Source organism: Vitis vinifera, chromosome 17 (genome assembly GCF_030704535.1).
Source record: "Vitis vinifera cultivar Pinot Noir 40024 chromosome 17, ASM3070453v1".
NCBI lineage: Eukaryota > Viridiplantae > Streptophyta > Magnoliopsida > Vitales > Vitaceae > Vitis > Vitis vinifera.
The window spans coordinates 10,066,845-10,211,023 of NC_081821.1; the positions used below are offsets into that span (position 1 = coordinate 10,066,845).

Genomic DNA, 144,179 nt, shown 5'->3' on the forward strand with positions numbered 1-144,179 from the left:
CTCTCTCTCTCTCTCTTTTTATTTATTTATTTTTATCTACTAGAAATTATTTCTTGTTTGATTTTATTAAAAAAAATTTATTGAAAAAAAAGGTTTATTCAATTTTGTTAGGACTAAAAGTAAATAAATAAAAATTAATAAAAAATAAAAAGAAAGTTTATCTAATTTTATTTAAAAATTGATTTTTTCAAGTTTTATCCATAAGAGTAATACAATTTGATTGTTGATTTTTTTTTAAAAAAAAGAACTTTAAAATTTTATATTTAGTTTAAAAAGAGAATTTTGCATTTTCACAATTTTATTTAAAATGGATGAATTTTATTTGACTTTCATCATAACAAAAAGGATTTTTAAGATTTTGTATTAAAAAAAAAATTCAATTCAATTTTATTTGAAAGAAACTGTTTACAATTTTATTTATGTACAAATTTATTTAAAATTTTATAACTTTAAATAAGGAATTTTTACTTGCTTGGAGGAAAATTGTCTTTTATTAAGAAGGAATTTTTTTATTAAAAAAAGAAAGTTAGCTTTGTAGAATTCAGTATCTATTAAAAATAAAATAAAATAAAATCACCTAGATGACTCCTCTATTTATTTATTTTTAAGACAAAAAATTTTAAAAAAATATTGAAAAGGGATTTTGGTTTATTAGAACTAAAAAAAATATTTACAAATAATTAAATCTAGAAAAAGAGCTTTAGTTTTGTTATTATTAGTATTATAAAATGAACAAATAAATAAATAGATAAATTAAAAAAAATCTATAAGCAGAAACATCATTATTCCGTTATCATTAGATTTACACAATAATCTGAAAATTAAAAACAATACAAAATAAATGAATGACTAAATAAACAAACGAATAAATAAATTACTGCATACACAACAATAACCGAATTAAAATATTTACAAGGATATGAAATGAAATGAATCATATACATACACCGATATATATCAAAATGGCATGCAGAATAAATCCAATATATCTTAAAATAAATATAAAATAAAATAAAAACAAAGAGAAGGACATGGATAATCGGTATACCCTTTACAGTGCAATCCCAAATCTAGTGGCTCTCCACAGCTTCCTCAACAAAGTTTAGAAATACCCACAAACATCTCAAACCTCTCATAGACAAAATAAATAAATAAAATAAATAATGCTAAGAAAATACAAAGAGAGTTTTTCTAGAAAAATCCAGAGAGTCATCTTCCTTAGCTGTCTTTCTCTCCCCTCTTTTTTTGGCTGCAAGATGATCCCATTATCCCCAAATTAGGTTCACCAACTTTCTGCCCATGCCCATGCCTTGCCTCTAACTGCTCCAACTGCTCCCAATCAACACTGCACTTCTCTTCCCACTCTCAACAACAACAAAAAAAAAAACGTCACAACCATGTATTAGCAAAAAGGGTCAAGCCTAATACAAGATTTAATAAATACACCATGGAGGAAAATATCGGGATATATCGGCGATATATCTTGTATCGGGAGGTGGCGACACGGCATTTCAAGGAGAAAAATCGAAGGACGATTTTTCGCAAAAAATCGCCAATAAATCGACGATATATCGGTGAAAATCGATAAATCGGCGATTTCCCCAAATAATCGCCTGTGGCCGTAGAAAATCGCCGATAAATCGCCGACTTTTTGGAGATATTTCGCTCCTCTCTCCAGCACGATCTGACGGCCCAGATCACGCCCGCGTTGATCCAACGGCCAGATTTGTCCTAGTTTGTGATCCAACGGCCATATTTGAATTTCAACGGTAAATTGGTGTTCCAACGGCTATTTTGGCCCAAATTCCTTCTATAAATAGCCATTTTTCCATCAATTTCACCCATTTTTGCTTTCATTCTTCATTTGCTCTCTCATTACTCCAATTTTAAAGTATGTTTATTTTAAATTGTAATTAATTTTGTTTGCAATTGTAATTAATATGGATGATTTAATGTTATTTTTATATTCAATAGTAATTAATTTGTATATTTTTATTGAATTGACTTAGGTTAATTTGATTATTTAATTATAAATTGATATGTTTATTTTAAATGATTATTTGTGATTTAGTTTCATATTTAGAATGATTATTTGTGATTTAGTTTCATATTTAATTAATTTAATTAACATGCTAAATTATTTAATTAATTTAATTAACATGAACTAGTATATTTTGAATATGAAATATGTTCATTTTTATGATTATTGAGATTTTTTTTCATATTCAATTATGATTAGTTTTTAATTTAGTAAATTTATCATAGAATTAGATCTAGATTTAAAAAATTAACTTAGCTAAATTATTTAATTAGTTTAATTAACATGAACTACTATATATGGAATGTTAAATATGTTCAATTTTTATGATTATCATGATTTAGTTTCATATCCAATTATGATTAATTTTTAATTTAGTAAATTTTTCATAGAATTAGATTTAGATTAAAAAAATTAACTTAGCTAAATTATTTAATTAGTTTAATTAACATGAACTACTATATATATGGAATATTAAATATGTTCAATTTTTATGATTATCATGATTTAGTTTCATATCCAATTATGATTAATTTTTAATTTAGTAAATTTTTCATGAAATTAGATTTAGATTCAAAAAATTAACTTAGCTAAATTATTTAATTAGTTTAATTAACATGAACTACTATATATGGAATATTAAATATGTTCAATTTTTATGATTATCATGATTTAGTTTCATATCCAGTTATGATTAATTTTTAATTTAGTAAATTTTTCATAGAATTAGATTTAGATTCAAAAAATTAACTTAGCTAAATTATTTAATTAGTTTAATTAACATGAACTACTATATATGGAATATTAAATATGTTCAATTTTTATGATTATCATGATTTAGTTTCATATCCAATTATGATTAATTTTTAATTTAGTAAATTTTTCATAGAATTAGATTTAGATTCAAAAAATTAACTTAGCTAAATTATTTAATTAGTTTAATTAAATATATGGAATATCAACTATGTTCATTCTTTATCATTATTTTGTACATTTCTCATATATTTAAATTTAAATATTGACTTGATTTTTGTTTACATTGAAATCACATTCAAGTGTATTTTTATTGCAATAGATTTAGCATGGCTAGTGAAGGTGGTTCTGCCCTGCCAGGGCGAGATCCGGCTTGGAAGTATTGTTTACCAATTGGGGGTAACCGAAATGGAACAATTTGTAATTTCTGTGGGTTGGTGATGAAAAGTGGAGGCATCACGCGATTCAAGTTCCATTTAATGCATAAAGACCCGCATAACAACACCAAAAAGTGTCCGAGAGTGCCGCCCGAAGTGAAAGAAGAGATACGATTCCTAGTGCATGACAAAACAAAAGCAAAAGCAAAGAAAAATGCTGATATTGAAGACATTCGTGCTCAATTACGTGGCACAATGGGGACTCATCATACACATTTGGTAGACGAAGATAATGATGAAGATGTTGAGAATGAAGATGTGTATATGTATCCGACAGATATGCACCCAAATGAGCGGGATGCATATCGATCTGCAGTTCGTGCCTCGAAAGCATCAAAATGGGAACGTGAACAATATGAGAATATTGTAGGGAGCAAACGCAAAACGGGGGAGTCTTCACAGTCTACTGGATTACCGCCGATGATGCGAAAATCACATAGTATGCGACATTCGCAACAATCACCCCCTATTGCCCCTTCGCTTTACAAGTCTTCTGCAGCAAAACAAAAAAATATCAAAGATATATTCAAGGGTGGTGCAATTAAAGAAACGATGGGACGCTTAATTAGCAAATTCTTCATTTATGAGAGCGTCGCACCCGCAAAAGCAAAGTCTCATCACTTCAAGAATATGATTATTGGTGCACAACAAGCTGGTAATTACTAATTTTTGAAATGTTATATTGTGCTATACTTTTAGTAAGTATAGTCTTTTGTGACATGTTTTACATTTTTTTTTTTATATGAAGTGCAGGAATGGGAATTGAACCTCCATCTCCATTTGACATAAAGAACAAGTACTTGGAAATGGAGTACAGAGAAATGGAAGCTTATGTGAACCAACAAAGAGAAAAATGGAAGACATATGGGTGCACAATAATGTCAGATGGATGGACAGGGCCCACGAAATTAAGTATTATTAATTTCATGGTTTATTCTAAAGGGAGCACGGTCTTCCTTAAGTCAGTTGATGCATCGAACTATATCAAAGACCACAAGTATATATACGACCTATTGAAGACTGTTATCAAAGAAGTCGGTAAAGAAATGTGGTCCAAATTGCCACAGATAATGGGTCGGTGTTCATGAAAGCAGGGAAACAATTGATGAAGAAGTATAACTTATACTGGACTCCGTGTGCGGCGCACTGCATCGACTTAATCTTTGAAGACATTGGTAAAAGACCCAGTGTTATCGAGGTGATAAACAATGCTCGCAAGATAACTAACTTCATTTACAATCATGGTTGGTTACTAGCACAAATGAGACTGTATTGTGGTGGAGACATTGTTCGACCAGGAGCTACAAGGTTTGCTACCAATTATATTGCTCTTGACAGTCTTCTTAAAAAAAGGGTCGATTTGAAAAAATTGTTTATGAGTGATGATTGGGCACAACACAAGCTGAGTCGAACAAAACATGGACGAGAGTTGGAGCAATTATTGTTTGACCATGCGTATTGGGACAGAATGACAAATATAGTTTCATTATATGAGCCATTATACGTGGTGCTTCGACTTATGGATTCTGAAGTTGTTCCCACAATGCCATTTGTGTATGAACTTATGCACGTGATGAAAAAGAACCTTACGCATTAAGGAACTGGAGATTGGATGTTCAAAATAATACAAGATCGTTGGGAGAAAACACTAAAACATCCACTTCATGCAACAGGTACTTAAATACTATATATCTTTATAAGTTTTTACTCTGTATTTAATTTTGTTTAAAAAAATACTAACTCTACTTAATTTTATTGTAGCATACTTCTTGAATCCAAGATTTCAATATAAGCGTGGAGTTGGTAGTGATCCGGAACTACTTCAAGCGGTCCATGATGTTTTTGCAAAATTAGATCCAACTACTGAATCACTTGGTCAATTTGGAAATGAGGTAAATAAAAAACTGTTATTTGTCTATAAAACAATAATTTCATTCATCAATTTATTTGAACGTTTACTAACAAATATGATATTAACAAATTAAATGTTGAATACATAGCTTGTGCTTTTTCGAGATGCAAAAAGAGGATTTGGTGATTGAGCGGCAATTGCAGCAAGGTCAACCATGGTGCCCGGTAAGTCTTTATAGGAAAAAATTGATTATCATTATTGTAAATTCACCACATAAGTATTTATATGATTATCAAATTGGTTGCAGCTGAATGGTGGTTTATGTATGGGAATCAAACACCTACATTGAGAAAGTTAGTCATCAAAGTTCTCTCACAAACTGCGTCATCTACTGCCTATGAGAGAAATTGGAGCACGTTTGCTCTCATCCACACAAAGCAACGAAATCGTTTGGCTTACTCTCGATTGGAGCAATTAGTTTTTTGTTACTATAATATGAGGCTAAAGTTACGCGATATGGAGGCAGAAAATGATCGAGTTGCTGAAAAAGATTATCTTGATCTTCTTGACATTTCAGCCGAGGTGGGTGAAAAAGAAGATAATCAGTTGTTCCAATGGGTGAGGCCTATACACTTGGATGACGAAGTTGGAAATCTCGATCCACGAATTGCCGCTCATGCTCGAGAATTTGGAGTTAATGTTGAACGTGTGTTGTCTGAAGAAGTTCACTCTGAAAGTTTTAGCAAAGATACTGATGATTCCCACCAAGAGATTGACTCCACAAGTGCTGGCCATAGTAGTAGACCTAGTGCTGCAGGTACTTCTGCTTTTGGTTACGATGGTTCAAGAGGTGGAACTGATGATGGAGGTGATAATGCGGGAGGAGATATTAATGAACGTCAACATAGTCAATTCACCTGTGAAAATACTTTCACACACTGCACACAGGATGAAGACCATGGCTCTAGAAGAGCTGGTCCAGGCATAGGAGCTATTGGGAAGCCTTATAGAGGAAGAGAACGAATGATGAAACCATATAATGAGGAGTTACTTTCAGGGAGTTTTGAATCTATGAGTATAGGAACTCAATTTAGTGACTCCTCGAATGAGGCTAATGTCTACCCTCCTCATGTGATGAGTTATGGTCAACCTTCAAGTTCAACAGATGAAGAGTATGGTATGTCGCGTTATTCACCTTCTAGACAAATGCCTTACCAAGTTCCATATCAGATGGAAGGAGGATTGGGCATTAACACATGGGTGAACTTTGAGTATCCTATCTATGTAGAGGCAGTGGGTAGGACTCAAGAGATATATGCATGGCATGTTAGAATTTTTAACCAATATTATCGAGGCTCATTAAGTTGGTACCAATATTGTCTCCAACAGCAAGACAACGTTCCTTCATCTATCAATCCCATTGAACCACATCGATCCTCATTTTGGTACTAAAGGGACATTGTAATGTAATGTGTACAAATTATTGCTATTTAATGAAATGAAGTATTTTATGTGACTTTATAATGAGAACAATTACAAAATTAACATTTCTTATAGATCGACATGATATAATTACATTTAATATCGTAAATTATATCATATGTATATCAAATTTTTCTACAAAACAACTTTAAAATGTCTATTATACTTCTAATTATATTATTATGAAGTTTTTAACAATTTTAAGCCTACCAATATTTTTTTCCAAAATATCCGCCAAAAATTGAAGTACCGATATATCCGTGATTACCGATATTTTCTTCCATGAAATACACTAGCCCAAATCCAACTAATATAATAGGCCCAAATTTCAATCACCAACAACATATGGGCCCAAAATCCATATCAATAAGCAAATTAGGCCCAAATCTCATAACGCAAAGCCAAAGACAAAAACAAATCAAAATAAAAATAAAAACAAATGAGAAAAATAAAATAAAATAAAATGAAATAATAAAAAAAACAAATAAGTAAATGAAATCTTACCTATCTTCTAACCCACGAACAAAGATGCAGCAATCGATGACCAGGGGGAGTGACAATGAAGACAGAGACACGTTTATGGCAGTGCATAAAAGAAAATGAAAGAAGAAAAAAAAGAAAAGAAAAAGTAAAAATAAATAAATAAAATAAAATAAAATAATAAAATAAAAACTTAAAAAATATAGAAAGAATAAATGGAAAGAAAAAAAGTAAAAGAAAAAGAAAAGAAAAGAAGATAAGAAGAATAAGAAGGGATGGAGGTTGTGAGTGGGCGGCAGAATGGGGAAAAAAAATGGGCTTTTAAGGTTTGACTTTTGGAATGGATGGTGGAGATTAAAAAGGAAAAAGAATGACTAGGATTAGTTCTCACATATGGGTATGGAAAGTTGGGCCTAGATTGTGCCAAAATTAAAATGGAATGAGCCCATATAAACACAATCAAAATCAGCCCTATAAATTAATAATAAATAAATAAATAATAGTAAATAAAAATAAAATAAAATAAAATAAGTGAGAATGAGTAAGAGACAAATTTTAGGGTTTACAAATATGACCCTCTTCGGTAGAGTTCATGAGTAAAGTGAGTGTATACACAAGCAAAACGAAGTGAACTTTGCCGAAGAACAAGAAAAACCACCAAATTTGTCCCAATATGACACAAGTTCTCTTAAACCAAAACAAGAATAAAAAGGCTTTAAAACCCTATAAAAATAAAATAGCAAGAACGGAAACTCCTAAGGTGCCCCTAAAGTTACACTATAGATCTAGACTCTCTCATAAAAGTCTCCAAAAGTGACTCAAAAATTGATGTCGAAGTCGAGTGGCAGTTGAACCACTAAGGAGCATAGAAATGAGTACAAAGGGAAAAACCATACATGTATCATACAAGAACACAATGCATAGAGTATCCAACAATATAATTGAAACACGTGTTACGAGTTGAAAAGACTATGTCATGTGCCATGGAGGAGAGGAAACCCTATAATAGCATGATAAAGAAGTGATAAGCACAATGTAACAAAGTGATGAAAATAGCAATGAGTGCAAAGCTATGAGGATAAGGTGCGCATTGCTAATGAATATAAAATGAACAACACTGGGTTATGATGCAATGAACAGCTCGGGGTTGTGGATGTAATGAACAACTTAGGGTTGTGGATGTCATGAACAATTCAAGAAGAGGGGCACTATACGCCCAAAGGGGGAGATTGCGGTCCGCGACTCCAAGTCAAATCACTAAAGGATGACCGAGATGAGGGTGATCAACTCACTAAAAGAGAGGATCTAAATGCCTCAAGAGAGGGGGATGCCCCAGATGAAACTCAAAGGAAATGAGTAGCGTTAATGAAACTAAAAAAATGAAAAGATGTCACAACTAAAATTGAAAAGATAACAAACTCAGAACTAAAACTGCAATGAACAACTTTGGGTTGTGGATACAATGAACAACACCGGGCTATAATGAATGAACAACTCTAAGATATGGGCACTGTGAGCCCCAAAAAGGGAGATCGTGGTCTGCGGCTCCAAGTCAAATCACCAATGGGTGACCAAGATGAGGAAAATATCAACTCACTAACAAGAAGGATCGAAATGACTAAATGATGGGGGTATGCCCCAAATGAAACTCAACGATAAAAGGATAACACAAATGAAACTAAAACAAGAAAATGCCCTAAATAAAACTAAAATGATAACAAACTCATAACTAATGTGCAATGAACAACTCTGGGCTATGGATGCAATGAACAACTCTAAGATATGGGCACTGTACGCCTAAAGAAGGAAGTCGCAGTTTGCTGCTCTAAGTCAAATCACCAATGGGTGACCAAGATGAGGAAAATATCAAATCACTAACAAGAAAGATCAAAATGACTAAAGGATGGGGGTATGCTCCAAATGAAACTCAACGATAAAAGGATGACACAAATGAAACTAAAATGAGAGGATACCATAAATGAAACTAAAAAGATAACAAACTCAGAACTGAGATAAAATGAACAGCTTTAGGCTATGGATACAATGAACAACTCAGGGCTGTGGATGTCATGAATGACTCAAGAAGAGAGACACTATACGCCCAAAAGGGGAGATCGCGGTTTGCGACTCCAAGTCAAACCACTAAAGGATGACCAAGATGAGGGAAAAATCAACTCACTAACAAGAAAGATCCAAATGACTAAAGGATGGGGGTATGTCCCAAATGAAACTCAACAATAAAAGGATGACACAAATGAAACTAAAACGAGAGGATGCCATAAATGAAACTGAAGCGATAACGAACTCAGAACTAAGATAAAATGAACAACTCTGAGCTGTGGATGCAATGAACAACTCAGGGCTATGGATGTCATGAACGACTCAAGAAGAGGGACATTGTATGCCCAAAATGAGATATCACAATCTATGACTCCAAGTCAATCCACTAAAGGATGACCAAGATGAGGGTGATCAACTCACTAAAAATGAGGATCTAAACGACTCAAGGATGGGGGTATGCCTCAGATGATGCTCAAAGAAAAAGTGATAATCTAACAAACTAAATGAAGAAGAAACATGAGGTCTGCAACCAAGAACACTTGAAACAAAAATAAGAACAAATGAATATGATCTATAGCCAAAACAACTAAAATGGACTCAGAAGGAAGGACTGACTAGGATAATGAACTCAATGAGAAAAGGTACATGCCTAAGATGATAACTCGTAAAGATCAACGAATGGAATGAGCGGACATGAATTCAACAAATATCTAACAATCTCAATGAATAGGGTATGCCCCAGTGTGATGACCCATAAGAATCAACAGATGAATCGAGCATCCATGAAGTCAACAAAATACCTGATAATCTCGATGAAGGGGGTATGTCCTAGTGTCATAAGGATCAATCGTGTCTCCGGGTCTATTTGACACAACACCCTGATATAAATGTGCAAGCGCGTAGGACCAATGGAATGTCACACAAATGTCACTGAAAGATCTCTATATCACAAATACCCAACTAAACAATGGCTATGAGCTCATGCCTACTATCATCTGAAAAGATCAATCATCAACGAGACTAAAGTCTGCATGTCTCAAAGATATATCTGATAACGAATCCAAAATATGGCTCAATACTAAAGAAAATCATTGTCACTCAGAACTTTGTCATAAAAGCATCAATTATACCAAAACTTTATCCAACACTCAAACTGCAACTGCCAACATGACATATGAGATGCCCAACTAAGAAAAATAGGATGCTGATCAAATACTTTGATAAAGATGACATCGAACTGAACACTCTGATGAAATATCGATATACTGTCCAAGAAGATTTGTTGATGAGAAAAACTAAACTGATTCGCTCTACTGAAAAACATAAATATCGTCGCGCAACTGACTGGTTCAAAATAATCCTCGAGGAACTGTGGTAATTAGAGATGACTCCGACTCAACGATAATCCACCAAGAAATTAAAATGATAAATCTATCAATGTCCCAAGGAAAATACTCCAAATTGAATCTCAAAATAACAAGAGGTTTGATAATCTCAAGAATAGAAATATGTCTTTGATAAAGCCCAACTGAATCTAATGTGGATATGATAACCTCGAAGTGGGAGAAATATGCCCCAGTGTACAGGATCTACCCACCGCTCTAAGAACTATCTCCAACTCAACAACAATCCAAATGGATGATCCATCTCAAAAGTGCTCTACATGAAGAACTCGAAATGATGAAAACTGTCAATAAACCCAATAATACTCCACTGAGGACTACCTCCATCTCATCAACACAACTCCATTAAGAATCATGGTGATATTAAGAAAGTATGGGCATGACTCACGAGCTCAAGAAAGGCTCTACTAGGGAATCAGGATAAAATCAGGCTGTCAAATCAATGAAATATAGACTATCTCAACGAAGAGGAGGTATGCACTAGTGTAACATCTAACGTGTGGTAGATTAGAAAATCGGACAACCTCAAATCATCCATCATCAAATGTGTGATCTCAGTCATCCAAATCCACAACTGAATCGAATCCACATATCAAAAGGCGTCTCTCAAAAGAAGAAGCCTGAAGACATCTAAATATCAAAAAGTGTGGGCCTGATTGAATGGCCCAAGAAATGCTCCACTAGGGGATCATGATAAGATAACACACAAGTCATCGTCTCGGTGTGTATCTAGTAAGTGGAGATGATTATGTAACTCCATGAAGATCTATAAATCTCAACCGAAAGGGAAATATGCCCTAGTATGGCATTAGATATATGGTAGATCGAAAAATCAAACAACATCGGATCATCCATCATCAAATGTGTAATCCCAATCATCCAAATCCACAACTAAATCAGATCCAAATGTCAAAAGGTGTCTCTCATAAGAAAAAACATGATGATATCTAAATATCAACTAAATCTCAAATACCTGTCCAAGTAAGGGTTGTCGAAGACGACATCTTGTCTCATGGCCTCGGGTGGTCTTAAGACACGGAATGTAATGTAGGCTAGAGTGATAGGGTAATAGAAATGAAAGGAAACTAGGCCTAAATACCCAATGATCAAAAACTCATGCCCTCATGTATAAAATGCAACATATATAGAAAAACTCGTGAGCCATGGACCTGAGGGCGCCCAAAGTGAATATAATATCAGTAATGAGACAATGAATCAAATCAAACCGATAATGAGATACGCAAGAATGATGCAAGGGAAATATCAAATTTGGAATAGGTCAGTGTAAGGAATGAACAAGGGGATGAATTAAATGGGATGAATCACAAACGATGACGAGGATGATAGCAAATCAATGAATATACGAAGAAAAGTAATGATAAACTCAAATCAAACATGGAGTGAAGTCACATCGACAATGAATGTAATTATGGAAAGGACAATGACCTAGAGCTCCTAGGAGAAGGTCACTCATCTCACTCTTAAAGAGATATGATAAAGTGAATACAAAGAAAAGAGGATCTCAGAAAGCTCACATACGAACTCTCACCAACAATCATACTTAATAAAGTGACTCTCGGATATCAATATACACGCCCAACGATGGAGAATACTATGCACATACACACATGTGTTTATTTTATTTTATTTTATTTTATCTTCTTTTTTTCATTTCATTTTTTTTTCTTCAATTTTTATTTTATTTTATTTTACATATATACAAATGCACATACCCTAAACATGAACAAAATAAGCTCCAAATATGATATCAATAATGGATAGACACACTCTCAAGTGCTAAAGTAGCATAAACTCTCTCCAATGAGATGACCTTCTCAAACCAAGGGTCTTCAGATCAATGTTTGTGGGATAGATAGTGGAAATGATGTGAATATCCTCAATGTAATGAATTGAGGAGGATCACCACTTAGGGTGGAAATATTATGAAGCAAAACAAGTAGTAGATAAAATAAAGAAAAATATATGAAAAACACAACCAATGAGATGTGATGAAATGCAGTAGTGTGATGGTAGGAAAAATAATGAGAGAAAGATGCACCCGTAGGCCCAAGGCTCATGAAACTCCTGAATGAAGCATGCATACACTAAAGGGTCCCTATCCCGGTGTAGAAGTGTAAGCAAGGTAATAAGAAAGAAAGACTCTGATGCATATGCGATGCTCAATGGGCTAACAACGGTTTGTATGTCAAAAAGGGATAACAAGGTATATGACTAACCGAAATGATGACCACCCATCATGCGACCACGGTCTCAAACATAATACTTCTTCAACTGATCTACATTGGTCGGGTCTAAGAAATGATTTCTATCGAGATATGTCAATCATGCTAGCACCTCTAGGATCAACTCTCTAATGACATGGAGTCCACCCCAAATGGGTCTGAATGTCCCCGAGGATCTCCTGGAATAGATGAATCTTAATGACCTGAGAGGTGAGATGAACAAGATGCGCAAGAAGAAAGTCATCACAAGAGCCACACAACTACTAAAAAATAATCAAATCCATATGTAAAAAAAAGTAGGAACATCTTCAAAACAAGAGATAAAATCCAATAACACGTCTAATGAAAATGGTGGGCCCACAAGGTTGGACTATACCATAACCGGGCTAGCAATGCCCTCAAATACAGCATCAAAATAAGCAAAAAAACTATATCAGCTCTGAAGCAGGTGAAACTGAATCTCCTTTGAACTCCTGATGATGAAGACCCCAAACATATATAAAAAAGATGGATCGTCTTTGGCTAATCAATGCTAACCATCTAACTAACATCTAATGCATCCACCTCAAACTCATCATAAATAACTGCCTTGTCTACCATGTCTCTAGTCTATGAGAAAACATTAGTATCCTCCATGAGATCTCTCATCTAGTATGATAGGCTCTGACTCGGTATCCTTTGATTTCATCATCTGTACACTGTCATCATCAACATGATCAATGAAAGGAATACTAATTGTAGAGGAGGGAACCACATGAGTAGAATGAGCAATCATAGGATTAGAATTCACACCTAACTGATCCAAGCTAATCGAACACCGATCAATAACATCCTAAATGGCATGTCGAAGAGCAGTGCACCGATCTATGTCATGTCCCTGACTCTGGTGGTAGGAACAGTATAGGTCCATCCTAAACTATGGTGGGATTGGCTGAAGAAGAAAATTAGGCTCCAATGAGGTCAATAATCTAACATCCATGAGCTTCCCAAGAGTCTGACTCAATGGCATCCCTAATTGAGAGAAATATCGTGGTATCCTCGGAGTAAAAGAAGTGCAAGACTGTGGAGGTCCGCCTCTGGGAATGGAGGTAGAAGGTCTTCCTATGAATTGAGTAGCATAGCCTATCTGTGGGGGAGTAAAATACGAGTATGTCCAATCAAAAGATCGATGTGGAACTGGCTGTCTATACTGATATCGGGAGTAAAGAGAATATCCCTTGGTAGCATGTGAGGTTGACTGGTGACGTCTTAAGGTCCTCCGTTTGGTAGGAGAAATAGTACTGACATCTAGCCTCTACTCTCCTGATGGCTCATTTTCCTTAGAGTCAATGGGGAAAGAATCTGGCCATAATCATTTTCGCAAGATCGTCCTCTACACTGAAAATGGTCATGACCAAAGATCCAAAATCTGTAAAAGGTACTCCAGTCACATGTTTGGCAATCTTGTGTTGTAATAGTCTCACAACCATTTGTATATGTTCTCTCTCAGTAGGTCGGTCAATAACCTGGACAATCTTCTCTCTCCAACGGGAGATGAAAAAAGAAACTGACTCATCAGACCCATGTCTCAATGCGTCTAATTCCTTCCTCGATATATCTACGCTAGTATTAAAAGTGAACTGTCGTATAAACTCCTAAGCTAAGTCCTCCCAAGTCTTGCAGCGAGAAAAATCTAATGATACATACCAACACTAAGATGTACCACTCAAAGATAATGGGAATAAAACAATCAACTGGGTCTTATCCAATCCATAGGCTCTCATAATGGTGCTATAGAGTCTGAGATGAATGTGAGGACAATCGATGCCGGTAAGTTTGTCTATCTCCGACATCCTAAACTCGGCTGGTAAACTGACCACTGGTATTCCATCAGAATCATCCCAAGTGACTAAACTATCTAACATCCTGATATGCCTAATTTGCTGTTCGAGATGATCCATGCAAGCATGTACATCCTCAGAGACTGTGGTCTGTGCCATAACGGGTGGAGCAACCTCAGATTGACCATGTAGCATGAAAGGCGAGGCATGTGACACTCATGGTCCGGGAGATGGGGATGGACGTATACCCTGTTGACTATCGGGCTTTTGACTGAGACTATCTATGACCTCCTGAATAGAAGCCACAGTAGAACACATTTCAAAAGCCTAAAGTGCCTAATCATGCACCAATTATCCTAGATTTAACCAAATATCTTATTGCTCAAAAATAGGATAGAACAACAAGTTATGCAAAGATTAAATTATTTAACAAGCCTAAATTTGAAATAAAATCAAATAAAATAAAAATTATAAGGGTCCCAAATATGCATTAATTATCCAAGATTTCACTTAACGTCCCATTGTTATAAAACAGGGTAGATCAGCAAGTCATGTAAAAACGGAAATATTTGACAAGCTTTGAGGTAAGAAAAAATTGAAGTAAAAATTAAATAGCACATTCAAAGTGTCTAGAATACATTTAAATATTTTATGAGACCCAAACATGAACTAATTATCATAGATTTCGAAGAATATTTCACAACACCAGATTCGGGTCAATATAACAAGTAAGGAAAAATATAATTAATTTTCAAACTTGGAAAATGATTTTTGAGTGAAACCAAAGTCTAAAACCTTATTTAAGAAGTCTAGAATATAGTAAGAATATTAAAAATAATTAAAAACCCATGCGCTAATACATAATTTCAAAAATCTTTTGAGGGTAAAAAACATGGCAAATTTTGAATACTTAGATTTCCAATTTAATCAATAAGCTTAGAGAAGGGCTTCTTCACAAAACAAAAATTATTTTATACATTTAAGAAGTCTAAAACATCTCCAAGCCTAAAAAAAAAATTAGAACAAGACAAAAAAATTCAAATTTAGAAAACCATTTTGTGGGTAAAAAACAGGGTAGATAATGAGTAAGTTTCGAAAATAAAATGTGGGTCTTACCAATGCTCAAATTAATTTATATGGATTAATCCACATACCCAACCTTCTAATGATCATGGAAGGAAGCTCATGAGGGCTGAAAATGATCTCACTATATTAAGGTTTGTGAGATTTATCCATGTTTCAAAAATTAAGAAAATTTGAAAATTATAAGTTTGAAAAATGAGTAATGTAGGCCAAAGGAAAGAGCTATGGACCAATCCACATGACATGCAATCTTTCTCAACCCTCATGAGTGTGAAATTGAGTTCAAACGAGGCATAGAGGGCCAATAGCACTCACACATGAAAAGGGGTTTGAAATTCACAAAGAAATACTTATAGATGGGGATGTTCTAATGTAAAATCATGCATTATGTACCAAAAAATATAAAAGCCATCTATTAAACTTAAAATGACTATAAACTTAAGCCTCAAATGACCATGAAAGAGGGTTTCAAATAGGCTAAAAATGATCATTTAAAAGTATATTGATGAGAAAGTGATGTAGAGAACACTCTGTCTTACTTGCGTGAAACAATGGAAATGGATCCCTCATTTTATTATCAAGTATAATGTTGATGAAGACAATCACTTAACTAACTTGTTTGGTAAGATTTTACAAGTATATTGGATTACACTTATTTTGAAGATGTGTTAGAATTTGATTTACTCATACCAAACTAATGTTTATGGGAAACCAATGGTCATACCAGCTAGTTAGCATTAACCCGTCACTATTAAATTGTAGTGTTTGGATATGCATTATTAGTGGATGAAAGTGTTAACACTTAAGTTTGGGTTTTTAGAAAATTAGATGCAATGACTAATAAGACGTCTCTTTCCGTTTTTAAGTGCATCCACTAATCTCCATATTAAAAGACTTTGCTAATCATTTAGTTAGGTGCATGTTCACGGAAAACACGGTTGGTGAATCATCACTATCAAATTTATAAGTTTGGATGGAAATTATTAGTTAATGAGAGTGTTAATACTTATATATGGGATCTAGAAGCAATAGATAACAAGATGCCTCTTTTCTTTTTTAGGTGTAGTCACTAATGTCCATATTAAAGAATTTGTCAACCATTTTGTTAGGTATGTGTTCATGGAAAGCATGGTTGAAGAATTTTCACTATTAAAATTGTAATGTTTGGATATGTATTATTGGTGGATGAGAGTGTTAACACTTATCTATGGGCTTTAGGAGATCCCGATGCAATGGATAAAAAGATACCTCTTTCCTTATTTAGGTGCATTCACTACTATTTATACTTTTATTAAATTTAAGTAATAAATTTATTTGTTAAACATTCTTATTTAAAGTAGTATAGATTTATAAGATAACTTCAAAAATATTTACTATAAAAGATAACTCATGAATGTAAAATCATGGTTGTAAAATATATTTTCACTGAATATAGACAAATGAGACAAAAAAAAAATTTGAAATTAAAATTTAGTTAACTATTTTGACTTAAAATGTAAATTATTTTTAACTTTAAATTGTGATAGTAAGTTATTTCATTAAATATATTTAATTTATTTAATAACTTAAATTAAATTATTAAGTCAAATTAACTTATTAAATTGATTTACCAAACATCCTCTTAATTTCCAAATTTGACTGTAGTCCTCAAATTTTCAATATAGTTCAAAAATAGTACTATAGAACTCTTCTTGATATAAATGTAAAAATAAGTTTTGGAGTGATCCTCAAAGAAGGACAAGTTAATGGTCTTTACAAACAATTGGAAGTGATTCAACTTGTAAAAATTTGATATTTAACAAAGTTTTACAAAGTATGTCTAAATATTTTTAAAATAATTAATAAATTAACACTTGATAAATGAACATTTGAATTTGAAATAAGACATTATCTATTAAAATTACCCCTTCACTAATTTTTCCAAAAGCATTATGAAAATACTTTTTAATTTATAATTAATTCTACTTGCTTTTTCACAAGTCTTGTTTGTGATGACATTTAACTTCTATAGTTAAAAAGGTAAAAGCAATAGAAGTAGATGTAAATATCAACAAAGGGATTGAATTTTATGTTTGAATATGTTTATCAAAAATAGAGATAGTTACAATATTTTTGAAAAAAATTAATTAAACAAAACTCAATTTCATAAATTCTGTTAGAGCCAAAACATGGATTTCTCTAACTCTTTGAAATACAAATAAGTTATGTTGAAAAATGTAAAACCTATAACTAAGAATTGATAACCCTATCAAATTATCAACCATTCTTAAAAATCCAATATTCTCTCAAATAATTTTATAATAAAATTAGAATCACTTTCAAATGTATTCTTAGATAAATTAAACTTTGAATTCAATATGGGAGGCTTATAAGTAAGCATCCAAATCCTTTTCAATATTCAGCTTCAAAATTTAGGAATTCAAGGACAAGAGAGAGAGAACTCCATGTGGAGGAAAAGATTCTTATGCTAAATCCACATCTTAAAAAACTCCATTTCCTTTAATTTAATCATGAATATTTTATTCATTTAAATCTTATCATAAGGAATATGAAAAGATGTTAGAGAAAAGAACAAAGAGTGAGACAAAGAAAGTGAAAGCAATTTAATCTTATCAACTCTTACTTGGGGTACATGCCTTGGGCCCTCCTTACCTGGTGAGACCCATGTGTAAAGTAGGGTTATTCCTCATGCAAATACAATAGTGATTAATATGAAACAATTATTGAGTATGGGGACAAAGAGGAATAATAATTTTAATATGCTCTTTTGTGATGATTGGATGAGTCCTTTTAATGGGGTTCTTTCCAGAGTTTCCGGTCAAAGTAGTTGTTTTTTTAAATAAAAAAAAAAAATTCAATCTAATCTCATATTGAAAATATTTATCAAAATAGTTTATCCCTACAACATCAAATTCAAATTTATTATTATTATTATTATTCTTTTTAAACCATTGATGGTTTTTAAAACCACAATCACTATGGTTTTATACACTCAAAACACAGGAAAAAAAAATTCACATGAATGAGAGCATGCGATGAGAAAGACTAGATCAACAAATATTTTTTGAAAATGGTCTATTTCCATTATTTTTGTCTTCAAAAGCACTGCTTTGACATTAAACTCTTGTTTCTAAGTTGCTATCACGACAACATGTTTGATGGGCACCAAGGTTCAACAAAAGAATGCCTCTAATTCTCACAATTAATATTTATTTTAAAAATATTAATTACTTATTTTTTAAAATTATTTTAAAAAATATGATCAAACAATTCTTATGTCTTTTTATTGTTAATTATAACACTATGTTTGATTTAAAGAAAATATTAAAAAAAAAAAAAAGAATAAGAAAAATAATTTTATCAATTTTTGGTTTTATTACAAATAACATTAAAGAAAGTGAAAGTTAAGTAAAATTAGTTAAAAATTAAATTAGAAATTTTCAAATTATTCAATTTTTATATTAAAATATTAAAAAAAATTTAAATAAATTAAAATAATTTATTAATTTTAAATTTATTTTTTATTTTTTTTTATTTTTTTTTATTTTTTATTTTCTACTTGGCTATTTTATTTTCTTTTTTCTTAAATTTTCACTCAATTTCTTTTGAAAACCAAACAAAACCTATAAATGTTTTTTTAACCACAACGTGTCAATGAAGTTGTTTGTCGATATCCATTATTTTACTAAGAATTTTCAACCCTATAGATATAGCCTAAGGAGCATAAAATTGAGGTAAGAAAAGAAGGACATGGCCAATAATTTTTGTTTCTTGTTTTGGTGGGCATGAATTAATATACGGTTGTTTGTTTCGTGGGAAAATCAATAAAGCAAGTTAAAAAGATGTGATTGGACTTAGAGAAAATATTTTCTAAGGTAAGACCCTTGAGATGCTCACACAAAAGACATCTTAAACGTGCACGTAAGATTGTAGATAGACTCCATCATATTTTTTTATTTTCTTTCTTGAAATATTATTTAACTTAAGCCTCTTTTTTTTTCTTATGATTATTTAATTTTGTCAATTTTCATAATTAATTTTCTTAAAATATTATTAACAATATAAATTAAGAAGCAATAGGTCCAGCTGTAATTTGATAAATTCATGTAAATTTCTGTCGGTTTTGAGTTTTTGATATGATTAAGATGATTTAGTTCTTCTTCTTTTTTCTTTTTTTCTTTTTTTTTTATTTAATTAAGTCATTTAAAAAATATTTTATCTAAAAATCAAAATTAACTTTTATGTAAATATAGAATCCAAAAAAACCTTTGTAGTGATGTTTATTAGATTTTAGACAAATTCAAAATTTTTTCCCAACTTCAACTAAAAGAACAAGCACCAATAAAACACCTTTATTTTCATCAAATTAATGGCTCATTTTAAAAGTACTTAATAATATGATTCAATACTAAGGTGTTGTTTTTTTGTTTGTAAGGTATTGGTTTGTATTTTTTTTTTCTCAAAGCAATTTATTTTCAGATTTTAGATTATTTATCTATTTATTTATTTTTTTACTTTTTATTGACTTATTGCTTATTTCTTAAATTTTTTAATTAAGTAGAAAAAAATTAAAATATAGTGTTTATTTTTTTTATTTGATTCTAAATAGAACTTAAAATTAAATAGTATTTAATAATGTTAAATATTTTGTTTGTTTTCATAATATTTTATTTATATTAAGTATTAAAAAGTAAAGAAAAACCAATATACTATTTTTTTTCCTATTTAGAAATAGTCAAATATTTTTATTTTTTTCTGTTTAATAAAAAATTTATAATAAGTTATGAAAATGTAGAAAAACAAACGGGTTTTAAAGTCTGAAAGTAAATTACTTTCTCAGCAAAAAACTAAAAAAACAAACACCCTTATTTTTTTTTTAAATATGAAAAATGACTAATGATTTTTCTTTATTTTTTAATACTTAATAGAAATAAAATATTAAAAATCAAACAACTTAATACTTTTAAGTTTTGTTTAAAGTTAAGTAAAAAAAATAAATAAATAAACACCACCTAAACAATAATTTTTATTTTTTTTGATGAGACACCAATGAATAGAGAGTTGAAATTTTGGAAGATATAAACCTATACACACTAATCATGATTATCAAGTGTGACTTTAGAAAATAAAACTAAAATAATACATTTTCTCATTATTCAATTGTATTAGGTTAAAGACTTTTTCAACTTCAACTTTTGCAAATTATTACAAAAAGATTTTCGATCATCCAAGACTCAACCAATTTAAGGAACATTAGGAATTTGAAAAGTTTGAAAAGAAAGGAAGAATTAGAAATTTCTTTAAATATTTTACTTCAATGATTCTCTATATTTTGTATAATTATTTTTAAAAATAATTAAAATATATATTTTTTTAAATACTCTATTCTAAAAACAATTCTTAAAAACTAGTTAAGGAATAATGGACAACCAAACTCGTTTTCATATATATTTTTTTCAAAAACAAAAAACCATTAATATTCTCAAACATAATCCATCTTTTTCATAATGAATTCTTATAGAAACATTTTCTATATATATATAAAAAAAATGATGGGAGGTGTTTTCAAGTTTAGAAAATAATTTTCTATTTTTAAAAATAAAAAACTATTTTTAAAAATAAAAAACTATTTTTAAAAATCTTAATATTTATTATTGTTTGTTGGCAACTATTAATCATAAGGTACAAAATCATCCAAATGAGAAAAACCCATCAAGGAATTTCATTAAATCCCAACTAAAATCGTTTTGTTCATCTTGTGGGGATAAATGATACACTAATGAATCATTAAGGAAACTTGTAAACCAACGTCTCTAGAGAATTGAAAGAGACGTGTTAGTTTCAATTTCTTTTACTTAATTGGGACTGGGGCATCATAGTGGAAACCATCTTGTCGGCAACTGTAAAACCAAATTTTTAAATGTGTCTTCCATGTGAAGAACGTTTTCCCCCACTTACGTACGTAGAAAGTACGTATATTTTTTCCTACCATATATAATCAGACTTATATTGGCCTATAAGTAGGAACCTTCCGTAAGAACAGATACCATCAATTCTTCATAAGAGATTAACCACCTACTCCTCTCCTCTCTTAAGAAATTAATGGTCTGTCCATAGTTCAAGTGTTCATGCATTTTTAATTTGTATTTCGTAGATTTGATCTTACACTATTCTGCAGTTCTGATCATCTCCATTTGAATTATCAGTTGATCATTCTGAAGAAACCCACTATTCATTTCCTTGGGTATTTTTCAATTTGCATGCATATATGCTATTAGGCTTTCCCTTAATTTTCTTGAAGTCCAAAGGACAACTACACGCATGCAGCTTTCAGATTCCTATTGAAAAAAGTTTGAATTCAGAAACGGAGCTTCACAGGAAAAAAAAAAAAAAAGGAAGAAAAAAAAGGGAAGCTATATATATCAGTAGCACTACTAATGTTTCTCACTTCCCAATTTTCAAAATTTGCAGCAACACAACATGGATATGGCGACGAGCTCATCTGATGTAGCCATTGAAGGACTGAGGCCGCTTCTGAGGTATCCTATATGAGTAATAAATTTTGGTTTATATGTATATATATAAATCAGCAGTTTGTGGTGTTTCTGAAGCTGATTTACAAAATAGTAGAATATATTTGTATATTAGATGATGTGTTTAATTGTTATTTTCGGGAATTTCCACTCTGTTTGTTTACTAAGAAACTAATGGAGTTAACTTGTTGCTTTGGTAGTGATAAGGAAGGTCTGGATGAAATAGCTGCAGCAAAAATTGAGAAGTTGACCGCTGAGTTGCAAGAGCAAGAGCAGGAGCAAGATCATGAGTGTGATCCTGTCGAGAGGATTAAAGACGGGTTTATTCACTTCAAAATCCACCATTTCGAGTACGATGGCATTATCTCTATAAAAAAAACTAAGTATACCTAAAAGCATACATGAATAATCAAGAGAAAATAAAGTCTAGGAGAATCCTTCTCCCCTTTTCTTTTTTCCTTTGAATAATTTGGATAAATTAATTTTTCTTATGGATATGGCAATTGGCATGATTTTGCAGCAAGTATCCAGATTACTATAAACAACTTGCAGAAGGGCAGCACCCCAAGGTACTCTTTATAAGCTATGATTTCCTAATCGAACAGCATTTTTTTTCCCTACCCAGTTTTGATGGAACCTTACCTAATGGAACATTTTCTTATCCTGCAGTTTCTGGTGTTTGCGTGCTCTGACTCCCGCGTTAGCCCCTCTCATGTCCTCAACTTCAAGCCAGGGGAAGCCTTCATGTGCAGGAACATTGCTAACTTGGTTCCTGCATTTAACCAGGTGGATTTCCAATTTTGCAATAATAAGCTGTCTTTGGCCAAAAGCCATGGCATTCTCATTAGCTTTGTAGCAGTCTTGCATTATACATGTGTTTGTGTGGTTCACAGTTGAGGTACTCAGGAGTTGGTGCAGTCATTGAATATGCAGTCAAGCATCTTGAGGTGAATTCCAATTCACTTTTTTTGTCTTTTCTGGAGGGATTTCTTCATGTCTTTATGGATGAGAAATTAACTTAATCACAGGTGGAGAACATCCTGGTCATAGGGCATAGTCGCTGTGGTGGGATAGAGGCCCTTATGTCTCTTCCTGCTGATGGAACTACTTCCAAGTATGGCTCATAACCTAATTCCTCCATTATTAAAAACTTACTACTAAGAATCATCTTTCTCACCCATCTAACTGATATTTGCAGTGACTTCATCGATGACTGGGTCAAAATTGCTTTACCAGCCAAGGCCAAGGTGGAATCAGAGTGGAGCGATGCAACATTTGAGCAACAATGTGAATATTTGGGAAGGGTAATCTTATAAAAATGTTTTAAAGTCATTAAATCATTTGAATTCAAAGCGGATAATATTTACATGATTTAGAGCTAATCATTACAAATAACATTAAAACAGGTTCCCAATCCAATATGACAATGTTATGTCCATATAAGGGGAAAAAAAAATGAACATTATATATGTATGAAAATATCTGCATTATTTGGAGTGAATCATTATAGTTCATCATGAGTGATGAATAATTTTGTGCAGGAATCGGTGAATTTGTCCCTAGTCAATCTGCTGAGTTATCCATATGTGCAAGCAGCATTAGCTAATAAAGCTTTGAAGTTGATGGGTGGTTACTACGACTTCGTTAATGGAACTTTTGGGCTCTGGAAAGCTGATTTTGATATTAAACCCCCAATTATCATATAAATTTGGAGCAAGTCAAGCCCCCAACCAACGTGTTTGCTTACTTTTTCACTTCAACAATGTAGTGTTTTTGTGTTCAATGATGAATAATTCCCAAGGAAAAAAGACAGAGCGACTTCTATGCTTGCTCTACTTATCTTGGTTTCCTCTATATGCTGTCTGAAAATAATGAATTTGTTCATGCTGATTTTCTTTTCCTTTTCCTCGGAATCTTTTGATATCCTAGGCAACATCATTTGCTTACTCATGCATGTGCATGATACATCTATGATAAGGTACTTCATCATATGTATTGCTCACAAGAAAACAGAAAATAGAGAATATTATTGAAGACATAAATTAGATCTAATTATTGGATTTCCAAAATATCAAAGATTTCCTTACACTTTGCATCCATATCTAAATCATATGTCCCTTTACTCCATTAAGTGTCTCATTTGCTTCCTCACACATCTCTTTCAACCATATACCATCTTTGCAAACTCATCTATATCTCGTAACCTTTTTACCTAAAAATATTCTTAATAACTTTATTATATAAAAAAAACTATTATTAAAACACACTCTTAATCAAGCATTGCTTTTAAATCTGGATTTGACCTGTTGAACTGTCTATAAGATCATGTTTTTTTTTTTTTTTTTGGTATTTCATGAAGTGGTAGTTCAAAAAGTCACCCACTTTCCTTTCAAGCATCAAACGCGTCAACAAGTCAACAACCCCATTGTTGTGATTATATCCACCATAATTAAACACCCACCTTCAATCATAAATTCTATTAATACATTGATCTAAATATTAATAAAATATCTAATTCATCCCTCTCTTCCCTGTCATACTTTCCTTTTTCTTTTTCTTTCTTTCATTTTTCAATAAATAGAAAGTAAAATATTCTTTTCCCAAACTTGTTTATCAATAAGAAAAATATTTGAAACTAAGGTGGTGTTTGTTTTTTGGCTTAATAGAAAAAGTCAAAATATTTGGTTTTTTCTATTCAGCTAAAAGTAACATGTTGACATCATCCAACATAACTAAACTGAACTTATTGATAACAAGTTCATTTTAACTATATTGGATGATGTCAACAAGTTACTTTTAACTGAATAGAAAAAGCCAAATATTTTGACTTTTTCTATTAAGCCAAAAAACAAACACCATCTAAGTTTGAAGTCAGTTTCAACATCTTTTATATATTTTTTAAATTCACACATAAATATTATGTTTATTTATATTGTAAGACTTATTATTTATGTAATTTTTGACAAATATTTGTGGTAAAACATTTATGAATAATTTAAAAGTGAAAATATTAAAAAAAAAATATGGAGGAAAATTGAAGGAATAAAAGGATACAACATTTTGAGAAGTACAATATCACAATATGATGCCCTAATAAGTGTACAAATGTCTTATACTAATGCTCTAAAAATGGTCCAAATCTACAACTTTGAATTCTCTTCTTGATCCCTTCTTTTCTAAATCTAGGAAGAAAAAATGAAAAAAAAAATTAAGAATGATAAAAATGCACGTTTAATATCATTAGAAATGGTTATTTGTTTATCTATTATTCAAGAAATATAAGGTCTGTTTGGTTCCTATTTTCAAGAACTGTTTTCTGTTCTTGAAAACAAAAAATACAAAAAACTTGTTTAGGGAAAATGGTGTGTTTTTATTTTCAGTGTTTTCTATGTTCTCAAAAACCTTTTTTTTTAGAATAATAAAAAGATGTTTTCATTGTTTTTTCATTGTTCAAAAAATAAAATATTTTTCGTGTTTTCTCTTCCTTTTTTTGTGTTTTCTTAGTTGTTTTTTTTTTTTTTTTTTCACAAAGGTGGGCTTCATCCAACCACCACACCCCTACCCGCAAACGCTTTCTTCTTCTTTAAATTATTGAAATTAATATACTTACACATGACGACAAAGTCATCCCTTGTTTAAAAAAATTATAATTGGCGTAAAAATTTCAAAATGGAATAATTTTTTTAAATTTAGATGAATTGTGCATATGAAAATTATTTATATATTTATAATATCAAGTTAATAGAAGAAAACACTCCATTAATTAAAAAAATAACTTTCAAACATGTTTTTTGTTTTACTTATTCTAAATTTTTTTTTATTAACTCAACCAAACATGTTTTTTTATTTTTTTAGAACAAAAACTGTTTTCAGAATTCAATTTTCAAACAAAAGTTTTTTTTTCTGAAAATACAAAAAATTGTTTTCCAAAACAGTTTTCAAAAGCAGCAACCAAATAGGCCCATAACTTTTTTTTTTATAAAAAAAATTATTAGGATTTTTTAGAGATTAAGGACCTATTTGACAATTATTTTTTAAAACAAGTTTCTATTCTCTAAAACAAAAAATTAGGAAAACAAATTTGATAACTAAAAATTATTTTTTGTACTTTTATATTCTTTTAGTAATATTAATTGTTTTTCATTGTTTTTACTTGTTTTCTAAGAATTATTTTAAAAAATAATTATATAAATATATAAAATGATTAAAAATAAAGTATTAAACATAAAATTATTTTTAAAACATATTTTAAAAAAATAACAAATTAAAAGTTTTAGGTTTTGAAACATATTTTTGTTTTATAAAATATTAAAAAAATAATTTTCAAAAATAATTTTTCATAACTTTATTCGAAAACAGTTAGCAAATCGGCCGAAAGAAGAAAGAAAATTTCATAGTGTGTATTAAAATTTAAGAGTCTTTTCATCTTTCAACTATGTATAGACAAATTAATGGACTCATAATTTCTCTTTTATTTTTTCTTACAGGAAGTAGTAACGTGGCATTTAAACTCAAACTTAATCAAGAGGGGCCCCACCACTTTTTTTTTTTTTTTTTTTAGTTTTAACATGCAGGCCCACCAATATTTTTTTATTTTTTTTATTTTTTTTTAACTGAAACCTAATTTTGGATTTAAAATTTAAATTAACTTGCATCTAATCAATCCTTTAAACCAAACAAAATTAAACCAACTTTAAACAAAATTGGTTTGGTTTAAATTTCTCATCATTAAAAGGTTTATTCGTTTGGATTCAAACATAAATGGACTATGTCAATTTAACTAATTTTTCTTCTAAAAATCAATGGAGCCATACATTTTTGCATCCTTATCTTCAAATGTTTTCTTTTTTTCTTGATTTAAATCATATACTATTGAAATCAACAATGATTCCTTCAAATCTGCAAGAGGGTGCAATATTGAGATACTCAAAGAATAGGGTGGTAGGGATTCTAGATTGCTTGAATACTTCCATGGTGGCCAATTGGTAACACTCCTGAATCTACATCATAACCCGTTTGAAATGCTTTACATAGCTTGGAATGGAAAAACAAAAAGAAAAAAAAAAAAAAGGCTCTTGAAGGCTTTTTTCTATTTAATAAGTCAAGCATAGAATATGAAGGCCTTTAATAATGGTAAGGGATGGAGTTAGTCTAGGCTTTGTAAGAAATATTTATTAAAAATGAAATTAAATTGTAGAGAGCTAAAGAGATAGAAGGATATATTGTGTTTATATATACATGAGTTTCGATTTGGTGTATATGATAATAGCCAAGAATGTCCCTACAAAGAATTGTTGAAAAAAATTTAAACCACATAGGATCTCATGAAAGACATTAAAGTATACAATAAAAAAAAATTATGAATTAAGAAAAGTTGACCTTGATTGATCCCATGGAAAACCATTCCTGTGCTCTTTTGGTGTTCAAGGATGCGCTCAATTCGTGAAGGAGAGAAACCCCGAGTTCAATTGGTTCTTCCCTTTCTACACCCAAAAATCGTGTGTGCTCTGAAGAGTTCGTTCGTACAATACATTCTCTTCTCAACCCCAAATAGAAAACAGAACAAAATAGGATAATCACCCTACCTATTTCCCTTATATATATATATATATATTACATATCACACATATACAGTTTGGACCACTTGACTTAATGAGTCAATCAAGTAAATTAGGGTGAGCCCATAGAAATCAAGCAATAATGTGTCCAGCCCCATCATGGACCATAATGCAAAAATTAAATTAACACTAATTTATGGCATTATCAAATTGATTATGTAAGTCCACACATAAAAATTCCAACAAGAATTCTAGTCTATGATAATTATAACAAATATTGTATAATGATTAAGCCTTGATTTGAGGGATTTTGGAGAATTTTGTTTGGAATGATCTCCATTATTGGGTGTATCAAAATAATGTGTTCCATATATATCTCTATTATCATAATTATCTTTGTTATACCTTGCAAGAGTGGGCGTCCTTGGAGAATACCAATCTTGGATCGTAATGAGAGCAAGTGTTGGTGTGATAGAGACTTGGTTAAGACATTGGCAAGCTGATTTTGTGATGAAACATGAGAGACATGAAGGTTGTCATTAAAGACTTTATCACATACAAAATGAAAATCGATCTTAATATGTTTCATATGAGAATGGAAAGCACCTAGGTAAGTTGTCCCCATATTATCACAATATTTAGTAGATTGTTGTAGAAGAGAGAAAATAAGTTCCATGAGTAAAGAATGAATCCATGAAAGTTTAGTAGTAGCATAGGCAATTGCCTAATACTTTGTTTCAATAGATGAATGAGCAATAGAGCATTGCTTCTTAAATGAATTGAATTGTGTCCAAGGAAGACAATGTAAGCGTCAATGTCCTATCTAGACATATAATAGAGACAAGTATTGTAAGTTGCCAACAACTTGCATGTATTCAATATATAGCATTAAAAAGGTGGGCACTATCATGGAGAGATCAAATTGAGCTAGTGGAAAAAGGAGTATGAACTTCCTTAGCATCAGACATCCTAGTAAAAGAAAGAATATCCTGAATATGGGTTAAATGTTCAAATCAATGTCAATACACCAAATGGATAACAAGAAGATAATCAAGTCTAACTTTGTTACATCATGTCTTACTTTTAAAGGTTCAATCCCAACACTCTCCGATAAGTCAAAGTTACTACTAATTTTAGTATAAACTCATTCTCTCAAGGTTGAAAAACAACACAACATAACAGTCTAGTGAAATCATAACTACCGAATAACCTTACGTCATGACTTACTGTAGGTCTTATCCAATATGTAATCATATACGTTAGTGCACTCACAATGGGAACTCCATCTCGATGGTACTTTAGACCAATCATCCTTCCAATTAAGAAATAGTGCACTCTAACCTCAAATAAATTATCTAGGTCCATGAATTGACTGTGAATAAATCATCAACTTGTAAAAAACTTATGATTTAGTTCTTTCGTACAACTCTTAATACATCTAAGTCATTTATAATGTAAGAAATGCACATCTGAATACTCATAAAAATATAATGCATGAATCGAGAAATAAATATGAAACTGAAATAGTATTACATAAATAATAAACTTTAAATTTGTTATATCATGATTGACTTTTAAGGCTTCTATCTTAACATAATGGCATTAAGAGGTTGAAAAAAGAGCAAATGAAAACTCAAACATACTAAAAATAAAGCAATAAGAGGGGGTTGTTTTATTATTAGGATGTTGCTAGGCATGTTCAACCTTTCCAATCTTTTTTCATCAAGAGGAACTCCTAATCTTCTCACTTCTTCTTGGAATGAGAATGCTAAAGAGCAGGCTTTGATTCCCATTATTTTGAGAAATGTATAAGGTCTCAACGTTATGTATCTTAACCTAGTGCAAGAATAACAACTTCCTAACCCTATGAAAATGATTGAAGGTTACGTTCATCACTACGATTGCCATGAGAAACATTAACAATGTTTGGATTAAAGTGATGCAACAACACCTTCATGAAGGTAAACAAAAAAAAAAATCTTGCTGTATTGTACTGAGCACACTAACAACTTCTAGTGTACTGATCAGCACATACCTAACACTGGGGGATAAGAGGCTTCTAGTTGTGCCATGTAGGCAAATTCCTGCCGACTCGAACTGTCTGTCCTAGTACTCAGATTTGTTGTAGGTTGGCACTATCACAGGCACCATGCTGAAATGTTGGATGTCTCTCGTAGTGTGTGAGCATACATTTAGCAGCTTATGCGAGGACCTCCATTTGACTTCAGGACTCAAACTAGTCGGCCTCCATTTGTGCATGGAGTACCTGATCATCCTATATAGATAGAAGGTAGTTCTGCATGCATAAGCATTTTTTATAAGCTTCCCACACAAAGAATGTGCCAATTGTTGAAACAACAGTGATTCCTTCAAACTTGCCTCAACTAGGCTACACTCTCCCCCTATGCATTTGCAACAAACATTAGCCAAGGCCTAAAATCTCCTCTGGTACTCAAGTCAGACAGGAAAAGAGAAATGGGAATGAAGAACGCCCTTTTACCATTTTATAATGAGTCTGTAATGGCCACCACTTAGAATAACATTGACCATCCCTATTTATATAGGGAATGACCAACCCAAAGGTCGCCTCAAATGGGCCCGCACATCCATTAATACCATGACCCGGTCCAAGTGGGCGGACCCATAAGGCTAACCCACAAAGTAGCCCAACCCAGGATGATGGTAGCCATATATCAGTGGAAAGCTCCAATCACATTTAGTTACATAATTATTAAAATTAATTGTTGATTAGATTCTTTCCCACCTTCTCTACTCAAATCCTTTGGAGTTCACCAAAAAAAAGAAAAAAGGTAAATTCTAATGCCTCCAAATTTTGAGTCATGTTCATGTGAATAAATGAGGAAAAAGAAAAAAGAAAAATAGTGGTAATTTCCCAAAAGTGCATTTGAAAAGAAACAAAGATAATTGAGTAGCATGCAGACATTCCGGGGAATTCAAATTTTATCTTGAGTGGTAAAAAGTAGTGTCCAGTAGCAACCATGGTACGAAAGGTATAAGCTTTTTGCACACTCAATTCAGGTGCCTATCAAAAGTATGTTGAAAGACTCATGCCTTCCTATACAGACAAGCCATTCCTCTTCTGAATTTTTCATACACAGATTCTTCTCACTTTCAGAAGACAAATGTAATACTTCCACAACATTTATTCATTTATGTAGTAAAAGAGCAAATTATCGTCTGATTTGCTCTTACTACTACAAACATATATAACTATTATTAATCTTTCTTACTTTTTCCCTCTTTTTTTTTTCAGAATTTGCAGCAAGAAAGCATAGAAATTTCAAAGAGCTCGTGTGATGCTGCCATTGAAGCACTGAAGAGGCTTCTAAGGTACCTTATATAAGTTGTAACTTTTTGGTATCAAGGTTATGTATATCAGCAGTTTCTGTAGTTTTTGTAGAGGCTCAAGATTTAGAAAAAAATAGAATGTCCTCATAATTAAATGACGTGCTTAATTATTATGTTGGTATGTATGTTTCTTTACTAAGAAACTAATGAAATTAATGAAAATTTCAGAGATAAGAAGGACCCGGTTGACATGGTGACAATCAAAATTGAGAAGTTGATAGTTGAGTTGCAATAGCAAGATGATGATGATGATGAGAATGACGATGACGATGACGATGACTTTGACCCCTTTCACAAGATTAAAGATGGATTTATTCAATGGTTATTTGGTTATATGCATGGATCAAAATATCCCTCATATTTGCAAATATGACGCACCCTTGAAAAAGCAAAAAAAATTGATCTAGTTGAGACAAAAATACCTCTCATTTTTCCCTCTAAGATAACTTTCCATTTCCCTCTATTTTTATAGTAGATTAGGTTTTTATTTTTTTATTTGGTCACCGATTGCTCCTTCTCTTTGTTTTCCTACAAAGAACAAGCCTAATTTCTCACAATTGTTTAATTTATTCTTCATTCTTGGTCACAAAAAAAATGAAAAAAAAAAAATGTGAGCAACCAACACTTTCTTTTTTATATTATCATTTTTTTTCCTAAAAATTTAAAATCTTACTTCACCATTCACCATTGTAGATAAAAAACAGAGACTCCATTGTTAGTTATGAAAAAGTGAAGCGTTCGTTCAAAAGAAGTTAAAAAGATGTATCCATATAGCAAGGTCAAATGACGGTAAGCAATAACTCACATGCATGAAAAATTATTATGGTTTTAGTATTGTTCATATGATTAATACCCATTGTAGTTATATAATTTCTCTGGATCTTTGATTTATGAGAAGTGTTGCATTGCTGCATTGAACAATAAATTTTACTATTTGTTAGGTTTAACTTAACATAAGTTGAGTTTATGTGTTGTTATTCAAAGCAAAAGTCTATTTTTATATAACTATACTGAAAATTGAGATTGAATTGTTGATATATTATTATGTAGTGAGTTATTTAATAAAAATATAAATATATGTTTTAAGATTTATTACATAGTCTATAGTTGAAACTTAATAAAAGTATATCATATGTTATACTATTTCATACCTAACATGATAGTTTGAAATATTTATTTTTGCAATCATTGATGAAGTAGGAATAATGTTTTTGTATAAAGAGAATTGGGTACAAGATGAGAACACATACCACTTTAAAGGAAGTGAAAGTAAAGACATTAAGTGAAGAATAATATATCATATCATGAATTAATGAGAGTTGTATATTGCATTTTTCAACTAGACCCAGTTGAGTTGTGTATCACATTCTAGGAGACATCCGTTATAGAGTTATACTGCCACCAAAAAGTTGGAAACCAGCAGGAAAACCAAGAAATGAGAGAATTCGTTCAAGTGGAGAAGTTAAGAGCACACAATGTTGTGGTAGATATGGTGATGATGAGCATAATTGAAAAACATGCAAACGATCAATCCCATTACATCTTAGAGATGAACATAGTTGTGTCAATATTGTCGAGAACTATATCAGCATCCAATAATTCTTCTTACAACCAGTTCATCAGTCACTTTAATAATGTTACCATATAATTTGTTTTTTTGGGATGTTTTAACTATGTATCTACATTTTTATTTTTATTTTTTGTATAGGGTCATGAAGGAATTTGAGATGTATATGCTTAAAGCAATTTTTTTGAATGATGGATTAAAATATTAAGTTAATGTTTTAGTTTTATCATTTAAATTAATTGGATAAGTTTAATTATGGTTAAGTTGATAGTTATTGTATTAAAATAAACTTAACTATTGTTGAGTTGTATTAACAAAGAACTTAATCACAATTAAGTTTACAGTAAAAATTTTCACCTAAACTTAATAGTGGTTAAGTTGTATTAATAAAGAACTTAACCACAGTTAAATTCACAATTAGAATTTTTATTCGAATTTAACAGTGGTTGAATTGCATTAATAAAGAACTTAACCATATTTAAGTTCACAGTCATAATTTTTACTTTTTCCATTTGCAATTGGGATTTTTACTTTTTCACCACCATTTTTAACCTTTTTCTTTTATCTCTTCAATGAACTCATTTTTTTCATTGTGCTTGAAGATACAATATGAGATAACTTGACAAAAAGATGAGAGGATAAGAGGATAGATAGAGGATAAAATGAGATGAGATAATTTTTCCAGGGATTGGGAATGAAACAAAGGATGAGAATAGATAAGAAATTTTCTAGGGCTTTTGAAGGAAAAATGAACTTTCTGTTCTGTGTACCAAAGGAAGAGAATGAAATAGAAGAAGATGATGAAAGACGAAGAATCATTTTGTAAATGAAGCAAAAAAGAAGATGAGTTTTTCATTCTGTGCACTAAAAAAAGAGAATGAAGCAAAATAAAATGATGAGAAATTTTTTGAGGTTTCTGAAGGAAAAGATGAGTTGTTTTATAAAAGGTTAAATAAAGCAAAAGATGAGAAGTTGTGAGTATTAAAGGGAAATAAAAGGAAGGGTATTTTTGTCTCAATTAATTTTATTTTATTTTTTTTTTTTGCTTTTTGACCGATGGGTTAGATTTACAAATATTAGGGTTATTTTGACCCATTTAACCAAATAACCCTTTATTCAATTCAAGATCCACCGGTTCAAGTATATTATTGAATACTTGATTCTAATCTCTTCTTATAGTAAAAGACCTAGTGTATGCTAGAAGTATATGAATCAATATGATTGAAAATAAGCTAATTGATTGAAAATAAAGTCTAGGAGAATCCTTCTCCCCTTTTTCCCTTTTCTTTTTCCTTCAAATAATTTGAGTAAATTTGTTCTTATGGATATGGAAATTGGGATGATTTTGCAGCGAGGATCCAGATGAATATAAAAAACTTGCAAAAGGCCAGCACCCCAAGGTATGATTTCCTATTGGAACATTGCCTTGAACCCAGTTTGACAGCATTTTGTCTGGAACTTAAGCTAATGGATGGAACGATTTCTTGTGCTGTAGTTTCTGGTGTTTGCATGCTCGGACTCTCGAGTTTGCCCGTCTCATGTCCTCAACTTCAAGCCATGAGAAGCCTTCATGGTCAGGAACATTGTTTCCCATTTTGCAAATGATCAGCTATCTTTTGCGGAAAGCCATGACATTCCCATTAGCCTAATAGTAGTCTTGCATTCTATATATTTTTGTGTGCTTCATAGGTGAGATACTCAGGAGTTGGTGCTGCCATTCTCACATCTTTAAGGTGAATACACATTTGAGCAGAGACTTCATTGATGACTGGGTCAAAATCGGTTTACCCGCCAAGGCCAAGGTGAAATCAGAGTGGGGAGATAAATCATTTGAGCAGCATTGTCAATACTGTGAAAAGGTAAGCTGCTATTCATCCGCACTATCTCCTTTGAAAGGAATGTAACCACACTATTCAATAATTTTTATGCAGGAGTCAGGGAATTCATCGCTGGTAAACCTGCTAAGTGATCCATATGCGCGAGCAGCTGTGGCTGAAAGGGATCTGAAATTGGTGGGTGGTTACTACAATTTCGTCCATGGAACTTTTGGCCTTTGGGAGGTTGATGTTGATATTGATATTGTGTGTGTAAATATAAATAAGTGGCAAAAAAAATAAGACACAGCAGATACAATACTTGCTCTCTGTGCTGGTTTCCACTCATTGTATGCAGTCAGAAATAATAAACCTGTGACACAATGAATTTCCTTTTCATTTTCCTTTTCCTTGTCTGGTGTTTTCTTTCACTTTCTTGGTGGAATAAAAGGGATCCTTAAGATACTGTCAAGTGTAATAGTTTTAACATGATTGTTTAACGAAAGAACGAAACAGGAGCAAGTAAACAATTCAATAACTTCACAGGACTACCAACTTTAAATCAATTTTTTATTTTTCTTTCACTTTTTATTTTCTTCTATTTTTTCTCTTCCATTTTCCCTCAAATTTGTTTTGGGAACCAAATATAACCCAACTCTACAGAAAAAATAAGAAAATGCACTCTAACTACCTGTATGAGTCAATGGACTTGGTGGATCTGCAGGCATCCAATCCTTTGGCACTATTGGATACAGCAATCAAGGTGCCCTCCCCATGCTTTTGCATATTTATGAATTATGGGCAAGTTGCCTCAAGCCATGCACTCCTTGGTTCCCCCAACCTCATCATATCCTTCAAAAAAGAAATCATCATTGACCCAAAAGTCAAGTCATTGGGTAATAATGGGCAAAGTCTCACAAGGAATATGACTTTGAATCAATGAGCTATGAATTTGATTCAAAAACTTAAACTATCGGATAACCCTAATCCTTTGGAACTAATACAACATGGTAATAATTATTAGTCTTATCTTCTAATATCTTAATTAAGAGTATTTGGTTATTGAGTTACATACTTACATATATACATTGCATTTCCATGTCAAGCTATTTCAACATGATTGTCACTGGAGAGGTCCCAAATTTGCGTCACAAGGCAGCAAAACAGCTTTTCCTTTTCTTCTCTAACTTTCTAAATGCCAATGATTTTCTGTAGAAAGGGGCAGAGAGGCTCAGGACAGATGGAAGTGGGCCGGGAGAGGAGAAAAGCACATCTCTTTAATTTACAAGACAACTGTGCAAGGGGCATGGGGAAGCATTTGGAGGCAATAAAGGGCTACTTTCCAAAATAATTGTCAATGGGGCTAGAAGACAACGGCAATGGCTCAAAGCCCATTGCCTTGGACCATTTCAAGGCAGCCCATCATGGCCCTGTAAAAACCTTTTGTTTTCATGCTACCTGAAAGAAAAATTGGAGGACAGTACTCAATTAAGATTCCCTCCAAATGTCTACTGATTTTTATTTTATTTTTTATCTTTTGCTTCGTTTGGGTGGCATACATTTACACAAAGATAGAAATTACTTGTTGATGAGATTCTTTCCCATAATCTCCACTCAATAGTTTTGTGGAATTCACCTGACTGTATCACCCATCACTTCATAAAACTTTAAAGAAAAAAAAGAATGGTAATTGGCTAATTCCTCCAGTGGTTGTGGTTTGACTTGTGTATCAGTAAATGAACAAAAGAAAAAAAAACATGGATAGAATGTGACTGCTAAGAATGATTGCCAAGACCTTTATGCATTCAATTCAACTATGCAATGATCATCTGACACCCACTAAGACCTAAGAATTCAGTTCCCAAAAGTGAATTTCAAAAAAAAAAGAGAAAAAAAAAGAAAAAAGAAATGGTAATTGAGTAGCTTAGAGGCATCCTAGGGAATTCAATTTTTATTTGGAGTGGAAAAAAGTTTACTGTCCAGTAGCCACCATTGTAAGAAAAGGTCTAAGCCTTTTTCCCACTCCATTTTTGTGTCTGTCAAATTATAAGACAAAGAATTCATCTTCTGAATTTGTCATCCGCACAACTTCATGCAAAGAAGAGAGGTAAGCCCTTTTTCACTTTGAGAGAAAAATGGCATACTTCCACAACATTTATTCCATGTGGTGAAACAGCAAATCACCATCTGATTTGCTATAATACTATAAGAGATTTTCAACTTCCTGGCCCCATCTAAATTCCAAGTATTTTGAGCATCCAATTTAAACCCATAATATTTTTTATCCTTCAATTCACATTATTTTTCCAAAAGCAAAGGAAGAATTTTTCTTCTTCTTCTTCTTCTTGTTTTTTATTTTCTTTCAATGAGTGATCATGTAACCTTCCAAGAAACTCATCATTTTTCTCTTGTGTAGGGTAGCAATCAATACCTTCATGCCAAACAGAAAAGGACCAGCTCAAGACCCCAAGCCATATTCAGAGCATTAAATATATACATGAACCACACTCCGAGGGTTTATCCACATTTTAAAGGAAGATTTCTTACTCTACATCCCATTTCATAATCCATGCAATGCATGGGTATTTGGTAAATTAATTTAGTAACTTAAAATAACTTAATAATTTAATTTAAATTTATTAAATCAATTAAATATATTTGATAAAATAATTTAATAATATGATTTAAAGTAAAAAATAATTTTAAGTAATAAGTAAAAACAATTCATTTATATTTAAGTCCACATCTTTATTTTATTTTTTTTATCCTCATTTATCCTTACCTCTACAATCTCTTTTGACACCCTACAATATACATTGTTACTCAATCTCCTTCAACCCAATTATAATTTATGAAAATAAATATATGAGTTTGATAACTTTAAATAATAAGTTTTAAGTTAATAATTTAGGTATAATTTAACTTAAAATAGTAATTAAATAATAAGAATCGAATTTGATCATGATGAAGTTGAAAATTAACATTTTGTACTTAAAGTTCACTAGCAATAATTTGTTCAAGTAGAGACAGATGACAGACCATGTGTTTTAACTTCAGGCCACAAGGCCCCAGGCCCCAATTTACGGCCCCAATTATACATATTCCCTGACCTTTCCTTCTTTAGGTTCTAATCATCTAGAAAATCAGAGAAAACCAATCTACACCCAAGAGAAAGCTGGCATAGCTTGGCATTTTTCCTGTTTACTTTAAACGTGTACCAATGGGATGGGTTTCTATCAGATTTCCAGTATCCATGCACTGCTGCCATCGTCCCTACATGGGTACCCCTTGTTCTTTTCAATGAAATGGCAATGGATTTTGCCCTTTTACTAGTTCTTCAATTTGGACTCAAGTATAAGAATGGTAGAGGGTAAAGGGAGGGGAAAAAACTTTGATTAAAGCCCAAAGCAATGGTTACAAGCCATCCCAAACAAAATCAAGAACATGGCCATCAAGAAATTGCATTAAACTGGGAGCATTTAGATCTAAATCACCAGTAGAAAACCAAAGAGAGCTCTCATAATCCTCTGTGCCCATTTCCATATCTTGTGTGTTAGCCAACATGGTCATGCTTCTGGGGAGATCTTCCCTCACTTCGGGGCCAGTTTCTCCATTTTTGTCTTCTGAAGGTGGTTTAGAATCTGGGTTTGATGGCATACTGTGAGCCTCCTTAGCTTCAATGGATTGTGCCTGTGAGGAACCTTCACTTTTACTTTTGTGCTTCTTGATTCCGAGCTTTTTGCTCAAATGAGTGTTCCAATGGTTCTTCACTTGGTTATCAGTCCTTCCCGGCACACGCCCAGCAATCAAAGACCACCTAAAAAACATTCATTAATTCACAAATCCAATGAATAATTACATTAACTTCCAATCATATATAGAAAATTTTATTATGATTAAGAAAAAGGACCTGTTTCCAAGGAGATTATGAAGGCGGATGATGAGGTCGTCTTCTTCCTGAGAGAAATCCCCACGCTTTACACTGGGACTTAGATAATTCATCCACCTTAATCTGCAACTCTTGCCACACCTCTTCAAACCTGTACACACACCCAGGCCTCCACATTACCACACAACAAAAAAAAAAAAAAAAGGACCAATTACACAAGCTCATTGATATCATATATTCTCCTTCAACTGACCTGTGACTTTGGCAATGCGATTCCACTTGCCTTTACCATGAACCCTTATGTAATCCATGAGAATTCTGTCTTCCTCCACTGTCCACAGACCCTTTCTGTACCCATTTGCTCCCTCCATTGTTGCAGCAGAGAAGTAGGTTTTTTAAGGTTTATTATTGGAGTTGGGCATTGGGAGACTATTGAAGTGGAGTTTATATAGGTATGAATACTTGAGTACCTTAGTTTGCATTGATTCTCTCCTCTCTCCTCTCTCCTCTCTCCTCTCTCCTCTTGCCTTCGAAGGGAGGGTAAGTGAGAAATCTCATCACGTTATTCACAAATTTGGCCCTTGTCGCGGACGGTTGTATAAGGTCTGGGCCTTTTCATGGTCAGGCCACCACACACTTGTATTTAATTCACTGACTCATCAACAGAAGAAGTTAAGTTTTGCCAGATTTTATTTGAAAGCAAATAAAATTTATTTATTAGAAAAAGGAATTCCTACTTAGATAAATTACCCATGTACAAACTCCAAGAAATTATAGGATAAAGTATGACTGTATTAGAGAATTCAATGTTCAAATCTTCTTTCATAACATCATGTGATAACCTTTTCTCATCTCCACACACTTAATTTACTATACCTGTAAAACACATTCTTTTCTGTCTCAAATCACCCATTCTCCCTATTTAACTATTGTAATTTTTGGAGGTATAGAAATTTAGCTTCCAATGAAATACCATAGGAGGATATCATATCATCTGAACTTACATTACACTATGATTATAACCTTAACTTTAGGCGATTGGCTATAATATGATGATCGATGTATCAAGAGTTTGAAAGAGGAGTGAAGTGCAATCGAAGGTGAAGGGTTGGAGAGAGTGAGTGCTAATGGGATCACGAGGAAAATAGTAGGAAACCGGGGATTTGTTTCTTTTTTGCTAGAGAGAGAAATGAAGTCTCACAATAATAATTCTATGATAACATTGAAGTATCTAAAGATGATATTGAAAAACGATATGTTGGATTGTTTGAGTGAAGTATTTAATTTTTTGTTAATGATGTGGAGAGAATTGATTTATAGGAGCTAATTATCTAAGGAATTTTAAGTATCAACTAGGTGAAATCAATTGTTTGTTGAGTCCTATATCATTGGCCCAATTTTGTAAATGACTCAAGGAGATAATTCCCATAATATTATTACCTTGAATATCTTCACAATCATACACATGGTACATAAAATAATTCAAGAACTATTACAGTGAATACATCTATGATCATATACATTATTATTAATCATGAACTCTGAAAAGTCAACCTTAATTGAGTCATTGTAGGTTGTTTCTTTCTTTAAACACCAAAAAATACAATTGGCTCCTAGAAAGACACAAAGGACTTTAGTATTTCATTTGTTATTACACAACTAGTCCAATCCGCATCACAAAGCCTATAAAATTAAATTAAATTAAATTAAATTAAAAAAAAAAAAAGAGGACTTTTGGGAAGAAACACACACCAAAATTTGAATGGCGCCCTTAAAATACTGCAAATGTGTTTAAACAAATAATGATCCAAAGTTAGATTGTTACTATTGGTATCCTTGGTTAACCACATGAATGAAGTCTAGCCAAGTAAGAATTAAATATTGAAGAGTACCAACCATTCATTCCAAATAGTTGGTTTTTCTTTAATTGCCATTAGTGTGGCAATAGAGGAGCTTTCAAGCATTTTTGTTCTTGTGAGGGGGTCTTAAGTATATTTCGTTTGAGAAAGGAAGAGACCACTAGGGATAGGAATGGTAACGGGGCGGGATCGAGCCCCCATCCCAACCCCGCCCCATTTATTAAACACGATTCTCATCCTCGTCCATTTAAAAAATTAAACGAGGCGGGGCGGGTTTCGCCCCGTTTAGCCTTTTTTTTTAAATTACTTTTAAATTTTTTAATTACATTAAAATAAATATATTTTATAAATAATAAAATTATTATATTTTTTATAACTTATTTTATTAAATTTTTTTATTATTATCTATATATTAAAAATAGTAAAATAAAATTTTAAATTAAATTAATTTTAAAATTTAAATTAAATTTAATTTTAAAATTAATTTTATATGTAAACGGGGCGGGGCGAGACGGGATGGGGAAATACCCGAACCCGCCTCGGGTTTAAAAAAAAAATCACATACTCGTTCCAAACCCGTTTATTAAATTTAAACCACATCTCATTAGGGGCGGGACGAGGCAGGTACCCGAAAAAACTCGCCATGTTGCCATCCCTAACTAAGGAAGCATTTATCTTCACTCCAAGAAAATAGTGCAAGAGACCAAGATCTTTAATTATGGATTTATGGCTAAATTTCTCAGTTACAATTTTGATGTTATTATCTCCCAAAACAAGGGCATCATCCACATAAATGAGGAGTGTAATGTTGTTGTTGGTGCAATATACAAAAAGAAAGGAGTTAATCTTGTTGCAATATAAACCAAGATGAAGTAAATATTATGAGAGACGATCAAATCAAGCATAAGGTTTTTCTTTTTCTTTTTTTTCTTTTTTGTTAAGATAGAACCATTTAAAGCATGACATAATGTAATAACAAATGGATTTCATTAGTATTTATACTATGATTTTGGTTTTCCATTCACTATCCTATTTATACATTATGTATGTTGCATATTCAAGCTTGCATCACTTACAATGTCTATGGCTTAGGTGCATTAAGGGTCGGACAAAAGATTCAAGATATGGATTCCTTATAAGTTGATGAGATGTTCATAGTTAGTTCATGGATTTAGGCAATCCATTTGAAGCTATAGTGTATTACCTCCTAATTAAAGGGATGAGTTGTCTAAGTCATTAGAATGAGTTTTTTTTTTTATGTTAAGTACAATAATATGTGATTATACACTAGACATGACCTATAGTGAGTCATGAAATTTACTATCGAATAGTCATGACTTCACTGAGTTATTATGCTATTTAACTCTCAACTTTGAAAAAATATTGAATAAATGTTGAGGTTTTCAATGGATTTAACCTACAAGTGAGACCTTAAAGTTGTCATCTATTCTTTATTAATTAGGTTACTATTGATTAAAGTAGATGACAATAAGTATTCTCAAAATATACACCATGATATCCCATAAGTTTGAAATAATGTGTCATCTTGGGTGATTTTAAGGATGTATGATCATAAAATATATGTTCTCAATAATTCCTTAAGTGGAATTTGACATGACTTTGAAGAATTAGAATTGTCAATTGATCACATAATAGGAATATCTAAAACTCAAGGATAGTAGAAATAATCTTTAAAGGTTGATAGCATCTATCTCCTTAAATTATAGATACTAGTCCATAGGGAGCTTGTATACAATCATTAACAAGTCATGGACCCAATCTTTATATCTTAATTTAATATTAGAGAATATTGAAGTGTAATTGACTCTTTATAATGGGATGTTGAGTCAACTTTATAATTTGACTTTGAAAAAACTAGTATTTTCCAATAAATCTCAATAGTCCTTATTTGAACTCATATTCTTTGGTGCCATATTATTGTAGCGGTATCTAAGTTCTTTATTCATATTTGTGTGTATAAGGGCATTTTCGTAAATATACAAGATTACATAAAAGCTTATGAATGATTTTTTTGGATGAAGTTAATTAATTAATTATGACCTAATAAGCTAAATTAAGTGACTCAAGCCCAAAATAGGCTCAAGTCAGTTAAACCCACAAATAAGTCTATACAAACTCCTTAGGGGTTTAGGATTAGACACTTCAACTATTCCGTCTTCTAGAAAAAGAGTCCTAGCCTCCATCCCTACAAAAAGAGAATATTATCATTGTCTAATGCCAAGATCCAATTAGAAAGAGAGCCATTGGGCTAAAGATTGTAAGGATTTCAAAATCCACATCATCCACTTCATTGATTAGAATTGATATGAGAATATTTAGATTAAAGGTAATGTTTCTTAGCACCTAGATCTAAGATTCTTTGTTTGAATGCTTCATTTGCTTAGATCTAGTATCTCTAAGATTGTAGATGCATACGCCCTAACGATCGAACAAGACTTGATCAATAAACCCAAATGATTGCTCCATATATTCAATCTTTACAAGATAACTAGGCAAAAAATGCATGCATTCTTTATGTCCAGTTGGGCATACTCTAATTGAGGAGAGAAAGAGTTATTATAGATCAAATAATGGTCGGTTAATTAGGTTTTATCGTAGTCAATTCCAGAGACTTGAGTAAAGCCCTCTGCTTCCATCGTTTTTGTATTTAATATAATAGACTCATTTTGATTCGACTAGCGGTGAGAAAGACATCAACCCAAAGGGATAAAGATAAATTAGTAAGAATAATCATGGTTAATCATATTAATGTTTTCATTCAGCTATTCATTCCATTCATAGAGTCATAGGACATGAAATATGCTTTTAGATTCCTAACGATCAAAGTGGATGAGGTTAATTAAAAAGCCTAACAGGTTAATCGTTAGTCATAAGACATTTGTGTCCTTATCTCTTACCCATCAATGTGGGTTCTTTCAACCCACCAAAGTGGACAGTAGCCATTAATAACGGGTGATCATCTGCCAAGCCTCCCCAAACTCACAGTCCTTTTTCCATAGAACAGGGTCTTTCTTCTATATAGTGAGGGTGTCTTACACCCATAACGTCAAAATAGAGAAGCCCTCTCACCTTTGCATTGTCTCTTTCAAATTCAGACTCCGTTTCAGAGTATGGTGTCCTTCATTTTCGGAAAGAGTACACATAAATATGAAAAGAAAATCGTGGGAGCCTTATACAGATCTCGATGAAAGGTAACGCCCCCACATGGGCGTGGTTGGATGGGGGACAGAGGCGGAGGTCATGGGCACTTCACTTGTGAGTCAGTTTCTACTCTTCTGAACCCCTGATAGACTCTACTCGACGCTAAAAAATTTGTCTCAAAGTCACTAACTCCATGAGAGTGAGTTCATTTTTACCTACACGTGATGTAAAAGCCTTGGGTAATGAGAAAGCCAATCAGAAATCTCGGCCTTGAATTTGACGGTGGTTTTGTTTGTCCTTCCGAAACCCACAAGGCACAACAGGGCTGGCCCGTGAGTAGAAATAAGCTCAGAAATAGACGTGGCCAGCTTTGCAAACACAGCAAAAACACAAGTAATTAATGTGGCCCGAAAACCCAATTTCACTAATAAATGTGGGGTGGACTCATTCAATTCAATGCTGATTGCCAGCTTCTGCTTCTGCGTCTGCATCTTCCTGTGTGGACGTGAATGGATCACCGCCTCTGCCGGGTCAAACGCAACAAGTTACACTCAGGCTGCATTACAATTTATGGGCGAGTGGTCATGTAGCAGTAGGCAGAGGGTGTGTGAGCTTAGGCTCGTCAACAGAGGACAGATGGGCACACATAGATTGAAGAATCGGTTTTTATCACAGATATTTCTGATGATCCGAAAAGATATTGAGTACCGATGATCGAAAAGATATTGAAGAATATTGAAAAAATATTAAGAAAATCGCTGAAAAATAATTGTCGGGGAGACGAATATATTGATATATCACAAATATTTCTAGGAAATATTGGATATTTTTTTGAAAGCTTTTTTTAAATATTTATATTTTTTTATTTTTTAATTATTCATTTATAATTTATTTTTTTATTTTAAATCTATATTATCATTTTATTTTTAACTGTTTTTTATATTTATCTCATTAACGTTATTTTAAAAAATTACTATCGCTTCATTCTTTTTTATCCGTTTAATTTTATTTAATTTTAAATATTTTTATTTTAAAATATTAAAAATATAATTTTACTCAAAAATTGCTGCATTATAAAAAAAAATTAATGAATTTCTAATATTCTATAAATTAAAATTAATTTGATAAGATAAATTAGTAATAATTTTAATTATTTAAGTAAATTAATGTTAATAGAAAAATTGTCACTTGTAATAAATTTTTAGAAATCAAATCTTAAATAAAATATTTTATATAAATCAATTTAATTTTTTATTTAAAATTTAATCAAATATATTTTAATAAAAGTATTTTAATTTTTAAAATAAATGAATATAATATATTAAAATAATTTATGTTAATTTTTTATTAAAAAATTGATAAATATTATATGTACTATTAAAGATAATATTTATCAAATTTTTATAATAAAAAATTAGTATTACTTACTTATTTGATCATTTTTTTCAAACATTTTTATGAATTTTGAATAATTTTCACTCATTCATATTTTATCAAAATATATATTACCGATACCAATCATATTTACCAATATTTTAATATTTGGTCAGACACGTCTTCCATCAAAATTTATTTACATATAAGCAAAATCTGTCATGTTTCCATTGGTTTCTGGGTAAACCCCACTTTGTCAAATTCCAGGGGCTGCATTTGACTTGGAGAAAAATCTGGGTTTTTTTTTATGTGATGGATAGATTTCTTTTATAAAAAAGAATTAAGTTTGCATATAAAATTTTTAAAGTAAAGAGTCAACTCATTTTTTTAAAAATGATTTTGATATAAAAATGAAGTCTTTTAGTAAAAATCGATTAATTAATTAAAAAAAATCATCTCAATTTTATAAATTCAATCTCTCGTATTTGAAATTGAAAAAAAAAACTCATTTTTAATGTAAATGTCATTCAATATGTCAATTATTTATATTATTTTTATGAAAATAATAATAAGAGTATTTTTATAAAAAATTAAGTATATTTTTTATTAAAAAAATAGTGAATGATTAAATTTATAAAATGGGGGTTATTTTATCCATTTTAATCAATTAATCTTTTTAAAAAATGAGTTTAATATAAAAAATTTCAAGACAAAAATTGACTTCTTTTTTCTTTTAAATATAAGTTTGGTGCAAAGAATGAACTCATTTGATCAAAATAAGAATTTAATATAAAAAAAAATAAACTCGTATTTTGAAAAGAAATTAATACTAGAAAAAACAAGTGATAAAAAAAAATCATACTTTAATTTTTTTTTTTTTAAATAATTATTTTTTAATAATTTTTTTAAAATGGACAAAAACAAAACCTAACCTTCATAAAAATAACGGATTTTTTGTTTTAAGTAAAATATATATTACTATTGTTATTATTATTTATAATTTATAAATATAAAAAAATTATATATATAAAACCATGTTTATATATCAAAGAATAATGATATTAATATTAATATATAAAACAATATAATAATTTTACAAATTATTGATTCTTTCTTGTGATTTTATTTTTATTTTTATAACCAAAAAACCTTTCATAGCCAAATCCTTAGGACTCTCCATAAGGACCCAAACCTCATAGTGCTAACTATTCCATAACAACTAGTACCAAGTAAATTCAGGATCTTCTAACAATCAGTATCGGGTGAATTCAAAATATCATCTGTACCAGAATTCGAACCCAACACTATATGTGTATCACTTATTAGAATTGCATTTCTCAATGTTTGTCATGACCAACTGATTCATTCTTATAATTATGTCATAAGATTATTGCACTTTTGTTGTTTGTCTAGTCTGAATAACATAATATTAATAATATAAATAATAATATTAATAAGGGTATTAATTAGGAGCTAAATTTTAATTGTGACATTGAGAGCTCCCTCTTCCCATGGCATTTCAACACCAACCACAAGCACATTTCATTAAGCTCAATATTTCACTAGCCAACCTTTTTTGTGAAGATTGAGACTAGGCTCTCATCAAACAAATTATAAATTTAATGACTTAAAAAGATGAATTATTTTAAAATCTATAACTTAATTATTACTTTAAGGTGATGTTTGTTTTTTAACTAGATAAAAAAAAAAGTCAAAATATTTTGTTTTTTTTATTCAACTAAAATTAATCTATTTTTATTGACCAACATAACTAAAATGAACTTGTTATCAATAGATTATGTTTAATTATGTTAATTGATGTTTTTATTTTTTATAGTTACTTTTAGCTTAATAAAAAAAATTAAATATTTTTATTTTTCTATTCTATTCTTTAAGTTCAAGTTGAGATTAACATGGTTGGGTTACACTCAAGTTGATTAGTTGATTAGGTTGATCAAGTTCTATAATTCAAAATCCATTTATAATATTTTTTTTTTTTTTTAAAAAAAATGATGTATTTATATAAAATTTTAAAAAGTAAATAGAACAAAACTTCAATATAGCAACAAAAAAAAAAAAAAAATTATGTATCTTTCTAAAATAATCTAAAAGTATATGAATATGATATAATATGATATTTTTTCTTAAAAATCTAAAAAGAAAATAATATTATTATATAAAATAATATACATTATAAATATTATAAAAACATTAAATTAGATTCCGATTAGGCTCTTGTTGCTCAAAACTAAAACTCAAGTTCAACCTAAATTGTGTTTAGATTGAAAAAAACTTAACCCAAACTCAATTTGAGTATTGAAAATTATTATCCAAATCCATCCAAACATCAGGGTTTGGATTGGAACAAATCAATTCCTTAAGTTGCACCTCACAAGGGGATAAAAAAAAAGAGTCAATTAAGAATTTTGAATTAAAAACAAAAATTGACTTCTTTTCACTTGTTAATTTAAATTACTTTCAATTTTAACAAATATTATTAATACTAAATATTCTAAATGACTTAAATCAAGAGGACAAATGTTTTTCAATTGAAATCTTGAATTGTTTGAAATCAAAACAACACTCCATTTAAAAGTGTCATTTTATGATAAAAGTCTAAATTTTTAGTATTTTATATAATCGGACAAAAATATCTAGGAATAAAGCTTGACTTAAACACATGATATTTGTTATCTCATATTTGCTTGTGGTTCAATTGGATAATTTATCAAACAACTAGGAGCTTGGTCAACTATTCGATCAAATGATATTTACCATGACTTAAACATTTCTTTGCCCTCATTAGTTGGGGGAAGAATCCCCGTGAATGGGATTTTTCTTTGACGAACATATAGAGAGAGAATTGGATATGGTTAGGCAATGTGTGATTGGTAAACAAGGATTGGGTTTTTAGCAAGGTACAAAATATATCGTCAAATATTCAATACGATTTGTAGAGTTCCAAGGGTATTTTGTCATGTCATCATCAGCAGTAACCCAATGTCCTAAGAGCCCTCCATTTAAAAGATTTACGACTGCTGGACAAAATAATTAAATATTAAAAATTAAAAATTGTCATATAAAAAGTGTGCTCTATATATAATCAGCCTTCAAATCAATTTTCTTGATGCAGGCATCACAGGATTACACATTCATAGACTGTTGTCTGTCCTATGGAAAAAGACACCACCACAAGGAATAAAACAAAAATGGGCAGGTTTCTTATCAAAAGAAGGCTCAGAACTCTAGGATTTTTCTCAATTGACACTACAGTTGAACGGTGTACCTCAAGAATCACATCCCAAGCAATAAGGAGTCTCTTGCCCGGATGGTATCATTCCACCACTACTTCACTTTCTGTATGAGATAAGTTCATGGAAACCTAATATGAAAAGATCCTGCATAAGTGTTTTCAAAACATTAGGTAACTTGTCTCCTGCTGCTTTAGGAGACTCTCCTATAGAATCACAAGTGTTCTAAAAAACATTAGGTAAATTGTTGATTGTACACACTTGATCACTGAATTCTCTGGAGCAGTTTGTCCACCATGATTTTCTGCTGCACCACACTCAAAGACTCGGAATTCATTATAGCATTCGCAACAAGGATGACTGTAGATGGAGATGAGGCATTTACCTAGCATTTGAAACCAAACGATAACATTGATGCTATCAATAAGCATTCTCTCTTTAATCAGGAAAGGTCGAAATAAATATCGAACAAGATTGCAAAAATGCGCAATTTCATCTTTGAGCTCAGCCCCAAAAATGGTATAGAGCTTTAAAGGGATAAAAAAAAAAAAAAAAAAAAAAAAAAAAACAACAAACAAACTGGGAAAATGGAACTACATCGGCAGTAAAACAATCAAGATATCAATGACATGTTGGGAAAACAGAAATACTTAATTGGACCACAATAAAAAGGCAGGGAGAATTATACCCAAACCCGGCCATTTAAACCAACTGCTATCTCAAAGGAAAGCTTCTTCCCAAGAGCCTCAAGGACTGGACATGTTGGTGAGCTCAGCAGCCTAGAAAATTTAAATGAGTGGTCATCACTTCAACTTAAATGAAACCTCAAAATTTATCATTTTGATCTGCAGTACTGTGCATCCAGACAAAGGAATGATTTATCCCTAACATTTATCTTTAAATGAATTAAAGGAGTTGGGCAAAAGATCTTACATTCGTGATAGGCCTGTTGATGACTCAAACATGTAGCCGTCTTTAAGGGGGCCAAACTCTGCTGCTTTCCCACTGGCTAAGAACAAGATATGAAGTTTTAGAAATTATTAGGCCAAATACCCTCTCCTCATAGTCTAAACAAAGTAGGAAAAAGTAACTCAAAGATGAAACCATAAGTGTGAGGTATTTATAATGAAGCCAGAAATCCAAATAAACTAACCATCAGTGCATGAAAGCTCAGGATTCATGCCTGTGTTTGCCTTGACCACTCGAACATAGAGCAATGTACCCGCCTGCAAGATAAAAAGTCCGCCCAATAAAGTACTGCCAAGACATTATTTTTATAGTGGAACATGAACTAAAAGAAAAAAAGAAATGAATCAATGTTGTTGCATGCTTTTTTTATATTAACAAAAGACCTGCATTCTTATATTGCAATAGTTCTAATATTATTCACGGAACTGGCAGGAGGACATAGCAACATTATTTCCTAGTAAGGAGAAAAAAAAAAAGGCAAAGAGAAAATGTTGTGTCTGTATGTGTGTTTTGGGGGTTGCACTTTGAGTGCTTGTGGATAGACAATGAACAAGTGCTTATCAAATCCATTTGATATCGCCATGCAAACATCATATTGCATTAGCACTGATTCATAAAATCAACATGACTTGAGACTTTAGGACTTTCACCTCAAACTTGGGTATATTTCTCCTTGTTCCTCCTTCAAATGCAAGCACAGGCAGAAATGCCAATGCAGGTCCTTTGATGTCCACAAGAAAATTCTGCAAATGATGGGAACAAAGGTAATCATTTTAGAGTTTGTGAGAGTAAATATAGTATTTAAAATTATTTACTTTTGGTAAGTAAACGATGCTCTAAATAAGATTTTGAAATTATTTATCCAAGGAAAACTAAACATGAATACACAAGTTCAAAATTATGTACCATGGGGATAATTAGGAAAAAAAAAACAGCAGAATATACATGGATATTCTGTAGAAATAACACTTGGGACAAAAGACATAGCATCTGAAAAATATTCTAACTCATTCTCCTTTCGAGAAAAAAATAAAAATAAAAAATCAATTGAAAGAAAAATGTGGTAAAAATCTTACCCAATTTTTTATTTATTTTTATCAGAAACAAACATATGTATTAATTAAGAATAAATAAAACATGAGAAGGATGAGAAATCCTCCTCACGAAATAGAGACCTGATCAAAAAGAGCTAAGTAAACGTCCTCTATACATGGGGCTATACAAAACAAACAAAAGCCTATACAGGTGTGACTACTCTTGGCCTTGTAGACCCTACTCTAAGGGGTGCAAATCGACAACCAATTAAGCCGAATTACACTCAAATGATAGGGTTTAAAAATGCGTGTACAGAATCTTCCCAAAATATTCTGTTACAGAAAAACAAAGTTACTTTCCAAGATTTTAAGCTCAATGCTTCTAAAGCCATGGGGAAAATGATAAGAATGCATTTGGACTACAATAAAGGATCCTGAAGGATAATCAGAATCCAAAATATATTGGCTAATTTGGTAAATTAGGCGGAACTCTGCCCCACATTTGCAGATTCAAGTAAACTTCAATTTACAAGTTAAAGATAGAAAGGAGGGAGCTTGAAGTTCAATCTTATCAATTGCACAGGAAGCTAATTTTTTCCAAAAACTAATTGGTTAGGTGCAAAAGATCACTACTGCACAGTATGCTGGTAGTCAATATAGAACATGTGAAGTATAGAATTGCAGAAGGGGAGTCAAATTATAATCTAAAGCAAGGAGAACAATAGTAGAATTCCCTTGGAAGAATAATAATAACTAATAAATGCTAAATTAAAAACTCAAGAGTGAACATCCGATACAAGAATATCAACATAAGGAAATCAATGAATTGATGAGTTTGCCAATCTGGGTCACTGGGTTCATGAAGATTAAAATTTGGTTGAAGGGGGTTTCTCAGTTGGCAATGGATTTGATCCTTGAGGATTTTGAGGTGATGTTCCGACTGGGTACTGTGGGTGCATAATAATTTTACTTACCAGAAGTTAATAAAAAAATAATAAAATGAAAAAGGGTAAATCTCATCCACTTTTCCCAATAAGCACCACAATGTCAGCTGAAACACAGGAATATGTCTAATCCTCCATGTCAAACTGTACCCAGAACCAAAAATTACTGACAAATCAAATCTCAACAAGAAACTACAATTTCTTCATGTGCTCCTCATATAGTATATTTCATTTTTTAGAATATAATATCAAACACTATCATGTCTACAAAGTAAAGATGCTTATTTATATTGTATTTACAGTGAAAAGGAGGAAAAATAATAGAATGAAAAAAGGTGAATCTCATCCAATTTCCCAATAAGCACCACAATGACAACTGAAACACAAGAATATGTCTAATTCTCTATGCCAAACTGTATCCAGAAACAAAAATGACTGATAAATCAAATGTTGACAAGAAACTATCATTTGTTCATGTGCTCCTCATATAGTATATTTCATTCTTTAGAATATAATATCAAACACTATCATGTCTATAATGCAAAGATGCTTATTTATATTGCATCTCCAGTGAAAAGGGGGCAAAACAAAAAAGAATTCCACCAATTTGAATAAACAATTAAGCTAAATCAGGTATGTAGTTCCTATACTAACACCAAAAAATTCATTAGTGTAACTGAAACATGACATTAGAGTACTTCAGAAGTGCTTACATCTGCTTTAGAATCTACCACAATTCCAAGAACAGTATCCTCCACGCATGGCACATACTGTACAAAAGAATAGCCACATAAGGAATGCCGCAAATAATAACTTACAGTGTTGGTAGTTCCTATAGCATAAACTGACAAGACAGTATTCTGTCATCTTTATCATAATTATCTAATGATAATTGCACCATACTCACCCTCTTTTGGGAGCTTTCCACCCAATATTTATTGGGCTTTGAGAACCTTAGCCTCCCCGCTTTCGTGACAGTAATAGCATCACAATCCTGAAAAAATTAGGTTTGCAATGATGGATACATATGTACTCTAATCAACGCAAAAGACAAGGGGAAAAGGGAAAAAAGAAAAAATGCAACAACAAATAAACCTATTGCAAATCAAATCTTGAGGAGAGGAATTACATTTGGAAAACAAAAACCTAGAAATCACAAGCTAACTAACCATCAAACAACTAAATAGAGCATGGTTGAATGATTATGAACAGATTGAACCTCAAAATTGTTGTTCCTCTACAAACTGGAAGAAGAAACAACCAATCACATCCTCCTTCATTGTGTTAAGACAAGGGTTTTGTGGCACTTTCTACTTTTACATTTTGGGGTGAACAGGTATTGTCGTCTTCAATAAAAGAAACTCTACTAAGTTGGCAAGGGAGGTTTCTGGGGAAAAATTGGAGGGAGTTTCCGAAGGCTGCCCCATTGTGTGCTTATTTTGGCCATATGGAATGAGAGGAATGACATATCTTTTGATAATCAGGAACAGTGATCAAACCAAATAAATGTTGTGTTTGAACTCTCTTCTGTTGTGCTCAAAGAGATCCATGGATATGAATTCCACGTCTATTCTAGATCTAGTTGACTGGTTGGATCTAAATAAGGGGTGGGAAGTTTTTTTGTTTCTTTTTTTTTTTTTAATCATTTGGCTCCCTTGTATTCGTCTTGTGCTCTTTACTGCAGCGCTTTTTTTATTGGTGCTGTTAATATAATTTTGTTTGTGTATCAAAAAATTAAAAAAGAGTAAAATAAATAAATAAATAAATAAAAATGAGGAACAGATTGAACCCCAATCCTTTTTTTTTTTTTTTCCTATTTGGAGTGGGAAACAGAAATTGAGAATTATGCATTCCCAAATATATAAGCTGCCAGGCATTGATGTAAATAAAGTGTCACCAGGCCATTATCAGAGTCGAGTAAGAGGCTGCGCAAAGTAACAAGAATGTCCTTCAAAAAATTTGCAATGTGAAAGAGCGATAATTATCATGTACTACGATTGCATGTTTTACATGATGAATGGAAACATTAAGTGATATGCCAATTTATGCACATAAACACCCATGATTTCAAGAAAAGTCCATCCATCAAATCAACTACTTATTTCCATCACCGAATGATCACGTGCAGAGACCGACATTCAAAGAAAAATAAATAAAATTTAAAGCAAGAACCAAGAAATTACATTCTCAAAAAGGAGCTGTCACAATAAACAAAGTCCTCACAGCAAACAACAATAAAATCAATGAAACTTGCACTCTTTATAAAACTGTAAAAGGTAAACATTAACAGAAGAACCAGTGTTATCAAAGGCAATCGCTTGGGTTGCCTAGGCCATCAAGCTAGGTGAGGCAAATAAAAGTCGCCTCTTGAAGACCTAGGCAAGGCGGCTTCAAAGAGGCAACACCTAGGCAATTGCCATGGGATAAGGTGCAAGGCATAGAGGTAACCTTTCACCATGAGTTAAGATTAAACATACTTAAATTATAATTTCTTTCAATTTAACATTGGATTAAACAAAGTATAAGATGGAATATTATATTATTAATCATAGAGATAATGAGATGGAGAGCTATCAATATAATTTTGATGGAAGTGGTGACAATTTTAATTTCAATGATGACTATGATGATGATGCCCAAAGCTTCTCTAGGATGTTCATTCTCTTATTTTGTTTTTTATTATGATTTTTAGATGTTTGAAAAATTAGAATATGCATTTAGATAGGATGAATATCTTTAAACAATAAAATAATTCTTATGATGTGGAGTATAATATTTAACACTATGAATAATTATTACTATTTTGTTAATTTTATAAGACATCATGAGAAATGAAAAATTAATAGTGTATAAATATTGAATAGGTAAATATATGTATATTCTTTATCACCTTACTATAGTCAGGCTATCGCCTTGTTTTTCAACTTTTGCCTTAAGTTAAAAGGAGTCTTATTACCTTAACATCGCCTTTTGCTTTTAACAACACTGAGAAGAACACATTTAAATGCTGCGTAAAGCACAATAGGCCAATCAACAACCCAATTAAACTTACACACCCCACGAATTCCTAAGGGCCTGTTTGGAAGTAGAAGAAAAAATAATTTCATGAACATTCCATTTTCAAGATTAAGAACTACAAAATATTTGCTTTTGGATTGTTTTCAATTGCCAAAATACTTGCATTCTTTCAATTGTGGAAAACAATAACGTTTTCTGGAACTGACCCATTTGTAAAAGAAGTTTCCAAAAACATATTACTACATGTCTTTTCTTATTATTCTATTTTTCTGCTTTATAAGCGATAACAGCTCTCATTGTCTCTAACATGCAAGCCCAATGGGGAACAGACATCTATCAGCAACTAAAGTCCCAAACCTCATGAAATCGTTAAATTTTCCCATCCCAGAAACAAGTATCAAGAAAAGAATACGAATTAAATACAACCCAAAATCGATCAATGAAGTTACCAAAATACCATTACTTTAAAAAAAAAAACGAAAATAACTAAATAAATAAACACTACATTGAAAAAAATCGAAATTAAGAACACAGAAACCCTAGTAACGGACCTGATGGAGACCGCCTCCAAGCTTGATGGTCTGGTTACCCATTTTTGATAGATCAAGAACCACATCTCCTGGAACCTAATCACAATAGACAAATTCAATTCCCAAGCAAATTGAAAAAAAAAAAATTAAAAATTAAACCAAATTATAAAAATATAAATAAAATACACAGACAGAGAATTTTTGGGAGCTGAATAAGAAGGAAGCCGAGGAAGAAGGAAACTGAGTTGGAACTCACCACTAACTGGTCGACGAAGCTTGCAGGCGTGTTGTCTTCCATTGTTTCTTTAACAAGGTGGAGACTTGAGAGTGGCCAGAATTGTTTCTTGAACTGCTCCGTAATATATTTCAGGTCGACTTGGGCCTGGGCCGACTTGGGCTATTGTGTGGCCCAGACCGGCCCAACTACCCATACTGCCACTTCTCTTCACTCTTTCGAAACAAAACCCTAAGCCCTTTCTTTCTCCCTCGTGGTTGAAATCTTTGAGTCTTCGATCAGGTACTTCCTCTTCAAAATGTTGGTTTTTAATTTGCTTTTTGTCCTTCCTGGTGATTTTCAATTCTTTCTCTGGAGGTCCTTGCTTCTTTTAGGAATCTTATCTGCATTGCAGACTTCTTTGTTGGTCATTTTCTTACTGGAAATTTTCTCGCTAACCAAACAGGGGTTTAATGATAGCTTACCCATTTTTAATCGGAAAGGACCAATATTTCATAGTCTTACCTTATGCAAGTGCTATAAAGATAGATTTTCGAGTTTGCAGTTTCCATTTCCACACTGATATGTTGCTTTCTGTGCGGTGGAAAAAGGATGGAATTTTGAGGAGTTGTCGTTAGCATAAAGCAAAAATATTTGGTGTTGTAATATGTACGGTTTGATTAAAGCTTCTGTATTAGATACAGAAGTATAATTTTCTCTTTTTCAATTTTGGTTTATGTCTTCAGTTAATTTTTCCAGGCTACGCAGTTTGAATCAACTCTAGGAAAGCGAAGCTGTGCCTTGCAAATTGTTGAAAATGCTGCTGCATAGACATGATTAAAGGACTGTACGCCGTTGCAGTCGTCTTCATCTCATGAGCTGTGGGTTTTACTAAATTAACGAAACCATGAAGTTTACTGCACTTGTCAAAACTGTTCGTGTTCATCCAACTCTCCCCAAAATAATCGGGCCTTTGCAATCTCGTTTTTTCCAACATGATTTTGTTCCAAGAGAGCCTAATGCCAAGCCCAAGAGGTACAAATATCCGCCCTTCTATGATCCCTATGGCCCTAAGCCTCCACCCTCCGAAAAAGTCGTGGGGCTTGCGGAACGAATTGCAGCCCTAGCCCCTGAAGAACGGCTACAAATTGGTCCCATGCTGAAAGATAGGCTGAGCCTTCCGAAGACGCAAGTGATTTCAACAGAAGGAATGGAATTGGGTTCCCAGGGAGGGGCAGCCGCAGGAGCCGGAAAGGTTGAGGAAAAGGTGGAGAAAACAGCATTTGATGTGAAATTGGAGAAGTTTGAAGCAGCTGCAAAAATCAAGGTGATCAAGGAAGTGAGGGCTTTTACTAGTCTGGGGTTGAAGGAGGCCAAAGACCTTGTTGAGAAGGTGCCTGTTGTGATCAAACAAGGGATCACTAAAGAGGAGGCAAATGACATAATAGAGAAGATAAAGGCTGCTGGAGGAGTTGCAGTGATGGAATAGACTTCTAGATTCTCTCTTGTTCCTTTTTTTTCTTTCAATTTCAAAATGTTGGTCCTGTTCTCCTAGGTATTTTATTAGGAAGGGGGGGGGCTTAGGGAATGTCCCATCCTTAACATTTCGAATTTTTTGTCACATGCAGATGGATGCCCATACCTTGTGGAGATGAAAAAGGAATAATTAAATTTCATTCAAGAATTGCAATCTGGGTTTGTCCTGAATTTTGAACATTTTCTTTGGATTGTTGGTGTACTTTGATTCAGTTTGTGTCATCAGTAAAACTGATTGGTTTCAGGGATTCCTGTGCTGCTTAAAAATCTTTCCCTTTTTGGTGTGTGAGAATTCATTTCCATTCAAGTCTTCTATTGTTTTCTTTAAGAAGATATGAGTCATGAAAAATCTCATAATTAGGAATAATTAAATTTTCTTTCAAGAATTGTAATCTGGGTTTGTCCTGAATTTTGAACATTTTCTTTGGATCGTTGGTGTACTTTGATTCAGTTTGTGTCATCGGTAAAACCGATTGGTTTCAGTGATTGCTGTGCTGCTTAAAAATCCCTTTTTTTGTGTGTGAGAATTCATTTCCATTCAAGTCTTCTATTGTTTTCTTAGTAAGGTATGAGTCATATGAAAAATCTCATAATTAGAAAGAAGAAATTAATTCCTACCAGAAATAGAATGATGGGAATGTGCAAAAACAGTTGAATTGGAAAATCAGTAGGCTTGAAATTATCTGCTTGTAAACCAGCCTCCACCCTCTTTCTTGAATTCTGATTTTTTATGTTTGTATATTTGAGTGAATTTATTTCAAGAAGCACCATAAGAGGGAAGAAATTGCTGGAAAGTTACATTGCAGTTCACATGATTCAACCACCTGCTGCTACTATATAGTGAGGCTGCCTATGCTGGTTCTTATTGCCCTTGGAACTGCTATGATTCCAAATGGGTTTGGCCCGGCTCTCATCCATGGAGCAAATAGCATATAGAATTCTGTGAAGCTATTGTGGTGACTCTTGGATTCATTGCAAGGAGAAATGCAAATTTTTCATCTAAGTTCTTCTCACAGGCAATAAAAGAAATAAATGTAGCCATCTAAATTATAGACCACTGCATCTTGTCCCACTCAATGCAATTAACCATGGAGGTTGAGTTTAAAAATTTAAACATTTGGAGTGAGTAGAAACAAACAGGTCACACAGGGAGAAACAAACCCAGTCTACAATAGAGTCATCTGCAATGCACTTATAAACAACCTCGACAGAACATCCAATATAGTGCAGTTGGAACTAAGAAGAGGAAGAGGAGCCAACCATTGTGCTTACTTTCTTAAGGAGCCCTTTAATCTCACCCTCCAATTTGGCTCTCATCTCTGGAGAAAGATTGTCCCCTGACTTCTCCAACATTGAGGTCATCATCTCAAGATTCTGCCTAATAAAGAAAAGGGGACGTGCCTCTCCAATTGGAGGCTTTGAACCAGAAGATCTTGCTGGGGTCTTCAATGACTCCACAGGCTGAGAAGCTAGAGCCGCCGGCTGATTCCTATCTTGCTCCAAAGCCATAGAAGCAGCCGAGGAATGATTGAGTTGGTAATTGACAAGGGCGGGTCCAAATGGGCTGCATTTTTCTAAACTCTGAAAGGCCTCTCTGGCATCAGAATATCTTATGAAGACAACCTGGGCACCCGGAGAATCTTTCAACACCTCTGTTTCTGACTCCTTCAGTGGTCCAAACTTGAAAAATGCTTCAACCAGAGCTTCCTTTGAAGGCATGGGGGATCCCTGGGCAAATGTCAAGGTAAGAGTGGTACCAAGAGCTTCTGCAGTATTCGCCACTTTATTATAATTCATATTTATATCCAGCATCCCACCAACAATTTTGTTTCCAACTTCTCCTTTTCTCCTCCTTTTCTTCCGCTCAGGTTTAACTTTAGATGAAAGGCAATTAATCTCCAGCAAATGTTTTTCTGTTGAGCTGGGTTCAGCACTATTTCCATTCAAGTCTGGTATGCTAGCAGCGCAATTGATTTCTGGGCACTCCATCATTGCCTTTTCCTTCCTCTTTCTTTTCCTAGGCTTCAGTTTACCTCCAGGTGCAAGCAGGCTTGTCACCTGCGAATCTTCTACCATCAAACTGAATTTAGCAATGTTTCCATTAACCTCTGGTAGGCTAACAGTAAATTCACCATTTGAAGATGCTCCTTCCTTCCCCTCCCTACCATTCAGCTCAGGAATAACTCCAAGTGAATGCAGACCCATTCCCGGCAGATCTTTCATTGATGGGCTGGGTTTAGCATTATTTCCATTTACATCTAGTGCAACAGTGCTCATAACTTGCAAATCTTCCACCGATGGGCTGGGTACTGGACTATTCCTATTCAAATCTGGTATTCCAGCAGTGAATTTCATATGCAGACGCTCTGAGGTTGCACCTTCCTTCTTTCTCTTATTTGGCTCAGGTTTTCCATTTGGTGCAAGAGGCTTCACCTCCCCAGAATCATTTATCAGTGAACTGCTTGTAACAATGCCAACATTCACATCTAATAGGCCAGGAGTAGGCTTGGTCTTTGATCTCTTTGAATTTGTTCCTTCCTTTTTCTTCATCATCTTCCGCCCAGGTTTCCCTTTGGATGATTGGCAACTCATCTCCTGCATATTATGGGAATGCCCATTCACACCTCGCAACTCATCTCCTGCAGAATCTTTTCCAAGTAAGCTGGATTTCACATGGTTTCCACTGGCATCTGGTATGCCAGCAGTCAGTTCAGCCAAATGCTTTAGCGTCACTTTTTCCTTTTTCTTTCTCTTCTTTGGCTCAGGTTTTATAGGAAGCTTAATTTCCAGTGGCCCTTTCTCCAAAGAGCTGGGTTCTGCTGCTAAAGCCTCTTTCTCACCACTTATATTATTTTCATACATCTTACATTGGGATGCCTCACTATACATTGAACATCTGAACCTATGAAAGAATCTCTCAATTGAAACAAAATTCTTTCTTTCGCTTGGATAAAGACAATCTAGAGCTGCAAAACGAAGCTCTGAGAGCATTACAGCAGAAGATGCATTTATTGAATCTACATCACCAGAAGTGTTTCCCTCACTAACAGATTTTCTGGACCTTTTTTTCTGTGCCTTGCCACTACATTTTACAATTGGAGGGGGTGCACCAAGCTGTTCTGAAGCCTCATTCATGCCCACCCCAGCACAAGAAACTTTGGGAACCTTGGGGTCTTCTGTTTCAGAATCTTCCAAAACAGGGCCTTTACGCCCCCAGTTTAAGTTTATGTAGGGAGGAGATAAGTACTTGCTCTTCTTTCTTTCCCTGGATTCAACACCCTTTTCAGATTTTGTTCCGGTCCCACTATCACCATCTCTGACATTTGATGCTTTGTTCTCCATTGTTGTTGGAGACCTTGAGAGACCAGCCTCCTCAGAGGAAGAAGCCAATTTACCAACGTCTTCAGCTTCATGACATTCCTTCCTAACTTGAAAACCTCCCCTCTTTTTTCTCTTCCTGGTTTTTGATGGCGGATTGTTGGATATAATTTCTTCTTCAGCAACATCCTTTCTGTGGTTCTCCTGTACAACATCCATATCCTGTCGTGAAATCTTAGCAGGGCCAACAGTTTTCTTTGTATGAGAAACTTTATCCTGCAAATTCTCTGATTCCTTCTGCAGTGATGTTGAGGGAGTTTTGCCAAACCCATCTTGATTTTGTTCTCTAATTTGGTCATCAACATTGCTTCTGGCTGTCAACTCATCCCCAGCACTGTCTTCTATATCATTCGTTCCCCGGAGCTGACGCATAGACAATTGACAATGGCCTATTGAACAGTAAAATGCAGATAAACGACTCTTCAAAACAGCAAATTCAAGCATGCTAGACATAGAAACAACTCGGGCAAGATTTTTCAGATGTGCAAGAAACTTTGCAGGTTCAAAGGGAGCAACTAAATCACACATTTTGTGCTCTGGCACAGACAGTTCTTCCTTCACTCCAGAATTACCAGCCAACAGACTAGGAAGTTCAGTCCTACTCTTTTTCAAAATGCAAGAACAAGTCATCTCCAACTTCACATGCCTACCAATCTCATTGACAGCCTTCTCAACGGCTCCAAGGAAACTTCTAGAGTTGGTTTGCCCTGACATCTGTTCAAAGTCTTCATGAAGAGGTTTTAACTGAGATGGACTGCACCAATCAAACTTTCCATTCCCAAAGTACCCAACCAAGAAGCTGTGGCCCGAGCTGCACTTTGCCACATACTTTGACACATCCATAGGATCACAAATCTGACCAGGCCACCAACTCTCACTTTTGGTTTTGACCCATACCAAATCTCCTATAGAAAATTTGCAATCTTGATTATCAATTGCCTCTCCCTCTTTGTTCCCAGATTCTTTTGTCTTCTTTGCATCCACCTCTAACCCTGAACAATTTGCTTCATCTAGATTATCCCCTATAACTCCACTTGGTGGACCAGAAACTTCCACAACAAGCGAAATGCCATCTCCAGAAACTTCTATCTTCTTCGGCGACTCAACCCCATCCAATGGTGACATGGGGCAATCTTTCATTTCTTCGTCCATCACCATTTTCTCAATCCCACTTTTCTCATCCCCATTGCCAATCCTCCCCACTTCAGACAAAGACGTATCTCCCTCTACACTAACTTCATTGTTTTGAGGCAAAACTATTTGGGATTCCACAGAATCTGAAGCCCCATGCACCTTAGTTTCCACCACCACCCCTTCGTTCAATAAACAACACTTCTCGGTCTGACCAACACCCAAACACTTTTCAGTACCAGCAAGAGTGGCAACTACTACATTGCTGACCCCATTGTCCTTATCATCAACATCAGCACTTCCACCATTCTTTTCCACCAAAACTGACACTGAACCAGTTGGACTCTCACTGAAACCAAATGACCCAGAAGCTTCTTCTAGGGCTTTTGCACCTGGGTCCTCAGCTAGGGTTTTTGGGGCATTTGGTTTTTCTCCCATTGCTTTTCTTTTCCCCCAAATTGATCAAAATCGCATCAACTTCAGAACTGATCAAAAAACAGAACCGAAAAAAAAAAAATCACCCCAAAAAAAAACCAAAGCTTTATGGTTTTGCTAAAGAGAAACCAACTAAACCAAAAAGAAATTCAGAAATAAACACAACATTTCATTAACAGATGCAAACATAATAAAAATAATAATAATAATAATAATAAATAATAATAATAATAATAATGATCATCACCACCAAATAATAATAATAATAATACCTTAAGGGCTTGGCTTTCCATTTCTTCTGAGACTGCGACTGAAACGATTCAACCCGTCAGAGTTAAAGAATAGCTAAAATCACGATGCGAAGAAGATATGATTAGCCGGAAAAGGGTTTGAAGTTAGGAAAGAAAATAATTTCTGGAGTCGGAAATGTCGGGAAAATGAAATTTTCTCGGTAGAAAATACTGAGCAAAAGATACGGATACTAACATAGTGTCGTTTTCCTTTCTTTTCTCTTTTTCCTAGATGCTTATGCTTCTATTCTTATGCATTTGTCCGCATTCGAAGCCCCTCCTTTCATTTTTCTCTCTCTTTCTTTGGTTTTTTTTTTTTTTTCCTTTTTTTTTTTTTTTTCTCTTTTGTTTAATAAAAAACTATCTACTTTTACCTTTTGATTTTCTTTTAACAAATTTTTGACTTATTTTTGACCCATTTAAAAGTATGATCTTACCATAAATATAGTTAAATTTTTTAGAAATAAAAGGAAAAAATATCATTATTAGAAAAAAAAAAAAAAATCTATCTACTCCATCAATGTTTTTGCCTTACAATAATGCGATTACCAATTAGTCAATATATAAAAATTTGTTAATCGAATCAAATCAATCTATTTAGGAAGGTTCATTCATCACCTTGCTCTTCTTTTCTTTTCTTTTTTTCTTTTTCTTTATATTTATTGATTTTGGGAATATAAATGGCTATATATGAGATAAGTCTTCATAATAATGGTAACACAATGCAAGTTAATACTCGTAATACAATGAGTTACTTATCTCATAGGTAATGACATGATATGTAATTATTTGTAAGTTTAAGATTGTTATATATGTGTTTATAGATAAAAATAATTCGAGGTATCCAAAAACAACAAATCTTTATGAAATTTAATATAGAGAAATTCATTCAATTGATCAATTGGTAAATTTTCACTCGCTCCCTTTAATGGTTTGGCTAATTGCACTTAGGCATCATAAGTTTGAAATTTTACTAAATATCTCTTTTATTAAATGAAACGCGAGTGAAAAAATAAATAAATAAAATGATAAATGAGGTATTTGATAAAATTTTAAATTAATGATGACTAATTATATTCAATTTAAACTTCGAGAGAGATGGGTTGATCAATAAAAGAATAACAACTCTATAGAAGGAGATGGATTATCTTGTCAAGTCATTAATTTTTTTATGATTGATTGACAATGGTGTGTCGATGTAGTGCAATTAATACAAGAAAAAGAACCTACTAGGGTTAATTTAGCATTCTCTCTCTCTCCCCCCTCCCTGTCATGATTTGACTACCTTTTAGGATGAACATCTAGAGAGCTATTTCATTTGAATAAAATAAAATAATTATTTTACCTAATTTGTTAATAATAGTTAGATTAATTAACTAGTAGCTCAAAAAATACGATATTTGTCAATTAATATGAGAGTAGCGGTCTTTTTTTAAGTAGCAATCTATTGTCTATCGATGTAAGTCAATCAACCTAGTAAGACCAATTCATTACCAATCTCTTCTTCTTTTCTTTTATCACAATTTGGCTACCTTTATTAACTTTGGATCCTCTATGCACTATTGCTAATGTGAACTCCTTACAACACATTAATTGTAAATAAATAAATCATCTTACAATATAAAAGGATTTCATTGACTCAAAATAAAGCCTTCGATTAACAATGATCGACCATCATACCATACCAATTGAAGGGTTCATGATTGAAACAAATACAAGGTCATACAATCCATCCAAGTCAATCAACCTATTAATTTCAATCCATCACCCATTTGTTCTCCTTTGCCCTCTATCACGATTTACCTACTTTTATTGAGTTTAGATATTCTTAGCACTTAATAACTCATGCTAATTCTTCACAATACATATAAAAACTTTTGATTGATTTAATTAACCAATGGTGGGCTCCTTATAACATACATAGAATCTTCTAATTAACAAGGTCAAACAATATATTTCTAAAAAAATTAGCATAAAATTTAATCTAAACCAATATTGTTTTTCAAAATCAATCCAATTATGTGGAATGGCAAATCAAATTCTAAATCACTTGAAATTTGATAATAATAATTGAATTAACAAATATTAGCTCTATCAGTATTATTTTTGGAATCAAACCTTTTATTTGAGGTTATAAATCGAGGTGAGTCACCCAAAGTTATGTATGTCACTTATAAGGTCAATAATATGAGAAGCGTGTCTACATGTAAAAATAATTTACCATACATTTAAGATACAACAAATCTTTACTAAATTTAGTTGAAATGAAAAAAAAAATACAATATAAAAAACTTTCATCCAATCAATTAATCTAAAAGTAGTGGTCTTCTACTAATGGGTGATCTATTATTATACCAAGCCAATCACTATGGATAGACATGCCAAGAATATGCCATCAATCCTAGTCCATGGACTTAGTAAGACCAATCCATCATCCATCTCTTGTCTTTTTCTTTTATAGGATGCGATTACCTTTATTGACTTTGGATCCTTTGAGCACTTGGAGTTCATGTGAAATCCTTACAACATATATTGATTGATCTATTAATTAATTGTTAATTTCTTATAACACTCGTGAAATCTTTGATTGGTCTAATTAACTAACCCAAACAATACATTTCCTTAAAAAAAAAAAAATCAAATTAGCTTCAGCTAAATTTGATAATGATAATTGGATCAATTAACTATCATCTACATTAACATTTCTTTTAAAGCCAAATCTTTTATTTAAAATTACAAATCGAGTTCTCTAGGATCATGAATCAAGTTCTAAGTCCTTGAATGTAAATTACTTCTATCATCAAGTTCTTAGCAACCGATGTAAATTATTTTTATCATACACTTAATTATACATTAAGTAATTATTTGTAAAATCTAAGGTCTATGTTTTCATGTCTATGTGTAAATTAACAAGGATAAACTTTAGGCAAATTTAATTGAATTCAAATATTTTAAACCGTCACAAGTTCATTTGGTAAGTATTTGTAAAATTTAGAATTTTTGCGTAGGTGTCATACAAATAGAAACTTTGGATGAAATTAAAACTCTCGTTTTACAAATTTTGTTGAGGCTCTTAAATCTTTATCATTTGAATGAACAAAAATGATTTAGCTTCCATGAACTTTGGAGCATATATTCTTAAAATTTCAGAAGAGATGGCTCAAAAAAGAAAAATTTATTTTATAAAAGTGGGGTTGGTGGATCCTATTCTTGCTATCCAAGGCCTAAAAGTGGGAACAAAGTGGGGGGGGGGGCCACCCACCTATGAAGCAGCAAACAAGGCAAAGATCCAATGGGTGTGACAAGCAGTGAGAGTCGGTGCAGAGCACGTTTCTCACGCGACTGTCACAGATGAAATCTGACTGTATTCATTTCAACGTAATCTATGGCCGTGAGTGGGTTGTCACGGGTGAAGAGAGGAGGTGGTGGGTGTGAGGATAGTGAGGATAGCGAGTAGACAAGCCCTAGACAAATTGGGGGTACCGCCAAAGACAAGGGAAGGGGAGGTCAGAATTCAGAGGTGATCCACGTGAACAATAATTTCATGTTTGTACCATCAACGTTTCAAATTCAAAAGTGTTAATTTCTCCTGGCCCCCCACCTTCCTTAGTCGCCTGAACGACTCCACCGGTCAGTGAAATGCCACTTTTTGCTCTGTTTGGCTAGAAAAGGCACAATGTATTGCCCCCCGCAATGCAATGGACATCGAAGTTTATCTGGTGTCACAAGCCAATGAACTGGAACTTTATGCTCTGCTTAGCTGAGAAAAGGCACAATTTAATGATTTATTGCTCTCCGGAATGCAATAACATCGAAGTTTATCTGGCGTTTGGTTGTCGAGAAAGGAAACGGGAAAAAAGAAAAAAGAAAAAGTACTGAGTCACTGCCTTAAAAAACAAATTCTGTGACTGGGGCATTCCGAGAATCGAACTCGGGACCTCTCGCACCCAAAGCGAGAATCATACCACTAGACCAAATGCCCTCGATGCTAAGGGCTCCAACAAAAATGAAATTCAACAATAAATTGAGATTAGAAAATGGCAATTTATTTTGAAAATTTAACGGCAAATAATTGTTTCATCCTCCCTTCACAACACTAAAAAATCAATTTCATTCTCATTTATTAACGTGCTTTACTTAATCTCACTCTCATTGGGGTTTTGATTTCTATCTTTTACATAATATTATAATTCACCTTAATTCTCGGTTTATTTTATTTTCACTCATATTCTCATATGCCAAACACCCAACCTTAGAGTCAGCCATCTAAGTCAAATTTTAGTAAGCATATAGGGTCTAGTCCATCCTCAGGAATATATCTCCCAAAGAAAATGGGAATATCATTACTCTTCATCAACCTCTACAAAGCCATAATCTGCAACTGCTTATCAAAGATGAATCATGCTTCATGTACTAACAAAAACAAGGAATTAAACTGGTTTTCTCTTTTCTTTTCTTTTCTTTTTTTTTTCTTTATTTATTTTTAATGCGATTTGACTTAATAGAATCAGGCAGCTTTGCTGCAGAGGTTATGACCTGCATTCAAAGAACACCCAAGGAGCTCAAGCACTGATGTGAATTTCCTAATCATTCATTTTCTCTGGAAAGAAAAAGAAGTACAAGTTGCTATGTTCTGTAATTGGGTATAGGGTGTTGAAAGGGGCTCAATTTGAAGGTACAATGTTTCAGCCCCCGACACGATCTAAATGAAAGGAAACCACAAATCTATAGGTTTATGTGGAGCTTTCTTTTTATTCTGTATAGTCCCAATTCTGGACTGTGCCCTCTCAATTTGTGAGTCCACGATGGAAATGGTGAGAACAGAAGCCAATTGTTGGAATCAAGGGACTGGAAGCTTTCAAGGGGCTGGTTCATATCGGCAAACGCAGTCATAAATGTTTCCTTTGATCAATTTTTCTGCCAACCTCTGATTCTTCACCATTGCAAGCTGCAAAACAAATTCTTCATGTTATTATGACTCGTAAAGAACATCTAGAATGGTTGACTTTTTTTTTTATTATTTATTATTATTATTATTATAGCCACATAATGATATGTTCTATCAGATTGAAGAAAACTGGTGGTGGGAATCATTCAATAGTCAGGCAGGAAAGCATACCATTTCTTCTCATCTTCATTCAAAAGAAAAGAAAATTAACGAACCAGTAAAATCATACCTTGAGAGCATCACATTTAAACCGAGCATTGAAGTTGGTATGAAGAGCTCGGCCCATCCCTTCCAAGATAATCTGCACAGAACATCAATTTTATGCACACAACATTTTATTCCCTCAGGAGGAAGGACAAAACACAGAAAAATCAAACATACTAGATCCCAGTAAGATTGTATTGAATAAAATTTGACCAGAATTTCAGGATATGACAATAGCATACCAAATCAGCCTCTTTTGCTGCAGCAGCTAGCTCAGAGCTGACCTGCCTTAAGTCTATGCAAGGACTTCCACACCCATTCTCAACAACCATCAAAGGAACTGAAGACAAACTATCTTTAGAACCGTCTTGGATGTTGACCATTGCATCCACAAGTAGACCTCCTGCTTCAGCAGCTCTACGGAGAATGTCACAATGCTGTGGACCAGAAGAATCAGTTCCCTTATTTTAATCAACAAATACTAAAATGCAAAAGAAATAGTTTATAGATGCAGATGCTCTTTAGGTTTAAGGATATGCATCTCTGAGTTTTTTCCCCAAAATTTCCCCTCTCGTATCTATCAGAGGAGGAACTAGTCTATTAATTACATGAGGTAGTGGTTGCTTGGATGTCGCAAACAGACATACACATGATGTTCCTGTGTCTTTTTTCTTTCCACAGCATGGAATGAGTATTTTTGCAAAATTATTTGATTGTATTTGGAAAAGGTTCTTAATTGCCATTGCAGGATTTTTTTGAATTTCGAGAAATTGGCACTATTTCATGTTTTACGATGATGATTTTAATGCAATTCAATCTTCAAAGGCTAAGTAAAAATGGCCTCAGATGCACGGAAAAGAAATTTGGATCAATATCAATAAGCAAATAATTGCATGCCTAGAAAATAAACACACACATAAAGAAAAAGTGAAATAAAAATGAGTACATGAAGAATGATTATCTTATTAAATGTCTTCATGAATGTGTTACAAGATTAAATGGAAATTTTTTGATAAGAATTTAGGAAAGCAAAGAAACCCCGTTTTTTTATTTATTATTATTACAAGCAATCAACTTATTTTCAACACTACAAAAAGCAGAAGGGTGTGCCCCAAATGCTATGTAAAACAAAATGGAAAATTTATGTTTTAATGTGCTTCTCATATGCATCCTTGCTTCATAAATAGAAATCAGACCTCAAAGTACTACAAAAGGTAAAAGTGTTCAATAAGAATAAATAAACAATTATTTACCTAAAAAATCCAAAACCATGTCAAGAAGAAGAAGAAAAGGGATGAGTAAATAACATGACTGTGTGTTTACTATTGTATAAACATGTAGATGATACTGAAATACAAGAGAGAGATTCAAACTGCCCAGAGTTTATGCAAATACACACACCTTGGCAGCCTCAGCCACAATGTCAGGAAGCTCCATTGCAGTGACATCATTTAGTGCAGGAAGGGAGTTTGCAACCAATACTACCTGCAAAAGCAAACAACATAAACCCACAGCAATAAAGACAAATGTATTGCAGAAGACACAAAGCTTATTGTGAAACCAAGGTTTGGTTAATCTTGATTTTGATGATAACAAAACAAGGTTTAAAACTAATGATTATATTTCAAGTTGATTAGGCAAGACGATTTCCAAAGTGGCAATCACAAAGACAAATCAAACCAAGGAGAAATCATGAAGAAGAAGACCACCTCAAAGAGAAGTGGTTTTCAAAGACCCAAACTTCAAAAGATCTCTTTGTAAGGTTGTTAGTGCACTAGGATTTTCATGCATTACATTTTTTACTTATACACCAAAATCATCCAAAAGTTATTTTGTTTTAAATATTTTAAGAATTGAATGATTTCATGTTTTTCAACTAAAACTTTATGTTAAATGTGTTTCAAACTTGTTTTAAAAGGTTTTAAGTTAAAAAAGTTGGTTGTTGAGCCAAAAAACGGCTCAATCGGTTGAACCGAGTGAGGAACCGGTTGACCGCAAGTTCAACCGGTTGAGGGTGCAAAAAATTTTCTTTCTTCCAGAACGGTTGTTCAACAGGTCAAGGTTGAACTTCAACCGGTCGAGGTCCGATTGAGGTCCGGTTAAGGTCCAGTCGAGGTCCAACGGTCACCTACCAAACATTAAATGCTAACGACTAGTCAACCGATCGACCCCTAGCTCGACCAGTCAAAACCCCAAACGGCTAGTTTGGCTTTTCTCTTCTATAAAAAGGCTTCAATTTTCATTGTTTCAAAAGCTTAACCTTCCCAAACCTTTCTTGATTATATTTGAGCCTTGGAAGAGTGTTTTTTGAGTGCACCATTGTTCTAAACCTTGCATATATTTAGTGCACTTTTCAATCCTAGTTTTCTTGTATCATTTGAGCTTAAAGTTCTTGTGCTAGGATTTTTGTGAGATCATTCATTTGTAAACCTTTGAGAGGAAGTTTCTCAAGAGTGTGGTATCTCTTGAGAAGTGTAAAGGGTGCTTGGAGCCAAAAGTCCAAGATGGTGAATTGGAACCATAATCCAATTGTATTTCTTGAAGGCTTGGTTTGGAAGCCTTGAATTAGTGGAACCTCAAGCTTGGGATTGAAGCTAGAGGAGAGTGGATGTAGGTCGGGTTGCGTCGAACCACTATAAACTCTTGTGTTTGCATTCTTTCTTCCCTACTCTTTTAATTTATATGCAATTGTCTTTATATTGTTTATTATATACTTGCATATAATTGTCTCTTACATTCACATAGTTTAAATTTGCAAAAAAAGACCATCACCCTATTCACCCCCCCTCTAGGGTGAATACCATAGATTGGATTAGCCTCATATTTTCTAACACTTATAAAGCAAAATTTTATTTTAATTGAAAACTAAGCTATTCAGATCATGTACTTTTAAGGCAATGAAATGAATTAGTGAGACTTCAAACTGGAAGGTCAAAAATCAGACATCAATATTTGTTTAAAGCATTAAATGGAAAGAGTAGAATTTTTCTGAAGAGTATAGCGCCATCTATGATATCCATGCAATAGTTACTAGTATGAAATTTTTTTTTTTTTTTGATCAGTTAGTTACTAGTATGAAATTTAAAACATCTAACGGCAATGAATGACAAAGGGGTGAGATTTTGGATGCTAATTGTTATATCAGACCTTGTGAATGCTGCTTCCATACTTAGTTTCAAAGATCTAGAAAAAGCCCCACATGTTTGATATCAAAGAGGTATCCTAAAAGTTTGAAATGCCCTTATTATTCAACAATTAGGGCAGATGAGGTGGGGCAAACCAAAACCCATTCCTGTTCTGAACCAAATGCTGGAGAGCAGGGGAAGCCCCATCAGAGTCCCACTCCATATAAGGTCTGCACCATCTCAATCCCTATAGGGCATGTACAGTAGGTTACCAAGAAGGCATTTCCCAGGCCATCCCTACTTATGCCTGCATAGGTTGCATTATTTAATGATCCCATTCAATTGTTTGAACTTAATGAAGCAGACAAACAATCTGATCAAAAAATAAAAAATAAAACTGAAGCAAACAAAACAAGGCAAAGAATTTCTAGAAGATGAGCCATGGACTAGTCATCCTTCAGTAATTTGATTGGAACCATTCTCAACAGCCTTGCAAAGGAGCAAACATACCTCAGTTCCACGTCTAAGAAGTTCCCGTGCTAGGGGAAGCATTCCTAGAATGACATCAGCACCTGAGTTGTCAACAAAGAGTAATGCCCTTTTATGTGGGCGAGGCTTCTTGTCTTCAGACCCCAACATTCTCTCCTCAAAGATGTCAAAGTCATCCACCTAAATCACAAAATAAAAGTTTTTTTATTCATAATCTTCTTTTTGACAACTAGTTCAAAATAAAAATTAATAAACTTCTAATGCAAATTAAATATTTTCAATATATCTTCTGTTCACTTGCCCGCCAAGGCCTTTGCATCTTTTTACGACTCATTCTATAAATTTCAATAATTGTTCCTTTATGATAGAGATCCACACAGGCACGGGATCCCCAGTCAAAGATGTTGGCAGCAAGAACACCTTCAATTAGGGTAAGCAGCCTTGTTTCCTGCAAGTAAATAATGCTTTGAGTGATCAGTGGAAACATAACAAAGCTGTTAGTTGGAGTGGCTTAAGTGTGCTTCCATGAACTAGATAAACACAAATTTGCAACACAAATCATTTTTTTTTTGATAAGTAAATTTGCAACACAAATCATGATCTAAGTTAATATCAGTCCCATCCTGGATAACAAGCATTTTACCAATCTAGAAATAAGTTTTTATAATTCTAAATGAATAAATTTAGCAAGTGGTAAAAAGTGAAATAGACATTCGAAAAAATTAAGATATTGGTCACAATTACAGCATGGAATAAGATTCAATGCTGCTATTACCATTTTCAGCCTTTCTATGAATGGAGGGGAAAGAAAAAATTATACATACCTCATTCATACTATCAATCTCCATTAGAAGATCAGGCAAAACAGCAAGTGAAGCCTCATTTTCCCTATATGATACAACAGAAAAAGAGAAAAAAATATAAGAGGCATGAAGAGACCCACATGTGGGTGTTAACTTTCAAATATAAAGATAAATTACTAGAATGAATAACAATTTTTTTTTTATTAGAAACAAAAGATGTTTTAATTAATGATAAGAAAAGAAAGAAGGATGTACTAATTAATAATTACTAGAATGAATAATTAATCAAAAGATACTATAAAACATAGCAATGCACATTTTTATAGAATTTCTATGGTTTATTCTATTTTCATAAATCTATGCATGTCCCTTCTATGCTCAAGTAATCATACAACATCTGAGCATACTGCTTACATATAGTGTAAGTAGTAGAAACTAAATAAGCCAGAAAATGTCCACAGTTATCTATGTCAAAAAACGTACATAAATGAACAAATAAAAGAAAAGAAACTACGTACAGAAAACATTCCACAAGTATATCAATAGAAATGCAGATACCTTTGTTTTATGCTTCTATAGGCGTCAACAAAATGGAACTCTCTCAAGCACTCTTCCCTTAGTTCCAAAAGGTTAGCCAGGCCCAACTTTCCATAAGCAGCAGGCTCTTCCATCAATCTATTCAAATGATTTGCAAGTGAAAAGTGAATCAGAGAATATCAGTCATCAGGTTGTCAACAGAATTTCTTTTTTCCACATCAAAAATATAATAAATGTGAATCATGATAACAAGAGCCCTTTTAGAATGATTCAGCAATGAACAAACAGCAGGACATTCTGGCATTTCAGCAAAAAAAAATTAGGCAGAAAAGCATTTGGAAAATACAAGCCATCGATTCATGTTGAAACCAATTATGTGCTAAATTGACGTAGCAATGGGTGGCAGCCAAGCCAGGCATGCACTTCGACATTAGAGTCCTAATCATCAAATTTTTTGTCCTTTCCCAGACATATTGTCATATTTGTCCTTAGCAACATAAAGGAAAATTTTGTTGGCCTATAATTGCAAGCACAGCCCATCCTTGCTGATCATCAAATGCACATCTCCATCTTTCAGATCTCCAACCCACTGCTTTCTGTTTTTTGCAAGAGAAAGCCATGCAAATCATATGGAAGAGATTAAATATCTGAGTGTACAGATACCTTGCCAGGTGGGCAGAAAATGCACGAGCAAAAGCATCACCCCTTCTTTTAGCATCATCCGTTCCACCTTCACTTGCCACTGCCTGACATATTTTCACATCATGAAAGCAGACAAAGTATTTAGCAAGAATACATGCATGTCAGTACCATTATAAAATCCCAGTTTTCACTTCTTTTCTGCAGTCTCCATGAAATCCAAACTGGGAGTTGGGGAAAAACAAAGTAATTTGATGCAATCAACTACAGAAATCAATTTCATTAATCTCAAGTTATATACATACAGCAGAAGTAGAACCTTTCTCCATTTTTAGAAACAAAAAAAAAAAAAAGAAAATGATGGGAAAAAATCTGTTTGGTAACAAATTTTCACTAGCCGTTTTCAAAAACATTTCTTGAAAATGGATCATTTTCAAAAAGAAGACCAAAATATTGTCTATTATGTTTTCAAAAGATGTAAGCACTTTAACATTTAAAAATGATGCAAAAAAGGAACATATTTTTGTTTTTTGAAAACAAGAATGCTTCTAAAATACTGTTCTAATCGCAAGATGCTCCTATTTGCAAGAGCTTGGATAGATTCTTATTCTTAATTGAGTGGGACCATTTCTCCTCTCAAAAGTCTACGAGAGGCACTTCCTAGATGGAACTCAAATCATAGCCCAATTTGTTTGGAGACTAATTGATGTAGGACAACCTTAGGATGGTTGCCTACACTCAAGGGTAGGTGGGCTAGGGTTTTACTTTTAGGGTGTAAGGAGAGGAACAAAGAATAAATTTGATGGTAAAGAAAATTATAAGATAAGAAATAGAGAGAAAGAAGAAACAATGAAGAAAAGATGGAAAACCTTGGAGTCTCACTAAGGCTTTCTAGGAGTCTCACCTAGAAGAAAATCAATGGAGTCTCACCATTGAGGGTTGCAACCTTGCAATGAAAGAAAATATAATATTATTCATCAATTCATCCCTTTGATTTACATTGATTAGCCTATTTATAGGCTTCTCTAAGAAATTCAAAGTCTACTAGGACTTTAATAACTTATTATGATTCTAATTCTAATTATAACATCCAAAGTCTACTAGGACTAATAACCTATCATGACTCAAATTCTAATTATATTATAACTCAACTAGCTAATCCTAATTAGACTCCAACAAATACCAATCCCAATTCAATTCTAATTAATATTAATCCTACTTAAAGTTTACTTAGGTCTTCACTTTCTTCCTTGAATAAACTTTAAAAGGCTTTCCCCCATCACTAATCCTTTTAAATGGGGCTTGACTTCTTTTAGGTTTGAGAATATGTGGTTGTTCCATCCTGAGTTTAAGGACAATTTTAGTGCTTGGTGGCAAGAGTGTCAAGTTGACGGTTGGTAAAGTCATAAGTTCATGAGAAAACTAAAGTTTCATTAAATCAAAGTTGAAAGACTAGAATAGAGCGGCCTTTGGAGATTTAAGAGAGAGGAAAAATTTCATTCTTTCTGACATAGGTAGAATTGATATAATTGAACAAGAATGGAATTTGAATCATGATCTATTATCTAAAAGGACTTTAAGGAGAAGGAAGTTAGAGGAATTGATGTTAAAGGAAGAGGTCCATTAGAAGCAAAAATCAAGGGTCACGTTGATAAAAGAAGGGGATTGCAATTCTAATTTCTTTCATAGAGTGGCCAATGGAAGGCGAAAGTGCATTAAGTCATTGGTTTCTGAGAAGGGGATGACTTTGAGCAACATTGAAATTATCTCAGAGAAGACAGTAAATTTTTTTTGGGAAGCTCTACTCCAAACCCGTAAGTATTTCTTGGAGGGTTGAGGGTTTAGATTGGTTCCCCATTTCTAGAGAGAGTGCAACTTGACTAGACCGGCCCTTTTCTAAAGAGGAGGTACGCCTTGCAGTTTTCCAATTGAATAAGGAAAAGGCCCTTGGCCCATATGGGTTTACTATTGCAGCGTATCAAGAGTGTTGGGATGTGACAAAGAGGGCTTTATGAGGGTGTTTCTAGAGTTCCACAATAATGGGATAATAAATCAAAGTACTAATGCTACTTTCATTGCCCTAGGCCTAAGAAGAGTCAAACCTTTAAAATATCAGACTTCAAACTTATTGCCTAGTTACAAGCTTATATAAGATAATTGCTAAGGTCTTATCAGGGCAATTACGCAAAGTCTTCCACAAAACAATCTTTAGCTCTCAAGGGGCCTTTGTTGAAGGGAGACAAATTTTGGATGCTATGTTGATATCCAATGAAGTGGTGGATGAGAAAAGGAGGTCAGGGGAGGAAGGGGTGGTCTTTAAAATCGATTTTAAGAAGGCCTATGATCATGTGAATTGAGGCTTTTTGCACCATGTGCGAGAAAGGAAGAGTTTCAGCCCAAAATGGAGATCTTGGATGAGGTGTTGCTTGTCTTCAACAAGTTTTGCAATCCTTGTTAACGGAAATGCAAAAGGTTGGAAGGTTAGGTTAAGGCCATTAAACGTTTTAAGACAAGGAGACCTCTTTTCTCCTTTTCTTTTTACCTTAGGAGTAGATGTTCTAAGCAAGATGATGATCAGAGCGGAGGAAAGTGGGTTAATTGAGGGCTTCATTGTGGGTAGGGATAGGACTAGAGTGTCTTTACTACAATTTACAAATGACATCATTTTCTTCTCTAAAGCCTCTCCAGAATATCTACAAAACCTCAAGCTAATCCTATTGGTTTTTGGGCAAGTATCAAGTTTGAAAATCAATTTAGAAAAAAGCACCTTATCAGGTATTAATAGAAGCCAGGAGTTGTCTAGTTTGGCTTCGATCCTTGATTGCAAAGTGTCAGAGTGACCTTTGTCTTATTTGGGTCTTCCCTTAGGAGGGAGCCTAAAGACGATAGGTTTTTGGGATTCGGTGGTTGAGAGAATCTCAAGGAGGTTGGATGGGTGGAAAAATGTCTTTTTGTCACTGAGGGAAGGATTACCTTAATTCAATCAAGTTTGTCTCACATCCCTAACTATTTCCTCTCCTTGTTCAAGATCCCAATATCAATAACCCCAAAGATTGAGTAAATGCAAAGAGATTTCCTCTTATTAGGGGTGAGGGAAGGGAAGAAAGATCATCTTATTAGGTGAGATGTTGTTTGTTGGTCAAAAGAGTTGGGGGGTTTGGGATTTCTTCCTTAAGAAATCGTGCTCTTTTAGTGAAGTGACTTTGGAGGTTCCCTAGGGAAAGGAGTGAACGCATCAGGTTATTATGAGTATCAAAGGGATGTATCCTAATGGATAGGACGCCAACATGGTGGTTAGATGGTCACATAGATGTCCTTGGAAGGCTATTGCACAAGTTTTTTAGGATTTATGCCCATATATTCATCTTGTGGTGGGGAATGGGGAGAGAATCCATTTTGAGAAAATCTCTGGTGGGGTGACCAACCTTTATGCTCACAATTCCCTAGTCTTCATAGAGTTATTTTTGTGAATCTCTTGGGATTTTAACTTTCATCACAATCCTTTTTTTTTTTTTTTTTTTTTGATAAGCAATCACAATTCATTAAAAGAAAAGGCTGAAAAGCCCCAACGTATACAGGGCGTATACAAGGCAACAAAGGCCAAACAAGCAAAAAGCCAAAAAAACAAACCACCCCTTAACTGGAGGCCAACCACTCCAGGAAATCTATAAGGGAAAACGGCCCCTCTACCATATACAATCTTACTAATATAAAAATTAAACTCCTTCAAAGACCCATGTCCTCCCTTAGTTCAGTGCATTAATCTTCTTCTACAGCAGATTCAAAAGCTTAGTCTTTGTCCTCTTTAGGCTTTTTTACTGTTAAATCTTTTTTCTTGGCCTTGTCCAATTTCTCGAATCTTATCTTGTTCCTTTTGACCAAGTTTTTGTGGAGATCAAAAGCCTCTTCAAAGGTTAAGACCTTTGCTTGGTTAGTAGCACATAGGAAGGTAAACACTAATGACATGCTATAGTTGAGAAGACCTTATAAATCCCCTTGTCCTCAATGATGCATTCTATGCAAAGGAAATAGAGAATCAATTGCCCACCTTTTTCTACATTACCCATTAACTATTGGGCTATGGCACAAGCTCTTCAATCTAGCAAGGTTGGATTGGGTTCCATCGAGGAGTATTGGAGACATGATAATTATTGCGTTTAGAAGTTTGGGGAATTCAATCAGATGCAAGACACTTTAGTAAATTGTTTGCCTCACTTTATTGTGGATTGTTTGGCAAAAGAGAGGATTTTTTAGGATAAGGGGAGATCGAAAGGGATGTTATGGGATTTACTTCACTTCTATTCCTCCCTATGGGCCCCTTGTACTGTTGCTTTTAGAAGAGTTCCTCTTGGTGTTATAAAACTCAACTGACTTGTGGTTTGTGATTCTAAAGTTTGAGATAGTTGGGGGGGTGGTTATCTTTGTATATAGTTTTGTATAGAGGGGCATCTTCTTACTTTGATCAAATTCTATATTTTGAGGTAAGGACCACTCAGCCTTCTCTTGTACCTTTACTATTATTAATATAATATATTTCATTTTTTATTTAAAAAAAAAACATTCTTATTTCAGCCACCAAACATGTCTTGAAATTTAGGGAAGGTTATTAAAAAGTTAGGAGATGTTTGGTTCTTGGAAAGTACTATGAAAAGAAAAAAAAAATGTTAAGAAAAATTATTTTCTCATGTTTGGTTTACAATAAAAAAATATGAAAGAAAATCAAATATAATTAAAATAGGTTAGAAACTTATGCATTTTAAAAGTATTTAATTTTTATATTGAAGAAGAAAAATAAGTGAATGAGTTTGAAGAAACGTGTAAAAACAATTCATTAATTTTAAATATATTTTTTATTTTCCTTCACTTTTTCTTTCCTTCTATTTTCCCTCACAATTTTCATTCCTCAAAGTTTCCAAGAATCAAATATAGGGTTAATGTTCTATAAATATATGCATAATTGTATGATATATAGTCCATTATTTGATGTTGCCTTGATATAAGAGAGAAAGAGAAAGTGTCTTAGTTGTTTCATCAGGATGAATGTTTACCTTATCAACAAGGTCCGGCAAATGCTCTGACAGCACAGTGAACCAATACCTACATTGAGATACATTCTAATATATAAGTCAAAGATACACTACTTGCCTCCTCAGTGATCATGCATCCCAACTATTATAAACATTTTTTTATGGAAGCATGCACTGATAGGTATTCCAAATAAGCAGCAAATTCACAGTATGTGACTCACTCCAGTTCACTGGGGTCTGCAAGATCAATAGTGTTGGGCTCGTACCTGTAGATATGTGAGAAATAAAATGTCAGAAACATATATCTTGAGATTTATCTTATGGCTAATGTATGTGCAAAAGGAATAGCATTGCAAGGAATTTTCAGTTTCAAACTCAGGAATTTTGTGACATGACTAACTATGATTATTTGTAGCCAAAATAAAAAATAAAAAATTGTTGAGTCCTCAATTTTGGTAGCTGTGTTTAAATGGGAAACAACTAGAAAATCATAATCACAGTCAAATCAGAACTATACATGTGTACTTGCTTAATAATGAAACTTACAAAGAAACATATATAGAAGTAAGAGATACTAGCAGATAGAGTTATCCAACACGAAATAAAATAAACTTCTGACATGATTATGAATTATTGGAGAGCCTACCATATAGAAGATTTTAAAAAATGAAAGTATAGAAGAAATTATTATTCAAACAACATGAAGATGTTGCAGGCAGTAAGGACAAGTGACAAAAAATGAAATACAATAGCCATAAGAGAAATCCAGAACATTTTTTTTTTCCTTTGTTGTTTTTTTTTTTTTGATAAGTAAACACAATTCATTAAAGAGGCAAAAAAACCTCAATGTATACAGGACGTATACCAGGCAGCAAAGGCCAAAAACAAGCAACAAACCAAAAAAAAACAAACCACCCCTCAACTGGAAGCTATCCATTCCAGGAAATCTAAAAGGGAATGCGGCCTCTCCTCCATATACAACTTAGCCCAACCCCAGATATAACAAACAAAAGAATATTTGAACCTCTGAATTGCTAAACCCCCCCCCCTAAAAGCTAACCTATTCCTTTCCTTCCAAACCATCCAAAATATGAATAATGGAATGGAACTCCAAAACTTTTTCTTTTTTTTTCCCACAAAAGAACCTCCCCAACTATATAACACCTCCTTTACAGATTTAGGGAACACCCACTTGACCCCAACTAAACCCAACACTAAATCCCAAAGCTCTCTAGCCACTGTACAATGAATAAGTAAGTGATCCACACTTTCCGCTTCGCAAGCACACAAAAAACACCTATTCGGGAGCTGCCAACCTCTTTTTTGGAGCCTATCAAGAGGTTGGCAGCTCCCGAATAGGTGTTTTTTGTGTGCTTGCGAAGCGGAAAGTGTGGATCACTTACTTATTCATTGTACAGTGGCTAGAGAGCTTTGGGATTTAGTCTTGGGTTTAGTTGGGGTCAAGTGGGTGTTCCCTAAATCTGTAAAGGAGGTGTTATAGGCCAATAAAAGAAAATAGGTCAAAAAGCATCTAACTGAAAAGAGAGTGCAACACAAGTCAAAGGGGAGAGATCCAAAAAGATTATATCATGAGTGTGCCCCATGGACACCACCATTCTACATTTCTTCTTGCCACCTTAAGGGATACTAATTGGGAACAATAATTTAAAAATTACTCAAAACTATAATGAAAGAACATTTTCAGCAAAAATTATCACAAGAAATTGATTAACCAAACTAGTAAGCAACACCAGTATGCAATTTTTCGTACATTTTTGGGTCTGCTAATAATGGAAAGACCTCCAAAGTTGGTACAAGATGGAGCACCCCAATATTTAAAGCACTTGCATCAGAACGTAGGGTGTCTCCTTTTGATGAAGGAACTTCAAAGCCTCCAAGGCCAGTGGTTCCAGATGGGGCCATTGGTACAGGAGCAGTGATCTCAGTTCCCTTCTGCACAAACTTTTCCATCCATGAAATCTGCATTTAAACCACATAAATTGTCTTTCGAATTAGTTTTAGGAATTTACTAAAATCAATCTAAACATGCTTGCAAAGATACAAACTTCTGGTGATAGGAAAAAAAAATACGTAGGAGCAAAAACCTGCAATAAATGAAGCAAATGAAAATGGTCATTTCAGTCAAACATAGAATTCTTTTGTTAAGTATGGCACTCTTAAGCATAGCAAATCTGGCATGAAATTTAGGATATTTGACTTGGAAACATTCAGTTTGGTATTCATATCTGAAAAATGATTTGCTTAAGAACTTCTCTCAATCAGCAACCATGTCTGCAAAAAAATTACTTCTCGCTTCGAATAAAAATATTTAACATGATGTTATGTTTAGCATGAAGTTCAATTATGATTCCCAAAACAAATGACAATGCAAGAGTTCTTTACATGTGAAGGCTAAACTCACCAATATGGAGAACCCAAATGAAGGTGAGAGCTAAGATAAAGAAAGCTCACTGCATACCCCAGTTGATGCATCAAGCAACATCACTTATATCAGATAAATATATGCAGCAGCAACATGCATCATAAAGTTAGTCCACTAGGTTAGTTTCACCACGGGGTGGTGCATCGATTAGCCAGACTTCTTGTTTTATCCTTTTGTCAATTTTAGAATAAGCATCGTTCACCTTTAATAAATGTCCTTTTGATCAAGCATCAATAGATTCCAACCTCTTTATCTTTACAGCTGTACTAGCTGACCTACAATAAATCCAACTTTGACTAGATGCATGGCTATGGTCACTTTAAGAATCTATCCTTCTGCTAATGGCTCAATGCTTATGGTATAGAATAATTGGGAAAGTATGATTCCAAAAAATATTATTATTGAGTCATGGGGTATGATACCATTTGAGTTTTTAAAATCCTACTCAAATCACAATAATTAAAACCAGCCTGAGACATTATTGGTTCCCACATGTGTCTCTAGCAAGGGTGTATCATATATAGAAATTAGTGCTAAAATTTTTTGACAAGTAGGACTTAAATCTTGAGTTGCAGGAGTGTAAGAAGCATTTGTTCCACACTGGATTCTCCATGTATGGTGAGCCAAAGAGTTTCTTGGAGGGAAGAACATGTGAGGACCTAAACTTGAGCATCTTTTAATCAACTGGATGCATATGGAACCAAACATGTGCTTTCACACTTGAAAGGCTGAGAAGTCTTCAGTGGACCAGGCAATGACCCCTATATTCTTTTGTTCTTCTTTTCTAAAAGATACATTTATCAAGATTCATAATTCTTTCCTTCTAGAACACAGTTGAAGGTGAAGTATCCTTTACTGGTAATAAAAATAAAACTATACTTGGTTGACATGCCATATACAAGTATCACTATAAAATGTCTAACTTTAAACAGCATCATGATTGACCATTGATACATAAACAGTCATTAGCTCCTTTCTATTAGTTATTAAATCAGAAGAAAATAAGATAATCAGTAAACAACAAAGAAACAGATTTATTTGCTCAAGAATGAAAGAGTTACACACACGATAAATCTTGAAAATCTAGACAATCATATTCAGCAATATAAAAACATCTTTGATTATAGATAAATACATCATAATAATGAAACAATTATTTAAAAAAGAAAAAGAAAAAAGAAAAGAAAAAAGCATTGCTAAAACAATGACAATAAGACTCACTTAATTTTGATTATAAAAAGGTGACTTTCTAAAATAGCTTTCCCAAGACATGACTTTAGGTGCCTCAAAAACTCTTATGTGACCTCTAGATGATGAGATATAGATGAATGCATATACAAATTTATAAATAGCTTTCCCAAGACATGACTTTAGGTACCTCAAAATTCATGTTGCCTATAGATGATGAGATGTAGATGAATGCATAAGCGCAATATGGGGTCCAGTGAGAGACAAATAGATTAAACTTTCCACAAGATTTTGATAAATACGTAAAAAGAGTTACACTTTCATTACTTAAATCAATGATTCACCTCAATTGGAGTATCTACCATTTACATCCTAGCATCCAAGTTTCTTTCAACAAGTCTAGCACGTATTTCCTCTAACAAGCAAACATCCCTTTATCAAACCAAGCAATATGAACTCCAAAAAAATATCTAAGGTGATCCAAGTCTTTAATCTCAAACTCTCTTCATGGGTATTTCTTTAATAGGAAAATCTTAGATCCATCATTAACAATTAATACAATGTCATCAAGATAAAACATTAGAACTATAGTCTAACCACCTTTATGTTTGGTAAATATAGTCTGCTATGTCTTACTTTGGATAAATATGATCTTAGTAAGAATTTAAAGAAGTCTAAGGATGCTTATGTAATAGCCTTTGAAAGGGAATTTATGTGACCACCTAACAACACAGTTGGCATCCATTAGAGTTTGACCAGTAGAAACTCAAAATGACCTTGTGCCAGAAAGCATCATTCTCCCTAGGGAACCTCCACAACCACTTCCCTAAAAGGGCTCTACTCCTCAAGGATATTCTCCCAATGCCTTACACATCTAGTTCCAACCCACAAGGTGATCTTTCTTCCCTTCCCCAACCCTTGACCATCATAATCAAGTTTGATGCTTCCCATTTCTCATAAGCAATGCTGTCAGAATCAGGATCTGTGATTCTCCTATTCACATAACCATATTTTCCTCTTCTCTTAAGAGACAAGCATTGTAATTAATTCTAAGTTAACTAATTAGTTCTATCAAATTTTTCTGTAGTCATCTAAACATTAGGATTGTCAAAAGTTGCCTTAAACATATTTTAACTCCTAACAATTGGATTTGTAGTCCTATAGCTACAGTTGGAAAACATATTTGTCTTGAAAAACAAAATCCTCACAGACAACTAAGGTAAAAAAACAACTCTTCTTCCACAAAAACAAGTTAAATAGAAGCTTTCATACGTCAGAAAATACCAAGAAGTCAAGACCAACAACCTGCACCACTAGCAAACAGTTCAACAATTATTCCAAACTGCAACTATCATTCAGATCCAACCAAATGAGCCCCTTCAGGACCAACAGCAAACCAACAAAAAGAACGAACTTTGTAGCCTTTAGAGATACGGAAGAGGGTAAAAACTTCACAACCATGCTCAAAAGATTCACCTTGCACTTATTTCCCAGCAAAAATTAACCCAACTAGGATTGCCTACAGATCCACCGAGCCACCATACTGTAGTCGTAATAAAATCCAAGAAAAAACAGCCCTTTTTCCAAAAAATACAAGAAAAATGGAGAAAAGGTTATTAAACAATCTTGAAATGCTACGAAATTTCAGATCCAAATTCTCCCAAGAACTACTAATGAAATCCTAACGATTCAGGATTTTTGGGGTCCATATGGTGCTGACATCATCATGTGCTACTGCTGATGTCAACTCCTTTATATCTCATGCTGGATCCATCTTCAATTTGTTGTCTTGATCCTGATGCTCTGATACCAAGTTGTTTGGCATAAAAGTGAAAAAAAATAAAAGGGAAAAAAAAAAAAGATTATATTAGGCAACTTTGTATCAGCTTAGAGTGTTTCCAAACTACTTATGGACCTCATTTGGGACAGCTTCTTGTTTTGGCTTTGGTTAGAAGTTGAAGTTGAAGTCAAAGTCACAATTCTTGAAGGGTAGTATTGGTGTTATTAAAGTTTTATTAAACATGAAAAAACGTTTTGCATAAGCCAAACTAGAGCTTCTACAAGAAACAACATTTTCCTAACTTGCATATTAAGCTCTTTTTTAAGTCATAAGCTCTTTGAACAAAATTATCCAAATAGGCATACAAACTTTTATTGAGCTTAAAAAAAAGCTTTTGACTTCTTAGAAGTTGATCCAAACAAGGTCATAATCACATTGCTGAACAAACAAATCCATTACTTATTTAGAGGTAAAACTAAAACCAAGTTTTGGACCAGATTAGATTTTTTTTTTCTTTTTTAAAAAAAAAAATGAAGTTGTTAGAGACAATAAAAATATACATAATAATAAAAAATCTAGAAAACTGCTCCTGAGATGGTTTCTGGTTGATCAATTAGGAAGCCAAACCCTGAACCCAGTTTATTTATAAACAAAGTGAACTTAGAGGCATGAAAAACTACCATCACAGGAAAGCATCCAAACCAAACCCATTAATTTCAAGTAGATTGGCAGGTATGGATCATATTTTCCAAATTCTGTGCGTATACTTGCCTTTTCATTCAAATCCCCAAGTGGTGGACCATGAATCCTTCCTCCTATGTATGGTGCTCCCATTGGGAACCTTTCAACTAACTGATGGACCATCAAGTCATCGAGACCATGCTTCTCATAGCTCATGAATGCACCTAAAGCTCCTAAGAATCCTTCATGCCGCAAAAACATTGCCTGGGCATCCCCATTTGACCTAAACAAAGAATATCAAGTTTGAACTCTTAAGTGAAAGGAAAATAATAAACAACAAAATGATGGCAAAAAACCGATCAGGACAAAGAGAAGAAAAACATGTAGGAACTAGACAAGCATTCTGAGGAATGTTTATTCTTAAAAGCCTGATAAATTAATAATGGTCCTTGACAATTACCAGAACTGAACAGCAAAGGAGATCGTATCCATTGTATAAGCATGACCTCTTATGAAAAATCCTCCAAAAAAGATTCTCTTAAGCCCAAACCGAAGTGCATTCAAGTAAGATATCTAGACAAAAAAAAAAAGGAACAAAAAGAACCCGCCAAATTAGAAGCAAAAAGACATCTTCATTGCCAATACATTATAGCAATTTTTAATTGCTTATCTGAGATGAAAATGACAGGCAACTTAACCAAAAAATATTGAAGATGCTGGTCAACTACCTTGGAGGATTTCATGGAGAAATTTAATATGGCTAAACAATATGAATGGAAAACAAAATCCAATTAATTTCTCAAGCAAGTCCCAAAAGTTACAGTTTACTTGTCCTCAATTACTATACTAATTTATCTATCACTTATTACTGTCATTATTTCCTAAAGTTAAAATAAACTGATAGGCAAAATGTAGAACCACATGCATGCTAACCAATGTTAACCATGAAGATGGAAAGGATCCAGAAAGTAAATTCAGAGTTCAAATCTATGGCATTTTCAAAAAAGTCAAATCAGAGTAACAGAGAGTGTTTTCACGAGTGGCAAGGAAAATGTAACTTCTATTTTTGGACCTATTGGCACCATCTCTTGATCCTGATAAGCTCTCTGATTAAAAGAGGCTACATGGTACATATACATTTCACCGCAAGGATGTGGACACAAATCACATATCCAAACTTCAGTCCGGTAGGATATTCTCTCTTTTTTTTAATAACTATATGAAATATACATCCCTTCTGTAACTTTTCTCTGATTTTTGTTCTTTGATTCCAACAACAAGGGGTCAGGTGCTATCCATGGAATTTTTCAGTATATTAAAAAGCAAAACATATCAAATCAAGATTATTCAGAGGATAATTCAAACAAGATGCACAAAACAATTTGGGAGAAAACAAAACTTTTGACAAAACAGAATAACACAACAGAATTTCTCTCTGAACCTATTGCATGAAGAGATCTTGTTGTTAGGCAGCTCACCTGCCCTATATTATATGAAATCATACGCAAGAGGGAGAGGGAGATATCTTCAGGCCTGTAGTCTTCTAGCTCCTTGTTTTCAGAAATTGTCTTGCCAAAACTAGAGGCAATGGTCGAGGCAGAGAGACCGATCTGCAATCACTCAAAAGATCAGAGGTTATCCAGTCACTAATAGAATTAAAGAAATTCCACCTGAAATCATCCATAAATAGAGATAAACACAAGCACACACAGAAAAACTCACAATATCACTTTATTTTTTCAGTGGCAGATATTAGTGATATATCCCAATATAATGATAATAATAAAACAAATAAAAATAAAAAAAATCATGCAAAGTCAGATCATGTTAATTAAGGAAGAAGGCATATACTTTTGAGTAATCCATGCCACCATAGATGTCCCCAACAAGCATGTCAATGGTCCTATTATCTCCTCGTTGACTTAGTTCCAGCAAATCATCAAAACTGAAAAATAAATGAATATCAGACAATTAATATTTCAGGTGTCAAACAGGAAATTGAGGAACAATAACAAATAGGTTAAAATATCAAATTGACCTTTTACACTTTGTTAATAGCCTTCCCAAGCCCCAATAAGTACCACCACCAACATTTGTCCCACTAACCCGCTGAAACTTCCCATCCCCATCAACCTACACTAGCTCAAAATCAAAAGCAGCAATTACAACAAAAAGTTTTTATGATGCTTAAAGTGAAGTACTCGAAATCAAATGAAGTGGAAACTAGAAGACATTGTACCTTAATCATGCTAACACCAGAGCCAATGTTAACAAGAAGATAAGGGAATAGATCATTGTGGTCAATCTGCACAAACTCTTTATGACCTTCCATGTGTGTGAAAGCTTCATGACGGATTGCCTACCCAAAGCAAAATTATAAAAAAAATGAAAAAATAATAATAATAACCAATAAAAAGGAAAAATAACAAACTAAGAATTTCTATTGGAAGTACAGAGGTAAAATAGAGGAAAACAACAAACATTGCACTATAGGATAAAAAAATTAAAAGTAAAATGCAAACGCTTACTAGCAAATCAATTGTTAAGAAATTTTGTTACAAAACATACCATTTTCAGTCATTATCTTAGGAAACATAACAAGGATACTGCACTATCATTATAAATCTTCCATCTCTCATTTATTATAATATTATTTGTTTCTTACAGAAGGAAAAAAAAAAAAAAAAACAGAACTTACATTTTATAAGCAAAATACAAATTAATCTCCATTGTTCTTTTTCTTTCCACCATATTAGGCAAAATCATTATAAAAAAAAAAAGAAGTTTGTGCGTACTGTCAATTGATACAATTAAAAAGAAACAAGAGAACATAGAGAGAGACAAAAAGAGAGGAAGATGAATTAAGAGATGTTGGCATCACTACACAGTGTACGCATGATGTTCTTAAAAATCATTAGAGGATCATGGCACTGGAAAGTGCATGACATTTGGTGAAGTGGATAAAACAGGGATTAAGGATCTCTTGTCCTTTCTTTTACTTTCTCTCAGATTAATAACATTTTTAGCTTTCTATCACCAAAAAAGAAGAAAGTAGTGAAACAAATGACAGAAGCCTCAGAGTAATAATCTGATCCTTTATTTCTAAATTTAGACAACTGCAAAAATCAACTTGACAAATACTTGGGCTGCAAGAATTTTCATTAAACAAAATCCAATGTAGTGGTAAAAACGAACTGAGCCAAGCTGACTATAGATTGCTTAAGAAACGAGATTGGGGCAAGTTTATACATCCTCCTCCACTTCTAAGCTACCAAGATGGACACTAAGCATAAGGCTAAGATAACACAAATGCACATCAACTTATCCAAGCAAACTTATATAGCTACAAGAAAATTCCACTTCTTAGTTATGAATCTCTACTCAAATTTCCAAACTAAATTCTAAAATCCAATCAACTATGAATCACCAAAAACCCCAAGGGCAAGGCAAATCAAATGTATTCCACTTATCTAAATTCTAAATAAAATTCCACAATATACTCTAAAAGTAACTGATTTCCATCAAGCAAATACTTTTTTTTTTAGTTAAAACAACTGTATAAATGATTATTTATTCATTTCCAATGGAGTGAATTAACTGTTTTATTCATTTTCCATGATGTTTTCACCTTTTTTTTTCAGGAGGCAGGAGAGAAAATGAAAAGGAAAAAAATAAACCTACAAAAAAGCATTGACATTTATAGCCTACACCCTGTGTAAGTCATTCACTGCAGGGTCCCTCATATCGCTCTGAGGGCTACCTTCTATGAATTTTTCCTTTCAGATGGGCAGCAACACTAATTTTCTTTTGGTGCATTTCGTGAGGATTATCTTCTGTTTCTCACAACAAAACACCAATCTTGCCTCAGTTGATAAGCAGCATACAAACTTCTGCAACTAACATATTTCCTTCCAGTAATGTGTCTGCATGGACATATGCATGCATATCTGTATAAAAATGAGTATCTCATTTGTGTTTGCAGTATAACCACTCACAGATCAGGTTGTTTCTCCTTGTCCTTATTATAAATCATAATACTTTACAAATCCAACTTTATCATTGTATAAACAAATATAAAGATAATGTTTCAGCCTCTAACAAAATGTCCTACACTTAACGATATTTGTCTAAGACACAAATCAAGAGACAAAGGAAATAAATGAATAGATAACATTATGCATTGAGTAGCACCTGATAGTTCTAAAATAAGAAACATATAATTCTACTGAAGAAAAAGAATTGAAAGCCAAATTTAAAATTCCCCATGACATCATCTTAATCATTCTGCTCAGAGAAGATCAAATAAGAGAGAAGCATTTAAAACTCCATCTGCTCTTTACAAGCAGTTCACTTCATTAAACACTAACTTGTACAAACAAAGAGGGATTTCGTTTCAGGATTATACCTTAAGTAAAAAATTTGCTCCAGCCACAAGACAATCCATTTCATCTTCTTTGTCAATACTAACCCCAAGCCTTTCTTTGAAGAGATCTGCAAACTTGTGTGCTCCACCACCTGTGGCCTTCTCACAAACTCAATTAGTTAATAAATGCACATATTGAGAGTGAAATGGAAACCCAAATATGACAAGCAGAAACTAAACCATCTAAATAGTACACTAATGATTTTCCCATATACAACATCCCACATCTATGCAACATCCAGTGACCACTGGCTGTAAAAGCAGTCATGTTTCAGAATTAAGGAAAAAAATTTGAGACAGGAGACAATTTGGGGAAAGGGCAAGAAAAATGTAACTCAATGGATGTGCTGGTGACTTCAATTGGATCTTATATTTAAAAGAACCAGAAGAGTTGAATGAATAGGAATTTGGGCATGAGGCAAAGTGCAAATATGGAACCAATTAATCAACTATATTACTAAATTAATATTGGTGACTACCATAATTCCAATATACTCATGCCTATCCAAAATAAAAATGAACTGCAATGCATGTTTTACTTTAAGAACACCAAATAGTATCTGTTTCTTACTACTCATACAATTTGTCAGCAAAATCTCATAATTCAATCCAAAGGCCTAGCATCCTTTGTAAGATAATGAACCACTTAAAACCAACTTTAATTGAGGCATGGGAAAAGCTTAAACATATTTCTAAGCACAAGGTTTACCTTAATTATGACATCATCACTGGGTGGGGCCTCAGAAAGCCAAAGGCGTGAGTCCATCCCTATCCGTGACACAATGGTCAAAATTATCAGCAAAATATAACAGAAATAAATAAAAGCTTTTTCAATTTTATTTAAAAAAAAAAAAAAAATGGGATGATTTGAACTAAGGCACATCAATCATCCTCCAACACAAATATGCTATAACAAACAGGGGCATCTACTATGTTTAGCACTAAGAAAAGAAAATGAAATTTGGAAAGATGAAAGATAGGACTGCTATAAAATATATACCGCCACGATGAAGCTGCTTAGAATTAATGAAGTCCAAGCATTCATTAATCTTGCTTGTCTCAAACTTCACAAAATGGAGCCTTCCACCAAGAATAGGGTAGCTTCTCCTATTACCATTTGTAACTCCCAATCTCTCCTTGATAGACCTTTTCCTCTTATCATCAATTGACCGGTCTTCATGTCTTGAAAAATACACCAACTTAATGAGAGATCCTGCCAAGAAACCATTTAAGTACTTGAGATTTTTAGACACATCACACCTCAAGGTGTCAACAAAACTATCATGTTACACATTATCAACATGAAATTATAAAGAAAAAGAAAAAAGAAAAGAACTTAACAGTAGGTGAGAGGTTATCTGCCATTGTAAAATGGCTACTACATTTGCAACCATTTAAACCTTCTACTGTAAAAACATTATATTCATATGTTGAAACTAATGCATTTAGGTTACTATTTAAATACTTGCTGTCACTTGGATCTTGAAATTAAGGGCAATAGATGTTAGCTCCATTTACAAGTATGAGAAAATTTCTGAGAACTTTTAATGTTATTTATCCATCATCATGCTGCTCTAAAAATTATTATCAAAGCCATGAAACATAGAAATGAAATTTTAGGAAAAGAAAATAAAATTATATGAAAGTTTTTAAAATTAGAATATGAATAGAGGGAAGCCAACAATGTAAAAACCTTGAGCAGCTAATGTGCCCATCCATATAATTGCCTAAAAGTTTCCTGGGTCATGCCACATGTTCAAAGAAAAGATGACCCCAAAAAAGATCATAATTTCATCAAGATTTCTCAAAAAACGGATTAAAAATTGCACATGTTCTTCACAACTCAGGCAGACAGGTATGTTAAAAAAAAAAATTATCAATTTCCAACATGATGAAGCAATTAGCGCATTGCATTCAGTCAAAAATCATTTGATCAGTTACTAAAAGTCATAAAGCCCCTTTGTTATGACATCAAACCAGATAGACTGATGTAGGACAACCCTAGGATGGTTGTCTACACTCAAGGGTAGGTGGGCTAGGGTTTTATTTTTAGGGTGTAAGGAGAGGAAAAAGGAATAAACTTTATGGTAGAGAAAATTATAAGATAAGAAATAGAGAGAAAGAAGAAACAATGAAGAAAAGATGGAAAACCTTAGAGTCTCACTAAGGCCTTCTAGGAGTCTCACCTAGAAGAAAATCAATGGAGTCTCACCATTGAGGGTTGCAACCTTGCAATGAAAGAAAGTATAATATTATTCATCAAAATTCATTCCTTTGATTTACATTGATTAGCCTATTTATAGGCTTCTCTAAGAAATCCAAAGTCTACTAGGACTCTAATAACCTATTCTACTAGGACTCTAATAACCTAGTCTACTAGGACTCTAATAACCTATTCTACTAGGACTTTAATAACCTATCATGACTCAAATTCTAATTATATTAATCCTACTTAAAGTTTACTTAGGTCTTCCCTTTCTTCCTTGAATAAACTTTAAAAGGCTTTTCCCCATCAATTCTCCCCGGCTTGAAAGAACTCGACTCCGACGAGTTAGATGCTTGATACAATTCATAGAGATCGGGGTTAATCTTCTGAAAATCCGTTGTCGTAATCCATGTATTCTCGGAATGTGGTTTGCCTCGCCATTTCACCAAAAATTTTTGGTATCCACCTTGTCGAGTAGACACAAGTTGATCATCAAGAACATACTCGATCTCAGGACGTGGGCTAAGAGTAGGTGGTAATTGAAGATCCAACTCTTCACTTACATCGTTGTGATGGCCATGGTAGATATGTAAATCTTCCACATTAAATATTGGACTAAAATGCAAGTTTGAAGAGAGCTCTAACAAATAAGCATTCTCACCCAACCGCTTTAGTACCCGAAATGGACCCGCTTTCTTAGCTTGAAGCTTTTGATATGTGCTCGGATGAAATCTTTCTGGTCGTAAACGAACCATCACTAGATCACCTTCTTGAAACTGAATATATCTTCGATGTGCATCTGCTGCCTCTTTATAGTTCTCATTGCTGATTTTGATTTTTTCTCGTACCTTTTCATGTATATCTCGTATATGACGTGCAAATGCATCACCATCTTGGCTGGTGCGGACAGAAGTAGGTAATGGTATAAGATCAACAGGTTGCTTAGGTTTTAGCCCATATGCCACTTCAAAAGGTGAGTACCCAGTAGTACGATTAGTGGAGCTATTGAAAGCAAATTCGGCTTGTGGTAAGACATTATCCCACTTTCTCAACTGATCTCTCACAATGCATCTCAACAGATTACCAAGACTGCGATTGACAACTTCTGTTTGTCCATCAGTTTGAGGATGGAAAGAACTTGAAAATTTTAATTGAGTACCTAGCTTGGCCCACAAGGTTTTCCAAAAATAGCTCATAAACTTGACATCGCGATCAGAGACAATGGATTGTGGTAATCCATGCAATCGAACTACTTCTTTAAAGAATAAGGCAGCAACATAAGAAGCATCCGAAGCCTTCTTACATGGGATAAAATGTGCCATTTTGGAAAATCTATCAACCACAACAAATATAGAATCAAAGCCCCGTTGTGTCCTTGGTAATCCAAGTACAAAATCCATGCTCAAGTCTTCCCAAGGTTTGGAAGGAACTGGTAATGGCATATATAACCCCGTATTTTGCTTTGAACCTTTTCCTACTTGACATGCTCGACATTGTTTGATAACCTTCCAAACATCCTTCTTTAAACTAGGCCAAAAGAAGCGATCTTCCACCAAAGCAATGGTCTTATCTCGTCCAAAATGTCCGCCCATTCCGCCTCCATGAAGTTCCCATATGACATGATCACGTAGAGAAGTCCTTAGTAAGCATAAACGATTTTTATAAAACAAGTACCCTTCTAAAATCTGGAAATCAATACATGTTACTTTTGAACCACTCAAAAGAGAGGAATAAACATCTCAAAAATCAGCATCATTGTCATAGCAATGCTTTAATTCTTCAAATCCAATTGTAGTGGTTGTCATGTTTACTAAGAGAAGGGTCTTCCTGCTAAGGGCATCAGCTACTTTATTTTCAATCCCTGCACAATGCCTTAAATTAAAGGTAAACAGTTGAAGAAAACTACTCCATTTTGCATGTCGAGAGTTAAGCTTCTTTTGAGAATTAAGATATCGCAAGGCTTCATGATCTGAATACAAAACAAATTCCTTGTAACTGAGATAATGTTGCCAATGCCTAATTGCTTGCACCACTGCATAGAATTCAAGATCATATGTGGAGTATTTTTTCTTTGCCCCATTGAGCTTCTCACTAAAGAAAGCCACAGGATGTCCCTCTTGGCTAAGGACTGCTCCAATTCCCACATGGGAAGCATCACAGGCCACCTCAAATACTTTCTCAAAGTCTGGTAGGCGTAGGATAGGAGGGTTCACCATCTTGGATTTGATTTCTTCAAATGCCTTGTTGGCCGCCTTGGTCCAAATAAATAAACCAGGTTTCATGCATTCAGTAATTGGGGCCATAATAGAGCTGAAATTTCGAATAAATCGTCGATAGAATGTAGCCATTCCATGGAAGCTTCGCACCTCATGGATATTTGTTGGTACTGGCCAATCAACAATAGCTTTGATCTTCTCCGGATCTGTTTCAACACCCTTAGAAGACACAACAAAGCCAAGAAATACAACACTAGGGCTCATGAAAGTACATTTTTTCAAATTAATGTAAAACTTTTCAGCCCTAAGAGTGCGCATTACTTGCTTCAAGTGTTCCTCATGATCTTCACAAGATCGACTATAGATAAGAATATCATCAAAATAGACAACAACAAACCGTCCAATAAAAGGTTTTAATACCTGCGTCATAATCCGCATGAAGGTACTTGGAGCATTGGTTAGTCCAAACGGCATGACTAACCATTTATACAATCCATCCTTAGTTTTGAAAGATGTCTTCCATTCATCCCCTGGTCTAATACGTATTTGATGATATCCACTTCTTAGATCAATCTTTGAGAAGATTACTGATCCAACCATCATATCTAGCATGTCATCAAGTCTTGGAATTGGAAATCGATACTTGATTGTGATTTTGTTGATTGCACGACTATCCACACACATCCGCCATGATCCATCCTTCTTTGGTGTTAGTAGGGCAGGAACTCCACAAGGACTTAGGCTTTCACGAATAAAGCCTTTAGTAAGTAATTCATCAACTTGCCTTTTCAATTCAGCATGCTCTGTTGGATTCATTCTGTAGGCTGGTAAATTTGGTAATGATGCACCGGGAATCAAATCAATGGCATGTTGTATGTCACGCATAGGAGGGAGTTCATTAGGTAACTCTGCAGGCCATAAGTCAGAAAAGTCATCAAGGATTTTACGTGCGTTTGCTGGATATTCCTTATCTTGTTCTTTAAATTCTTCCACTTTCCGAGCCATTAAAGCAAAAATAACTTTAGTTTCCTTGCTCTCATTTTCAAATTGACACATAGTAAGTACCTTTTTTGGTTGTGCATTCTCATCCGACTTCTTAATTGGAGGGACTTCTTTCATTGGACGAAGGATCTTCTTACGTCCGTTGTGTATGAGAGCATATGTATTTTCATAGCCGTCATGTTGAACTTTTCTATCAAAGAGCCAAGGTCTTCCAAGTAAAATATGACTTACTTTAATGGGTAAGACCTCACACCATACAGACTCTTCAAAGTCCTTACCAAAAAGGAATGTTACTAAACAACGAAAACTTACCGGGATAGAGGTGTCATTAACCCATGCTACTCGGAATGGATTTGGATGTCTCTCTGTTTTAAGGTTTAGCTTCTCAACAAGTTCTTGTGAAGCTATGTTCAAACTGCTACCTCCATCAATGATCATGGTGCATAATCTCCCTTGGCAAGAAATACGTGTTTGGAAAATGCTAGTACGTCGCCAATCTTCTTCTCCTTTTACTTTTGGAACGGTTAATAAAGGTCGTACTACAAGACTATGTCCTTCCGTCATACCATCATAGTAGTCACATTCTTCACTAACTTCATCTTCATTGTAGGTCTCTTCTTCCTTTGGGTAACTTTCCAATTCAGATTCTGGTTCTTCAACACAAAAGTGTAAACTTTTGGTTGGGCATACAACAGCATAATGACCATGCCCACCACACTTAAAGCATAAAGGAGTCACGTCTACTTTTCTATCTCCATTACTCATTGAATTTTTACCCTTATTACCATTCTTATAAGCCACATTCGAAGTTTGTTGAGTGTTGCCCCCACCATTCACATGATTAGGAGTTCTGAAGTTTGACGTGCTTAAGGGTTTGCTTGCTGTCCTGTTGGAGAAAGTGCTCCCAATTTGTGAACTTGGACGCCTGGAAACCCGGAATTTGAGGCCTTCTTCTATTTTGAGGGCTAGTTGATAAACGTCATCTACGGTATAAGTGTGTGCAGCTATCATCTCAAGTTGAATCTCCATTCGAAGTCCAGCTTTGTAGCGGGCTGCAAGTTGAGCATCACTTTCCCGCACTTGATTTCGAATGCTCAATTCATGGAATTCTTCTGTATATTCTTCAACGGACTTGGTACCTTGTTTAAGGGAAAACAATTTTGTATACATAAGTTGTTCATAATCAATTGGGAGAAAGTGCTCCTTCATCTTCAACTTCATCTCGTCCCATGTGTCAATAGGCGGTTGGCCAGTTCTATGAGCTTGATTCTCGATATTATGCCACCATAGACGTGCTGCTCCTTTCAACTTTGCCTTCACAAAACGAACTTTTCTATTTTCGGGCATTGCATACCAATCAAAGTAATCTTCCATTGACACAATCCAATCAAGAAAAGCTGTTGGATTTAGTTTTCCATAAAATTCAGCAACTTCAAGACGTACCTTTTTTGTCACATCATCATCTAGCTCAAAAAGTTTGGCCCTTCTTTGATTCCCCATCATAAAATTGTCTTGTTCTTCGCGTGATCGATTTGGCGATTGTCTAAATTGATGACTTGCGATCTCCTCTTCAATTGGACGTTTTTCTTGACTCTTTTCTAATAACTTCATGATCTCATCAAGTTTGCTATTTAGTTGTATTATAGCATCTTGATGGGATTGTTGTGTGGCTGAAATTTCCTCCAAGCGTATTGTATCGGCATCTTGATTGCTAGAAGTTTTTTTGGAACTCATGCTTGCATAAGTTGCTCCGCTCCTTAATTGCATATGCCTTCAAGCCAAGAATTTTGGCTCTGATACCAAAATTGATGTAGGACAACCCTAGGATGGTTGTCTACACTCAAGGGTAGGTGGGCTAGGGTTTTATTTTTAGGGTGTAAGGAGAGGAAAAAGGAATAAACTTTATGGTAGAGAAAATTATAAGATAAGAAATAGAGAGAAAGAAGAAACAATGAAGAAAAGATGGAAAACCTTAGAGTCTCACTAAGGCCTTCTAGGAGTCTCACCTAGAAGAAAATCAATGGAGTCTCACCATTGAGGGTTGCAACCTTGCAATGAAAGAAAGTATAATATTATTCATCAAAATTCATTCCTTTGATTTACATTGATTAGCCTATTTATAGGCTTCTCTAAGAAATCCAAAGTCTACTAGGACTCTAATAACCTATTCTACTAGGACTCTAATAACCTAGTCTACTAGGACTCTAATAACCTATTCTACTAGGACTTTAATAACCTATCATGACTCAAATTCTAATTATATTAATCCTACTTAAAGTTTACTTAGGTCTTCCCTTTCTTCCTTGAATAAACTTTAAAAGGCTTTTCCCCATCATAGACCCTGTTGGGACGTCATTTGTTTTTGTCCGGGCAGGGCCGCGGAGTATATTTGGCTCTGTGCCAGTCAGGGGCATCACAGAGTGGCCTCCCCAGGATTCGACCTTGGGTCCTGTAGGCCTTAAGGCTTAGGACGTTGCCCTCCTGGTACCATCTGGGCTTCAACATCCTAAGCCTTAAGGCCTATAGGACCCAAGTTCGAATCCTGGGGAGCCCACTCTGTGATGCCCCTGACTGACACAGAGCCAAATATACTCTGCGGCCCTGTCCGGACAAAAACAAATGACGTCCCAACAGACCCCGCAAAAACATAGAAGTTTACTCATCCGCTCATGATAGTATTCACACTAGAAATAACAAATCAATAGAAAATTGTCCTCCAACACCTAAAATTACTGAGGAAATAGGCAGTAAAAGAAGGAAAAAACTATGAAAGGCATAGAACAGTTTCCAACAAAATCACCCTCAAAGAAGGGGGTTGTTATGGATAGACATGTATGACATGCACAATTAGGATTTAGCTTAAGAGTTTAACCAAATATATAGCCTTGGTACCTCTATATTCATGGCAAGAGAACTGATTCAAAGCAAACCAATAACTAACCAAACAAAAGCAATCCCAACCACAGGAAAATCACAATTGAAACCAGAAAAAAGCAACAGAACCATTAAAACAAGAAAAAAAATAAAAGCTGAATTCACCTTTGAACCAAGAAATGAGCAACAGAACCATTAAAACAAGAAAAAAATGAAAGCTGAATTCACCTCCAATGTCCAAAGCCAGATGAGATATATCATCAGACTGATTGGGCAAGAGAATTGTTGGATGCCTTTCCTCAAAATTGTTCCCTTGAATGGCTGCACCACTAAGGTCAAGCTGCGGCCGAGAACCGGACCGGTGAATTGAATTTCCAGCCGGCAGAACCATCTCTCTCACTCCTCCCTCTTCTCTCACCTTATCTTTAGGCTCCGTCTCTTCACTATCCTCCTTTATATCGTTGCTTCGAAGAATAGGGTCTTCTTTGAGACAAGCCATTAACCCAAACTCTGGCCACCTACTCCCTAACCCTCTCCCAACTCCCTGGTCAGGTCTAGTTAGTCAATTGTCCTGTGCTCCAAAACCAAAAAATTTCAGTAAAACAAGCAAATAGATGGATAAATGAATGAAACATGCTAATAAAGTAGAAAAGACAAACACTAACCCGTTGAATTCAAAATTGAACCAAAACAAACCCACTTTTTGACCTGGAATTGCAATTTTCAATATAAAATTGGAACCCATCAATGTAAATATAATAGAAAACCCAAAAAAAATAAAATAAAAAAAATAAATAGAAACGGGTCTTCTTTCTCATGCAAATTCAATGCATTAAACCCAGGTATTTAAATCGACCATTAAACCTAAATCATCAGAAACAAGATCAATCCTTTTTATCCGAATGCAAACAAACAGTCCAAAAATTTGGAAATTTGCAATACAATTGAGACCCAAATCAGAAAGCAAACAAAACCCAGCAATCAATGCATCCAACCAAATTAAAAATGACAGCACCCATTACATGATGATGAATAAAATTAAACCCTTCAATAATTTTCAAAACAAAAGCCATGTGTTCTTATAGTTTGAACAACGACGTACCCTATAGAAACTGACCCAGATTGGAAATTTTTCCGTCGAAAAACAAAATAAATAAGAATTTGGATGAGTAGGAGAATGGAGAAGTACACTGGTTTGGGTGGTGGAATAACTGGACAGGAGTTGAACTTAAAATACACGCACTCCTAATAACAACTTTGTGAATTGGATCAACCTTTAGCTTCGTTGACAGGATTGTTGACCGTGCATAGGATTGAGAAACATGAATATAGGCACCGTTTGATCTCCTATTTAGAATAAAAAAACAAGAAAACAATTTCTGGAACAAAAATCTGATTTCTGTTTCACTTTCTTGAAAATAAAAAATACATTGTTTTCAATTGTTTGTGAGGGTTGTTTTAAAACATAATTAAGCAAACTCGTAGAATAATTAAAATTAAAATACAATGTATAAAAATTATTTTAAAATATATTTAAGAACATTAAAAATATAATAAAATATTTATCAAAAACATTTAAAAAAAAAAAATATTTTTCATAATTTTTTTTAAAACAGTTATCAAGACATATTTGTTTTTACGGTACATAGAGTTTAAGATAATACATTCTTTTTTTTTCTTTAATGTTAATTTTAAAAAATGTTATTAAAAAGAAATGTTAGAAAAATAAATAAAAAATAATGACATTCCATTTGTGTAATTTACTTCATCTAGATGGTTTTTTTTAATATATTTTTTAAATATGGACTCATTTCTCTTAAAAAGAACTCAAAAATTAAGTTAAGAATTTGTTTGATAACCATTTTCAAAACTAATTCTAAAAATAGTTTTTAAGAACAATTTTTGAAAACTATTATTCAATATTTTGTAAAATAAAAATATGTTTAGAAACTTAAAATATTTTTAATATTTTTAAATATGTTTTAAAAATCATTTTTATGTTTAGGTATATGTTTGTATAATTATTTTTAAAACAATTTTTAAAAAATAATAGAAAACAATTAAATATTTTATCTAAAAATATCATGTTTTCTATTCTTAAAAACAAAAAACTAAATCGAAAACAATTTGTCTAATCTTTCCAAATCCCGATTGACATAAACTAAGATAATTTGAGAATTTTTTTATAATTTTTTTAAAATTGATATATTTATGCAAAAACTTTCCCTTGGTCAATTGGTTGCGGTTGTGGTTGTTGTAGTAGCTCACTTTATTACGAGTGTGTTATACCTAATTTTGGTTAAATAGCTTTTTTTTTAATAGAATTTTTTTTTCTATTTTTAAAGATATTAGACTAATTTGAGTTAAATAGTAATTTTTTCTATTTTGAGGGATATTAGGAAACAATTCCAATAATTTAAAAATTAAGGATAAATAAAATAAAATAGTGCTCATTTTTATATTTGGAGATCAAGTTGTTTTTTAAAAAATGTCGAATGTAAAATATATTCTAATTATAAAATGTTGGGATTGAAAATTACTTTTTGTTATTAGGAAAATTATATTTGCATCAATCAAACATTTTTTTGTATTCTCTTATTTACACATCCATCTAAAAATTAAAAGCCTATTAATACGTTCGTTCTATAACTTTAAAAATGTCCAAAACATTCTTTTCATTATTCTCATACTAAATATATCTTCTTCTATCCTTTTATCTCAATCTATTACTTCTCAATTACAAACCTTAACTACAAATCATTTTGTTTGAAACTAATTTGATATCAGACGACGATGGTAGATATGTTCATAATTAATTTGAATTATTTTATATATTTTGTTTGAATCTATATGAGATAAAATATTGATATCTTTTAGAGCTTATTCATATATAATTTTTGAAAAAAAATATATATTGTAAAAATGGGTGAAAAAAAAAAAGGAAGAATTATTGTAAATTTAAGATTAAGACTCATGCCAAGTTATAGATACATGAAGGACAACCAGTGTGAATAGAGTGGTCCATCAAAATTGGAAATTGCCAATAAAATTGAGACCCAAATCAAAAAGCAAACAAAACCCAGTAATCATTGCATCCAACCAAACTAAAAATGACAGCCATGTTCTTATGGTTTGAACAAGAACGTACCCTCTAACGATAGAAATTGAGCCATATTGGAAAATTTTCCCATTGAAAAAAATCAATGAATGAGAATTTGGATGAGTAGGAGAATGAAATGGTTCTGGTTTGGGTGGAAATACACACACTTCCTACAAGAGCTTTGTGAATGAGATCGACCTTTAGTTAAGATTAAATCATTCCTTCGTCGGATTTTATTTTTATTTTTTTATAGTGTTATTTAAAATATATATATATATATATATATATATATATATATATTAAAAGGGATGATTAAAAAAATGATACTTTTCTTTTCCTTTTTTTTTTTTATGATTTACTTCCTCTACGTGTTTTGTTAGCTCATTTTCTACTTGTTTTTGGTTTTTCAAAATTTATAAAAATTAATTAAATTTCTAAAAATGAAATAAATTTCATTAAAAAAAGGGAAAATATGTCCTTATAAAATAATTTTTCAAAAAAATAATTAGAAGTATGTTTTTTTTCGGTTGTTGGTATTCTAGGTTTAATATTGACGGGAGGGAAACCAAGATTTCAATCTAGAGGGGCAATCTTTGCTAATTTTTTACTAATAATTATAAGATTAAAAATATAAAAAATTTAAATATTTATTGCTAATAACTTTCATGTAAGTTCATTGTCATGTTAAATAATTTTTCATATTTGCATAACTTCCTTGTTGATGCATTAAATATGTTTTCTTATTTCTTGATTTTTTTTTTCAATTGCATAATAAATTTTAGAAAATTCAATGATTTGAATTAAAAGTTAACAGAAAGTTTTGAAAAATGTTTTATTTTAAGAATATAAAAAAGAAATCAAAATATTAATAGAAATTTAGGCCTTGTTGGTGCATAGATGACGAGGTAAGGTTCGGCTAACTTCCCACATATGAAGACAATTGTTTGTCTTGCATAAAGGAGTGTTCAGATTGGTTAAGGTTCCCACATATAGAGACAATCGTTCGTCCTGCACAAATGAATATTTGGATGTGCTCCTCTAAAGCTTAATTCAGAGAGAGTAGACTTGAGTAAGAAAATGTTGTTTTTGAACAGTGACATCATACATTTCCTATGGACATGAGTGGCTATTTATTTTTACTCATGTGTAACGTCTCCTCAAGCGTTTTAATGGTGCTTTAATTGCGCTTGATTATGTGTTACTGTGGCAATGATTGCTGACACATAACGGTTGTCTTGACTTAATGAGCCTTAAATACTCGTGTTTTATCCTCATAACGACTAAACCAATCAAGGCTCCCACCTGGTACGTAATTAATTCTTGGAGGCAACTCTTTAGGAATAGTGTAAATGTGAAAAAGTGTTTTAACGAACTCAGCTATTTCTTACAAAATTCAAAATAATTATTTTGTTTAATTTAATTTTATTCCATTTGACTTAGTCTTTTATTTTTGGTGAACTCTTTGGGGAGAGTCCTATTGGGACTGTGCTAATAGAGTCCCGTTCTGCTTACAAGTAGAGTCTTGTTCCGCTTACAAGTAAAGTCCTGTTGGGACTATGTTAGTGGCCTATAAAAGTAAGTCACCCTCACTCTCTAAACACTAATTTTTTCAAAGAGTGTCTTTTCATACAACTATCTGGACGAATATTTCAGAACTCGAGTTGTACACGTCTCACCTACAAAGTGCACCAAAGGCAATATTCATTGACTATTGAATCCTGGAAGTAGACCACTAGTACCCTAGTGCATTGACTTCGTCTTCGAGGATGGTGGATCTATTTCAAAGATAGTGCTTGTTACGCCTCAACCTATCACCCATAAGTTTTCTTGTTATTCATTTTATTCTTTGTTTGTGTGTTGTGGGCTAGTCCTTTGTTTTCATACCCTTAAAATAGCAATCTTGAAATATATCCCAAATGGAAGCTTCCTTAGTTCACACCCGTCTTGACACCTCTAAGATTGATCCCTTTAACGGGACATTCTTCAAGAGATGGTAGGAAAATGTTTTCTTTACAATTGATGTAGTGAACTTGGGACACATTTTGACTGACCCAAAACTAGAAGATGGTTTTGAATCATTGTCTACTTGGGAAACTAGTAATAAACAAGTTAGACATGTTATTCTTAGTACCCTTTATAATGAAATTTTTTATGTTTATTATCAATATAAAGTTGCAAAAGAAATTTGGGATCCAATGAATAAAAAATATATTTTAAAAGATGCGGGAACTCAGAAAATGCCATAGGGAATTTTAGAAATTTCCAAATGACCGCGGATAGAGATGTATCATATCAAATCCATGATTACGACTTGTTGATTAATGACTTAGCTATTGAAGACATTAAATTACTTGAACCTTTTGTGGTTGGTTATTTAGTAAAGACTCTTCCAAAGTCCGAGAAAGACTACAAAAATAACATGAAACAAAAAAAAGAAAAAAATGTCCCTAGAAAATGTCATAATCCATATTAGGATTGAGAAACAAAACCAAAATAGGGACAATGTTGAGAAAGCTAAGGAATTGTCTTCTAAGGCTAATGTAGTAGAAGAAAAACCCAAACCCAAACCCAAACCTAAACCCAAAAACAATAGGTCCAGAAAACAAAACTCTAGGACCAAGCCTAATGAATCAAACAAGGTCCAGAACCTAACTATTAAAAAATGAGGTAATTGCTTTGGTTGTGGAAAGTTTGGACACCATGCAACTTAAGGTCACCATAGGAAGAGAACTGAGAAGTCCAATTCAAAGGCAAATCTGGCAGAGATAGAGGCGATCATAACTGTAATCTCCTTTGAGGTGAGCATGGTCACTAATATGAATAACTGGGTGGTAGACTTTGAGGCTACCAAGCACATCTGTGGAAACAGAGTGCATTTACTTCCTATACCACTGTAAAGGAATGAGATAAACAAGTGTTCATGGATGATTCTAGATCTACTCCAGTGATTGGCAAAGGGAAAGTTGTCATCAAGCTAACCTCTGGAAAAGTGCTCGCCCTTAATGATGTTCTTCATGTGCCAGATATCCACTGGAACTTGGTGTCAGTATCTCTACTTGGGAAAGCAGGAGTGAGGATCTTGTTTGACTCTGACAAAATAGTTTTAACCAAGAATGATGCATTTGTGGGGAAAGGCTATTGTAATCAGGGTTTATTTATGTTGAATGTTTATAATATTATCAATAATAATGCATCTTCTTCTTCTGCTTACATAGTTGATTCTTGTGATATTTGGCATAGTAGACTAGGACATGTGAACTTTTCAAATATGAAGAAAATGGTTGAATTGAGTTTAATCCCTAAGTTGTCCTTAGAAAACCATGGAAAATGTGATTCATATCTAGAATAAAAAAACCACAAAGGAATCTTGCAAATTAGTAGAAAAATAATCAGATCTACTAAGTTTAATACACAATAACTTATGAGACCAAAAAAATACAATGATTAAAGGTGGTAAAAAATTCTACATAACTTTCATAGATGACTACTCAAGGTATACAAGGGTATATATTTTGAGAAACAAAAATGAAGTGAAAAATCAACTAAGTAAGAAAATTAAAATGTGTAGAACTGATAGGGGAGGATAGTATGGGTCCAACCCCTCTAATTCTTTTTGTGAAGATCATGGGATCATTCACAAAACTACTCCTCTTTATTTCCCTAAGTCTAATGGAGTAGCAAAAAGGAAAAAATAAGAACTTAAAAGAAATGATGAATGCAATGTTGGTAAGTTTAGAAACACCCTTGAATTTGTGGGGGGAAGCTATCCTCTTCGCTTGTTGTATTCAAAATAGAATACCTTACAAGAGAATTGGTAAAACTCATTACCTAATATAGCATACCTGAAAGTGTAGGGATGTTTAGCTAAAGTTCTTTTCCCTGAACCTAAAAAACAAAAACTAGGTCCTAAAACCTTTGATGCAATGTTCATTGGCTATGTTGAGAATAGTGCAGCATATAGATTTCTTGTTACTAAGTCAGAAAACAGTCTTGTAGATGTCAATACCATAATAGAAACAAATAATGCAGATTTCTTTGAAAAGATCTTTCCTATGAAACTAAATGATGAACAAAAAGTTCAGAAAACAAGTAGAGACGAGTCTATTGAACCTTCTGAATTTGAATCTAGAAGGAGTAAAAAAGATAGAAAAGAAACAAACCTTAGAGATGGTTTCTACACTTTCCTAATATATGAGGACCCTAAATCCTACAAAGAAGCTATAACTTCTCCTGATGCATCATGATTACTACTCAAAAAGTGTTATTTTGTAGCTTGTAATTAACTCTTTTAAAACAATTTTAAGTAATAGTTATTACCTTTTAACTCAATTAGCATATTAAGTACCTTTGTAATCGTTTCTAATCAAATTATGTTAAGTTTTGGTGTTTTTGATAGTATTTTGATCACCAAAACAATCTAAGATGAGGGAGAGTTCTATAGAATCCATTGCAAAGCAATTGGAAGCTCATTTACATGAAGAACCCAAGCCTTGAAGCTTTATAATCCTTTGCCAAAAGCAAATCATGAATGCAAAGAGGGAAAGCAAAAAGAGAAATCTAACATGAAGAATTCAAGAGGATAGCAACTGTTGGACATATTTAAAGCACTTCTTGGAGTCCATTTCATACATACTATATGTCGTTTCGAAGATCGGAAAGTCATAAATCTAACGCTTTAAATGGTATATGAATCGGAGTTGAAATGAAGAAGTTATAGCCATTGGAAGCCAATCACACCAAGTTGAAGGCCAATTTCGCAGCTGCGAAATCAACCTTTGGCTGCGAAATGGAGACCTTCAGCTTGCAAAATTTCGCAGCCTCTTTCATGCCTGCGAAATCCTCCTAAGTGCTTCCAGATATTTGCAACCGACTCTTTTAGATTTTTTCTTAAGATATTTGTTGTTTAAATCCCCATTTTCTCCTTGTAATCCACCAATCATAGGATTCCTTAGTTAATAAGTAAGAACAAAGGGTGAATAACCTCATATATATGGCTTGTAATTTTTCTTTACAGAACATCTCGAGAGTTTGTTCTCAGAGACAACCTTTTGTATAGTTTTGAAGGAAGTAATATATAGAGTTTTGCTCTGCCTTACCTACTCACTTTGATTGTATTTTTCTTACTAGCCAAACAAGCTCTGAGGATGTTTCCTCAGAAGATGAGTGGCTAGGCTTTTTGTCTCTTGGATCTAAGGTAGCTGGGTAAGGTGTCGAGTGCAAGAATTGGAAGTTTTGTTGTTTCAGCTTTTAATGAAAAGAAAGTGTGACCCGTTATTGGTTTCTATGTTTTTAGTTAACTTAAAACGCCTTTAAATCACCTAGGCCAACACTTGGTAAGGCAAGTGATCTCCGTTCATTGAGATGCACTGGTTTATCTCTTGCGAGCCTTTGGGAGGTGATTTGAAGGTAGGATTTTCTAAAATTGCCAACACTTGGTAAGCTTTTACACTCTAAGGAGACATCCATTAGTTATCTCTTGCGAGCTTGAGAAGGGAAATCCAAGGTTAATGATCACCTTGAATGGTAAATGCTAGGTGAGAGGCACGAGCCATTGCAAGATGAGTCAATGAGAGGGATTTAGTGTTGGAATCCATAAAAGGGAAGTATCTGTACCACATCGATTAGAGAAATAACTATATGTTAATTCTCTAATGCGAGGAAAAGATTCAAGTGACCGAAACTCTGTTTTTGTATTGGGAGCCTGACCCCAGTGATCCTAAAACTCCAAGAAACACTTTTCTTTATAAGTAACTTCCGTTACTTTATTTTTTTTATTAGCTTAAAACCAACCATTTCTAAACCAAAGTTTATATTTTCTTTTAAAGCTAACCTTGAAATGAAAAAGTATCAATTCAATTTTGAATTATTATTAGTTGTAAGTTGAAAACCCTTCCCAGTGAACGATCCTAGAGCCACCATGCTATGCTAGCTGAGGCTATCATAGTACATGGTGATATAGGTTATAAATTTTGTTGATTACTCCTGTCTGAAGGCCAAAATCAAGGTACACCAGCTAGGCATGGAATCACATCATTATGGAAATAGGCCATTAACAGTGAAATCGAATCAATCATGTGTAACCACACATGGGAGTTAGTAGATTTACCTCATGGTGAAAAGACTATTAGTTGTAAGTGGATCTTTAAAAGGAAGTTAAAAAAAGATGGGTCCATAGAGAAGTATAAAGCTCGGTTAGTTGCCGAAGGCTTTAGACAAAGAAAATATATAAATTACTTTAACACCTTTGCCCTTATGACTAGAATAGCATTAATTAGAGTATTGATCACTCTAGCTTCCATTCATAATCCGGTGAAACACCAAATGGATGTTAAGACTACATTCTTGAATGAAGATTTGGAAGAGAAAATTTATATGGAACAATCTGAGGGTTATGTAGTTCAAAGGAAGGAGAAAAAGGTGTATAGGCTGGTTAAATCACTATATGGGTTAAAACAAGCTCCCAAATAGTGTCACAACAAGTTTGATCGTGTGTTAGTAACTAATGGATATTCCATTAACGATGTTGATAAGTGTATCTACAGTAAGTATGAGGATAACACATGTGTAGTCATCTGCCTTTATGTTGATGACATGATGATATTTGGAACTAGCCAAAAGGTTGTGTGTGAGACCAAAAAATTCCTAGGTTTTAAGTTAGATATGAAAGACCTAGGAAAGGTAAAGATGATTCTAGGAATTAAAATAACTAAAACACCTAATGGGCTTAAACTTTCTCAAGAGCACTATGTTTAGAAGATCCTAAGGAAGTTTGAATACTTTGATTGTAAACCAATGTCAACTCCTTATGATCCTAGCTCACAACTGAAGAAAAATAGAGAATACAATGTTGCCCAAATCGAGTATGCTAAGATCATAAGGAGCCTAATGTACTTAATGAACTATACTAGACTTGACATTGTTTATGCAGTAGGTAGATTGAGTTAGTACACCTAAAGTTCTAATCATGACCATTGGACTACTGTTCGTAGAGTCTTCAAGTATTTGAGAGGCACCATTAACTATGGTTTGTGCTATAGTGGATTTCCAAGTGTCCTCGAATGATTTAGTGATGTAAATTGGATCTCGGATTTAGATGAGATAAAATCTACTAGTGGAGATGTTTTCACCCTTGGTTGAAGTGCAGTTTCTTGGAAGTCCGCCAAACAAACTTGCATTACTCGGTCTATTATGGAGGTTGAGTTTATTGCCTTAGAAAAGACAAGTTCTGAGGTTGAGTGGCTTAGAAACCTCTTAGTAGATATCCCTTTATGGACGATACCAGCCTCATTTGTGTTTATGCATTGTGACAACCAAGCTGCAATTGCTAAGGCTAAGAGTAAAATATTTAATGGGAAGAATAGACATATACGCCTAAGGCACAATATTGTGCGGTAGCTGCTTGAAACATGGGTTATATTCCTAGAATTTGTGAGGTCAAATTTAAATTTGGTTGATTCTTTGACCAAACCACTAAATAAGAAACTAGTGGTAGAAACATTGAGGGGAATGAGGCTTATGCCTATTACATAAGTGAAAAATAATGGTAACCCAACCTATTAGAATGGAAATTCCATGAAGTAGGTTCATATGGGTAATAACAAATCACTTGTTGACTAGAGGTGCTCTATCAACTTTAATTGTATGAGAGTTTATCCCTATGGTGCAAATAGAGCGTATCTTGCATTGACTAAAGTTGAGTGTTTACTCTTAATGAATACCATATTCCTTATGGATGATATGTTTAAATGCAGAACATACTCGATGGATTCACCTATATGAGAGTGGAGGTGGAGTTGCTTCCTATGAGAACTTAGGCAGGTTCTCTAGAACTCTCATGAATATCTAGGTAAGGCGCATAACCTATTTGTGCCAACCTATTATGTAGAACTCGTAGTGTAGTTGAGAAAACTAATGTGGATAAAGGTCCCTTGAGTTACATAAAGAAACATTGGTTCATAGAAATTTATTTTCACTGTGTTTTGTGATTCAATACTTATTTTTCCTAAGACTAATTCATAACCTTTGGGCACCAGTACTGATGCATTGGATTCTTTTTTTCTTCAATTTTTTTTTCTTTCACATCTACACTCTGTGGGGGATTGTAAGAAGAATGTAAATGTGAAAAAGTGTTTTAGTGAACTCGACTATTTTTTACAAAATTCAAAATAATTATTTTGTTTAATTTTATTTTATTATGTTTGACTTAGTCTTTTATTTTTGGTCGACTCTTTGGGAAGAGTCCCATTGGGACTGTGCTAGTAAAGTCTTGTTTCGCTTACAATTAGAGCCTCATTCTGCTTACAAGTAAAGTCCCGTTGGGACTATGTTAATGGCCTATAAAAGCAAGTCACCCCTCACTCTCTAAACACTACTTTTTTCAGAGAGTTTTTTAGAGAGTCTTTCATGCATATATTTGGAGGAATATTTTAGAACCCAAGTTGTACATGTCTTGCCTACAGAGTGCACCCAAGGTAAGATTCATTGGCTATTGAATCCTGGAAGTAGACCACTGGTACCCTAATGCACCGAGTTTGTCTTCAAGAAGGGTGAATCTATTTCTTGTTATTCATCATGTTCTTTGTTTATGTGTTTTGGGTTAGTCCTTTGTTTTCATACCCTTAAAACAACAAACTTAAGCGTCATTCTCACTGCCCAGTCGTTCGGGACAATCCGTCTACTACCCTAGGACTAGACAAACTATTCGTTCGGCCTTATGTTTCACCATCCTAACAATTAGGTCATGGATGCCAACGACGATAGGGTACGGAACAACAGTGAAGGCCCACAAACCCAGTTTAGTAACTATTTTCTAAAATAGTTATGAAAAATAGTTCTTGAAAATTGTTTTCTAATGTTTTGTAGAACAAAAGTTTGTTTGAGAATATAAAATATTTTTAATATTTTTAAATATGTTTTAAAAATAATTTTTATATTCAGTGCTTTATTTTTAATCATTCTACATGCTTGTGTGATTATTTTCTAAAACAGCTCTTAGAAAATAAGTGAAAATAATATAAAACAACTAAAAGATATTATCTGAAAAATACTATGTTTTCTATAAAATAGTTTTTTTATTGTCAAACGTATTTCCTTGTTTTTTATTATGGAAACAAAAAACTATTCTTGAAAATAGTTGTCAAACAAGCCCTTAAAGATTTGTTTAATAAAAATGACAAATAAACTCATACTAAATGTAAAAAGTTGGACATGTACAAATATTCTTCTTATATGTAATCTATTTTTCTTCTTAAATATAGAAAATAAGTTAATAGATATTATTTAAATGAAAGAACAATGAAAAGGCTTTTTATTTCAAATAATGTAGAAAAAATAAATACTAATTTAATGATTAAGTTGATATAATTAATTATTTATAATTTCTTTTTATAAAATGAGATCATTTGTACAATATATTTTATTTTAAAGTTGTATGAAGTTACTCCTTGTTGACCAAGTCGACCTTGAAGATTTTTTTTTCTAAACCTATTGTTCATATTTGATTTAGCTTTTTTCCTTTATCAAGTTTGCCTTGAATAATAGGTCATTGATTTTCTCGATCTGTTCTCTTATTCTATTATGCTCCTCAATTGGAATGTGAATGATGATATATTCGAGGAATATTTAATTTCTCTTATGTTTCATATTATTCTTAATATTTTTCCAAGAGTAGGAGAGAGTTTTTATGACGTGTCCAACCACACACGATAACTAAGTTCGCTTATTAGCTTATGGTAGTCATGGATTTGAGATGATATATTCCTATATTTGATTCTTTGAAAATTTCAAAAATTTCCTATGACAATTTCCAATCCCAACATATTCCAAAATGTAGTTCTTGTTCACAAAATGTATTTTTTGTGGAGAAGATGTTCTTTTGTGTCCAGATGAGTGACATGTGGCAAAGAATATTCTCCAGCATATGAGGGATTTTTCTGGTAGAGGAGACTACCTTTAAGGAGCATTTTTAAAGAGTAGTGCAAAAACTTTTTCTGAGGGGGAGAACCGGTAGAAGATACGTAGCAAAGACTGTTTGGAGGAGTTGTGAAAGAGAAAACGGAGAGAGAAAGCTAGGGCAACAAGAAAAGTTTGAGAGCTTGAGAGAGTAAGATTTTAGGTTGTGAAAGTGAGTTGAACAGTGAAAAAAGCATAAAAAATACGGAAGCATTTTAGGTTGTGAGGTAGCCATTTTTGAGAATGTGGAAGGTTGTTTTTTAGAAGGGTAGGAGGAGTAGAGAAAAAACAAGCAAAGTGCAGATGAGTATTTGGGGAGACTGTCTCAGGTGGAGAGCAGATTGGAGAGAGAGTGAGAGAGTGAGTAGGTTGTGAGTGGGTTTTGAGAGAGAAGAGATGGGGTGTCTTGCGAAAGAAGAAATAGGGAGAGAGAGAGAGAGAGAGAAACTGTAAGCATGAAGCAAGACCAATAGAGAGAAAGCATATGAATTAAGATTTTTTGGGATGGACTTTTGAAAGGAATTTTTTTTTTTTTGAGCCATGGAGGAGACTCACCAGGTATGTTGAGTTTCACATCTTCATATTTTCACACCATTCTGCTTGATGTTTTTACTGGTTTATAGGTTGCTCGTATGCTGGTAGCTATTGATATTTCATGTCATTTCTTTAGTTTGATTTGAGATTGATGAGACTTTGCTATTTCTTGATCTATTTCATATTGACTGTTTTTTCGTTTGGATTTTTTTGTGGTCTTCCTCACCATCTTGTGCCCATTGAAAAAGTATGAAATGTGGTTTTGTTATGTTTGATTTCATTTATTTGCTTTCTTCTTGTTTCTTTCTATTTCATCCATGTTCCCATTTCTACACTTTCGCTGTTTTTCTGATGGCTTATTAAAAGAGCCAACCCAACATCTTTGGTTAAGGTAAACCTTCATGTGATTATATGTGGCTATGAAGATAAAGTAGAATGAGGATGTGAATTTTTGTGTGTCAAACTTTTCCATTGGCTAATCTGGAAATGTATGTAGCAATGGAATATCCCACAACCAAATTTCCAAAAACTGCAACAATAAGGGTTGATAACTAGAATGGTAAAGCCAATTGTTGGCATTCTATGATTCATCTGGAGGCTTCCTTAGTAGTCAAGTTATTTTACCACTCATCTGTATCATGAGTAAAGTATCTTGGGGATGAAGTTGTTACAGAGCCATGTTGGTCATAGTATATGATTGAATAAGGTCCAACTATGGTGTGTGATTCAAGGTTTGAACTTGATAAGATGACCAACTTTTTAGTAGCAATGATTCGATACTCAATTAAGAATATTTTTAATAAATATCCACTAGAGCATGTTATGGTGACTATGTTTTACCAAGTGTATGAACAATTTATGCATGGCATGAGATTAATATGGGAATACAACTCAACAGCTTAGCTAGAATAAGACTGCTGCATGACTGTATTATTATTGTTTTGGGTCATGGGATTTACATTACTGAGTTCTCTAGTGCAGGACCTTACACCAATAAAGCAATTAAAAAAAAAACAAGAAAGAAAAAAGAAAAAAGAAAAATAGACACTGAACAAAGGAAGAGAAGATCTTACACCAATAAAGCAATTGAAAAAAAAAAACAAAAACTAAATAAAGAGAAAGAAGACCTTATATTAATAAATCAACTGAAAAAAAAAACCAAAGAAGAAAAACATAGGATGAACAAATGATGAAAGGACTTTACACTAATAAAGCAACTAAAAAAAACAAGAAAGAAAGAAGAAAAACAAAGGTTGAATAAAGGAAAAGAGGACTTTACACAAATAAAGCAACTGAAAAAAAATAAGAAAGAAAAAAAAATAGAGGCTGAATAAAGGGAGAGAGAACCTTACACCAATAAAGTAATTGAAAAAACAAAAAGAAAAATAGAAAAAATAAAAATAGAGGTTGGATAAAGGAAGAAAGAACCTTACACCAATAAAGCAACTAAAAAAACAAGAAAGAAAGAAGAAAAATAGAGGTTGAGCAAAAGGAGAGAGAACCTTACACCAATAAAGCAACTGAAAAAAAAAACGAGAAACAAAAAAGAAAAATAGAGGCTGAACAAAGGGAGAAAAAAACTTACACCAATAAACAAATGGAAAGAAGACCTTATACCAATAAAACAACTAAAAAAAGAACAAGAAAGAAAAAAGAAAAATAAAGGCTAATAAAAGGAAAGATGACCTTACACTAATAAAGCAACTGAAAAAAAAATAAAATAAGAAAAACAAAGGCTGAATAAAGAGAAAGAACCTTACACCAATAAAGAACCTGAAAAAAAAAAAAAAAACATAGGTTGAACAAAGGAAAAAATGACCTTCAATAAATAAAATAATTGAAAAAAAAAACAAGAAATGAAGAAGAAAAACAAAGGTTGCACAAAGGGAGAGATGACTTTACACCAATAAAACAACTAAAAAAACAAGAAAGAAAGAAGAAAAACAGAGGTCAAACAAAAGGAGAGATGATCTTACACTAATAAAGTAACTGAAAAAAAAATGAATAGAGAAAGGGATAATCTTACACCAATAAAATAATTGAAAAAAAATAAAATAAATAAAGGTTAAACAAAGGAAGAGAGAACCTTATACCAATAAAACAACTGGAAAAAAAAAAAGAATAAGAAAGAAATAATAAAAATAAAGGTTGAACATAGGGAAATAGGACCTTACACCAATAAAGCAATTGAAAAAAAAAACAAGAAAGAAATAAGAAAAACAGATAAGAGAAGATCTTACACAAGTAAAGCAATTAAAATAAATAAATAAATAGAGGATGAATAAAGAGAGAGAAAACCTTACATTAATAAACAAAAGGAGAAATAACATTGCACCATTAAAACAGTTGGAAAAAAAACAAGAAAGAAAAAAAAACGATGAATAGATGGAGAGATAACCTTACACCAATAAAACAATTGAAAAAAAAACGAAAAAAGAAAGAAGAAAATAGAGGTTGAACAAATGGAGAAAATACCTTACACCAATAAAACAACTAAAAAAACAAGAAAGAAAAAAGAAAAACAGAAGCTAAACAAAGGAAGAGAAGACCTTATACCAATAAAGCAATTAAAAAAAATAAATGAAGAAAAACAAAGACTGAACAAAAGAAGAGAGTACCTTACACCAATAAAACAATTAAAAACAGAAGTCGAACAAATGGAAAGAAGACCTTACACTAATGAAGTAATTGAAAAAAATAAGAAAGAAAGAAGAAAAATAAAAGTTGAACAAAGGGAGAGATGACCTTACACTAATAAAACAATTGAAGAAAAAAAACAAGAACGATGGAAGAAAAATAGAGGTTGAACAAAGGGAGATAAGAACTTACACCAATAAAGCAATTGAAAAACAAAAACATTTTTAATGATTATCCAATAATTTTTAGATTTGTTGTTTTCTTTATTTGATGATTTAACCATTAATTTGAATAAAATTCTATGAACATGTTTAGCTTTAGGTGCACTTATTTTTATAGCTTATGAGCATCCTGGCTGGACATTGCAACATAGTGTTCCAATCCTTAGTTTCCTAGTTTATACTTCTTACAACAAAATTCATTGGAATTCATCCTTGAGGTAGGATACTAGATAGTTTTCGTCTATGTGTGGTTGTTATTCAACTATGATAAAAAAGAAAAAAAAAAAAAAGTACCAAAATCAAATTTTTATTTTTGTTGCCATGAAAAGACTTGAAAGGAATAAAAATCTCAACTACAATCTTTATTGTCATAATCTCAAAGTGGACCTAGTCATCTACCTAATGAGTACTCAATTACTCCTACAATGTTGGACCCTGGATCTTACCATACTCACTTCTGGATTTACAATTTTTTTTAATTACTTTTATAACATTTTGAGAGTCTCAATGTGTAGTGGATAGATTGTGAAACAAATTACTATTTTTTTTTTTTTACAATAATTGATATTAATGATAGGTTTAACGTTCGTAGCACTGTCAGCTACTATAATGTCAAACATATTAAAGACCATATATATGAAGCAAAAAAAAAAAAAAAAAAAACTATTTTAGGTTGGTGACTTTAAAAACAGTGCATCACACTGATAGAGAATTTTGTTCCTATGATATTTCGGAAACTTTGGATAAGCAGTATGTGTTGGTTGACTATCATAGTTATGTTGAATATGTAGAACGTATAATTGTTTTTGAACAACACATTAGTTTACAAGATTGGATCCAAGAACACCAACTTGTAATCAGACATAGATTTATCCAAGAATTGATATAAATTCTACGGTATTTTTCTAATAAATATTTTGTTCACTTTTTAATGTTTTTTTATTTTATATATTTTTATTTAGTTAATATTTCGTATTCAGTGACATGTTTAAAGCTATTCAATACTTGGTATCGTGAAAGAAGCTGGACGATGGATATGGTATGGATAATGTAGCAATGGTGAATGGTAGAAGGAAAATCGCAAGATTATGTGGTGACAATATGAGACTAGATCTTTAGTTTATCCATAATAATATTGCACGTGTATTACACGACATTTTGAACAACTCCTATGGGCTCGAAATAAATCAAACTAATGATTTCATATTGCTTATTGATGTTTTAAGAGATCCACGAGCATTTCATGAATAAGATTATTCATATATTAATTTTTATTTATTGTTTTAATTTATATTAATTATTAATTGTTGGTTTCATTTGTTGTACAACGATGTTTTCATGACCATACATAAGCGTCCCTTATTTATGACCTCTTCTTGTCGTACTACTTTTCGTTTGCTCGCTTATATATCTCTGTTTCAATATAGTAGATCATTAAAAGTGTTGGTCTTTAGGAGAACTTTGGCACATATTTTTGAAAGATATCCATGTATTAGCTCTTCATGGACTCAATGGGTGAAAAATAATAATAGACCAAATTATAGCCAAGAATTGAAAAGGGTTTTGGCATGGCCAAGTTCTCATTATTCAAATTACCCTTGGTCATTTATTGTCTTCATGGGAAATCTTGTAGCTCATGATGTCGTGGGAAGTTTAAATTATTTCTATTTTATTTATACATTATTATTTTTATAAATCTAAAAGATATATGTGTTTATGTAATGTAGGGAAATGCTTAAGTTTTAGACGAAGAGTTAAACCTTCTTTGGCCTGGTTTTCTTGGGATGGTATTCCATATGCTACTAGTATTTCAAATAAATTTTATTAATAGTAAGTGTTGCATACAACATACTTATGCCATTTTTTTTATTAACTTTTCTAACACTTTGACAGTCTCAATGTGCAATGGATAGATTGTGACTTTGAAAACAGTGCATCCAAATGATAGAGAATTTTGTTCCTATGATATTGCGGAAACTTTGGATAAGCAGTATGTGTTGGTTGACTATCATACTTATGTTTAATATGTACAACGTATAATTGTTTTTGAAAACCACATTAGCTTACAAGATTGGATCCAAGAACACCAACTTGTAATCAGACATAGATTTATCCAATAATTGATATCAATTCTACAGTATTTTTCTAATAAACATTTTGTTTACTTTTTAATGTTTTTTATTTTATATATTTTTATTTAGTTAATATTTCTTATGCGGTGACATGTTTAAAGCTATTCAATACTTGGTATCATGAAAGAATCTGGACGATGAATTAGGTATGGATAATGTAGCAGTAGTGAATGGTAGAAGGAAAATCACAAGATTATGTGGTGACAATATGAGACTAGATCTTCAGTTTATCCATAATATTATTGCACGTGTATTACACAACATTTCGAACAGTTGCGATGGGCTCGAAATGAATGGAATTAATGATTTCAGATTGCTTATTGATGTTTTAAGGGATCCACGAGCATTTCATGTGTAAGATTATTCATATATTAATTTTTATTTATTTTTTAAGTTTATATTAATTATTAATTGTTGGTTTCATTTTTTGTATAGTGATGTTTTCACGATCATACATAAACATCCCTTTTTTATGACCCCTTCGTGTCGTACTGCTTTTCGTTTGCTCGCCCACATATCTTTAATTCAATATAGCAGATCATTAAAAGTGTTGGCCTTTAGGAGGACTTTCACACATATTTTTTAAAGATATCCATGTATTAGCTCATCATGGACCCAATGGGTGAAAAATAATAATAGACCAAATTATAGCAAAGAATTGAAAAGGGTTTTGGAATGACTAAGTTCTCATTATTCAAATTACCCATGGTCATTTTTTGTCTTCATGGGAAATCTTGTAGCCCATGATGTCGTGGCAAGTTTAAATTATTTATTTTATTTACACATTATTATTTTTATAAATCTAAAAGATATATGTGTTTATGTAATGTAGGGAAATGCTCAAGTTTTAGATGAAGAGTCAAACCTTCTTTGGCCTTGTTTTCTTGGGATGGTATTCCATACGCTACTAGTATTTCACATAAATTTTATTAATAGTAAGTGTTGCATACAACATACTTATGCCATTTTTTTTATTAACTTTTCTAACACTTTGAGTGTCTCAATGTGTAATGGATAAATTGTGAAAAAAATTACTATATATTTTTTTACGAATGATTGATATTAATCACAGGTTTAACGTCTATAGCACTATCAGCTACTCTAATGTCAGACATATTAAAGGCAATTTATATGAAGTAGAAACAAAAGAAAACTATTTTAGGTTGGTAACTTTAAAAACAGTGCATCCAATTGATAGAGACTTTTGTTCCTATGATATTGCGGAAACTTTGGATAAGCAGTATGTGTTGGTTGACTATCATACTTATGTTGAATATGAACAACATATAATTGTTTTTTGAAAACCTCATTAACTTACAAGATTAGATCCAAGAACACCAACTTGTAATCAGACATAGATTTATCCAAGAATTGATATCAATTCTACGGTATTTTTCTAATAAACATTTTGTTTACTTTTTAATATTTTTTTATTTTATATATTTTTATTTAGTTAATATTTCATATTCAGTGACATGTTTAAAGTTATTCAATAATTGGTAACATGAAAGATGTTGGACGATGGATTTGGTACGGATAATGTAGAAGTGGTGAAGGGTAGAAGGAAAATCACAAGATTATGTGGTGACAATATGAGACTAGATCTTCAGTTTATCCATAATAATATTGCACGTGTGTTACACGACATTTTGAACAACTGCTACGGGATCTAAATGAATAAAACTAATGATTTCAGATTGCTTATTGATGTTTTAAGGGATCCACGAGCATTTCATGAATAATATTATTCATATATTAATTTTTATTTATTGTTTTAATTTATATTAATTATTAATTGTTGGTTTCATTTGTTGTACAGTGATGTTTTCATGACCAAATATAAGCATCTTTTTTTTATGACTCCTTCTTATCGTACTGCTTTTCGTTTGCTCGCCGACGTATCTTTACTTCAATATAGTAGATGATTAAAAGTGTTGGCCTATAGGAGGACTTTGCGACATATTTTTGAAAGATATCCATTTATTAGCTCTTCATGGACCCAATGGATGAATAATAATAATAGACCAAATTATAGTCAAGAATTGAAAAGGGTTTTGTATGGCCAAGTTCTCATTATTCAAATTACCCTTGGTCATTTTTTGTCTTCATGGGAAATCTTGTAGCCCATGATGTCGTGGCAAGTTTAAATTATTTATTTTATTTACACATTATTATTTTTTATAAATCTAAAAGATATATGTGTTTATGTAATGTAGGGAAATGCTCAAGTTTTAGATGAAGAGTCAAACATTCTTTGGCCTGGGTTTCTTGGGATGGTATTCCATACGCTACTAGTATTTCACATAAATTTTATTAATAGTAAGTGTTGCATACAACATACTTTTGCAATTTTTTTAATTAACTTTTCTAACACTTTGAGAGTCTCCATGTACAATGGATAGATTGTGAAAAAAATTACTATATATATTTTTTACGAATGATTGATATTAATGACAGTTGTAACGTCCATAACAGTATCAACTACTCTAATGTCAAACATATTAAAGACAATATATATGAAGCAGAAACAAAAGGAAACTATTTTAGGTTGGTGACTATGAAAACAATGCATCCAACTGATAGAGAATTTTGTTCCTATGATATTGCGGAAACTTTGGATAAGGAGTATGTGTTGGTTCACTATCATAGTTATGTTGAATATGTACAACGTATAATTGTTTTTGAACACCACATTAGCTTACAAGATTGGATCCAAGAACACCAACTTGTAATCAGACATAGATTTATCCAAGAATTGATATCAATTCTACGGTATTTTTCTAATAAACATTTTGTTTACTTTTTAATGTTTTTTTATTTTATATATTTTTATTTAGTTAATATTTCGTATTCGGTGACATGTTTAAAGCTATTCAATAATTGGCAACATGAATGATGTTGGACGATGGATTTGGTACGGATAATGTAGAAGTGGTAAACGGTAGAAGGAAAATCACAAGATTATGTGGTGATAATATGAGATTAGATCTTAAGTTTATCCATAATAATATTGCACGTGTGTTACACGACATTTTGAACAACTGCTATGGGATCGAAATGAATAAAACTAATGATTTCATATTACTTGTTGATGTTTTAAGGGATCCACGAGCATTTCATGAGTAAGATTATTCATATATTAATTTTTATTTATTGTTTTAATTTATATTAATTATTAATTGTTTGTTTCATTTGTTGTACAGTATTGTTTTCACAACCATACATAAGCATCCTTTTTTTATGACTCTTTCTTGCCGTACCGTTTTTCGTTTGCTCGCCCACATATCATTGATTCAATATAGCAGATCATTAAAAGTGTTGGCCTTTAGAAGGACTTTGACACATATTTTTGAAAGATATCCATGTATTAGCTCTTCATGGATCCAATGGATGAAAAATAATAATAGACCAAATTATAGCCAAGAATTGGAAAGGGTTTTGGAATGGCCAAGTTCTCATTATTCAAATTACCCTTGGTCATTTATTGTCTTCATGGGAAATCTTGTAGCTCATGATGTCATGGCAAGTTTAAATTATTTATTTTATTTATACATTATTATTTTTATAAATCTAAAAGATATATGTGTTTATGTAATGTAGGAAAATGCTCAAGTTTTAGATGAAGAGTCAAACCTTCTTTGGCTCGGTTTTCTTGGGATGGTATTTCATACGCTACTAGTATTTCACATAAATTTTAATAATAGTAAGTGTTGCATGCAACATACTTATGCCATTTTTTTTTATTAACTTTTCTAACACTTTGAGTGTCTCAATGTGCAATGGATAGATTGTGAAAAAAATTACTATATATTTTTTTACAAATGATTGATATTAATTACAGGTTTAACGTCCATAGTACTATCAACTACTCTAATGTAAGACATATTAAAGGCAATTTATATGAAGTAGAAACAAAAGAAAACTATTTTAGGTTGGTAACTTTAAAAACAGTGCATCCAATTTATAGAGACTTTTGTTCCTATGATATTGCGGAAACTTTGGATAAGCAGTATGTGTTGGTTGACTATCATAGTTATGTTGAATATGTACAACGTATAATTGTTTTTGAATGCCACATTAGCTTACAAGATTGGAACCAAAAACACCAACTTGTAATCAGACATAGATTTATCCAATAATTGATATCAATTCTACGGTATTTTTCTAATAAACATTTTGTTTACTTTTTAATGTTTTTTTATTTTATATATTTTTATTTAGTTAATATTTCGTATTCGATGACATGTTTAAAGTTATTCAATACTTGGTAACATGAAAGAAGTTGGACGATGGAATTGGTACAGATAATGTAGCAGTAGTGAATGGTAGGAGGAAAATCACAAGATTATGTGGTGACAATATGAGACTAGATCTTAAGTTTATCCATAATAATATTGCACGTGTATTACACGACATTTTGAACAGCTGCGATGAGCTCGAAATGAATGGAATTAATGATTTCAGATTGTTGATTGATGTTTTAAGGGATCCACAAGCATTTCATGAGTAAGATTATTCATATATTAATTTTTATTTATTATTTTAATTTATATTAATTATTAATTGTTGGTTTCATTTGTTGTACAGTGATGTTTTCACGACCATACAGAAGCATCATTTTTTTATGACCCTTTTTTATCGTACTGGTTTTCGTTTGCTCGTCGACGTATCTCTGCTTCAATATAGTAGATGATTAAAAGTGTTGGCCTATAAGAGGACTTTGCGACATATTTTTGAAAGATATCCATGTATTAGCTCTACATGGACCCAATTGGTGAAAAATAATAATAGACCAAATTATAGCCAAGAATTGAAAAGGGTTTTGCATGGCCAAGTTCTCATTATTCAAATTACCCTTGGTCATTTTTTGTCTTCATGGGAAATCTTTTAGCTCATGATGTCGTGGGAAGTTTAAATTATTTCTATTTTATTTATACATTATTATTTTTGTAAATCTAAAAGATATATGTGTTTATGTAATGTAGGGAAATTACTATATATTTTTTTTACGAATGATTGATATTAATCACAAGTTTAACGTCCATAGCACTATCGGCTACTTGAATGTCAGACATATTAAATGCAATATATATGAAGCAGAAACAAAAGAAAACTATTTTAGGTTGGTGACTTTAAAAACAGTGCATCCAATTGATAGAGGCTTTTGTTCCTATGATATTACGGAAACTTTGGATAAGCAGTATGTGTTGGTTGACTATCATACTTATGTTGAATATGTACAACGTATAATTGTTTTTGAAAACCACATTAACTTACAAGATTGGATCCAAGAACGCCAACTTATAATCAGACATAGATTTATCCAATAATTGATATCAATTCTACGGTATTTTTCTAATAAACATTTTATTTACTTTTTAATGTTTTTTTATTTTATATATTTTTATTTAGTTAATATTTCGTATTCGGTGACATGTTTAAAGCTACTCAACAATTGGTAACATGAAAGATGTTTGACGATGGATTTGGTAAGAATAATGTAGAAGTGGTGAATAGTAGAAGGAAAATCACAAGATTATGTGGTGACAATATGAGACTAGATCTTCAGTTTATCCATAATAATATTGCACATGCGTTACACGACATTTTGAACAACTGCTATGGGATCGAAATGAATAAAACTAATGATTTCAGATTGCTTATTGATGTTTTAAGGGATCCACGAGCATTTCATGAATAATATTATTCATATATTAATTTTTATGTATTGTTTTAATTTATATTAATTATTAATTGTTGGTTTCATTTGTTGTACAGTGATGTTTTCACGACCAAATATAAGCATCTCTTTTTTACGACCCCTTCTTATCGTACTGCTTTTCGTTTGCTCGCCGACGTATCTCTACTTCAATATAGTAGATGATTAAAAGTGTTGGCCTATAGGAGGACTTTGCGACATATTTTTGAAAGATATCCATTTATTAGCTCTTCATGGACCCAATGGGTGAAAAATAATAATAGACCAAATTATAGCCAAGAATTGAAAAGGGTTTTGCATGGCCAAGTTCTCCTTATTCAAATTACCTTTTGTCATTTTTTGTCTTCATGGGAAATCTTTTAGCTCATGATGTCGTGGGAAGTTTAAATTATTTCTATTTTATTTATTCATTATTATTTTTGTAAATCTAAAATATATATGTGTTTATGTAATGTAGGGAAATGCTCAAGTTTTAGACGAAGAGTCAAACCTTCTTTGGCCAGGTTTTCTTGGGATGGTATTCAATACGCTATTAGTATTTCAATTAAATTTTATTAATAGTAAGTGTTGCATACAATATACTTATGACATTTTTTTTATTAACTTTTCTAACACTTTGAGAGTCTCCATGTGCAATGGATAGATTGTGAAAAAAATTACTATATATTTTTTTTTACGAATGATTGATATTAATGATAGTTATAACGTCCATAGCACTATCAGCTACTCTAAGGCGAGACATATTAAAAACAATATATATGAAGCAGAAGCAAAAGGAAACTATTTTAGGTTGGTGACTTTCTAAACAGTGCATCCAAATGATAAAGAATTTTGTTCCTATGATATTGCGGAAACTTATGATAAGCAGTATGTGTTGGTTGACTATCATACTTATGTTGAATATGAACAACATATAATTATTTTTTGAAAACCTCATTAACTTACAAGATTAGATCCAAGAACATCAACTTGTAATCAGACATAGATTTATCCAAGAATTGATATCAATTCTACGGTATTTTTGTAATAAACATTTTGTTTACTTTTTAATGTTTTTTTATTTTATATATTTTTATTTAGTTAATATTTCATATTCGATGACATGTTTAAAGCTATTCAATAATTGGTAACATGAAATATGTTGGACGATGGATTTGGTACGGATAATGTAGAAGTGGTGAAGGGTAGAAGGAAAATAACAAGATTATGTGGTGACAATATGAGACTAGATCTTCAGTTTATCCATAATAATATTGCACGTGTATTACACGACATTTTGAACAACTACTATTGGCTCGAAATGAATGGAATTAATGATTTCAGATTGCTTATTGATGTTTTAAGGGATCCACGAGCATTTCATGAGTAGGATTATTCATATATTAATTTTTATTTATTATTTTAATTTATATTAATTATTAATTGTTGGTTTCATTTGTTGTACAACGATGTTTTCACGACCATACATAAGCATCCCTTATTTATGACCCCTTCTTGCCGTATTGTTTTTCATTTGCTCGCCCACGTATCTCTGATTCAATATAGCAGATAATTAAAAGTGTTGGCCTTTAGGAGTACTTTGACATATTTCTGAAAAATATCCATGTATTAGCTCTTCATTGACCCAATGGGTGAAAAATAATAATAGACCAAATTATAGCCAAGAATTGAAAAGGGTTTGTGCATGGCTAAGTTCTCATTATTCAAATTACCCTTTGTCATATTTTTTCTTCGTGGGAAATCTTGTAGCTCATGATGTCGTGGCAAGTTCAAATTATTTAAATTTTATTTATACATTATTATTTTTATAAATCTAAAAAATATATGTGTTTATGTAATGTAGGGAAATACTGAAGTTTTATACGAAGAGTCAAACCTTCTTTGACCTTGTTTTCTTGGGATGGTATTCCTTATGCTACTAGTATTTCACATAAATTTTATTAATAGTAAGTGTTGCATACAACATACTTATGCCATTTTTTTTATTAACTTTTCTAACATTTTGAGAGTCTCCATGTGCAATGGATAGATTGTGAAAAAAATTACTATATATTTTTTTTACGAACAATTGATATTAATGACAAGTTTAACGTCCATAGCACTATCAACTACTATAATGTCAGACATATTAAAGACAATATATATGAAGCAGAAGCAAAAGGAAACTATTTTAGGTTGGTGACTTTCTAAATAGTGCATCCAAATGATAAAGAATTTTGTTCCTATGATATTGCGAAAACTTATGATAAGCAGTATGTGTTGGTTGACTATCATACTTATGTTGAATATGTACAACGTATAATTGTTTTTGAAAACCACATTAACTTACAAGATTGGATCCAAGAATGCCAACTTATAATCAGACATAGATTTATTCAAGAATTGATATCAATTCTACGGTGTTTTTCTAATAAACATTTTGTTTACTTTTTAATGTTTTTTTATTTTATATATTTTTATTTAGTTAATATTTCGTATTCGGTGACATGTTTAAAGCTATTCAATACTTGGTATCATGAGAGAAGCTGGACGATGGAATTGGTACGGATAATGTAGAAGTGGTGAATGGTAGGAGGAAAATCACAAGATTATGTGGTGACAATATGAGACTAGATCTTCAGTTTATCCATAATAATATTGCACGTGTGTTACACGACATTTTGAACAACTACTATGGGATCGAAATGAATAAAACTAATGATATCAGATTGCTTATTGATGTTTTAAGGGATCCATAAGCATTTCATGAGTAAGATTATTCATATATTAATTTTTTATTTATTGTTTTAATTTATATTAATTATTAATTGTTGGTTTCATTAGTTGTACAACGATGTTTTCACGACCATACATAAGCATCCCTTATTTATGACCCCTTCTTGTAGTACTGTTTTTCGTTTGCTAGCCCACGTATCTTGCTTCAATATAGGAGATCATTAAAACTGTTGGCCTTTAGGAGGACTTTGGTACATATTTATGAAAGATATCCATGTATTAGCTCTTCATGGACCCAATGGGTGAAAAGTAATAATAGACCAAATTATAGCCAAGAATTGAAAAGGGTTTTGACATGACCAAATTCTCATTATTCAAATTACCATTGGTCATTTTTTGTTTTCATGGAAAATCTTGTAGCTCATGGTGTCGTGGCAAGTTTAAATTATTTCTATTTTATTTATACATTATTATTTTTATAAATTTAAAAGATATATGTGTTTATGTAATGTAGGGAAATGCTTAAGTTTTAGACGAAGAGTAAACCTTCTTTGGTCTGGTTTTCTTGGGATGGTATTCCATATGCTACTTGTATTTCACATAAATTTTATTAATAGTAAGTGTTGCATACAACATAGTTATACCATTTTTTTTATTAACTTTTCTAACACTTTGAGAGTCTCAATGTGCAATGGATAGATTGTGAAAAAAAATTACTATATATTTTTTTACGAATGATTGATATTAATGACAGTTGTAACGTCCATAACACTATCAGCTACTCTAATGTTTGACATATTAAAGACAATATATATGAACCAGAAGCAAAAGGAAACTATTTTAGGTTGGTGACTTTCAAAACATTGCATCCAAATGATAGAGAATTTTGTTCCTATGATATTGCAAAAACTTTGGATAAGTAGTATGTGTTGGTTGTCCATCATAGTTATGTTGAATATGGACAACGTATAATTGTTTTTGAAAACCACATTAGCTTACAAGATTGGATTCAAGAACACCAACTTGTAATCAGACATAGATTTATCCAAGAATTGATATCAATTCTACGGTATTTTTCTAATAAACATTTTGTTTACTTTTTAATGTTTTTTTATTTTATATATTTTTATTTAGTTAATATTTCATATTCGGTGACATGTTTAAAGCTATTCAATACTTGATATCATGAAAGATGCTGGACGATGGATTTGGTACAGATAATGTAGCAGTGGTGAATGGTAGAAGGAAAATCACAAAGTTATGTGGTGACAATATGAGACTAGATCTTAAGTTTATCCATAATAATATTGCACGTGTGTTACACGACATTTTGAATAGCTGTGATGGGCTCGAAATGAATGGAATTAATGATTTCAGATTGCTTATTGATGTTTTAAGGGATCCACGAGCATTTCATGAGTAATATTATTCATATATTAATTTTTATTTATTGTTTTAATTTATATTAATTATTAATTGTTGGTTTCATTTGTTGTATAGTGATGTTTTCACGACCATACATAAACATCTTTTTTTTATGACCCCTTCTTGCTGTACTGCTTTTCGTTTGCTCGCCCACGTATCTCTGCTTAAATATAGTAGATCATTAAAAGTGTTGGCCTTTAAGAGGACTTTGGTACATATTTCTGAAAGATATCCATGTATTAGCTCTTCATGGACCCAATGGGTGAAAAATAATAATAGACCAAATTATAGCCAAGAATTGAAAAAAGTTTTGGCATGGCCAAGTTCTCATTATTCAAATTACCTTGGGTCATTTTTTGTCTTCATGGGAAATCTTGTAACTCATGATGTCGTGACAAGTTTAAATTATTTCAATTTTATTTATACATTATTATTTTTATAAATCTAAAAAATATGTGTTTATGTAATGTAGGGAAATCCTCAAGTTTTAGACGAAGAGTCAAACCTTCTTTGGTCTGGTTTTCTTTAAATGGTATTCCATACGCTACTAGTATTTCACATAAATTTTATTAATAGTAAGTGTTGCATACAACATACTTTTGCCATTTTTTTATTAACTTTTCTAACACTTTGAGACTCTCAATGTTCAATGGATAGATTGTGAAAAAAATTACTATATATTTTTTTACGAATGATTGATATTAATGATAGGTTTAACGTGCATAGCACTATCAGCTACTCTAATGTCAGAAATATTAAAGAGAATATATATGACGCAGAAACAAAAGAAAACTATTTTAGGTTGGTGACTTTAAAAGCAGTGCATCCAATTGATATAGACTTTTGTTCCTATGATATTGCGGAAACTTTGGATATGCGAAAACTTTGGTTGACTATCATATTTATATTGAATATGTACAACGTATAATTGTTTTTGAACACCACATTAGCTTACAAGATTGGATCCAAAAACATCAACTTGTAATCAGACATAGATTTATCCAAGAATTGATATCAATTCTACGGTATTTTTCTAATAAACATTTTGTTTACTTTTTAATGTTTTGTTATTTTATATATTTTTATTTAGTTAATATTTCGTATTCGGTGACATGTTTAAAGCTATTCAATACTTGGTATCATGAAAGAAGTTGCACAATAGATTTGGTGCGGATAATGTAGAAGTGGTGAATGGTAGAAGGAAAATAACAAGATTATGTGGTGACAATATGAGACTAGATTTTAAGTTTATCCATAATAATAATACACGTGTGTTACACGACATTTTGAACAATTACGATGGGCTCGAAATGAATGAAATTAATGATTTCAGATTGCTTATTGATATTTTAAGGGATCCACGAGCATTTCATGAGTAAGATTATTCATATATTAATTTTTATTTATTATTTTAATTTATATTAATTATTAATTGTTGGTTTCATTTATTGTAAAGTGATGTTTTCACGGCCATACGTAAACATCCCTTATTTATGACTCATTCTTGCCATACTGTTTTTCGTTTGCTCGCCCACGTATCTCTACTTCAATATAGCATATTATTAATAGTATTGGCCTTTAGGAGTACTTTAACGCATATTTCTGAAAGATATAAATGTATTAGCTCTTCATGGACCCAATGGATGAAAAATAATGATAGACCAAATTATAGCCAATAGTTTAAAAGAGTTTTTGCATGGCCAAGTTCTTATTATTCAAATTATCCTTGGTCATTTTTTGTCTTCATCTGAAATCTTGCAGCTCATGATGTTGTGGCATGTTTAATTTATTTATGTTTTATTTATTTTTATTTTTTTAAATCTAAAAGACACATGTGTTTATGTAATGTAGGGAAATGCTCAAGTTTTAGACGAAGAGTTAAACCTTCTTTGGCCTGGTTTTCTTGGGATGTTATTCCATATGCTACTAGTATTTCACAGAAATTTTATTAATAGTAAGTGTTGTATACAACATACATGTCATTTTTTTATTAACTTTTCTAACACTTTGAGAGTCTCAATGTGCAATGGATAGATTGTGAAAAAAATTACTATATATTTTTTTACGAGTGATTGATATTAATGATAGTTGTAATGTCCATAGCACTATCAACTACTCTAATGTCAAACATATTAAAGACAATATATATGAAGCAGAAACAAAAGAAAACTATTTTAGGTTGGTGACTTGAAAAACAATGCATCCAACTGATAGAGAATTTTGTTCCTATGATATTGCGGAAACTTTGGATAAGCAGTATGTGTTGGTTGACTATCATACTTTTGTTTAATATGTACAACGTAAAATTATTTTTGAACACCACATTAGCTTACAAGATTGGATCCAAGAACACCAACTTGTAATCAAACATAAATTTATCCAAGAATTGATATCAATTCTACGACATTTTTCTAATAAACATTTTGTTTACTTTTTTATGTATTTTTTATTTTATATATTTTTATTTAGTTAATATTTCGTATTCGGTGACATGTTTAAAGCTATTCAATACTTGGTATCATGAAAGAAGCTGGATGATGGATTTGGTACGGATAATGTAGCAGTAGTGAATGGTAGAAGGAAAATCACAAGATTATGTAGTGACAATATGAGACTAGATCTTCAGTTTATCCATAATAATATTGCACGTGTATTACACGACATGTTGAACAGCTGCTATTGGCTCGAAATGAATGGAATTAATGATTTCAGATTGCTTATTGATGTTTTAGGGGATCCACGAGAATTTCATGAGTAAGATTATTCATATATTAATTTTTACTTATTGTTTTAATTTATATTAATTATTAATTGTTGGTTTCATTTGTTGTAAAGTGATGTTTTCACGACCATACATAATCATCCCTTATTTATGACCCCTTCTTGTCGTACTGTTTTTCATTTGCTTGCGCACGTATCTCTGCTTCAATATAGTAGATCATTAAAAGTGTTGGCTTTTAGGAGGACTTTGGTACATATTTCTGAAAGATATCCATGTATTAGCTCTTCATGGACCCAATGGGTGAAAAATAATAATAGAACAAATTATAGCCAAGAATTGAAAAGGGTTTTGGCATGGCCAAGTTCTCATTATTTAAATTACCCTTTGTCATATTTTGTCTTCATGGGAAATCTTGTAGCTCATGATGTCATGACAAGTTTAATTTATTTCTGTTTTATTTATAAATTATTTTTTTTATAAATCTAAAAGATATATGTGTTTATGTAATGTAGGGAAATGCTCAAGTTTTAGACGAAGAGTTAAACCTTCTTTGGCCTGGTTTTCTTGGGATGGTATTCCATATGTTACTAATATTTCACATAAATTTTATTAATAGTAAGAGTTGCATACAACATACTTATGCCATTTTTTTTCTTTATTAACTTTTCTAACATTTTGAGAGTCTCAATGTGCAATGGATAGATTGTGAAAAAAATTACTATATATTTTTTTACAAATTATTGATATTAATGACAGGTTTAACGTCCATAACACTATCGGTCACTATAATGTCAAACATATTAAAGACAATATATATAAAGCACGAACAAAAGGAAACTATTTTATATTGGTGACTTTGAAAACAATGCATCCAATTGATAGAGAATTTTGTTTCTATGATATTGCGGAAACTTTGCATAAGTAGTATTTGTTGGTTGACTATCATAGTTATGTAGAATCTGGACCATGTATAATTTTGTTTTTAATACCTACAAGATTCGATCCAACAACACCAACTTGTAATCGCATATAGGCTTAACCAAGAATTGTTATCAATTCTACAATATTTATGTAATAAACATTTTATTTATTTTTAATGTTTTTTTTATTTTATATATTTTAATTTAGTTAATATTTCATATTTGGTGACATGTTTGAAGCTATTCAATACCTAGTATCATCAAAGAAGCTGGAAGATGGATTTGGTATGGATAATGTAGTAGCAGTAAAAGATAGAGGGAAAATCACAAGATCATGTGATTACAATATGAGACTAGATCTTCAGTTTATCCAAAATAATATTGCACGTGTATTACACGACATTTTGAACAACTGTTATTGGCTCAAAATGAATCAAACTAATGATTTCAGATTGCTTATTGATGTTTTAAGGGATCCATGAGCATTTCATGAGTAAGATTATTCATATATTAATTTTTATTTATTGTTTTAATTTATATTAATTATTAATTATTGGTTTCATTTGTTGTAAAGTGATGTTTTCACAATCATACATAAGTGTCCCTTATTTATGACCCCTTCTTGTCGTACTATTTTTCGTTTGCTCGCCCACATATCTCTGCTTCAATATAGAATATCATTAATAGTGTTGGTCTTTAGGAGGACTTTGGCACATATTTCTGCAAGATATACATGTATTAGCTCTTCATAGACCCAATGGGTGAAAAATGATAATAGACCAAATTATAGCCAAGAATTGAGAAGGGTTTTGGAATGGCTACATTCTCATTATTCAAATTACCCTTAGTCATTTTTTGTCTTCATGGGAAATCTTGTAGATCATGATTCCGTGGCAAGTTTAATTTATTTCTATTTTATTTATACGTTATTTTTTTTTATATAAATCTAGAAGATATATGTGTTTATTTAACGTAGGTAAATGCTCGAGTTTTAAACGAAGAATTAAACCTTCTTTGGCCTGGTTTTTTTGGGATGATATTTCATATGTTACTAGCACTTCACATAAATTTGATTAACAATAAGTGTTACATACAACATACTTTTGCCAATTTTTTAAAATTTTTTTTTATTAACTTTTCTAACACTTTGAGAGTCTCAATGTGTAGTGGATAGATTGTGTAAAAAATTACTATATATATATATATTTATGAATGATTGATATTAATAATAGGTTTAACGTCAGTAGCACTATCAGCTACTATAATGTCAGACATATTAAAAACAATATACATGAAGCAGAAGCAAAAGCAAACTATTTCAGTTTGGTGACTTTGAAAACAGTGCATCCAATTGACGGAGAATTTCATTCTTATGATATTGCGAAAACTTTGGATAAGCAGTATGTGTTGGCTATCTATCATAGTTAAGTAGAATCTGGACAACGTATAATTTTTTTTGAACACCACATCAGCCTACAAGATTGGATCCAACAACACCAACTTGTAATCGGATATAGACTTAACCAAGAATTGATATCAATTCTACTATATTTATGTAATAAACATTTTTTTTACTTTTTAATGCTTTTTTATTTTATATATTTTTATTTAGTTAATATTTCCTATCCGGTGACATGTTTGAAGCGATTCAATACTTGGTATCATCAAAGAAGTTGGAAGATGGATTTGGTATGGATAATATTGTAGTGGTGAACGGTAGAGGGAAAATCACAAGATCATGTGATTACAATATGAGACTAGATCTTCAGTTTATCCAAAATAATATTGCACGTGTATTACGCGACATTTTGAAGAACTACTATGGGCTCGAAATGAATTAAACTAATGATTTCAGATTGCTTATTGATGTTTTAAGGGATCCATAAGCATTTCATGAGTAAGATTATTCATATATTAATTTTCATTTATTGTTTTAATTTATATTAATTATTAATTGTTGGTTTCATTTATTATAAAGTGATGTTTTCATGACCATACATAAGCATCCTTTATTTATGACCCCTTCTTGCCGTACTGTTTTTTGTTTGCTCGCCCACATGTCTCTATTTCAATATAGCATATTATTAAAAGTGTTGGCCTTTATGAGGACTTCGACACATATTTCTGAAAGATATAAATGTATTAGCTCTTCATGGACCCAATGGGTGAAAAATAATAATAGACTAAATTATAGCCAAAAATAGAGAAGGGTTTTGGCATGACCAAGTTCTCATTATTCAAATTACCCTTGGTCATTTTTTGTCTTCATGGGAAATCTTGTAGCTCATGATGTCGTGGCAAGTTTAATTTATTTCTATTTTATTTATACACTATTTCATTTTATAAATCTAAAAGATATATGTGTTTATGTAATGTAAGGAAATGCTCAAGTTTTAGACGAAAAGTTAAACCTTCTTTGGCCAGTTTTTTTTGGGATGGTATTCCATATGCTACTAGCATTTCACATAAATTTGATTAACAGTAAGTGTTACATACAACATACTTATGCCAATTTTTTATTATTATTATTAATTTTTCTAACAGTCTCAATGTGCAGTGAATAGATTGTGAAAAAAATTACTCTATTTTTTTTTACGAATGATTGATATTAATGACAGATTTAACGTCCGTAACACTATTAGCTATTATAATGTCAATTTTTTATTATTATTATTAATTTTTCTAACAGTCTCAATGTGCAGTGAATACAATGTGAAAAAAATTATTCTATTTTTTTTTTACGAATGATTGATATTAATGATAGGTTTAACGTCCGTAACACTATCAGCTATTATAATGTCAAACATATTTAAGATAATATATATGAAACATAAGCAAAAAGAAAGTAAAACGACTTATTTCATTAAGACTATTAAGACATTAGTGACCAATGAGTCAACTGATTTTGATTAACGTAAAAATCAATCCGTTATTATGATATCTTTTAACTCGAAGAAGACATTAAAAAACACCCTCCCAATGTATTTCAATCTTGAGGGGCTATCTTTGCAATTTTTTTTACTAATAATGATAAGATTAAAGAACTAGAAGTTAAAATGTTAATTAATCATACTTTTCATTTCCTTGTTATTTTAAAGGATTTTTCACATTTGAATTACTTCAATTAAAATCTAATAGAAAGTTTTGGGAAAAAAAAATACAAAAAAATTTCAAAGAAGTAATAAATATTTGAAGTTTTGTTTAATAAAATAGACAAATAAACTCATAATTAAATTGTGAAAAGTTGGACAACTACGAGACTCTTCTTATCAGTAATTTATTTTTTCTAAATGAATATTATTAAGGTAAAGAATAAAAGAACACATATGATACCCCAAATGACAAGATGCAGAATGATGAACAATATATAAAATAATAGGAAATAGATGTATAAAATCAAACACACTATAATAAGAATTCACTTCACTTAAATATATCAAGGAAAATGATTTTCTTATGATCGATTATATTATAAAAAATATATAAAAAAAATTAAATATAATTAAAATTAATTAAAAACTTTAGCACTTTTAAATTATTTAGTGTTAGAAATAAAATAAGTGAAATGATTTTGAAATAATATATACAAATAATTTATTAATTTTAAATTTTATTTTAAATTTTATTTTAAATTTTCTTTCATTTTACTTTTTCTTTTTATTTTCTCCCAAATTTTCTGAAAACCAAAAATAGGCTAAGCAAATCCTTGTGTAGCTAAAATGCATAATTTTCTAAGAAAAGGCGCGCGAAAGGGCCATAAACATCATAACTATATAGAGGTGCAAGTGAGGTTGGCCTCCAGCAGGCCCGTTCCCCCAAAACTAAAACCAACCCATGGCCCATCCAAGCCTGATGGTAGCCCATCATTTAATGGGCTTGTCCTGGCCCGCAACAAATGGCCCACTCTTGGGAATCTTAGAGCACTTCAAAAGTTTAACTTCAAGTCCAATTGGGCTGGTTACAAATTCAAATTCCAAATTTTGGGCTTGAGTGATTGGGCTCCCGGAAACCAGCCCAATTACAGGCTCCAGCTCGAATAAACCAACAAAATGGTTGTAGCCGTTTTATAAAGGGTCTTTAATGGAGGTTTTGGGCACCTCCACCACATTTTAGCCTAGGAGATATTTCAAAATTAAGTGGGTATCCAACTTAATAACAGTGATTTAATAACTTAATTTAAGTAATTAAATAAATTAAATATATTTGATAAAATAATATAATGATATGACTTAAAATTAAAAACAATTTTAAGTAATAAGTAAAAACAATTAACTTATTCTTATATCTATATTTTTATTTTACTTTTTTATCTACATTTACCCTAATTACCTTCACGATTTCTTTTTTTATTCTATGATCTCCGTTGTTATTCAACCTCCCTAGTTATATAATTTATGATGATAAATATGTTAATTTGATGATTTAAAATATGTTTTAAATTAATTTTACCAAACAATCTTAATACTTAAAGTAAAAATTAAGTAATAAGTTTTAAGTTAATAACTTAAGTATAATTTAATTTAAAGTCAATATAAGTCATTAAATAATAAGTATTAAGTTTTATCAAATACCTCTTAATTCTCATACTTAGAAATCAATAGTTAAAATTGAGATTTAAGCACATGAATATTGAGATTCTAAAGGTAGTGTAAATATAGACAATAGTTCATTTGCATCATGCTAGGTTGATTTTTATTTTTTTTTATTTTTTTATTTTTTTTATTTTTTATTCTTTGTGTAGCCACCATATAGAATTTGTCTTAACCTTTAGAAAAACATCCTATTTGAATGATTCGAAGAACAATAAATTTCATTTTAAAAGGAAGGATATGATTCCTTCTATGCTTTTTAACCTTATATAGGAAGTTTTCCACCAACTTTTAGGGCATATTTAATACGTATAAATAAGAAGAAGTTAAAATAAGAATAAAGGAGTTTTGGTTTTAGATATAATAAATCTTTGATTCTAATTCTATAAATAGAAAATATAGTAGATTTTTTTTATTCTCATTCTCTATTCCTGTAGTCCAAATGTAATCCTTCTAGAACCCAAAATTCATATTTTGAGTGGAGTTAGAAAATTAGAGCCCATCTCCTATTTGCCCACAATGAAATTGAAATTTCAACACATTAATGGCCAATAGATTTCATTACTTCATAAGTTATTAATTGTTTCCTCACTGCCCTCCATGTGGGACAGTGAACTTTGAAAATCAAATCATCACCACCCAACTTAAATAATTGATTCATCTCTTGATCACTTGTCAAGCTTAAAAAATAAAATCCATTCAACTAGAGAAAATATATATACTAGCTATGGAAGAGGTGTATTTCATTCCATGACATAGGCTTGCCATGGAAGAATATGACTCGAAATGGTTGATAGGTTTTCATCGTGGGTTCGCTTACTATACCATAATATATTTTTTTTATGGGTATCGGAAAACATCACTTATAGATTGTGTCATGTATATATTTTTAATATTCTAATTTTATCTATTTGTATTTTTATACTTGATCTTATTTGTCTGTATTCTCGTTAGATTTCTTCATATATATTAAACGATCTTGATTTTGAGTTCAATTATTATGGCTTTAATACCTTATCTTTTTCTTTCATTAATTATTTGATAAAATTCTTTGTATATGGAACATTGTTTTTGAGAGGGATGCTTTTGCATTATTGCTAGTGTCACACCCACATCATATTCCAACTTTGGCTGCTGCCTTCTCAATCATAGGTTATGTAGTTGACTTCCTAGCTTCTAGCTGTTACTGGCTAGCATACCTTGTCCTGTTATCACCCTTTCGGTTGTCTAGCGAGAGTAGGATGTAAAGGGTCGTTAGCCCTCATACAAATCTTTCTTTTTTAGTCTTAAAAAACCACAATTTTCTTATGTAGTAGCAACTTGATCATCACTCCACCACCCACTCCAATGACTTTGAGTTTCCGTTGCTTGCTCATGTAATTGACCAATGAAGCTTTTGGTATAAATCAATATTAATTTAGCTTTGGTTTTAATGTAGGGTTGCAAAAATGTTACTCATAATTAATACAAGTATAATATCGAATGTCATAAAATGATTCATCCTTTCTCACTAACCCACTTTAAAAAAATGAAATTCTACTTCATTTAATAGGGAAATGATCCATAAAAATGACATATGGAGAGAACCCACTTAACTTCTTTTGGTGAATCAACATACTCAAGCTCTTTATAAGGTGGGGTTTTAGAAAAGCTAATTATCAAGCAATAACCTCTTAGCTGACAGAGAAAACAGAAGTGCTTCAACCCTTTTATAATGGCAAGGAGAAACATAGACAGCCAAGGAAAGCAACAATGCCCTCCGCCCACAAAGAAAAGGGGAAACCACAAGCGAAATTCTCCACCATTTCGATAATAGAAACAAATGATTGAAACGGGTTTTGTCGTTTGGTTGTACATGAAAAGGGGAAAAGAAGTTATCTTTGGTGCCTAAGAAATGTGTTTTTCTCTTGTTGGGTTCCTGCTTGGAATTTTCCAGGCCTTTCACTTCCAACAGTCACCCACCATTTGATAACGTCAAGTACTACATGCAAAGACAAACAGCCCTTATGCCTTTTCCCCCATCCTTCTCCATTGATAATATTTCACAATTTGTTTGGATGCTCAAGATGTTTTTTAAGAGCATAACTAAGGGTATGCATGCATGAATGCCTTAAAAAGTAGCCAATGAAAGAGTCTACCTGGCCAGCTATAACATATTAGCAATCATATCAAAGGGGTAACAATGATTGATTTTGCTATTATTATTATTATCACTAGCCAATGACTAGTACTATACGCGCGTTCTTGAGAATCTATCTTTTCAGCTGAATTATTGACAGAACCACCTCCACTGCATGATGCCTATGCCTATGCCTATGCCTACCTTCACTCTTTTTGTTCACTTCATCTTCCTTAGTTGACCCGCAAATAATGACTCTGTGAAGTGACGGCCAGCGTATAGTTCTGTTCGAGAAGGACTTCACTGGTTGGATCCATCACAGAATTTTACTAGTAGAAGACAACACATGAGTGAAAAGTGCTCCATTCAATTTAATCTTATCCATCTACGGAAAGCAATGTTGTTTTCATTACTTTTGATTCTTTCCAACCTAAACTTCTGTTAGTTGTCCCATGCCCTGGCAGTGATCAACAGCCGGTTGATTTGCTGATTGGGGTATTAGAAAACTCTTAAGTTCCAGACAGACGGAGATCTTACCTTCCATCAAAACATGCCTACTTCAATGATTAGGTTTATAAGTAACCGTGGCCTGAATCATAACCGTCCACCTTCCATAGTGTAAACCCTCGTAACTTTAAAATATTTCCACCTAAATAAGAGAAACATTGTACCATACATATATAATATTAAGAATTTTTTTCTTTGTCTAACGTAGGATATTATAAACGTCTTCAATGCAAACATGACATTCTATCACGTCTAATAGGATTATTGGTTCAAACAAATAAACATTTTATGTGGATCAAACATATTCTCACATTAAAATTGAAAATCAATTATGATATTATTTATAAAATATGTTCCAATAAACTCTTATGAGTTTAAAACATATGTATATAGTTAATAAAAACTCATACATATATAACGTCAAATTTATTTTTTTTCTATAATATGAGATGTCACATCACCTCTATAATTAATTCAAAAAACCACTTTGGTACATTATATGTAGTGAAAACTTTGAAGAGTGGCTAAGTACTACACATGATTCTTGTCTCCAAAGCTCAACCAAAATGAAGGCATTTAAGGCAATTCATTATCAAGGGTGTGGGTGTAAAAATAATGTCTCGTAGCATAATATGGATTCCAAACATTCATGATCTAGTACTATAAGAGAGAATTTAACTGGGCCGACCTTTTGTTATGGCACATAGCTGGTTTACAAGTCAATACTCCTTTGCTGACCTTGAACTCTAGTATTAATTTGATTTCAATATTAGTGATGAAGGTGTAGCTTTCCAACCGCACATGTGGGGTCAAGAAAAATACTTTATTAACGAACCTAAACATTGACCTAATATCCACCACTATACTCCAATTTTTTAAGATGTCATCCTTCATAATTTATAATTACATGCACAATCCCCCCACTCCCATGCTTGGTTTCTTGAATGGGTTTCATTGTTTATTGTGCTGCCTCCACTCCCATACTTGTATCTTAAATGGGTTTCATAAAATCACAAAACTTCACAAAAAGTGATGAGGGGACCTTCTTCTCCACCAGCATATATGTTTATATAAATAAGAAGTTTGAAAATTAAAGCCACCTATCCCATACACAATCATACAAAGAATAATTACCAACCCTCTCCCACGTTGGGTGTATTAGGTATATATCAATCTTTTTACTTTTTTAGGCTAAGAAAAAGCACCATTTGCTTGATACGCATGCTGGTTTATCCCAGGATTGGAGCTTACTTTTTAGGGAAGATATGGATTTTCGAACTGATCCCTTCATTACTATAAGTGTCTTTAAAGTTTCTCTCTCTCTATATGACTTGTAGTTGGAAGAATAAGATACTGTAAATCTTTCAAAATCTCTTGGGAAAGAGTTGAAATCAATCCTCCAAGATCGATGAGTTTACCCATATATGAATATATATATATATTTCAAGGCCCTTTTTTTCAGGGAGTGCAAGCATTTTATATGGAATGCAGCTCTGTCAACTACCCTGGAAAGACCTAGCTCTTGATCATGGAAAATTTCCATTGAATAATCACAATCATATGAAGGAAAAAGATAATATAATTTAAGTAATTTCTCCATATGAATTATGATCAGAAGCTCTTAGCATAAAATAATCCATGGATATATATATTCTTTAACCCAGCAATTAGCATATGCTCTGAGTGGTGGGGGCATGACCACGAATCCACCATGATCATGCGCATATAAGATGATATCATCTTCCTGTTCCATCTCCTTCATTTGCAGCCACAAATTAAGAGAGGTTGGTTGCTTCTCAAGCATTAATCAGATGCATGTATCAGTGGGGTAAATGTATATATAAATAAAAGTCCAGCATTTAATTCATATATATTATTGGTTTTTTTTTGCATGTTTCTGTCATCACTTGCAGGTATCCATGTATGTCAACCAGGTTGATTGAAGATATTTTAAGAGAAAGAAAGACTTTGCAGAAGGTGGGTGAATGCCCCATCTCTTTGAAAACTAATATAAGAGTCTCAATCCACTGCCTCCCTTTTAATCAACTCTCTTGACTTTGTTATCAAGGCTAGGGTTCTTGCTCTTAGTTTTGCTCAACTTCAAAGGTCAACGAGGATACATAAAGTTTTTTTTTTTTTTAATTGTTCATTATTGCACAGCCCATAACAAGAAATTGAAAGATGACAATGGCTTAAATTCACGGCAAGAACTCTTATATCTTTACTCGTGTGTATATATATATATATATCTAAACTTTTAAATCTTGTGAATATGTTTTAAAATCGTGAAAATTTATCCAACCAAAATAGATAATATCTACATAATTAGTTAGGAGTGATCATTGTCAATGATATCAAAGTTAATCATCAATCTTGATGTGAGATTTGTTTAATTTCACAAGAGATATCTGATTGTTTAATCATACAATCTTATGAAACAAGATAAAAATGTTATATTTGCATAAGATGTGATTGTGATATTTCATATTGACACATTAGATAGATAAAAAAAAAAAATTAAATCTAAATAGATCAGGAGGTCATACATCATAATGACGATAGGTTATGATATCTCACGTCAAATAGAAGAAAAAAGATTTAGATTCAAAGTGAACATTTATAAAATTAAAAGCAAATAAAAGAAAAAAAAAAGTTTAAACCTAAAATAAATAATATCTACATGGTTAAGAATGAATCGTTTAATATTATAAATATAAAAGATATGTTAAATCAAAGCTTCGAGTTACAACCACCGCCACATAAATTGAATATGTATCGAGGTTTTTATAAATTCAATGAGGTAAGGATATTCTTTGTCGGTCAGAAACCTAATTGTTTTAATAAAAGATCTTTTCATTATGTTATCTTTTATTAGCCAATCATCACCTTTTGCTTTTCACCACCATTAACTTATCTATCTACCATATAAAAAAACAAATACGACCCAATATTCAAAAGTGAACACATTAGGTTTGATGCATTCATCATTCATTCATATAATAAATGATCTTCAATAGTCAAGGTTGGATCGATCTCTCAAAGATAGAAATGTAATTTAATTTTTTTGTTCTTTTTAAATGTCTAAGCATGTATTCCCTACTCGATGTGCACGTCATGACATAAGATTTTCTTTTCTTTTTACCTCCAAAATTAAACATGATGGTGGGAAAAAATTATTCATGTTTCACCTCTTGAATGCCAGCTCTTCATGACACGTGTCTATTATTAATAAAGATATGTTATAGTATTAACAATAAGTGCATCATTGTCTGGAATATTTCATGCCTAAGCATGCATGCGTGACTTAATGGATGTAACTTTTTTGAATACATCATGAGATGAAATTTTCCTTTCTTTTTTATCTTTTGAAATTAAAAATTGAAGAGAGTTTAGTTTCTTCATGCTAAGTTATTCTTAAGTTTTTAAGAATAAAAAAATAGTTTTTTAACTTAAACTAACATGATTAATTAATTTTGAAAAAAATGAAGAATAAGTTTAAGACATTTTTAATTGTTCTTTTAAAATATCTTGAGTAATAATAAAAAAATACGAAGAATATTTTAAAAACTTTTACATGACATATAATATCTTCATGAAAAATAAGTTAAAAAGATAACTATTTTATGTATTAAAAGTTTAACCCACTTTAATGTGAGATTGGATTAGAAATTCTTAATAAGCTCATGGGTAATTCAGGTTCTCATAGGTTACCATGAGTTTCCACAAATTATCAAATAAAACAATTATTTTATATATTATAAAATATTAGTCATACTTTCATAAGATTTAAAAGCTAATTATCTTAAAGTTAATGAAAAAAAAATCTTATTTCAATTTGAAAATATAAGTTGCAATTAACATATTTTAGAGTTGTCTACACCTCTAATCCATGTCAATCCTAATATTTTTCGGTTGGGTTGGTATTTTTCTAATTGAAACCCAACTGTTACCCATTCAACCTGAAAAACCAGATTTGTTATTTTAATTACTTGAAAATATATTATTAAAGTCGTTAATGGTATTTCAATCTATTGGTTGTGTTCATCGGTGGTACAAATAATTTTGGGTTTTTAAATACTTGAAAGTATAATACTGAATACGTCAACCGTCCTCCAATCTATTGGTTATACTAGATTAATATTTTAATTACTTGAAAGTATAATATTACAATCGTTAATCATCGTACATTGTGCCTTAGTGGCTTTGCTGATATAAAAATGAAGCCATTAAAGAAAAAGAGACACTAATTAATTTAAGTTAATCAGCTTGCTTACTCATGCTAACTAACAATCATTGAAAATTTCTTTGAGGTAACAAAGCCAAAGAAAAATCAAATTGAATTAAATTAATGTGGGTGTAATCAGCTCAAACTTTAGCTTTAAGCTACCCATATCAGGATTAGTAAAATGAAGATGAATGATATAAGCACTTATAGAGCTAGCTTTATGTTAAGTTATGGCATCCCAATTTTTATAACTTACCTTTTCAAATACCCCTTTCTATTTTTATAATAAGCCAAATGATAATTTTTAGTAATAAAAATCCACTCACATGTGTGCTCCATTTTTCTATACTAATTACCAAAAGTATGGCACATATCAATGTCATATTACATCCCTCTAATCCCAAATTATATAAAAATGTAACCTTTAAAATTTTCAATTAACTAAAGTTTGCTACTTTGGGATGTTTTTTTTCTTTTAAAGGATTACCTAAAAACTTAAAGTTTTAATTTAAGTTGCCAAATTATAAGTTATGGAGAAAAGTGTGTTCTCAATGGGAACCAAACTTTATACATCTATCTATTTTAAAGTAATTATGATTTTTTTTTGTGCACTTGTTGGTCAAACGTAATATTTGATCATTTGGGTACTAGTTTTTAATAATAGAAAATTATAAATGCATTCAACAAAACTTTATTTGCATCTACCTAAAAGTTAAAAACCTATTAACACATATACTCTATAATTTAAAAAAATAACCAAAACACCACTCCTATTATTCTCGCCCTACATTCTTCTCAAACACACTTCCATGTTTTACAAATAATATAGAACGCATAAATCTTTTAGAGCTTATTCATATACAATTTTTAACAAAAAAAAAACTTGTAAAAATGAATGAAAAACAATTAAGAAGAATATAGATGAGATTTAAAAGTGAGAAATCGTGAAAAGTTATAATGTAAATGGAGGGGGTGGGAACCTGTGGTGTCTAGTCTTGGAAGGTCAAAAGGTCGGACATCTCAACTATGTCTTGTGAAGCCAAACATAATTGAGATGTCCAAAGGTTTACGATCAAACACCTTTAAGAATGTCCGAAAGTATAGGTTTAGACACCTTTAAAGAGTGTTTGGAGGTACAAACATTTTTAAAAGTATCTAGAGGTACAAGGTTAAACAACTACAAATTGTTAGGTCTAGTGATTCCAAATAATAATCATAAGATCTCTTTTTTTTTACTTGAAAAATGTAATAAAAAAAATACATATAAAAAAATGTATAAAAGTCATACTTGTGTATTTATAATATCATTAGATATGATTATTTATTTATCCATTAGCGAGAAATTCAATTCTCTTGCTAAATTTTAAGAGTTATAAAGAGATAAGAAGAGATGACTAAAAGAGAGAAAAATAGATATATTTTTGTGTTGAATGATATTTTAGGGATTTCAATAAAGGTTATATCTTAAAAAAATTAATTAAAAATATAAATATATTTAATAATATAAATATTATCTTCAATAATATTAATTTTGACCCATAATATTTTAGGGATTTCAATAAAGGTTATATCTTAAAAAAATTAATTAAAAATATAAATATATTTAATAATATAAATATTATCTTCAATCATCTGTAATATTAATTTTGACCCATAATTATATAAAATTTGAATTAGTTTTTGAGGCTTCTATTTTGTGAATTGTCTGAAATGAGGGTGTAGAAAGACACTTTTCCCAAAAGTTATACACATGCAGTGTAATATTTTTTTAATTTCTTTTTAATATTTACAAATGTACAAGAAGTGGGGATTGGGCATGAGGCTTTGGATTACAATAGAATAAGGAAGATAATGAGATAACCCAGAAGCTCCAATCACAAGAAGATAGAATGGATGGCTAGGGTAGGTACTTTGACAAAGGCAAGGCCACTTAGTTTATCTCTCTCTTCAATCTAATGTTTTTTCCTTTTTTTTTTTTTCTCTCTCCACCCCTCTTTTTCTTTTTTTTTGGGTGTTGGCCAACTTGGGTATATTTTATTTCCAAAAATAAACCATCCACAAACATTTTAATGCAAAAATCTACTTGAAAGGGGAAGTACGGAAAGTGGGATTAGGGTTTAGTTCTTACTATAGAATGGAGTATATGCATGCCCATGAGGATGTTCAACATGAAAGTTTGAGATTTTGAGGTTTTTTCTTTCTTTTTTCTTAAGCAATCCAAAAGATTTGGTTAGCTTTTGGCTGAAGACAATTGGGATCTCAAAAGCTTGATCTTTTATTATCTTATGCAATAATGTCAAGCATTAAATACAAAAAAGGAAAGCTTGTTATTGACCTAGATAACATTGTCTGTCATTGGCCTCATAATTCATGTTGCTGGCATGAGCCGTTTGATTAGGTTGAGTTGTCCATTGAAGCTCCATGTATTGCTTTCACTTGCAGGCTTTGACCTTCTGAGTTTGTCATAATTACATGAAAAAACCTACTATTGAAAAGGATAGGATGACATATTTATGTAAGTTATTTGAAAAAAAAAACAAATTTTTGATAGAAAATAGATTTTTTAAGAATTTGTTCTGTTTTTTAAAATAAATTTTAGAAAATTTTAATTATTTTTATAATATTTTGAATAATAATTTTTAATTTTTAATTTTTAATTTTGAAAATTATTTTCAAAAATTATTTTTAAATATCATTTTGTTTCAAATAAACCCCAGTCTAATCTAAATCTGGTACCTCAGCTGCAATAAAAAGATCTAAAAAAGATCCGCTTAAATTTTCAAGCTAACCACCTCATTATTAGGTTTTTGAAATGCTTCTCCTCCAAGTTGAGGGTGTGCTGCCCTTTGGAGTACCCAATCATTTATAATTTACTTGCAAGAACTGTTGTTTTCCTTTCCATCAAACAAGTAATCACTAGTTCCATGAATTTCATATTCAAAAGGTAAAAATAGATTCAAATCAGTGCCCAAACCCACATATCAGATGTCCTTAAATTCCAAAAATTCATTGCCCCATGTCACTGTATTTATAAAAAAAAATTATGACTCATATCATTGAATTTATTGTAGATTTAGATTTGAAGAAACTCAATCAATTTTTCTATGCCCGCCTCAATACTTGCTTTTTTAAAGTTGTAGTCCTTTTAACTGTGGAAATTTGCTTTAAATCACCTAAAGGCTAAAACTCAAACCAGATAATGGGTATACAAAGAATGCTGGTGGTTTCGGATTAAGCCTTGGGGTGAGGTGTAGAGTGTAGTAGACATGAGGGGTAATGTAGATGATGAAGTTATTCAAGTATATTTTCCTGAATTTGAGTCATTTTCAGGGCTTTTTTTTTGGTTGAAAATATTGGCCACCTGATTTTCTATCCCATTCAGTTGCATCACTGTTTTTGTCTCTCTCTCTCTCTCTCCCTCCCTCTGCAACTCCAGCATAGGTAACTGGTAAGTGGTAACAAAGTATACCGAACTCCAAATAATCATCAAGCCAATCACATTTTCACCATTTTCACTATTTTATTTAAATTTCTCCTCTCTCTCAATCTCTCAATCTCTCTCTCTCACTCTCACACACACTTTGTGGGTTCTTTTTTCTCTTCTTTTCAACCGCAGAGAAAGAGTTATTTATGCCTCGTCACCACACACTATCTCATCCACGCGAACAAGCCTTCCATTGCCAGAGTTTGTTTTCGTTAAGATATCAAAAATATCTCTGAATCTCTTGCTTTCATCATTTCTACAGCCTCACAGCCTTTTCTGGGCACATCTTAATCTTCTTGGCCTCTGTGTCTCCTTAGATTTCTGTGCTTTTCTTTAGTCTTTCAGGTCATGTAACTGCAGACTGTTGAACACCTCTGTTCTCTGTGAGCTCTCCAAACTGTTTGTGTTTTTCCTCAAAAGGGTCTTCACTGAATAATGTAATATTGAACAAGCTGTTTTGGCTGGTTTTCCTATGTCTTTTTCTGATGCCCATGTGTTCTAAGCTGTTCTAGATCATTCCTATTGAGATTTCAGTCATGGGTTCCCGCTAATTTTGCTGTTCTGAATCTGTGCACTTCGATTTTCAAGGTTTAGGTTGCGTTCAGGTAATGCCCATTTGCTTCAAATTGTTATAGACAATCCTAAATTCAGTTTGTGATAATGGGTCTTCGTTAATTTTTGTGGCTATTACTCTCTGAACCTCACAGCTCTCCCCTTTATCCCCTTTATCGAGGTCTTTATGAGTGATAGCATGTAAAATTAGATCATGTAACTGATCTTGAGGGTTCTGCTGCATTTTATTTTGGCTAGAATAGTCTTGGTAGGAGTTAGTTGATGAACAGGAGGCTTTCATGATAGTTTACTAAGAGGGGAAGTGATGGATCTGTGCTTTTTCCAAGTCAACCGCTAGCTGAGATCTGAGGAAATGGGGAATGTCTGTTTATTTCGTTAATCTTGAGGGTACCAATTCCAAATGAATTCCTTTCGCTAGTACTATTGAATTTTACTCAGATATGGAGTTCAGGTAACTGAGAAAGAATCAGTAGTGCCACACAATTTTGAGTCACATTCATTACTCATTGATTCT

At 32.4% G+C, this 144,179-nt stretch overlaps 9 protein-coding genes and 1 non-coding gene across 19 annotated transcripts in view; 4 read left to right on the forward strand and 6 right to left on the reverse strand.

Moving 5' to 3' along the window:
* The first annotated feature begins 21,689 nt into the window (after positions 1-21,689).
* On the forward strand, positions 21,690-24,087 carry LOC100258765 (carbonic anhydrase 2). Of its 3 annotated transcripts, none has more exons than XM_002282645.5 (9): positions 21,690-21,757; positions 22,124-22,191; positions 22,386-22,535; positions 22,706-22,754; positions 22,855-22,971; positions 23,079-23,132; positions 23,214-23,299; positions 23,384-23,489; positions 23,727-24,087. In XM_002282645.5, exons 1-9 carry the CDS (start codon positions 21,755-21,757, stop codon positions 23,889-23,891), a joined length of 798 nt encoding a protein of 265 aa, XP_002282681.2. In that variant the 5' UTR covers positions 21,690-21,754; the 3' UTR covers positions 23,892-24,087. The 3 variants fall into 3 exon arrangements, with proteins under 3 accessions (XP_002282681.2, XP_010663174.1, XP_019081893.1); XM_010664872.3 differs by lacking the exon at positions 21,690-21,757 and adding an exon at positions 21,764-21,896; XM_019226348.2 differs by lacking the exon at positions 21,690-21,757 and having other exon boundaries at positions 21,764-22,191.
* Positions 24,088-30,742: 6,655 nt separating this feature from the next.
* Positions 30,743-34,796, forward strand: LOC100267268 (carbonic anhydrase 2). Its single transcript, XM_059733965.1, is given in 7 exon segments — positions 30,743-30,754; positions 31,018-31,094; positions 34,031-34,079; positions 34,175-34,264; positions 34,324-34,396; positions 34,399-34,538; positions 34,611-34,796. Coding segments are annotated over 7 exon segments (627 nt in total).
* Positions 34,797-37,854: 3,058 nt separating this feature from the next.
* LOC100244963 (transcription factor WER) lies at positions 37,855-38,886 on the reverse strand. The gene is made up of 3 exons (XM_002279092.5): positions 38,636-38,886; positions 38,404-38,533; positions 37,855-38,310 (listed from the first exon to the last, which is right to left on the reverse strand). Exons 1-3 carry the CDS (start codon positions 38,751-38,753, stop codon positions 37,908-37,910), a joined length of 651 nt encoding a protein of 216 aa, XP_002279128.2. The 5' UTR covers positions 38,754-38,886; the 3' UTR covers positions 37,855-37,907.
* An 8,942-nt stretch (positions 38,887-47,828) lies between these two features.
* On the reverse strand, positions 47,829-54,865 carry LOC100241656 (uncharacterized). Its single transcript, XM_002282599.5, has 10 exons — positions 54,780-54,865; positions 54,545-54,619; positions 51,883-51,969; positions 51,689-51,745; positions 49,648-49,740; positions 49,182-49,254; positions 48,962-49,037; positions 48,717-48,807; positions 48,290-48,413; positions 47,829-48,175 (listed from the first exon to the last, which is right to left on the reverse strand). The coding sequence occupies exons 1-9, from the start codon at positions 54,819-54,821 to the stop codon at positions 48,294-48,296; spliced, it is 714 nt and encodes a 237-aa protein (XP_002282635.1). The 5' UTR covers positions 54,822-54,865; the 3' UTR covers positions 47,829-48,175; positions 48,290-48,293.
* Positions 54,866-54,929: 64 nt separating this feature from the next.
* Positions 54,930-56,521, forward strand: LOC100246777 (uncharacterized). The gene is made up of 2 exons (XM_002282576.5): positions 54,930-55,040; positions 55,497-56,521. The coding sequence occupies exon 2, from the start codon at positions 55,645-55,647 to the stop codon at positions 56,224-56,226; it is 582 nt and encodes a 193-aa protein (XP_002282612.1). The 5' UTR covers positions 54,930-55,040; positions 55,497-55,644; the 3' UTR covers positions 56,227-56,521.
* A 772-nt stretch (positions 56,522-57,293) lies between these two features.
* LOC104882283 (PWWP domain-containing protein 3) lies at positions 57,294-61,762 on the reverse strand. Its single transcript, XM_010664868.3, has 2 exons — positions 61,490-61,762; positions 57,294-61,267 (listed from the first exon to the last, which is right to left on the reverse strand). The coding sequence occupies exon 2, from the start codon at positions 61,218-61,220 to the stop codon at positions 57,510-57,512; it is 3,711 nt and encodes a 1,236-aa protein (XP_010663170.1). The 5' UTR covers positions 61,221-61,267; positions 61,490-61,762; the 3' UTR covers positions 57,294-57,509.
* Positions 61,763-65,417: 3,655 nt separating this feature from the next.
* TRNAP-UGG (transfer RNA proline (anticodon UGG)) lies at positions 65,418-65,489 on the reverse strand. The gene has a single exon. It is a non-coding gene; the product is annotated as a tRNA-Pro (tRNA).
* Positions 65,490-66,077: 588 nt separating this feature from the next.
* On the reverse strand, positions 66,078-97,529 carry LOC100255260 (pantothenate kinase 2). Of its 8 annotated transcripts, none has more exons than XM_010664865.3 (24): positions 97,367-97,529; positions 96,758-96,800; positions 96,321-96,663; positions 88,795-89,007; positions 88,504-88,562; positions 87,777-87,893; positions 85,611-85,730; positions 85,410-85,504; positions 85,223-85,316; positions 84,850-84,981; positions 83,832-83,944; positions 83,462-83,654; positions 79,051-79,259; positions 77,501-77,545; positions 77,301-77,349; positions 72,277-72,359; positions 71,635-71,751; positions 71,098-71,161; positions 70,575-70,721; positions 70,295-70,453; positions 68,061-68,144; positions 66,902-67,096; positions 66,685-66,756; positions 66,078-66,455 (listed from the first exon to the last, which is right to left on the reverse strand). In XM_010664865.3, the coding sequence occupies exons 3-24, from the start codon at positions 96,589-96,591 to the stop codon at positions 66,366-66,368; spliced, it is 2,721 nt and encodes a 906-aa protein (XP_010663167.1). In that variant the 5' UTR covers positions 96,592-96,663; positions 96,758-96,800; positions 97,367-97,529; the 3' UTR covers positions 66,078-66,365. The 8 variants fall into 8 exon arrangements, with proteins under 8 accessions (XP_010663167.1, XP_010663165.1, XP_010663164.1 ...); XM_010664863.3 differs by having other exon boundaries at positions 97,349-97,492; XM_010664862.3 differs by having other exon boundaries at positions 97,282-97,492.
* On the reverse strand, positions 91,159-95,522 carry LOC132252805 (uncharacterized). The gene is made up of 2 exons (XM_059734081.1): positions 95,455-95,522; positions 91,159-95,406 (listed from the first exon to the last, which is right to left on the reverse strand). Exon 2 carries the CDS (start codon positions 94,983-94,985, stop codon positions 91,740-91,742), a length of 3,246 nt encoding a protein of 1,081 aa, XP_059590064.1. The 5' UTR covers positions 94,986-95,406; positions 95,455-95,522; the 3' UTR covers positions 91,159-91,739.
* Positions 97,530-143,020: 45,491 nt separating the features above from the next.
* The window catches only part of LOC100251908 (probable boron transporter 2), a 6,796-nt gene continuing 5,637 nt past the window's right edge, over positions 143,021-144,179 (forward strand). Inside the window, exon 1 of the mRNA XM_002282465.4 lies at positions 143,021-144,179. This exon is cut by the window's right edge and continues 481 nt beyond it. The gene's annotated coding sequence lies outside the window, so the exon portion shown is untranslated.

Excerpts from the sequence above, each read along its gene's own strand:
- LOC100241656 (XM_002282599.5), bottom strand. The coding sequence starts at position 54,821 with ATGGAAGACAACACGCCTGCAAGCTTCGTCGACCAGTTAGTG. Across the intron at positions 49,255-49,647 it reads GAAATATACCCAAGTTTGAG|GCGGGTACATTGCTCTATGT; the intron begins GTGAAAGTCCTA and ends TTTATCTTGCAG. Across the intron at positions 48,414-48,716 it reads GTTTAAATGGCCGGGTTTGG|GTAAATGCCTCATCTCCATC; the intron begins GTATAATTCTCC and ends TTCAAATGCTAG.
- LOC100255260 (XM_010664865.3), bottom strand. The coding sequence starts at position 96,591 with ATGGCTTGTCTCAAAGAAGACCCTATTCTTCGAAGCAACGATATAAAG. Across the intron at positions 88,563-88,794 it reads TAAGCAGCTTCATCGTGGCG|GGATGGACTCACGCCTTTGG; the intron begins GTATATATTTTA and ends TGTCACGGATAG. Across the intron at positions 79,260-83,461 it reads TTGGGGATTTGAATGAAAAG|ATTTCATGGATGGAAAAGTT; the intron begins GCAAGTATACGC and ends GTTTAAATGCAG.
- LOC132252805 (XM_059734081.1), bottom strand. The coding sequence starts at position 94,985 with ATGCAATTAAGGAGCGGAGCAACTTATGCAAGCATGAGTTCCAAAAAA.
- LOC100258765 (XM_002282645.5), top strand. Across the intron at positions 22,192-22,385 it reads GGACTGAGGCCGCTTCTGAG|TGATAAGGAAGGTCTGGATG; the intron begins GTATCCTATATG and ends TTGCTTTGGTAG. Across the intron at positions 23,133-23,213 it reads ATGCAGTCAAGCATCTTGAG|GTGGAGAACATCCTGGTCAT; the intron begins GTGAATTCCAAT and ends ACTTAATCACAG.
- LOC100246777 (XM_002282576.5), top strand. The coding sequence starts at position 55,645 with ATGAAGTTTACTGCACTTGTCAAAACTGTTCGTGTTCATCCAACTCTC.
- LOC104882283 (XM_010664868.3), bottom strand. The coding sequence starts at position 61,220 with ATGGGAGAAAAACCAAATGCCCCAAAAACCCTAGCTGAGGACCCAGGT.
- LOC100244963 (XM_002279092.5), bottom strand. The coding sequence starts at position 38,753 with ATGGAGGGAGCAAATGGGTACAGAAAGGGTCTGTGGACAGTGGAGGAA. Across the intron at positions 38,534-38,635 it reads TCGCATTGCCAAAGTCACAG|GTTTGAAGAGGTGTGGCAAG; the intron begins GTCAGTTGAAGG and ends GTGTGTGTACAG. Across the intron at positions 38,311-38,403 it reads CATAATCTCCTTGGAAACAG|GTGGTCTTTGATTGCTGGGC; the intron begins GTCCTTTTTCTT and ends AATGTTTTTTAG.